The 133,563-nt window shown below is 51.7% G+C and overlaps 7 protein-coding genes, 2 long non-coding RNA genes and 1 pseudogene across 28 annotated transcripts; 5 read left to right on the forward strand and 5 right to left on the reverse strand.

The window, feature by feature from the left end:
* Nucleotides 1-1,267: 1,267 nt before the first annotated feature.
* Nucleotides 1,268-57,697, reverse strand: LOC135403242 (thaicobrin-like). 6 transcript variants are annotated; one of them, XM_064637072.1, is made up of 3 exons: nucleotides 28,780-28,951; nucleotides 4,039-4,182; nucleotides 1,268-3,413 (listed from the first exon to the last, which is right to left on the reverse strand). In XM_064637072.1, exons 2-3 carry the CDS (start codon nucleotides 4,049-4,051, stop codon nucleotides 2,893-2,895), a joined length of 534 nt encoding a protein of 177 aa, XP_064493142.1. In that variant the 5' UTR covers nucleotides 4,052-4,182; nucleotides 28,780-28,951; the 3' UTR covers nucleotides 1,268-2,892. The 6 variants fall into 6 exon arrangements, 5 of the variants coding, with proteins under 5 accessions (XP_064493142.1, XP_064493144.1, XP_064493143.1 ...); XM_064637074.1 differs by lacking the exon at nucleotides 28,780-28,951 and adding an exon at nucleotides 4,258-4,713 and having other exon boundaries at nucleotides 4,039-4,146; XM_064637073.1 differs by lacking the exon at nucleotides 28,780-28,951 and adding an exon at nucleotides 4,258-4,713.
* On the forward strand, nucleotides 5,374-11,622 carry LOC135403239 (butyrophilin subfamily 1 member A1-like). Its single transcript, XM_064637064.1, has 6 exons — nucleotides 5,374-6,119; nucleotides 6,451-6,798; nucleotides 8,179-8,283; nucleotides 9,441-9,461; nucleotides 9,916-9,948; nucleotides 10,362-11,622. The coding sequence occupies exons 1-6, from the start codon at nucleotides 5,822-5,824 to the stop codon at nucleotides 10,874-10,876; spliced, it is 1,320 nt and encodes a 439-aa protein (XP_064493134.1). The 5' UTR covers nucleotides 5,374-5,821; the 3' UTR covers nucleotides 10,877-11,622.
* Nucleotides 16,756-42,019, forward strand: LOC135403238 (butyrophilin subfamily 1 member A1-like). 4 transcript variants are annotated; one of them, XM_064637062.1, is made up of 12 exons: nucleotides 16,756-16,913; nucleotides 17,569-17,673; nucleotides 18,005-18,352; nucleotides 19,066-19,170; nucleotides 19,739-19,759; nucleotides 20,401-20,421; nucleotides 21,064-21,084; nucleotides 21,555-21,575; nucleotides 22,043-22,063; nucleotides 22,705-22,725; nucleotides 40,682-40,714; nucleotides 41,128-42,019. In XM_064637062.1, exons 2-12 carry the CDS (start codon nucleotides 17,589-17,591, stop codon nucleotides 41,700-41,702), a joined length of 1,272 nt encoding a protein of 423 aa, XP_064493132.1. In that variant the 5' UTR covers nucleotides 16,756-16,913; nucleotides 17,569-17,588; the 3' UTR covers nucleotides 41,703-42,019. The 4 variants fall into 4 exon arrangements, with proteins under 4 accessions (XP_064493132.1, XP_064493130.1, XP_064493131.1 ...); XM_064637060.1 differs by lacking the exons at nucleotides 22,043-22,063; nucleotides 22,705-22,725 and having other exon boundaries at nucleotides 16,756-17,673; XM_064637061.1 differs by lacking the exons at nucleotides 22,043-22,063; nucleotides 22,705-22,725; nucleotides 40,682-40,714; nucleotides 41,128-42,019 and adding exons at nucleotides 23,269-23,301; nucleotides 23,715-25,030 and having other exon boundaries at nucleotides 16,756-17,673.
* Nucleotides 44,852-52,678, reverse strand: LOC135403235 (butyrophilin subfamily 1 member A1-like). Of its 2 annotated transcripts, XM_064637045.1 has the most exons (10): nucleotides 52,331-52,678; nucleotides 51,176-52,295; nucleotides 50,614-50,895; nucleotides 49,499-49,603; nucleotides 48,908-48,928; nucleotides 48,782-48,802; nucleotides 48,656-48,676; nucleotides 47,579-47,599; nucleotides 47,092-47,124; nucleotides 44,852-46,674 (listed from the first exon to the last, which is right to left on the reverse strand). In XM_064637045.1, the coding sequence occupies exons 2-10, from the start codon at nucleotides 51,816-51,818 to the stop codon at nucleotides 46,160-46,162; spliced, it is 1,662 nt and encodes a 553-aa protein (XP_064493115.1). In that variant the 5' UTR covers nucleotides 51,819-52,295; nucleotides 52,331-52,678; the 3' UTR covers nucleotides 44,852-46,159. The 2 variants fall into 2 exon arrangements, with proteins under 2 accessions (XP_064493115.1, XP_064493114.1); XM_064637044.1 differs by having other exon boundaries at nucleotides 51,176-52,678.
* Nucleotides 57,698-60,882: 3,185 nt separating the features above from the next.
* LOC135403236 (butyrophilin subfamily 1 member A1-like) lies at nucleotides 60,883-103,096 on the forward strand. 11 transcript variants are annotated; one of them, XM_064637053.1, is made up of 11 exons: nucleotides 60,883-61,284; nucleotides 61,918-62,022; nucleotides 62,354-62,701; nucleotides 80,347-80,628; nucleotides 81,474-81,578; nucleotides 82,147-82,167; nucleotides 82,274-82,294; nucleotides 82,401-82,421; nucleotides 83,483-83,503; nucleotides 83,957-83,989; nucleotides 102,185-103,096. In XM_064637053.1, exons 2-11 carry the CDS (start codon nucleotides 61,938-61,940, stop codon nucleotides 102,700-102,702), a joined length of 1,455 nt encoding a protein of 484 aa, XP_064493123.1. In that variant the 5' UTR covers nucleotides 60,883-61,284; nucleotides 61,918-61,937; the 3' UTR covers nucleotides 102,703-103,096. The 11 variants fall into 11 exon arrangements, with proteins under 11 accessions (XP_064493123.1, XP_064493122.1, XP_064493116.1 ...); XM_064637054.1 differs by lacking the exons at nucleotides 60,883-61,284; nucleotides 61,918-62,022; nucleotides 62,354-62,701 and adding exons at nucleotides 78,272-78,659; nucleotides 79,307-79,411; nucleotides 79,745-80,092; XM_064637052.1 differs by lacking the exon at nucleotides 60,883-61,284 and having other exon boundaries at nucleotides 61,672-62,022.
* Nucleotides 62,843-66,862, forward strand: LOC135403407 (butyrophilin subfamily 1 member A1-like; annotated as a pseudogene).
* On the reverse strand, nucleotides 69,721-76,786 carry LOC135403204 (butyrophilin subfamily 1 member A1-like). The gene is made up of 9 exons (XM_064636940.1): nucleotides 76,004-76,786; nucleotides 75,249-75,353; nucleotides 74,570-74,917; nucleotides 73,743-74,024; nucleotides 72,483-72,750; nucleotides 71,485-71,505; nucleotides 70,976-71,031; nucleotides 70,825-70,884; nucleotides 69,721-70,585 (listed from the first exon to the last, which is right to left on the reverse strand). Exons 2-9 carry the CDS (start codon nucleotides 75,331-75,333, stop codon nucleotides 70,068-70,070), a joined length of 1,638 nt encoding a protein of 545 aa, XP_064493010.1. The 5' UTR covers nucleotides 75,334-75,353; nucleotides 76,004-76,786; the 3' UTR covers nucleotides 69,721-70,067.
* Nucleotides 81,495-82,661, reverse strand: LOC135403244 (uncharacterized). The gene is made up of 2 exons (XR_010425336.1): nucleotides 82,262-82,661; nucleotides 81,495-82,136 (listed from the first exon to the last, which is right to left on the reverse strand). It is a non-coding gene; the product is annotated as an uncharacterized LOC135403244 (long non-coding RNA).
* A 1,456-nt stretch (nucleotides 103,097-104,552) lies between the features above and the next one.
* Nucleotides 104,553-106,327, reverse strand: LOC135403243 (uncharacterized). The gene is made up of 2 exons (XR_010425335.1): nucleotides 105,885-106,327; nucleotides 104,553-104,775 (listed from the first exon to the last, which is right to left on the reverse strand). It is a non-coding gene; the product is annotated as an uncharacterized LOC135403243 (long non-coding RNA).
* A 7,952-nt stretch (nucleotides 106,328-114,279) lies between these two features.
* Nucleotides 114,280-124,297, forward strand: LOC135403237 (butyrophilin subfamily 1 member A1-like). Its single transcript, XM_064637059.1, has 8 exons — nucleotides 114,280-114,373; nucleotides 115,021-115,125; nucleotides 115,457-115,804; nucleotides 116,348-116,629; nucleotides 117,634-117,738; nucleotides 121,026-121,046; nucleotides 122,949-122,981; nucleotides 123,395-124,297. Exons 2-8 carry the CDS (start codon nucleotides 115,041-115,043, stop codon nucleotides 123,967-123,969), a joined length of 1,449 nt encoding a protein of 482 aa, XP_064493129.1. The 5' UTR covers nucleotides 114,280-114,373; nucleotides 115,021-115,040; the 3' UTR covers nucleotides 123,970-124,297.
* The last annotated feature ends 9,266 nt before the right edge of the window (nucleotides 124,298-133,563 follow it).

Consider the following 133,563-nt stretch of genomic DNA (forward strand, 5'->3'; position numbering starts at 1 on the left):
CTCTGAGAGCCATCCAGTGGCAGGGCCTGCAGGGCAGTGTGGGGCAGGATACCTGTCCAGGGCTGGATATGGAACCTCGGGGCACAGACCTGGGCAGCCACCATTCCCTGTTCCATGGGGTGAGGAGGAGCCCCAACATCCTCTGCAGCCCCAGCCCTGCCCTCAGCCCCCGGCCCTGGACATGTGTTTCAAAGCCTGGTCACACCACTCTTGCAGAGCAGGGTGGAAATTGTGAAGCTGCACATTAGAAGTGCCCCTCAAAACACTGCAAAAACAATGCTGGATGCATTTCCAAGGCCCTGGACAAGGCTTCAGCCTTGGCCCAGACCTTGGATGAGTTTCCTGGCCAAGCTGGCAAATCAAGGGGCTTCTGGGCTTGTTTATGTTAAAAGAAAAAAAAGGTTTAAAAGAAGAAAGTGCTGTCGTTCTGGAAGAAGGCTCACCCAGTCCTTTAAAATAAAACTGCTGCCACCCAGCAGTCTGCCAGGGTGAGGGGGAGAAAACACAGCGTAAAAGGAACAGAAATCCCAGAGAAAGGGCTCACTGGGTGAAAAGGAGACAGAGTTTAATGGGGAGGGCATTCAGTCCAGCTGCCTGGCTAAAGTACCAAATCCAAATGTGTCCTTACAGCCCATGTGGGTCCAGCCTTGCTTTTCAAGGACCATGGCATTCCTTAAGCCTTCCTACCTGTTGTGGCACTGGAATGCAGAGACCTGTAGCATAAGAGAGATGAATTTAAACTCCCCTGAGTCTTCACGGTGCAACACTAGAATGGTAGATTTCTAATACTAGAATAGAATGATTTCATGTAGTATTGCACCAATACTATACAATTTTAATCAAAAAGCTGCAGTTATGCAACTCAGCTCCCAAAGAGTTGATTTTTTTGTATATATTTAATTTTTTGGGGGGTACAGCAAACAGGGACGCATTAAACCTTTTCTCCCCCTTCAAACCACAAAATTCCAGTGAGGAGGATCCAGGGCACCAATCTGTTGGAAAATCCAGCTTTCCTGAGCTGGCTTTCAGAAAGGAATTTCTTCTTAATTGAAGTAGGTGTCCCTCAATGTGAAACAACTCCTTTGGGGTGTTTCCCAGGACAAGGGACAGAACCAAAGCTTACAAATCTTCTGCCATCTCCATCTCCAAACCTTCTGCCATGAAATCCTGTTGTGGTGTAACCCCAGCTGACAACTAAACATCACACAGTGACTCGGTCACACCCCCCTCCAAAAGTGGGATGGGGGGAAAAAAGGAAAAAAAAAACTTGTGGGTTGACATAAGAACAGTTTAATATTTGAAACAATGTAAAACATAATAATACTAATGACAATAGTAATCACAATCAAAAAAATAAAACCCAAGAGGAGCAAGCCATGTCCAGTACAATTGCTCACCACCCAGTGACCTGTGCCCAGCCTGTGCCCCTTGTCACCTGCCCACGGAGGGTAGGAATTACCCTGCTGTGAGCAGAGATCCATGGGTTTCCCCAGTCTTGGTCCTGCCACATTGGAAGAGGGTTAGAGCAGGGCTCTGGAGGAAGATAACTGGGCCTGACCCAGCGCTGCAACTCTTTGCAGCTACTGGAGTAGATCACAGAGGCAAATTCTCTTGCCTGTGCCCAGGTGCCACCACAAAGATGACAACTGAGGTGGCACTAAGAGGGTCCAACCAGCAACGTGCCTGAAGAGGAATTCCAGGCTGGACCAAGGACAAGGTTCCCCTTCACTTACATTCACCTTCTCCTCTCCTAAGGGCAGGATTTAGCAGGATCCTGTGGGATGAGACCTCCCAAACTTTCCATGTCTGGAATGTCTCTGAATGTCCTTTCCTGCAAAATACCAGTTCTCCAGAGCAGGTCTAGTGCTGTCCTGTGAGGAGCAGCTGAGGGCTCTGGGCTTGTCTCCTTTGGAGAAAAGGAGGCTTGTTGCTCTGCAGCTTCCTAAGGAGGGGATATGGAGAGGGAGGTGCTGAGCTCTGGAATCCAGGGACAGGACACCTGGGAATGGTTCAAAGCTGCTCCAGGGGAGGTTCCAACTAGACATGAGGGAGCATTTCTTTACCAAGAGGGTGGTCTGGAACAGTCTTCCTCGAGAGCTGGTCAGTGCCCCAGGCCTGTCAGTTTTAAGAGGCAATTGGACAATGGCCTTAGTAACAAGCTTTACTTTTGGTCAGCCCTGCAGGGTTCAGGATGAGGTGATCATTATAGGTCCCTTCCAAGTGGAATATTCCCATCTAGTCTGTTCTATGTGAGGAAAAGGAGACCTTGATGGGGAGAGATCAGAGAACGGCAGATCTGTGGGAATTGCCTCTGCTGTGGACTCCAGACCCTGCTCAGCTTCGTGCCTGCCTTCCTGGGCTGCCCCCAGAGCTGCTCCCAGGGCCCTGCTGCAAGAAAAGTGCTTGGTGCACGTGCCAGTGACGAGTGAAGGGGAGGCAAGGAGAGGTTTGGATGTGTGGGGAAGATAAGTGTTATCATCAGCACCCAGCTATGCTTGAGGTTTTTTAACTTCATATCAATAGAAAAAAGCCTGAGGCACTGCTCCAGCACCTTTTACTACCTGCTGTGTTTTCTGTGGCCTTGGACAGAGCAGCTCTGCAGTGCCCTGGCACTCAGTGCCACCTGCCTGCCCTTGGCCCTCCTGGCACCAAGCTCCTCCATGCTCTGAGCCTTGGTGCTCTCCCTGCAGTCCCAGCTGAGGGGTGGGTGGGATGAAGGAGGCTCTGTGGTGGAATCCACTTCCATGACCTGCCAGTCCTCTGCTTGGTGGCCAGAGGAACCACGTGGGAAGAAGCCAGCAGGACACAGAAGAACCCTACCAGTTCCCAGACCCACAGTGATGGCGTTTGCCTTTCCACTCTCTCCCCTGCCCCCCGTGCTCCCTCCACGTGTCAGGGGCACAGCTGGAGCCACGAGCCCGTCCCCACCCAGAGCCAGGGGTGCAGCCTCTCCCCAGGACACGAGGCCAGGCAGAAAGCAAAGATTGGGGCTTCGTTTTCAGCATCAGCAAATGCTACCTGCTTGTCCCTGAAGTCCAGGCAGACCTGGATGGCCCTGGGGAGGTGGGCAAGGTGCAGAGGGGTCCAGTCAGGGTCAGTAAATGCATGGTATTGTCCAAACCACTGCCCCACGGCCCAGATCCCTTCCCGGGGGGTAAAGCTCAGGACCCCCTTCCTCCTGACAGACTCCTGGGCCACCCCCACAGCCCACCAGTCCCCTGCCTCAGTCACCTCCACCTGCCAGCAGTGTCTCCCCTCAGCAAAGCCCTGCCTGCCCAGCACACACGGCTCCGTGTCGAACCGCTCGGGGGTGTTGGGCAGCGACGTCCACTCGTCCCCTCGTCCCACCCTTCGCTGGTCACCGGCCAGGATGAGGAAGGGGTTGGCAGTGTCTGGGTCCAGGGTCACATTGGCTGGGGACAGAGAAGGAGAAGCTGTTCAGAACAGGCAGTCCCAGGGCTGCATCCCCCCCAGCAGGAGAAGGGACAGAGTGAGTTCCTTTTCCCAGAGTAGGAAACCGCTTCCTCCTGGACTGCCCAAGCATCAGTGCTGCCCCAGTCCTGTCCCTGCCCCAGGAGCTTGCACACATCCTGGCCAAGGAGACCCCCGTTCCCTGGGGGAGGATGCACGTCAGTGGGTGGGGGCACATGTGCAGTGCAGACACCTGGACCTGAGCCTGGCAGTCCCTGGGGCTGCAGGAGCACAACAGGCAGGTCTGGGCACAAACCAGTGCAGACCAGGAGAGATGTTACCCCAAGACCCAGAACCCGAGGCCCCAAAATCCTGTTTCTTTCTCCATGCAAAGGAAGGGGCTGAGGATGTCACCTCAGGTGTCTTTGGTGCTGGTGGCGGCTCAACAGATCAGCACGAGAAGTTCAGCTGAGGGTGTGGCAGCCACCAAGTCCCAAGCCATGACAAACTCAGGCTGGGACAAGCTCCAGGTGCTTTCCCCCTACTTCTTTCAAAGCAGAAGCAGGTTGGGAGTGTTTTCCCCTCAAGAGGGGAAAGTTCTCCTTCCTCTTCCCTCCTGAAACTCACCTCTTCCACTCATCTCCTCCACCTCATTCACCAAGGTCTCACTCTCTTCTCTCCAGCCTGGATGTCAGCACATGTACAGAAAATCAACAGGAGGGCAGGAAGGATTCCCTGTTGAAAGTGACAAAGGCAGGACTCTGAGACTGCCTAAAGATGACAAAGCAGAGAAGCAAGGATGGAAAGTCACATTATTCTGGCACTTTTTAGACAGTCAGCACTCACCTGCAGGTTGGCTGCAGGAAGGGAGGTTTGGGATGAGTTGGCAGGTCTTCAGTCTGCTCCCCACTCCCCTGATCTCCTGCTCAGCTCCTGGCTGGACTGAGCTTGCCCAGCACTTGCAGCTTGTTTGAGTGAGCAGAGCACAGTGCAGAGGGGCTGGATGGCCTGGAGAGCACAGCTGGGACTGGGAGTGTGTCTGGGGGACCAGCCCATGGAGCTTCTCCCTCCCCTCCTCTGGGCAATGGCTCCCCCTGCCCTGAAGCTTCCAGCCCACCTGTGACCTCATCTAACACTTGGATTTGGCTGCTCTTCCAGCTCCTGCAGTGCCCAGCCCTGTCTGCAGCACAGGCTCTGCCACAGGGCCCCTCCCTCCTGCAGCTGCAGGGGGGTGATAAAGCCCCTGAGCACTGCAGGAGCTGCTGTCCTTTGCTGTGCACATCTGTGTCACTGGGCCCATCCCTTGCTGCTTCCCTGCGTTCCTTGTCACCCCTTTTGGCCAGGGCCCTGATCAGCTCCCTTTGCCCCAGCAGGTGCCCCCAGGCCTGACTGGGCTGGGAGGGGGCCGGAACCCACAGGGCTGAGCGCCCACGGGCACTGCCTTTGCCTCCCTCAGGGCAGCAGCTTTGCCTCGACCAACCACCCTCCATGGCCTTGCCTCTGGGCTGCCAATTGCTTTTAAGCAAGAGTGAAGCTGCTGCTGCTGGGCTTTGCTCCCACCCACTGCCTCTGGGGGTGAATCCCGGCTCCATCACCTCCCTCCTGCCCAAATGGCCTCTGGGCTCATGCCAGGGATGTGCAAAGTGCTGCCACATCTGTCCCCTCCTGAGCCCAGGGAGCAGCCCTGGAGAGCCCCTGCAGCAGGGCTGTGCCTGGGCATGCTGCCAGAAGGCCATGTCCAGATCAAAAACTCCCCAAATTACTCAACAACTTTCACTTTTGACAGGAGGCAGTGCAAGAGAAAACAGGTGTCAGGCTGGGACGGGGTGATAATTTTTTTGGTTTTCAGACAGCTCAGCTGGGATCAGGGGACCCTTTCAATACACTTGGTGACAGTTAAGTAGGTCCTGCTCCAGCCAGAGCCCAGGACAGAGCTCAGCGTCTCCAGGTACGTGGCATCTTTTGGGAAAGATGGGATGGAAATTGCCCTCTGCCATCTGCCAGAACCAGCTCTGCTTTCCATGGTCTGTTAGCAAAGTGGAACCAAGTCAGTGGCAAAAAGGGGGGTGGGTGGGAGAGCAGAGCAGAGCCAGGTCCTGTCTTGGCTGGGCCTTGGATTAGTGTTTGGACTCTTTGGCTTCCCTTGCTCCAAAGCCTTCTCCCACTCTCAGGGAGGTGCAGGCAATGAGTCCTGACTCGCTCAGGGTTTGTCCTTCTCCCCCTGCCCCTGTGGGTCTCTTTCTTAAGGCTGGATCAGAAAAGCCAGGGCTCCATAGGAAAACAACTGCCCCTTTCTGCTGGAATTGGAGGAGATGGTACAGCTTGTCCTTTGCTTTCCCATGGGAAATTCCCACCCCTTTTGATCCCAGTCAGGTCCTTTGCCTATAAAGCACTAACCAAAGTCAGTCTGATGAGGGAAAATCGATTTCAACCTTGGGCATCCAAGTTTCTTCCCTCGACATTCCAGAAAGGGCTGAAATCAGCAATGAACCCCTGTCAAAGTGAATTCATCCTGGCTGATTGGTTGGTTGGTTTGTTTGGTTGTTTTAAGCTCCATTGTTTGTCTTCCCTTTTGCCCTTTGCCTGTCCTTCCCCATCTCCAGGTTGTGCTCCAGGGAGGAGGATGCTCTGCGGTTCCCCCATCCACTGCTCTCTGCCGGCTTTTGTCATTTCCACTTTAGTTTTCCAAGTTCCTCAGGGGCACTCAGGTAAGAATCCCCCTGTTCTTGCTGGATGCTGTGCCATGGCTTCCAGGTGGAATATCTTGGTGGCTGCCAGTGCAGCAGCTCGCTGGGAACAGCAGAGCAGAGAGCAGGGTCAGGCCCTTTCCTTTGCTGTTTGGTGTCCAGGCCGTGCTGCAGGGCAGGGTCCCTGTGCCAGCTGCCCTCAGCCCCTCGTCTGCCCCGGCACAGGGACGCTGCCAGCGCCATGGCCCGGCCCGGCAGCACCCCAACCACGCGCAGCAGCCGCTGCTGTGTCCCAGCTCAGCTGCCTCAGCAAACTCACACTTCTCTCTTCTTCCTACGGGGTCTCTCCCAGCTCCACTCACCGTCACTGGACCCCCCGGCCCCATCACCGTGGCCAAGGGCGAGGACGTGGTGCTGCCCTGCAGCTTCTCCCCGAGGCAGAATGCACAGGACACGGAGGTGACCTGGTTTCGGGAGCAGTTCTTGCCCTTTGTGCATCGCTACAAGTTGGGCCAGGACCAGTTTGGGGAGCAGATGGTTCAGTACCAAGGGCGCACTGAGCTGGGGAAGGACGGCCTTGCCAAGGGCAGCGCGGACTTGAGGATCTTCCATGTCCAACCATCTGACACAGGGAGTTACACCTGCTTTGTTCGCCGTGGCTCAGATTACGATGAGGCTGTGGTGGAGCTCAAGGTGACAGGTCTGTAGTTTGTGTCCCTGGTACCTGTAATTTACTTGCTCATAGCCAGTGCTCTTGTTCCCTGTCCTTCTGCCCAGAAACAGTCTCAGGTGGTTGCTTTGGAAACAGTCCCATTAAGTTCCATTGTTGAAAATACCAAGAATGTTTCATAGAGGTCAAACTGCCCACCGAGCAACCATGAGGAGCTCATAAGATACTTCCTCCTTCAAAAGTGTTCTTGATATTGCTCCACCACAGCAGCACTTGTTTTTGAACTCTTGTTCTTCTTGTTGTTTGGGAATGAACAAGTCCTGGAGACTTTGGTTCCCTGGGGATGCGTTACCTTTCTCCTGGTGATGCTGCTCTGCACTGGAGTGTTGCTGTTGATGCACATGTCACCCTATTTGTGATCCCATGTTGCCTAAGGAAATCTGATATTTGGGTTTTTTCCAAAGGAAAAGAAAGCATGATTTAACCTGGAGGAATTTGATTAGAAATCCATCTTCCCTTTAAAGATCCTCCACAATGCAGAGAAATTTCATCAGCCTCAGACAAGTGTGAAATTGCCAGAAATGTTTGGGGGTTTTTTAATGTCATTTTTTGTCAGTTTGTGGAGCACAGTCAGGAGCTGGTTTTCAACGTCAGTGTGAGGCTGTTACGACCTGCCCCAGAAAAAGGGGAGGGGGGTAACCCAGGTTCTTATCAATAGTTCCCTTGGGGTGGATTAGTGTGAAACAACACTGAATAATCAGTGTCTGAAAACATATATACGTAGGGTTTATTTTAACAATTTTGTTTTAACAGGTATGGGTGTTGTCATCTATATTATCTATCATAGGGATAACCCCTGGGGGTAAAATGCATAAGGGAGAGAAAGGAAAGACAGGATAAGGCTAAGGGAGAGTAAGGGAAAGAAAAGCTGAGTGGAAAGATGTCTATAGTCACCACCCACGGGGTCCAGCGATGGAACTTGGTAGTTGCAGCTTCCACGTCTGTCAGTTGAAGTGGTGGCCTCGATCTGTTGGGGGTGAAGGAGGGAAGCCCCCACACTCCAAGAAGTTATGAGTTATTATATCCATGGTTAGTGTCACAGGCCATGCCAGGGGCTTCCAACATCTCCTGGGTCTGTTCTGAGTTTCTGTGAGGGGTCTGGCAAAAGGGTTTTTCCTGCCTTTCAAGATTGGCTGGGGGGGGGGGATGGGCTTTGATGGGCCATCAGAGGTATAATGCAAAAGTCCTGCAGAAGTCTGCAAAGGTCCCTTGGCAATCCTAGATTCCATAAATCATTAACTGTTTCAGTCTCTGACAGAGGCAGATGGAATGACCTTGTATGAAATAGAAATAATTCCCTTCCCATTGCTACTCACAAAGAAACCTCCCTTTGGGGATTTAATTTTTCAGATCCCTTTCTACGAAGTATCTATCCTTGGATGATTGCTCTGGTCCTGGTCCTGGCTGCTGTGGTCGCACTAATTAGTTTTGCAGTTTATCAACTTAAAATTAAAGGTACCATCCTGGGTTTGGGGGCTGGGGAAGGCGCTGGGCAGCCATCCTACTCAGCCACCTCTAGTCCTGAGGGATGAGGGGGTTGAGAAACACCAGGATGGAACTAGAGTCTTGTCCTGGTGTCTCAGGCACGTGTTTGGTGCCAGGGAACTTAAAACCACATGGCCTTACCTTCCGTCAAGAAAAGAAAGCTTTCTTCTCCCAGAAGAAGGCAAGGCAGGAAGTTGGCATTAAAGCAGCATCAGCTGCTCCTCTGCCCCAGCACAGAAATGGAGCAAGAATTTGCCTTGACCTGCAAAGAATCCCTGGCAGTTTGGGGGGCCTGGCAGGGCCTCCTTTCCTTCTAGAGATGGAGGAAGCTTTGGGGTAGCACATTTCATTGTGCAAGGGCCTCAGCTGCTCTGAGCACTGCAGAGCACAGGCACAGGGCCCTTAGGGAGCACTGCAGGGGACATTTCACCCCATGCTCCTGCCTTGGTGCTGCAAAGCTGCCCCTTCAGCGCTGCCCTGGAGCTGGAGCCCGTGCTCAGGTCTCCAGCAGCACGGTGCTGATCTCTGCCCACAGCGGGCTCAGGGAGGGTGGGTGACACCCAGAAAAGTCTTGAGAAGACAGGTCCTGAGGAGCTCCTGGGCAGCAGCTTTTCCCTTGGGAGCAATTTCAGCCTCTTCCCTATCCAAGCAAGTCTGTCCTGGAAAAGGATTTTTTACAGCCTCTGGGGGGTGGTGGGTTCATTTGGGCTTTTTTCTTTCACTTTTGAAGTGTGAACCAAAAAGTGGTTCACTTTGTGGTTCACTTGGTGATGGGTGGATGGAAAGAGTGAATTTTAGAATCCAAAATTCAAGGTGACTGAAGATGGTGTCTGGGGATGGGATCGGGTGGGGGCAGCAGTAGAAGTGGCAGGGTGGAAGTGCCCTGGTGCCCTTGGAGATGAGGGACCTGCCAGAGATCCTTTCCTGCCCCCAGGTTGAGCAGGACAAGCTGCCCCATGGGCGGGGGAGCAGAGCTGCAGGCTGGGGGTGGGACAGGGCTTTGCACTGCTCAGCCTTGGCACAAACCCGCCCTCCAGCCCGTGCAGGCGGTCCCAGGAGAGGGCAGACAGGGGATGTCCAAATCAATGGCCCACAACCCATTTGTGCTGCTTTCTCTTCCTTTTCAGAGAAACAAGCCCAGGAACTTGGTGAGTATCATTCTCTTGTCTTTGTGGGAGTCTTCTCAGTTGGGCATTTTTTCTCCCCTGTGTTTTTCATGTGTGCCCTCGTTTTGGGCACAGAACAAATACAGAACTTGTTTCAGAAACATTCTTTTTTATTGGTCTCTGTGTGGTTTTAGGCTCTTCCCTGTAATTGTTCTGTACTAAGACCAACATTCTTTCAGTTCTCAAAATGCAAACTGACCATAAATGCATGTCCCAGTCAGGACAGGCGGCGTGATTGGATTTGTAGGAAATGGGTGGAGCCCTTCCATGTAGTCAGACCCTGAAGTTTTGAAGCAACTCGCTGTGAGATGACTTTCACAATGATAACAATAATTCAGAAAATGTGCACCTCCACTGGCATATCATTCCCCTGAGCTAACCCAGCCCCAGTGTGTTCCATTGCCTCTGACCTGTGGTTTTTGTGGTTTTTTTAAAGCATGGAGAAGACAGGCAGTGCCTGTAGAAGCAGGTAAGTAAGTTTGGTGTTTCCTGGTGCTGAACCATCTTGCCTGCTTCAGTGGCCCTTCCTGGCAGTTCCCCTCCTGCAAGTGATGCTGCTGGGACCAGGCTTGCTTCTGCTGAGCCTCCCTTTCCTTTGGTGCATGTCCCACCTCCAGGCAAATCTGGAGGATCCTTGTCCTTGGTGAGCTGTGTGCAATTCTTCATCCTGGAGCTCTGCTGATGATCCTCTTCCCTCTCTGCTCCCTCTCTTCTCTCTGCTTCAGTGTCTCTTCCTTGCACTGATGTTGTCACCTTGTGCACCTTGCCATGCCACACTCTGCCAGCTCTCCCTCCCCCCCTGCTTCTTCCTTAGGCAGCCCCAGCAAAGATGTGTCCTGGGCCGAGCTCTGCCCTGATGTGTTGATTCCATCTCTCCTGCAGCGAACGTGGTTCTGGATCCAGACACAGCCCACTGTGACCTTCTCCTGTCTGACAATGGCAAAAGTGTGACACGAGCTTACACACCACAGCACATCCACTACAGTGACAAGAGATTTAACCCGTGGCGCTGTGTTCTGGGCCGTGAGGGCTTCACCTCGGGGAGACACTACTGGGAGGTGGAGGTGGAGGATGCAGGAAGATGGGCTGTGGGAATATTTAGAGACGGTGCGGAAAGGGAGGGTGAGATTGAGTTTAAACCAGAGGAAGGCATCTGGGCAGTGGGGAAACGGCCAGAACTGAAAGCTTTCACCTCCCCTAGTCCCACTGAATTTCCTGAAATCAAGACTCCCAGGCGGATCCGGGTCTCTCTGGATTATGAAATGGGACAGGTGGCATTTTTCAGTGTTGATGAGGGGATTCCCATCTTCACATTTCCACAGGTATCATTTGGGGGGATAAAAGTCTACCCTTGGTTCTGGCTGGGTCCTGGAACATGTCTGAAAATGTGTCCCTGATGAAGAGGAGGCAGTAAGAGAAGGGTCTCCAAGGGTGGAGATCTCGTTACCTCTCTGCACCTCTCTTCCATGCTGCATCTCTCCAAGATCTTTCTCTGAGGTCAGACATGCTGTTCTGGTCCCAGTGCAGATGAGTGGGAGAGGCCATGGCCAAGACCTTGTGTTATGAGAGCACCTCACATCATTTCCAGGTGTGGGGAAAAGGGACTTTCTCTCCTGCTTCTGAGGGTGTTCCTTACACATGGAGGGTGGAACCATTGTTTCCTTGTCTCAGGCTGCAGTGGGTTGGTTTCTCGGATATTTTAGGCCTTCCTTAGCAACGGGGTCAGAAATCTAAGGAAGTATTCCATATCATTCCTTTCCGTAACCCCACAGATAAAAAGGCGTAGATAAGAGGGTTCGCTTTCTTCTCTTCTGACAAGGTTTGGGAATGGTCGGTCCCTGCCTCGGTCTTCCTTATCTGGAGCTGAGGCCCACAGTGACTGCTGTTGTCTGCCCCGCGTGAGGGGACAGTGCTGGGCTGCGTCCAGCTGTCCTGCTTCTCTCAAGGGAAGTGGTGAGATTTTAATAGTTCTCTATTTTGTCAGTTACTGGGTTTCTAGATTGTGCATACCTGTTTTGGTTTTGTCCCTCTTTGCCCCTTTTTCCCATTTTCCCTTCACCTCTCCCCTTTCTTGGGAGTTGTACATAATATTTTTCTGTATATAACTGTACATATGTAAAAATAAACATCTATTTTGATATAATTCAGTTGGTTTTGGTTTCTCTCAGTTTTTATAATTTTTTTCCCTTTCCTTTCTTTGCCAAAAAGGGGAGGGAGGGGAAGGGCTTTTGCTGAGCATTGGAGATTTTGGTGGGAAGCCAGGTCAAACTCGCTCACAGGCTCCGTGAGCATTTGGCATGTAAATCACCCTCTCTCTGTACACTTTTCTTATTCGTGTTGTTGCTGTTACCGTTGGTTTTATGGTATCATTGCTGTTTCCAGTGAATTGATCTTCTCTCACCCCATGATCTTTGCCTTTTGTGCTTTCAACCAGAGGTGGGGGCAGGGGGAGTGAGCAGCATCTGCTTTGGGAGGGTCTGGGTGGGAGCACTTGATTGGGGAGCACCATTCCTAAAACACCACACATGCTTTCACAGCAGATCCTCCATTCCATGGAGATCCAGCAGGCCTGGACCTTCCCAAGGGAAGGCTTCACCCCAAGAGAACTGTCAAGGAGGGAGACTTCAGTGCAGGTGGTGGGTTTGTGGCCTAAAATCAGCTCTCGAAAGAAACCTCCAAGACCAAATTTGTGAGTTTTAGAAGCCAGGCCTTCTTTAATTAGGGTGCACTGAAGTGACTCCAGCACACCGGGTGCCCTGGGAATCAGTTCCCAAAGTGCACCCAGAGGGATCCTCACTGCAGCTGATATGTCAGCATGACATAATTATTCATTTTGTCTTCCCCACATTCCTGTTCCATATTCATGACATTTCTCAACACTTCTTAGCATGCATACATGTCCTATTAAGGTCTCTGAGGGGCTTTGTTGGGGATCTCTGGTGGTCATCTGTGTCTGGAGCCCCCAAAGTTCTGAGTGACTGCCTTATGACCTTCTTTAAGACAATACCCCTGGTTCTACATCAACCCAGTGTCCCCTGCTCGGCTGCTTCAGCTCCTTTCTTCATTGATTCCCCACCTTGCTTGGCTGCTTTCTTTCAATCAAAGCACAGGAATTTTCTCTGGGACCTTCTGCTGCAAACACTATTAGTTCTTGTTCCATCTCTAAACCCCAAGATCTAAACAAGTGCCCAGCCCCTCCTCCTGGAGAAAAGGTGTGCACAGGTTGATGATGTGTTCTGTCAGGAGCAGGGAAGAGTTCAAAGGCTGTGCAGTATTAGAGGAGCTGAGGTGGATGCAGGTGGGTGGTTTTAGAACCAGGTTTCTGGGACTGTCAGCACTGAGAACGAGGCGCCTCAGATCTGGTGGCCCACAAAAGCAGGACTCTGCTTCAGTCTCCACCTTCAGCATCACCACCAAACCCGGAATCAACACTTTAACAGCTGTAGACAGCCCTGAGCAAGGTCTGCCTGCCAGGAGAAAGTGCAGCAGCAGAACACAGCAGACCCCCTAAAAGAAAGGATGTGTGCTCCTAGTGGGGGACTGCGTTAAGGGCCACTGAGGCACTCATCTGCCAGCCCTGCAGGGAGTCACCAGAGGTCTCCCCCCTTCTGGCAGCTGAGCTCAGAGAGGTTGCTGAGAGGGTGACACAGCCTGTCAAGGGCACAGACTGCTCTCCACTGCTGCTTTTCCATGGGGCACAAATGACACCCAAGGCAGAAGCTGGGCAGATTCAAGGGAGATTACAAAGCCCTGAGGGTGCAAGTGAACAATATCGGTGTCCAAGTTATCTTTTCCTCCATTTGCCCATTAGAGGAAAGGGGACAGCCAGAAACAGGTGTAGAAAACAAATCAACTTCTGGCTTTGTGGCTGGTGCTGTCAGGAGGGTTTGGATTTTTATGACAACATGACATTCTTTGATGGCTGTAGTCTGTTAGGGAGGCATGGGATCCACGTGCCTAGAAGAGGCCAGGGAACCTTGGGCAGCAGGATGGCCAACTTGGAGGGCTGGGCTTTAAATGGAAGGACTCGAGGGCTCAGGATCCAAAGGGGCCTTGCTTCCCCCTTCCCATCCAGCTGGGAATAATGCAGGACATCCAGAGCAGTGACAAATGTTCCCTCCTGGCCTCCCAAGATGAGAACAGAAGGCCAAGCAGATCAGGGGTGTGTATGGCTGTGGGGCATCCTCTTGCCGCCCTCCTGGGAAACCTGCCTGCTCCATTCCCCCTGAACTGCCTGCAGACAACACACAGAGCTTGGGGAATGAGCCTGGGGAAGGATCAGAGATCTGTGTGCAGTCCCTGGGCCACGGTCTCCTTGCAATTACAGAGACATGCTGGGATAGCTCAAAGGACTGGAATGCTGTCCTGGATGGCTACAGACATTTTAGGAATGACAAATCAGCAAGGCCAGGTGGTGGAGCTGCTCTTTATGTGAGAGAGCAACTGGGATGGATCAAACTCTGCCCAGGGCTGGATGAAGGCTGGAGTGTATGTGTGAAGCATTAAGGGACTGGCTAACATGGACAGCAGGACTTGGGCAGTGACCTTCCCCCTGTGCTCAGCACTGGTGAGGCCCCACCTCAAATTCTGGAAATTCTGGTGCATGACAGGGAATATGATCCACCCATCACATCCTGAGCTCTCAGCCCAGGTGTCTGTGAGGCTGTTTTTGAAATGAGCCCCATTGTCCCATTCAATTCTGGCTGGGGGGCCACGTCACCCCAGGACTTGCTTTTCCAGGCCCAGGATGGTGTTCCAGCAGTGGCGCGGCCCGGCCGGCCCCGGGCGCTGGGGCCTGGGCCTGAGCACGGAAAGGAGCCAGAGAATGGGAGCTTGGCCTGTGCGGAACTGCCATGGTGGGAGATGAGAGGGGAGCCCCGGAACACACAGAAGAGAAGGACAACTCTAAACCCGGGCAGATGGAGCTCGTTCAGCCCTGTAAGGCCATCCATCTAAGAGAAGGTCACTCTAAACAAACCTACGTCCTGAGGACCTCGCTGCCACCGTCCAAGCTCGCTCAGCCCTGGCAGATGAACCTTAGGATTAAAGGGTGGGCTCAGTTCAGTGCACACTGTGTCTCACCTAAAAAATCCACTGCTCAGGCTTGAAGGCCTTTCCTGCATTTGTAAAGCCCTGGATCACCAGCACGCTGGTAACAAATGTGGGTTGAGACCTTTCACAAATCTTTGTTTGCGAAGACTGGCCATGATGATGATGATGGTGTTCTAGGCAGGGCTGTGAGGCACAGGATGTGTCTCCAGCCATCCAGAGACTGTTTCCACCATTGTCAGCACACAGCACTTACCTTGGTGGGTTAGGGGAGTGTGATGTGGTGTGATGTGATGTGATCTCTGCCAGGCCTCCCCAGATTTTGATTTCAACCATCATCCCCCACACCACAGAGGCTTTACCTGCCTGGACCTGATTGATTGCAGCACATGATTCACAGTCATGGATAAGTGGGAGATGGTTAATTCCCCTTGGTCATGAGCCCATCTCTATGTTGCATCTCTTCCCTCATGACCTGAGATGTCATGGGCCCATCAAGCCAGAAATAGTTCCTCCTTATGTTGCCAGTCCAGATCCACCTCAGACACTTTAATCTCAGCAGCTTGATCCACCTGTCTGTTGTTGTGATGTTCTTCAGTAGCCTGACTTTTGGGTACCAGCCTCAGTGCTGCCCCAGTCCTGTCCCTGCCCCAGGAGCTTGCACACATCCTGGCCAAGGAGACCCCCGTTCCCTGGGGGAGGATGCACGTCAGTGGGTGGGGGCACATCTGCAGTGCAGACACCTGGACCTGAGCCTGGCAGTCCCTGGGGCTGCAGGAGCACAACAGGCAGGTCTGGGCACAAACCAGTGCAGACCAGGAGAGATGTTACCCCGAGACCCAGAACCCGAGGCCCGAAATTTCTGTTTCTTTCTCCATGCAAAGGAAGGGGCTGAGGATGTCACCTCAGGTGTCTTTGGTGCTGGTGGTGGCTCAACAGATCAGCATGAGAAGTTCAGCTGAGGGTGTGGCAGCCACCAAGTCCCAAGCCATGACAAACTCAGGCTGGGACAAGCTCCAGGTGCTTTCCCCCTACTTCTTTCAAAGCAGAAGCAGGATGGGAGTGTTTTCCCCTCAAGAGGGGAAAATTCTCCCTCCTCTTCCCTCCTGAAACTCACCTCTTCCACTCATCTCCTCCACCTCATTCACCAAGGTCTCACTCACTCTCTTCTCTCTCCAGCCTGGATGCCAGCACATGTACAGAAAATCAACAGGAGGGGTTGAAAGTGACAATGGTAGGACTCTGAGACTGCCTAAAGATGACAAAGCAGAGAAGCAAGGATGGAAAGGTCACATTATTCTGGCACTTTTTAGACAATCAGCACTCACTGACTGCAGGAAGGGAGGTTAGGGATGAGTTGGAAGGTCTTCAGTCTGCTCCCCACTCCCCTGATCTCGTGCTCAGCTGATGGCTGGACTGAGCTTGCCCAGCACTTGCAGCTTGTTTGAGTGAGCAGAGCACAGTGCAGAGGGGCTGGATGGCCTGGAGAGCACAGCTGGGACTGGGAGTGTGTCTGGGGGACCAGCCCATGGAGCTTCTCCCTCCCCTCCTCTGGGCGATGGCCCCCCCTGCCCTGAAGCTTCCAGCCCACCTGTGACCTCATCTAACACTTGGATTTAGCTGCTCTTCCAGCTCCTGCAGTGCCCAGCCCTGTCTGCAGCACAGGCTCTGCCACAGGGCCCCTCCCTCCTGCAGCTGCAGGGGGGTGATAAAGCCCCTGAGCACTGCAGGAGCTGCTGTCCTTTGCTGTGCACATCTGTGTCACTGGACACACCCCTTGCTTCTTCCCTCTTTGCCTTGTCACCCCTTTTGGCCAGGGCCCTGATCAGCTCCCTTTGCCCCAGCAGGTGCCCCCAGGCCTGACTGGGCTGGGAGGGGGCCGGAACCCACAGGGCTGAGCGCCCACGGGCACTGCCTTTGCCTCCCTCAGGGCAGCAGCTTTGCCTCGACCAACCACCCTCCATGGCCTTGCCTCTGGGCTGCCAATTGCTTTTAAGCAAGAGTGAAGCTGCTGCTGCTGGGCTTTGCTCCCACCCACTGCCTCTGGGGGTGAATCCCGGCTCCATCACCTCCCTCCTGCCCAAATGGCCTCTGGGCTCATGCCAGGGATGTGCAAAGTGCTGCCACATCTGTCCCCTCCTGAGCCCAGGGAGCAGCCCTGGAGAGGCCCTGCAGCAGGGCTGTGCCTGGGCATGCTGCCAGAAGGGCATTCACTTTTGACAGGAGGCAGTGCAAGAGAAAACAGGTGTCAGGCTGGGACAGGGTGATAAGTTTTTTGGTTTTCAGACAGCTCAGTTGGGATCAGGGGACCCTTTCAATACACTTGGTGACAGTCAAGTAGCTCCTGCTCCAGCCAGAGCCCAGGAAAGAGCTCAGCGTCTCCAGGTACGTGGCATCTTTTGGGAAAGATGGGATGGAAATTGCCCTCTGCCATCTGCCAGAACCAGCTCTGCTTTCCATGTCCCGTTAGCAAAGTGGAACCAAGTCAGTGGCAAAAAGGGGGGTGGGTGGGAGAGCAGAGCAGAGCCAGGTCCTGTCTTGGCTGGGCCTTGGATTAGTGTTTGGACTCTTTGGCTTCCCTTGCTCCAAAGCCTTCTCCCACTCTCAGGGAGGTGCAGGCAATGAGTCCTGACTCACTCAGGGTTTGTCCTTCTCCCCCTGCCCCTGTGAGTCTGTTTCTTAAGGCTGGATCAGAAAAGCCAGGGCTCCATAGGAAAACAACTGCCCCTTTCTGCTGGAATTGGAGGAGATGGTGCAGCTTGTCCTTTGCTTTCCCATGGGAAATTCCCACCCCTTTTGATCCCAGTCAGGTCCTTTGCCTATAAAGCACTAACCAAAGTCAGTCTGATGAGGGAAAATTGATTTCAACCTTGGGCATCCAAGTTTCTTCCCTCGACATTCCAGGAAGGGCTGAAATCAGCAATGAACCCCTGTCAAAGTGAATTCATCCTGGCTGATTGGTTGGTTGGTTTGTTTGGTTGTTTTAAGCTCCATTGTTTGTCTTCCCTTTTGCCCTTTGCCTGTCCTTCCCCATCTCCAGGTTGTGCTCCAGGGAGGAGGATGCTCTGCGGTTCCCCCATCCACTGCTCTCTGCTGGCTTTTGTCATTTCCACTTTAGTTTTCCAAGTTCCTCAGGGGCACTCAGGTAAGAATCCCCCTGTTCTTGCTGGATGCTGTGCCATGGCTTCCAGGTGGAATATCTTGGTGGCTGCCAGTGCAGCAGCTCGCTGGGAACAGCAGAGCAGAGAGCAGGGTCAGGCCCTTTCCTTTGCTGTTTGGTGTCCAGGCCATGCTGCAGGGCAGGGTCCCTGTGCCAGCTGCCCTCAGCCCCTCGTCTGCCCCGGCACAGGGACGCTGCCAGCGCCATGGCCCGGCCCGGCAGCACCCCAACCACGCGCAGCAGCCGCTGCTGTGTCCCAGCTCAGCTGCCTCAGCAAACTCACACTTCTCTCTTCTGCCTACGGGGTCTCTCCCAGCTCCACTCACCGTCACTGGACCCCCCGGCCCCATCACCGTGGCCAAGGGCGAGGACGTGGTGCTGCCCTGCAGCTTCTCCCCGGGGCAGAATGCACAGGACACGGAGGTGACCTGGTTTCGGGAGCAGTTCTTGCCCTTTGTGCATCGCTACAAGTTGGGCCAGGACCAGTTTGGGGAGCAGATGGTTCAGTACCAAGGGCGCACTGAGCTGTGGAAGGACGGCCTTGCCAAGGGCAGCGCGGACTTGAGGATCTTCCATGTCCAGCTCTCTGACAGAGGGAGTTACACCTGCTTTGTTCAACGTGGCTCAGATTACGATGAGGCTGTGGTGGAGCTCAAGGTGACAGGTCTGTAGTTTGTGTCCCTGGTACCTCTAATTTACTTGCTCACAGCCAGTGCTCTTGTTCCCTGTCCTTCTGTCATGAAACAGTCTCAGGTGGTTGCTTTGGAAACAGTCCCATTAAGTCCCATTGTTGAAAATACCAAGAATGTCTCATAGAGGTCAAACTGCCCACCGAGCAGCCATGAGGAGCTCATAAGATGCTTCCTCCTTCAAAAGTGTTCTTGATATTGCTCCACCACAGCAGCACTTGTTTTTGAACTCTTGTTCTTCTTGTTGTTTGGGAATGAACAAGTCCTGGAAACTTTATTTCCCTGATGATGCGTTACCTTTCTCCTGGTGCTGCTGCTCTGCACTGGAGTGTTGCTTTTGATGCACATGTCACCCTATTTGTGATCCCATGTTGTCTAAGGGAATCTGATATTTGTTTTTTTTTCCCAAAGGAGAAGAAAGCATGATTTAATCAGAAATCACTTGGTTAGAAATCCATCTTCGCTTTAAAAATCCTCCACAATGCAGACAAAATGTCACCAAACTCAGACAGGTGGGAAATTGCCAAAACGGATTTTTTTTATTGACATTTTTTGTCCGTTTGTGGAGTACAGTCTGGTTTTCACCCTCAATGGGATTCAGATGGAATGACCTTGTATGAAATAGAAATAATCTCCTTTCAATTGCTACTTGCACAGTAACCTCCCCTTTGGGGATTTTATTTTTCAGACCACTTCTTCCAAGATGACGATCCTTGGATGATTGCCCTGGGCCTGGTCCTGGTTGCTGTGGTTACTCTCCTTATTATCACTGTTTGTCTATTTAAAATTAAAGGTACCATCCTGGGTTTGGGGCTGGGGAAGGGGCTGGGCAGCCATCCTACTCAGCCACCTCTAGTCCTGAGGGATAAGGGGGTTGAGAAACACCAGGATGGAACCAGAGTCTTGTCCTGGTGTCTCAGGCACATGTTTGGGGCCAGGGAACTTAAAACCCACAACCTTACCTTCTGTCAAGAAGAAAAAGCTTTGTTCTCCCAGAAGAAGGCAAGGCAGGAAGTTGGCATTAAAGCAGCATCAGCTGCTCCTCTGCCCCAGCACAGAAATGGAGCAAGAATTGGCCTTGACCTGCAAAGAATCCCTGGCAGTTTGGGGGGCCTGGCAGGGCCTCCTTTCCTTCTAAAGATCCCTCTGATGGGAGATGATACAGAGGAATAAAGGGAACTGAAATCCTCTCTTTCTCCCTGGCAGGAGATGGGGCCGCTGGGTCGTGCGGGCGCTGCAGCACGTCCAGGCCCCGTGGCCCTTCTGCCCTGGGGGGGCTGTAACTCCTGCTGGGGGTCCATCAGTGCTCTTTGGAGGGGATGAGTTTCTCAATTATTTGCATTTCTTTCTTTTCTTCACAGGAAAGCAGCAGAAAGAAATAGGTAAGCTTTACTTTCCATTGTCCAGAAACGGGAGAACTCTTCCAATGGAAGAATTTATGGGGTTTGCGTTTCTGGAGGACATGAGGAAGGGAAATGGTTTGGCCAGTGGCTACATACCATGTGAAGTTAATTTATTAAATTCTGTTGAAATTTTCAGGAAAATCATTGCAGAACCAAAGCAAGTGGGAATAGATGTTGTAGCAACAATAACTTGGCTTTTCAAAGTGCTCTCGAGGTTCTTGCCAAGTCTGGAGGAAGCTTTGGGGTAGCACATTTCATTGTGCAGGGGCCTCAGCTGTTCTGAGCACTGCAGAGCACAGGCACAGGGCCCTTAGGGAGCACTGCAGGGGACATTTCACCCCACGCTCCTCCCTTGGTGCTGCAAAGCTGCCCCTTCAGCGCTGCCCTGGAGCTGGAGCCCGTGCTCAGGTCTCCAGCAGCACGGTGCTGATCTCTGCCCACAGCGGGCTCAGGGAGGGTGGGTGAGACCCCCAATGTCTTGGGAAGACAGGTCCTGAGCAGCTCCTGGGCTGCAGCTTTTCCCTTGGGAGCAATTTCAGTCTCCTCCCTACCCCAAGCAGTGGATCAGGGAAATGGCACCAACTTTGCTGCTGACGCTCTGATCTGCTTTTGTTTTACAGCGGAGCAAAAGGCAGAACTGTGTAAGTCTCACTGCCCTTCTCCTGGGTGAAATCCTCTGTGAAAACTTCCAGACCTTTTCATTCCTTCTCTCAGTCTGTCCAAATGTTCTTTCTGGGCAGATATTTTCCTTCCTCCTCTCCTGACCCCCATCATCAGGTAAAAATTCACCCTGAACAATCCTCAGGATTTTTCCCCTGAGTGGCTGTCCATGCTTTTGGACACTCCTTTTAATGTAAGTAGTGAAATAGTTCTGAAGAGTTCTTGTTCTTTAGGGACAAATTACAGAAACCTGAGCTGTTGGGAAATTGCTCCTAAAAATGTAGATTCCTTAATTCCTAAGAATTCTCAAAAAAACCAAACTTGCTTGAAGAGGTCCTGTATTTTTGTTTGCTTGTTTGTTTGTTGCTTGTAGAATTGCCAATAAATAGTCCTTTGGCTATGAAACAGAACCTCCTGCTAAAATGGTGCCACTGAAGGGGGAAAAATGATGGGGAAACTAAATACAGGTCAGCTGTCCCTGCAATCAGAGCAAAACCAGATCATCTCCCCCTTCCATCTCATTCTTTCCTGACCTGTGTGGTCCGGCAGATGAGGGGTAGGGGTGTCTCAGGGAAGGGACTGTGGCACATAATAACTCGTGTGTGTTTGTGTTTGTTGTTCAGGGGAGCGCGATGCAGAAATCGGTGAGTGTCCTACTCTTCCTTACAAAGAACTATTTACAGAGTCTTTGTAGGGTGTGGGGTTTCTTTGGGTTTTTTCAGTCTTAAAGTGTGAAGTCAACGTGGTTCACTTGGTGATGGGTGGAAGGAGAGAGTGAATTTGAGAATCCAAAATTCAAGGTGACTGAAGATGGTGTCTGGGGATGGGATCGGGTGGGGGCAGCAGTAGAAGTGGCAGGGTGGGAGTGCCCTGGTGCCCTTGGAGATGAGGGACCTGCCAGAGATCATTTCCTGCCCCCAGGTTGAGCAGGACAAGCTGCCCCATGGGCGGGGGAGCAGAGCTGCAGGCTGGGGGTGGGACAGGGCTTTGCACTGCTCAGCCTTGGCACAAACCCGCCCTCCAGCCCGTGCAGGGGGTCCCAGGAGAGGGCAGACAGGGGATGTCCAAATCAATGGCCCACAACCCATTTGTGCTGCTTTCTCTTCCTTTTCAGAGGAACAAGCCCAGGAACTCAGTGAGTATCATTCTCTTCTGTTTGTGGGACTCTTCTCAGTTGGGCATCTTTTCTCCCCTGTGTTTTTCATGTGTGCCCTTGTTTTGGGCACAGAACAAATACAGAACTTGTTTCAGAAATATTCTTTTCTACCGGTCTCTGTGTGGTTTTAGGCTCTTCCTTGTAATTGTTCTGTACTAAGAAGAAAATTCTTTCAGTTCTCAAAGTCCAAACTGACCATAAATGCATACTCTCGAGCTGGAGCCCGTGCTCAGGTCTCCAGCAGCATGGTGCTGATCTCTGCCCACAGTAGGCTCAGGGAGGGTGGGTGACACCCAAAAAAGTCTTGGAAAGACAGGTCCTGAGCAGCTCCTGGGCTGCAGCTTTTCCCTTGGTAGCAATTTCAGCCTCGTCCTTACCCCAAGCAGTGGATCAGGGAAATGGCACCAACTTTGCTGCTGACGCTCTGATCTGCTTTTGTTTTCCAGAGAGGCAAGAGGCAGCACTGCGTAAGTCTCACTGCCCTTCTCCTGGGTGAAATTCTCTGTGAAAACTGCCAGACCTTTTCATTCCTTCTCTCAGTCTGTCCAAAGGTTCTTTCTGGGCAGATATTTTCCTTCCTCCTCCCCTGACCCCATCATCAGGTGAAAATTCGCCCTGAACAATCCTCAGGATTTTTCCCCTGAGTGGCTGTCCATGCTTTCGGACACCCCTTTTAATTTAAGTAGTGAAATAGTTCTGAACAGTTCTTGTATTTTAGGGGCAAATTACAGACACCTGAGCTGTTGGGAAATTGCTCCTAAAAATGTAGATTCCTTGATTCCTGTGAATTCTCAAAAAATCAAACTTGTTTGAAGAGGTCCTGTATTTTTGTTTGCTTGTTTGTTTGTTGCTTGTAGAATTGCCAATAAATAGTCCTTTGGCTATGAAACAGAACCTCCTGCTAAAATGGTGCCACTGAAAGGGGGAAAAATGGTGGGGAAACTAAATACAGGTCAGCTGTCCCTGCAATCAGAGCAAAACCAGAGCATCTCCCCCTTCCATCTCATTCTTTCCTGACCTGTGTGGTCCTGCAGATGTGGGGTAGGGGTGTCCCAGGGAAGGGACTGTGCCACATAATAACTCGTGTGTGTTTGTGTTTGTTGTTCAGGGCAGCGCGATGCAGAAATCGGTGAGTGTCCTACTCTTCCTTACAAAGAACTATTTACAGAGTCTGTGTAGGGTGGGGGGATTCTTTGGTTTTTTTTTCAGTTTTAAAATGTGAAGTCAACCAAAAAGGAAAGAGAGAATGAATTTGAGAATGAAAAATTAAAGTTGACTGAAGATGGTGTGTGGGGATGGGACCGGGTGGGGGCAGCAGTAGAAGTGGCAGGGTGGGAGTGCCCTGGTGCCCTTGGAGATGAGGGACCTGCCAGAGATCATTTCCTGCCCCCAGGCTGAGCCCAGGAATTCGGTGAATATCACTGTCTTCTCTTCATAGAAGTCTTCTCAGTTGGTCAGGACAGGCAGCGTGATTGGATTTGTAGGAAATGGGTGGAGCCCTTCCATGTAGTCAGACCCTGAAGTTTTGAAGCAACTCGCTGTGAGATGACTTTGACAAAGATAACAACAATTCAGAAAATGTGCACCTCCACTGGCATATCATTCCCCTGAGCTAACCCAGCCCCAGTGTGTTCCATTGCCTCTGACCTGTGGTTTTTGTGTTTTTTTAAAGCATGGAGAAGACAGGCAGTGCCTATAGAAGCAGGTAACTAAGTCTCATCTTTCCTGGTGCTGAATCATCTTGCCTGCTTTAATGGCCCTTCCTGGCAGTTCCCCTCCTACAAGTGATGCTGCTGGGACCAGGCATGCTTCTGCTGAGCCTCCCTTTCCTTTGGTGCATGTCCCACTTCCAGGTAAATCTGGAGGATCCTTGTCCTTGGTGAGCTGTGCACAATTCTTCATCCTGGAGCTCTGCTGATGATCCTCTTCCCTCTCTGCTCCCTCTCTTCTCTCTGCTTCAGTGTCTCTTCCTTGCACTGATGTTGTCACCTTGTGCACCTTGCCATGCCACACTCTGCCAGCTCTCCCTCCCCCCCTGCTTCTTCCTTAGGCAGCCCCAGCAAAGATGTGTCCTGGGCCGAGCTCTGCCCTGATGTGTTGATTCCATCTCTCCTGCAGCGAACGTGGTTCTGGATCCAGACACAGCCCACTGTGAGCTTGTCCTGTCTTACAATGACAAAAGAGTGACACGAGGTGACACACAACAGAACACCCACTACAATGACAAGAGATTTAACCCGTGGCGCTGCGTTCTGGGCCGTGAGGCCTTCACCTCGGGGAGACACTACTGGGAGGTGGAGGTGGAGAATGCAGGAAAATGGATTGTGGGGATTTTTAGAGACGGTGCGGAAAGGGAGGGTGAGATTGAGCTTAAACCAGAGAAAGGCATCTGGGCAGTGGGGAAACGGGCAGTACTGAAAGCTTACACCTCCCCTAGTCCCACTGAATTTCCTGAAATCAAGACTCCCAGGCGGATCCGGGTCTCTCTGGATTATGAAATGGGACTGGTGGCATTTTTCAGTGTTGATGAGGGGATTCCCATCTTCGCGTTTCCACGGGCATCATTTGGGGGGAAAGACATCTACCCTTGGTTCTGGCTGGGTCATGAGACATGTCTGAAAATGTGGCCCTGATGAAGAGGAGGCAGTAAGAGAAGGGTCTCCCAGGGTGGAGATCTCGTTATCTCTCTGCACCTCTCTTCCATGCTGCATCTCTCCAAGATCTTTCTCTGAGGCCAGACATGCTGTTCTGGTCCCAGTGCAGATCAGTGGGAGAGGCCATGGCCAAGACCTTGTGTTATGAGATCACCTCACATCATTTCCAGGTGTGGGGAAAAGGGACTTTCTCTCCTGCTTCTGAGGTTGTTCCTTACACATGGAGGGTGGAACCATTGTTTCCTTGTCTCAGGCTCAGTGAGCATTTGACATGTAAATCACCCTCTCTTTGTACACTTTTCTTCTTAGTATTGTTGCTGTTCCTGTTGGTTTTATGGTATCATTGCTGTTTCCAGTGAATTGTTCTTCTCTCCACCCATGATCTTTGCCTTTTGTGCTCTCAACCAGAGGTGGGGGCAGGGGGAGTGAGCAGCATCTGCTTTGGGAGGGTCTGGGTGGGAGCACTTGATTGGGGAGCACCATTCCTAAAACACCACACATGCTTTCACAGCAGATCCTCCATTCCATGGAGATCCAGCAGGCCTGGACCTTCCCAAGGGAAGGCTTCACCCCAACAGAACTGGTAAGGAGGGAGACTTCAGTGCAGGTGGTGGCTTTGTTGCTTAAACTCAGCTCTTGAAAGAAACCTCCAAGACCAAAGTTGTGAGTTTTAGAAGCCAGGCATTCTTTTATTAGTGTGCACTGAAGTGACTCCAGCACGCCGGGTGCCCTGGGAATCAGTTCCCAAAGTGCACCCAGAGGGATCCTCACTACGGCTGATACGTCAGCATGACATGATTCTTCCTTTTTTGCCAGCCCTTTTGCAGGGAGTCACCAGAGGTCTCCCCCCTTCTGGCAGCTGAGCTCGGAGAGGTTCCTGAGGGGGTGCCACAACCTGTCAAGAGTTTCCCCACACCAAGGGAAGGTGTCCCCTGGCCCCCTGGGAGAAAACCAAGGTGGCAGCCATTCCCATGCTGCTGGCTCCATGTGTTTGTACCAGACAAAGCCAAAGGGGCAGGGGGCTCCCACGGCAACTCTTTCCCTTCCTGCAGCCCAGAAAACTGTGGGAAAATGGGGACAAAAGCTCCACTGTGCTGGGGGTTGGTTCTGTGTGGCAGCTGGGGCTTAGCCACGGGCAGCTCTGCAGTGGCTGCTCTCTCCCTCTGGGCACTGGGGGGTGGCTCCAGAGCTCTCCTTCTGAGCTTGGCTCAGGGCACTGGGGGTTACCCCTGATGTTCCCTTCCCCGGGGCCGCCTCCCACACCACTGCTGTCTTCAGCTCCCTGTGAGTCCTCATTTCACTGCTTTGTTCAGCTCCACCTGTTTGGAGCTGTGGCTCCAAGGGATGAGGAGGGGACTGCTGGTGGTGGCAGGGACTGGATCCACAGAGTTTGATCCTGACACCTTTCTGCTGGAGAGTGGGAGGAAAAATGACACACTTCTGGATTCTGGCGCTTGGCCTTTCCTGCCAAAAATACCCCCCAGATGTGACATGGATGGTATTGAACATCCAGTGCTAAAACTCCACCTCCTATCTCTGAATCCTGGATATTACCAACCCCTTAGTCTATACCATCCACATCCTGCTCAGCTTTAACACCTTTCAACTATATCCATAGAACTCTAAACAAGCAAAGGTATTATTTCAGTAGTCACAGACCATCCCCCAAGATGTTTCCTGAGTTCATTTAGTCCATCACTGGTGTAACTGGAGCAGTCCACTCTCATTCTCCATGGCACTTACAGGACACAGTGGCAGTGGCATTCAGCAACCAGTATTACATGTGCAATTCAACAGTACAGGCTGTTCTCACCCAAAAATCAAATCCCCTGGAGGTACAAATTGTCTTTCCCCATCCCTCTGCATCACTCACCAAGTCCCTGAGCAAAACCAATCCCACGCACAGCTTTGCCTTTGCTTGAGGCAGGACTGATCCAAAGTGTTGTCTCCAAACATATCTCATGTGCACCACAGGGACTTTATGGCCTTCTGTGCTATGTGGGGGTTCTGACTGGGCAGGGCCAGCTCGGTTGGTGGAGGCTGGAGTGTGAACTAACCAGGTGGCCTTCTCTAAATGTAGATCCCAGTGTTTGAAGGCCTCACCACCCATTGCTTTCCATGTGGTTTTCAACAGTCCATTGTACCATTGCACTTTCCCAGAGGCTGGTGCATGACAGGGAATATGATCCACCCACTCCATCCTGAGCTCTCTGCCCAGGTGTCTGTGAGGCTGTTTTTGAAAGGAGCCCCATTGTCCCATTCAATTCTGGCTGGGGGGCCATGTCACCGCAGGAGTTGCTTTTCCAGGCCCAGGATGGTGTTCCAGGCAGGGCCATGAGGCACAGGATGTGTCTCCAGCCATCCAGGGACTGTTCCCACCATTGTCAGCACACAGCACTTACCTTGGTGGGTTTGGGGAGTGTGATGTGATGGGATGGGATGGGATCACTCTGCCAGGCCTCCCCAGATTTTGATTTCAACCATCATCCCCCACACCACAGAGGCTTTACCTGCCTGGCCCTGACTGATTGCAGCACATGATTCACAGTCATGGATAACTGGGAGATGGTTAATTCCCCTTGGTCATGAGCCCATCTGTATGTTGCATCTCTTCCCTCCTGACCTGAGGTGCCATGGGCCCATCAAGCCAGAAATAGTTCCCCCTTATGTTGCCAGTCCAGATCCACATCAGACACTTTAATCTCAGCAGCTTGATCCACCTGTCTGTTGTTGTGATGTTCTTCAGTAGCCTGACTTTTGGGTACCAGCCTCAGTGCTGCCCCAGTCCTGTCCCTGCCCCAGGAGCTTGCACACATCCTGGCCAAGGAGACCCCCGTTCCCTGGGGGAGGATGCACGTCAGTGGGTGGGGGCACATCTGCAGTGCAGACACCTGGACCTGAGCCTGGCAGTCCCTGGGGCTGCAGGAGCACAACAGGCAGGTCTGGGCACAAACCAGTGCAGACCAGGAGAGATGTTACCCCAAGACCCAGAACCAAAGACCCCAAAATCCTATTTCTTTCTCCATGCAGAGGAAGGGGCTGAGGATGTCACCTCAGGTGTCTTTGGTGCTGGTGGTGGCTCAACAGATCAGCACGAGAAGTTCAGCTGAGGGTGTGGCAGCCACCGAGTCCTAAGCCATGACAAACTCAGGCTGGGACAAGCTCCAGGTGCTTTCCTCCTACTTCTTTCAAAGCAGAAGCTGGATGGGAGTGTTTTCCTCTCAAGAAGGGAAAGTTCTCCTTCCTCTTCCCTCCTGAAACTCACCTCTTCCACTCATCTCCTCCACCTCATTCACCAAGGTCTCACTCTCTTCTCTTTCCAGCCTGGATGTCAGCAAATGCACAAAAAATCAACAGGAGGGCAGGAAGGATTCCCTGTTGAAAGTGACACTGGCAGGACTCGGGGACTGCCTAAAGATAAAGCAGAGAAGCAAGGATGGAAAGGTCATGTTATTCTGGCACTTTTTAGACAGTCAGCACTCACCTGCAGGTTGGCTGCAGGAAGGGAGGTTTGGGATGAGTTGGCAGGTCTTCAGTCTGCTCCCCACTCCCCTGATCTCCTGCTCAGCTGATGGCTGGACTGAGCTTGCCCAGCACTTGCAGCTTGTTTGAGTGAGCAGAGCACAGTGCAGAGGGGCTGGATGGCCTGGAGAGCACAGCTGGGACTGGGAGTGTGTCTGGGGGACCAGCCCATGGAGCTTCTCCCTCCCCTCCTCTGGGCGATGGCCCCCCCTGCCCTGAAGCTTCCAGCCCACCTGTGACCTCATCTAACACTTGGATTTGGCTGCTCTTCTTCCTGCCAGCTGCAGGGGGTTGAAAAGAGCCCCTGAGCACTGCAGGAGCCTGGATCTCCCTGGGCAGGATGCTCAGATCCCTCCTGGCTCAGCAGCACCACAGGCACCTCCAGCCCGCTGGGAGGGCACTTGGGGACAGCAGGCACAGAGCAGTGGCCCTGCTCTGGGTGTCCAGGCTGCACACTGGGGCCAGGCAGAGGGCTGGCTCCTGCCCTGGCTCTTTGCCCAGGTTTCTCCTGCTGCCAAGGGGTTCATGGTGGAGATGTTTGCAGGGCATGTGCTGCCTCCATGGCTCAGCTGGTAAATGGGGACAGCACTTGCTGGGCTTTGCAGCACAGCTCTGTATTCTCCAGGCAGTTGTTTGTGTTCCCTGGGGCTGATGGCCTCATCCCCACTCGTAGGGAACTCAGGGGGGTCCACTCTGCTTTGTCCCATCCCTCTGAAAGCCACAAAATCCAGCAGGGTGAGAGGGCAGCTGTTGCCAGGTGGCTCTGCTGCCTGGAGCTGGGAGACGGTCTGGGAAAGCAGGACTGGGGATAGGCTGGCTTGGGAGGAACCACAGGAAAAGACAGAGGCAGAGACACAGACACACAGACACACAGACACAGACACAGACACCCAGACACACAGAGACACAGATACAGACACACAGACACACAGATAAACAGGCACACAGATACACAGACACAAAGACACACAGACACACAGACATAAAGGTTAGGTGTGGGAGGTTACCTTGGCTGAACACCAGGTGTCCACCGAGGCTGCGCTGATTCCTCCCCAGAGAGAAAAGGGGGCTGGGAAAAAAACGTAAAAACCCGGGATTTACTAAGAAAGGCAGTTTTATAGTTACACAGAGAAAAAAGGAAAAAAACCTAAGAACACTACAAACACACAGACACGGGAAACTAACTAAAATTCTCCTTCCCACAAGAAGCAACGAGGAGCTGTTCCCAGCAGCTATCCTGGAAGAGGACAGCCAGCAGCTTCCTCCTCGCCTTTTTATATCTGAGCTGACATAACATGATATGGAATATCTATTTGGTCCATATAGATCAGATGACTCCTTCTAGATCCCCCGCAGGGAAAGGATGTTATTCAGCTAAACAAACCCACTACACACAAACACACAGACTCACAGACACACAGAAACAGACACAGACACACAGACAAAGACACTCAGACACACAGACACAAACACACAGACAAATGCACAGACAAGGACACACAGACAGACAGACACACAGACATTCAGACACACAGACACACAGACACACACACACAGACACACAGACATACAGACACACAGACATTCAGACACACACATACAGACATACAGACACACAGACACACAGACACACAGACACAGGCACACACACACAGACACACAGACACACAGACACACAGACACAGACACACAGACACACAGACACACACACACAGACACACACAGACACACACACACAGACACACACACAGACACACAGACACACAGACACACACACACAGACACACAGACACACACACACAGACACACACAGACACACAGACACAGACACACACACAGACACACAGACACACAGACACACACACACAGACACACAGACACAGACACAGACATACAGACACACAGAGACACAGATACAGACACACAGACACACACACACAGACACACAGACACACAGACACACAGACACACACACACAGACACACAGACATACAGACACACAGACATTCAGACACACACATACAGACATACAGACACACAGACACACAGACACACAGACACAGGCACACACACACAGACACACAGACACACAGACACACAGACACACACACACAGACACACAGACACACACACACAGACACACACAGACACACACACACAGACACACACACAGACACACAGACACACAGACACACACACACAGACACACAGACACACACACACAGACACACACAGACACACAGACACAGACACACACAGACACACAGACACACAGACACACACACACAGACACACAGACACAGACACAGACATACAGACACACAGACACACACACACAGACACACAGACACACACACACAGACACACAGACACACAGACACACAGACACACACACACAGACACACAGACACACACACACAGACACACACAGACACACACACACAGACACACACACAGACACACAGACACACACACACAGACACACACACAGACACACAGACACACACACACAGACACACAGACACAGACACAGACATACAGACACACAGACACACAGACATGCCCAGTCACACCACCAGACAAAGGCACAGGTCCCCTGTGGCACCCACATCACCCCCAGCACAGGCAGCCACGTCCGCTCCTCCTGCAGGGCTGGCAGGGGGTCACTGCTGCAGGTGACCCAGGCCACCCTCTCTGCCTTCCTGTGCCCATCTGCACACACCTCCAGCAATGGCACAGCCCATCTGGCCAAGGGGTGCCCCTGTCCCACCCCCGGGCCCTCTGACCCCCCACAGCCAGCTTGATGCTCTCTGCAAACCCGCAGCCCTCACACACGCAGCCCTCAGGCACCCCACACTTCTGGCACCCCTGACACCAGCAGGGACCCTCGGCCTGACTCAGACCCCTGCCTGCCCCTGGGCTCTCCAACTCACTGGCCAGCCAAGCTCAGGGACAGGCTCCGTTGTGCTGGTGACCAGTCCCTTTTCCACCCTGTCGGCCTCTCCCCTGCCTTGTCCTCCCTGACTCCTTCCACTCCACATGGCTTTAGTGCTCACACCTTTCTGCTGACACCCTCAGGTCTCTGGGACCCCTGGCTTTGATCTCCAGCTTCCATCCCCAGCTGTGCAGAGGTACAGTCACAAAAGCCAGGCTGGATCTCCCCGGAGTGACACCTCTGGATCTGTGATCCCAGCAATCAGCACCAGTGAGGAGCTTGGCTCATTACACTTCTTTCTGCTGTCCTTTGCAGTGCACATCTGTGTCACTGGACCCATCCCTTGCTGCTCCCCTCTTTTCCTTGTCACCCCTTTTGGCCAGGGCCCTGATCAGCTCCCTTTGCCCCAGCAGGTGCCCCCAGGCCTGACTGGGCTGGGAGGGGGCCGGAACCCACAGGGCTGAGCGCCCACGGGCACTGCCTTTGCCTCCCTCAGGGCAGCAGCTTTGCCTCAACCAACCACCCTTCATGGCCTTGTCTCTGGGCTGCCAATTGCTTTTAAGCAAGAGTGAAGTGATTCAAAGAAACCTTTGAACAATCTGAAAGCATTTTTATTACGGCCGGGGAATGCGAAAGGGGCAGATGTTCTCCCCAGTGCACTCCGCTGAGCAAAGGAATACCAGAGCTTTTTATACAGTTTGAAACTAGCAAGTTTAAAATTATCTATACACACACTCTTTTGCACTCTGCCTTATCTAAATAGACACTTAGTTTTACCTCCTATTCTTACCATTATAGAGTAGTTACATAAAGTTTTATCATTTGAAAGAGTTTTAGGTTCCCCACCCCTCCCTATGTGCTATTTTTATCTTAATTGCCCACAGTTTGGGCAGAAACTTTTAAGCAATTTTATATTTTTCAAAGTCACACTTGCATAGCTAAATTAACATAGCTAAATTTTATTTCATTTTAATTTCTATTTCAGAAGCTGCTGCTGGGCTTTGCTCCCACCCACTGCCTCTGGGGGTGAATCCCGGCTCCATCACCTCCCTCCTGCCCAAATGGCCTCTGGGCTCATGCCAGGGATGTGCAAAGTGCTGCCACATCTGTCCCCTCCTGAGCCCAGGGAGCAGCCCTGGAGAGCCCCTGCAGCAGGGCTGTGCCTGGGCATGCTGCCAGAAGGGCATGTTCACAGCAAAAGCATTGTCAAAACCCCCAAATTACTCAACAACTTTCATTTTTGAGGGAAGCAGCGCAGGAGGAAATGGGACGGGCTGGGACAGGGTGACGATTTGCTTCGGTTTCCGGACAGCTCAGCTGGGATCAGGGACCCCTCCAAGGTGCCTGGTGACGGCCAAGCAGCTCCTGCTCCAGCCCAGAGTCCAGGAAAGAGCTCAGGGTCTCCAGGTACGTGGCATCTTTTGGGAATCCGCAGACGGAAATCGCCCCCTGCCGTCCGCCAGAACCGGACACAGTTTCCACTTCCCGTCAGCAAAGTGGAACCAAGTCAGTGGCAAAAAGGGGGGTGGGTGGGAGAGCAGAGCAGAGCCAGGTCCTGGCTTGGCTTGGCCTTGGATTAGTGTTTGGACTCTTTGGCTTCCCTTGCTCCAAAGCCTTCTCCCACTCTCAGGGAGGTGCAGGCACTGAGTCCTGACTCGCTCAGGGTTTGTCCTTCTCCCCCTACCCCTGTGTGTCTCTTTCTTAAGGCTGGATCAGAAAAGCCAGGGCTCCATAGGAAAACAACTGCCCCTTTCTGCTGGAATTGGAGGAGATGGTACAGCCTGTCCTTTGCTTTCCCATGGGAAATTCCCACCACTTTTGATCCCAGTCAGGTCCTTTGCCTATAAAGCACTAACCAAAGTCAGTCTGATGAGGGAAAATCGATTTCAAGCTTCAGCATCCAAGTTTCTTCCCTCAACATTCCAGAGAGGGCTGAAATCAGCAATGAACCCTTTGCAAAATTAATTCCTCCTGGTTGGTTGGTTGGTTGGTTGGTTTTAAATTCCCTTGTTTGTCTTGCCTTTTGCCCTTTGCCTGTCCTTCCCCATCTCCAGGTTGTGCTCCAGGGAGGAGGATGCTCTGTGGTTCCCCCATCCACTGCTCTCTGCTGGCTTTTGTCATTTCCACTTTAGTTTTCCAAGTTCCTCAGGGGCACTCAGGTAAGAATCCCCCTGTTCTTGCTGGATGCTGTGCCATGGCTTCCAGGTGGAATATCTTGCTGGCTGCCAGTGCAGCAGCTCGCTGGGAACAGCAGAGCAGAGAGCAGGGTGAGGCCCTTTCCTTTGCTGTTTGGTGTCCAGGCCGTGCTGCAGGGCAGGGTCCCTGTGCCAGCTGCCCTCAGCCCCTCGTCTGCCCCGGCACAGGGACGCTGCCAGCGCCATGGCCCGGCCCGGCAGCACCCCAACCACGCGCAGCAGCCGCTGCTGTGTCCCAGCTCAGCTGCCTCAGCAAACTCACACTTCTCTCTTCTGCCTACGGGGTCTCTCCCAGCTCCACTCAACGTCACTGGACCCCCCGGCCCCATCACCGTGGCCAAGGGCGAGGACGTGGTGCTGCCCTGCAGCTTCTCCCCGGGGCAGAATGCACAGGACACGGAGGTGACCTGGTTTCGGGAGCAGTTCTTGCCCTTTGTGCATCGCTACAAGTTGGGCCAGGACCAGTTTGGGGAGCAGATGGTTCAGTACCAAGGGCGCACTGAGCTGGGGAAGGACGGCCTTGCCAAGGGCAGCGCGGACTTGAGGATCTTCCGTGTCCAACTCTCTGACACAGGGAATTACACCTGCTTTGTTCAACGTGGCTCAGATTATGACGATGCTCTGGTGGAGCTCCAGGTGACAGGTCTGTAGTTGGTGTCCCCGGTACCTCTAATTTACTTGCTCACAGCCAGTGCTCTTGTTCCCTGTCCTTCTGTCGTGAAACAGTCTCAGGTGGTTGCTTTGGAAGTAGGGTTTTATTAATTCCCTTTGTGTAAAATATCAAGAATGTCTCAGAGATGTAAAATTGCCCACCGAGCAGTCATAAAGAGCTCATTAAATACTTCCTCCTTCAGAAGTGGTTTTGATATGGTTTTCTTCATAAATCAGGTATAAAAAAAAAATCTGTCATTGGCTAATAAGGAAAGAACATCGAGGTGCTTTTATATTTTAATATTCAGGCCAGTGCATTATTTTGCTGCAGTAGTGGCCTTCAGAGCAAATGTCTCAGTTCCATGAAAGAGACTGCAAGAAATGTCCTGACTCCAGGTGACATTTGTCTGAAAAACAATCTGGGATTTGTCTCTGTCAGTTTATCCACATAGGGAGAGAAACAGCCCAAGCAGGTTATCCCCCCGATATCCAGGAGCCTGCAGGGTCAGCCGGGGTCTCTCTCTTTGCCCGCAGCCAGCGGCTCTGCCCCGCTCATCGCGCTGGAGCGCTACGAGCACGGGGGGATCCGGGTGGCCTGTCGCTCTGCCGGCTGGTACCCACGGCCCCGGGTGCTGTGGCACGATCCCCACGGGCGCCATCTCCCGTCCCTCTCGGAAAACGCTACCCAGGACAAGAACGGGCTCTTTGCAGCTGAGAGCAGCATCATCCTCACCAGGGCTGGGACCCAGGAACTCTCCTGCTCGGTGCAGCACCTCCCGCACACACCAGGGCAGGGACCAGCCCTTTACGTCTCAGGTGAGTCGAGGATGGGGCACGGCCCTGCCGACGGGCCCCACGGAGCTGTGCTGGGCACAGCACCCCCAGGCCCCTGGCAGGACACGTGCTCAGCGTGTCAAGGCCATTTCCATCCCACCTGTGCAAACGGCCGCGGCTTTCGGCAGCGTTGGTGCAGGAGTGCTGCCAAAACCCACCGGGGCCGTCTGCAGGGGCCGGTCAGGGGGCAAAGGTACAACCCTCCCTGTGGCAGAGTTTATACAGACACCTGGCTGAAAGAAGCACATTCCTAACCCTGGAGCTAAAGGAAAAAGGAGAAGCAAACCCGTGCCCTTAGTCTCCCTTGCTGTGAAATCCTGTCCTACAGGTTTAGTGGGAGAAATAAATCCTTGTGTCTCCTTTTAGCACCTGCAGGTATAGAATGTAATTCTAATTTTTCCATGTCTCATAGAAAGCTCCTTTTTCACTGGGTGATTGGTTTGGGGCTGGGAATATATCAGAGCAGAGATACAATGATGAACCATTAACCATATAACAAAGGGCACTGCAGCAGCACGTCCTTTCCAACTCCACCCTGCTCCTCTTCTAGTTCAGAAATTAACAAATCCTGGAGATTTTATTTCCTTGGGGAACCATTACCTTTTTCCTGGTGATGCTGTTCTGCACTGGAGTGTTGCTCTTGATGCACATGTCACCCTATTTCTGATCCTATGTTGCCTAAGGAAATATATATTTGTTTTTTCCCAAAGGAAAAAAACCACAAACATGTTTTAATGAGAAATCACTTGGTTAGAAATCCATCTTCCCTTTAAAAATCCTCCAGAAAACGTCATGAACCTCAGACAGGTGCGAAATTGTCAAAAATGAATTTTTTTTTTAAAGTCATTTTTTGCTCTTTTCTGGAGCACAGTCTGGTTTTCGCCCTCAATGGGATTCAGATGGAATGAACTTGTATGAAATAGAAATAATCTCCTTTCAATTGCTACATGCGCAGTAACCTCCCTTTGGGGATTTTATTTTTCAGATCTCTTTTTCCAAGATGCCTATCCTTGGAGGATTGCCCTGGGCGTGGTCCTGGCTGCTGTGGTTGCTCTCCTTATTATCACTGTTTATCTCTTTAAAATTAAAGGTACCATCCTTTGAGGTTTGGGGCTGGGGAAGGGGCTGGGCAGCCATCCTACTCAGCCACCTCTAGTCCTGAGGGATAAGGGGGTTGAGAAACACCAGGATGGAACCAGAGTCTTGTCCTGGTGTCTCAGGTACGTGTTTGGTGCCAGGGAACTTAAAAACCCAATGCCTTAACTTCTGTCAGAGAAGAAAAGAAAGCTTTGTTCTCCCAGAAGAAGGCAAGGAAGGAAGTTGGCATTAAAGCAGCATCAGCTGCTCCCCTGCCCCAGCACAGAAATGGAGCAAGAATTTGCCTTGACCTGCAAAGAATTCCTGGCAGTTTGGGGGGCCTGGCAGGGCCTCCTTTCCTTCAAAAGATCCCTCTGATGGGAGATGATGCAGAGGAATAAAGGGAACTGAAATCCTCTCTTTCTTCCTGGCAGGAGATGGGGCCGCTGGGTCGTGCGGGCGCTGCAGCTCGTCCAGGCCCCGTGGCCCTTCTGCCCTGGGGGGCTGTAACTCCTGCTGGGGGTCCATCAGTGCTCGTTGGAGGGGATGAGTTTCTAAAATATTTGCATTTCTTTCTTTACACAGGAAAGCTGCAGAAAGAAATAGGTAAGCTTTACTTTCCATTGTCCAGAAACGGGAGAACTCTTCCAATGGAAGAATTTATGGGTCACATTTCTGGAGGATATGAGGAAGGGAAATGGTTTGGCAAGTGGCTACACACCATGTGAAGTTAATTTATTAAATGCTGTTGTAATTTTCAGGAAAATCATTGCAGAACCAAAGCAAGTGGGAATAGATGTTGTAGCAACAATAACTTGGCTTTTCAAAGTGCTCTCGAGGTTCTTGCCAAGTCTGGAGGAAGTTTGGGGTAGCACATTTCATTGTGCAGGGGTCTCAGCTGTTCTGAGCACTGCAGAGCACAGGCACAGGGCCCTTAGGGAGCACTGCAGGGGACATTTCACCCCACGCTCCTCCCTTGGTGCTGCAAAGCTGCCCCTTCAGCGCTGCCCTGGAGCTGGAGCCCGTGCTCAGGTCTCCAGCAGCACGGTGCTGATCTCTGCCCACAGCGGGCTCAGGGAGGGTGGGTGACACCCAAAAAAATCTTGGGAAGACAGGTCCTGAGGAGCTCCTGGGCTGCAGCTTTTCCCTCATGAGCAATTTCAGCTTCCTCCCTATACCCCACAAGTCTGTCCTGGAAAAGGATTTTTTGCAGCCTGTGGAGGGTAGTGGGTTCATTTGGGCTTTTTTCTCTCACTTTTAATGTGTGAAGTGAACCAAAAAGTGGTTCACTTTGTGATTCACTTGCTGATGGGTGGAAGGAGAGAGTGAATTTGGGAATCCAAAATTCAAGGTGACTGAAGATGGTGTCTGGGGATGGGACCGGGTGGGGGCAGCAGTAGAAGTGGCAGGGTGGGAGTGCCCTGGTGCCCTTGGAGATGAGGGACCTGCCAGAGATCCTTTCCTGCCCCCAGGCTGAGCAAGACAAGCTGCCCCATGGGCGGGGGAGCAGAGCTGCAGGCTGGGGGTGGGACAGGGCTTTGCACTGCTCAGCCTTGGCACAAACCCGCCCTCCAGCCCGTGCAGGCGGTCCCAGGAGAGGGCAGACAGGGGATGTCCAAATCTATGGCCCACAACCCATTTGTGCTGCTTTCTCTTCCTTTTCAGAGGAACTAGACCAGAAACTTGGTGAGTATCATTCTCTTCTGTTTGTGGGACTCTTCTCAGTTGGGCATCTTTTCTCCCCTGTGTTTTTCATGTGTGCCCTCGTTTTGGGCACAGAACAAATACAGAACTTGTTTCAGAGACATTCTTTTCCATTGGTCTCTGTGTGGTTTTAGGCTCTTCCCTGTAATTGTTCTGTACTGAGAAGAAAATTCCTTCAGTTCTCTAAGTCCAAACTGACCGTAAATGCATGTCCTGGAGCTGGAGCCCGTGCTCAGGTCTCCAGCAGCACGGTCTGATCTCTGCCCACAGCGGGCTCAGGGAGGGTGGTGACACCCAAAAAGGTCTTGGGAAGACAGGTCCTGAGGAGCTCCTGGGCTGCAGCTTTTCCCTCATGAGCAATTTCAGCCTCCTCCCTACCCCAAGAAGTGGATCAGGGAAATGGCACCAACTTTGCTGCTGACGCTCTGATCTGCTTTTGTTTTACAGCGGAGCAAAAGGCAGAACTGTGTAAGTCTCACTGCCCTTCTCCTGGGTGAAATCCTCTGTGAAAACTTCCAGACCTTTTCATTCCTTCTCTCAGTCTGTCCAAATGTTCTTTCTGGGCAGATATTTTCCTTCCTCCTCCCCTGACCCCATCATCAGGTGAAAATTCACCCTCAACAATCCTTGGGATTTTTCCCCTGAGTGGCTGTCCATGCTTTTGGACACTCCTTTTAATGTAAGTAGTCAAATAGTTCTGAACAGTTCTTGTTCTTTAGGGGCAAAGTACAGAAACCTGAGCTGTTGGGAAATTGCTCCTAAAAATGTAGATTCCTTGATTCCTAAGAATTCTCAAAAAAACAAAACTCGCTTGAAGAGGTCCTGTATTTTTGTTTGCTTGTTTGTTTATTGCTTGTAGAATTGCCAATAAATAGTCCTTTGGCTATGAAACAGAACCTCCTGCTAAAATGGTGCCACTGAAGGGGGAAAAATGATGTGGATACTAAATACAGGTCAGCTGTCCCTGCAATCAGAGCAAAACCAGAGCATCTCCCCCTTCCATCTCATTCTTTCCTCACCTGTGTGGTCCTTCAGGTGGGAGGGGTCGCAGGGAAGGGACTGTGCCACATAATAACTCGTGTGTGTTTGTTGTTCAGGGGACTGCGTTAGAGAAATCGGTGAGTGTCCTACTCTTCCTTACAAATAATTTTTTACAGAGTCTGTGTAGGGTGGGGGGTTTCTTTGGTTTTTTTCACTTTTAAAGTGTGAAGTGAACAAAAAAGTGTTTGTGGCTTGGAGGAAGGAGAGAGTGAATTTGAGAATCCAAAATTCAAGGTGACTGAAGATGGTGTCTGGTGATGGGATCGGGTGGGGGCAGCAGTAGAAGTGGCAGGGTGGGAGTGCCCTGGTGCCCTTGAAGATGAGGGACCTGCCAGAGATCATTTCCTGCCCCCAGGTTGAGCAGGACAAGCTGCCCCATGGGCGGGGGAGCAGAGCTGCAGGCTGGGGGTGGGACAGGGCTTTGCACTGCTCAGCCTTGGCACAAACCCGCCCTCCAGCCCGTGCAGGGGGTCCCAGGAGAGGGCAGACAGGGGATGTCCAAATCAATGGCCCACAACCCATTTGTGCTGCTTTCTCTTCCTTTTCAGAGAAACAAGCCCAGGAACTTGGTGAGTATCATTCTCTTGTCTTTGTGGGAGTCTTCTCAGTTGGGCATTTTTTCTCCCCTGTGTTTTTCATGTTTGGTGCCAGGGAACTTAAAACCCCACGGCCCTAACTTCTGTGAAGAAAAGAAAGCTTTTTTCTCCCAGAAGAAGGCAAAGAAGGAAGTTGGCATTAAAGCAGCATCAGCTGCTCCTCTGCCCCAGCACAGAAATGGAGCAAGAATTTGCCTTGACCTGCAAAGAATCCCTGGCAGGTTGGGGGGCCTGGCAGGGCCTCCTTTTGTTCTAGAGATGGAGGAAGCTTTGGGGTAGCACATTTCATTGTGCAGGGGCCTCAGCTGTTCTGAGCACTGCAGAGCACAGGCACAGGGCCCTTAGGGAGCACTGCAGGGGACATTTCACCCCACGCTCCTCCCTTGGTGCTGCAAAGCTGCCCCTTCAGCGCTGCCCTGGAGCTGGAGCCCGTGCTCAGGTCTCCAGCAGCACGGTGCTGATCTCTGCCCACAGCGGGCTCAGGGAGGGTGGGTGAGACCCAAAAAAGTCTTGGGAAGACAGGTCCTGAGGAGCTCCTGGGCTGCAGCTTTTCCCTTGGGAGCAATTTCAGCCTCCTCCCTACCCCAAGAAGTGGATCAGGGAAATGGCACCAACTTTGCTGCTGACGCTCTGATCTGCTTTTGTTTTCCAGAGTGGCAAGAGGCAGCACTGCGTAAGTCTCACTGCCCTTCTCCTGGGTGAAATCCTCTGTGAAAACTGCCAGACCTTTTCATTCCTTCTCTCAGTCTGTCCAAATGTTGTTACTGGGCAGATATTTTCCTTCCTCTTCCCCTGGCCCCATCATCAGGTGAAAATTCACCCTCAACAATCCTTGGGATTTTTCCCCTGAGTGGCTGTCCATGCTTTTGGACACTCCTTTTAATTTAAGTAGTCAAATAGTTCTGAACAGTTCTTGTTCTTTAGGGGCAAATTACAGAAACCTGAGCTGTTGGGAAATTACTCATAAAAATGTAGATTCTTTGATTCCTAAGAATCCTTCAAAAATCAAACTTGCTTGAAGAGGTCCTGTATTTTTGTTTGCTTGTTTGTTTGTTGCTTGTAGAATTGCCAGTAAATAGTCCTTTGGCTATGAAACAGAACCTCCTGCTAAAATGATGCCACTGAAGGGGGAAAAATGATGGGGAAACTAAATACAGGTCAGCTGTCCCTGCAATCAGAGCAAAACCAGAGCATCTCCCCCTTCCATCTCATTCTTTCTGACCTCTCTCATCCTTCTGCTAGGGGGTGGGGGATCCCAGGGAAGGGACTGTGCCACATAATAACTCGTGTGTGTTTGTGTTTGTGGTTCAGGGCAGCGCAATGAAGAAATAGGTGAGTGTCCTACTCTTCCTTACAAAGATTGATTTACAGAGTCTGTGTAGGGTGAGATGTTTCTTTCGGTTTTTTTAGTCAAGGAACTCAATGAGTATCATTCTCTTCTCTTTGTGGGAGTCTCCTCAGTTGGGCATTTTTTCTCCCCTGTGTTTTTCATGTGTGCCCTCGTTTTGGGCACAGAACAAATACAGAACTTCTTTCAGAAACTTTCTTTTCCGTTGGTCTCTGTGTGGTTTTAGGCTCTTCCTTGTAATTGTTCTGTACTAAGAAGAAAATTCCTTCAGTTCTCAAAGTCCAAACTGACCATAAATGCATGTCTGAGTCAGGACAGGCAGCGTGATTGGATTTGTAGGAAATGGGTGGAGCCCTTCCATGTAGTCAGACCCTGAAGTTTTGAAGCAACTCACTGTGAGATGACTTTGACAAAGATAACAACAATTCAGAAAATGTGCACCTCCACTGGCATATCATTCCCCTGAGCTAACCCAGCCCCAGTGTGTTCCATTGCCTCTGACCTGTAGTTTTTGTGTTTTTTTTAAAGCATGGAGAAGACACGCAGTGCCTATAGAAGAAGGTAACTAAGTCTGGTCTTTCCTGATGCTGAATCATCTTCCCTGCTTTAATGGCCCTTCCTGGCAGTTCCCCTCCTGCAAGTGATGCTGCTGGGACCAGGCATGCTTCTGCTGAGCCTCCCTTTCCTTTGGTGCATGTCCCACTTCCAGGCAAATCTGGAGGATCCTTGTCCTTGGTGAGCTGTGCACAATTCTTCATCCTGGAGCTCTGCTGATGATCCTCTTCCCTCTCTGCTCCCTCTGTTCTCTCTGCTTCAGTGTCTCTTCCTTGCACTGATGTTGTCACCTTGTGCACCTTGCCATGCCACACTCTGCCAGCTCTCCCTCACCCCCTGCTTCTTCCTTCGGCAGCCCCAGCAAAGATGTGTCCTGGGCCGAGCTCTGCCCTGATGTGTTGATTCCATCTCTCCTGCAGCGAACGTGGTTCTGGATCCAGACACAGCCCACTGTGAGCTTCTCCTGTCTTACAATGGCAAAAGTGTGGCACGAGATAACACAGAACAGGACATCCTCAACACCTACAAGAGATTTGACCCATTCCACTGTGTTCTGGGCCGTGAGGGCTTCACCTCGGGGAGACACTACTGGGAGGTGGAGGTGGCGGTGGTGGTAGGAGGATGGGCTGTGGGGGTGTCTAGAGAAGATGTGAGAAGGAAGGGTGATATTGAGTTTAAACCAGAGGAAGGCATCTGGGCAGTGGGGAAACAGGCTGCAGATTTGAAAGCTTTCACCTCCCCTAGTCCCACTGAATTTCCTGAAATCAAGACTCCCAGGCGGATTCGGGTCTCTCTGGAATATGAAGAGGGACGGGTGTCATTTTTCAGTGTTGATGAGGGGATTCCCATTTTCATGTTTCCACAGGCATTATTTGGGGGGAAAAAAGTCCACCCTTGGTTCTGGCTGGGTCCTGGGACATTTCTGAAAATATGTCCCAGGAAGGAGGAAGACATGGCTTTTTTAAGGGACCTGGGGAGTTCAGACTCACAGTAAGACTGAGGTTGGAAGGAACCTGTGGAGGTTTCTGTGGCAACCACCTGCTCAGAGCAGGGTTAACCTCAGGGCTGCCTTCAGTGTCTTTGGACCTTGTTCAGCTGAGTGTTGCAGGGTCTCCAAGGGCAAAGGTCTCATTACCTCTCTGGTCCAATGCTGCATCTCTCTCAAGGGTAAAAACCAACCCTTTCTGTGTGATCAGAATTTCTCCAATCACGACTTGTGGTTGTTGTGTCTCATCCTCTCCCTCTTGAACACCAATTACACCAAAAAGGGATCACTTTGTAAATGTACACAATAAAGTTCCTTTGGTGGGATTTGTCTGTATGTGTGTCAGTACCAAGGCTGTCCCTGAGGGAAATTCCCACCTCTCTGTAGCCTGTGGGAGTCGCAGGCACTTTGGAGAAAAGGTTTCAGTGCATCCTGCAGGAGCCCAGGAAGTCAGGCCAGCAGGGCTGGTCCATGGCTGTGCTTGTCCCCACACCTGCCAGCAGCACAAACCCCGGGGATGAGCTCACCTGTGCCCTGGGGATGCCCAGCACTGCCAGATGGGCAACTCCAGATGATTTTGCTGTAGGGGAAGCTGCCCCCTGCAAGTGGAGGAGAGCAGTAAGTGCTTTCTCTGAGGCCAGACATGGCCAGCAGGACTCAGGGTGTGACCATCCCCCTGTGCTGGGCTCTGGTGAGACCCCACCTCAAAGAAAGACATTGAGAGGCTGGAGTGTGTCCAGAGAAGGGAACGGAGCTGGGAAAGGGTCTGGAGCACCAGCAGCAGCTGAGGGAGCTGGGGGGGCTCAGCCTGGAGGAAAGGAGGTTCAGGGGGGACCTTCTTGCTCTCCACAACTCCCTGACAGGAGGGAGGAACCAGGTGGGGTCAGTCTCTGCTCCCAGGGAACAAGGGACAGGACAAGAGGAAGCGGCCTCAAATTGCAGCAGGAGAGGTTTAGGTTGGATATTAGGGAAAACTTCCTCCCAGAAAGGGTTGTCCAGCCCTGGCACAGCTGCCCAGAGCAGTGGTGGTGTCACCAATCCTGCAGAGCTTTAAAAGCTGTATGGATTTGGCTCTTGGGGACATGATTAGTGGTGGGCTTGGCATTGCTGGGTTGGTGGTTGGACTCGATGATCTTAGAGGGTTTTTCCAACCTAAAGGATTGTATGTATAACACTGTTGTGGTTGTTTTCTACCAGCCACCTGATCAGGAAGTCGCTGAGGCCTTTTACAGAAAGCTGGAAATGGCCTCAGGGTTACGGGCGCTCGATCTCATGGGGGACCTCAACCTTCCTGATATCTGCTGGGGGGACAGCACAGGAGGTCCCTGCAGGGTGAGGAGATCACTCTGTGACACGGGTGGTGGAGGAGTTCACAAGGAGAGGTGCTGCTGGTCCTTGTACTAACCAGCACAGAGGGACTGGTTGGGGTGTGAAGGCTGGGGACAGCCTTGGCTGCAGTGACCATGCACAGTGGAATTCAGGATCCTGCATGGAGGAAGCTGGGCCATAAGCAGGATTCCAGCCCTGGGCTTTATGAGAACTAATGGCCCCGTGACTGCACACAGATCTCTGATCCTTCCCCAGGCTCATTCCCCAAGCTCTGTGTGTTGGTCTGCAGGCAGTTCAGGGGGAATGGAGCAGGCAGGTTTCCCAGGAGGGCGGCAGGAGGATGCCCCACAGCCATACACACCCCTGAGGTGCCTGGCCTTCTGTTCTCATCTTGGGAGGCCAGGAGGGAACATTTGTCACTGCTCTGGATGTCCTGCATTATTCCCAGCTGGATGGGAAGAGGGAAGCAAGGCCCCTTTGGATCCTGAGCCCTCGAGACATTCCATTTAATGCCCAGCTCTCCAAGTTGGCCATCCTGCTGCCCAAGGTTCCCTGGCCTCTTCTAGGCACATGGATCCATCCCATGCCTGCCTAACAGACTACAGTCATCAATTGTGTCCTGTTGCCGTAAAAGTCCAAACCCTCCTGACAGCACCAGCCACAAAGCCAGAAGTTGATTTGCTTTCTGCATCTATTTCTGGCTGTCCCCTTTCCTCTAATGGGCAGATGGAGGAAAAGATAACTTGGACACCGATATTGTTCACTTGCACCCTCAGGGCTTTGTAATCTCCCTTGAATCTGCCCAGCTTCTGGCTTGGGTGTCATTTGTGCCACATGGAAAAGCAGCAGTGGAGAGCAGTCTGTGCTCTTGACAGGCTGTGGCACCCCCTCAGCAACCTCTCCGAGCTCAGCTGCCAGAAGGGGGGAGACCTCTGGTGACTCCCTGCAGGGCTGGCAGATGAGTGCCTCAGTGGCCCTTAACGCAGTCCCCCACTAGGAGCACTCATCCTTTCTTTTAGGGAGTCTGCTGTGTTCTGCTGCTGCACTCTCTCCTGGCAGGCAGACCTTGCTCAGGGGTGTCTACAGCTGTTAAAGTGTTGATTCCAGGTTTGGTGGTGATGCTGAAGGTGGAGACTGAAGCAGAGTCCTGCTTTTGTGGGCCACCAGATCTGAGGTGCCTCGTTCTCAGTGCTGACGGTCCCAGAAACCTGGTTCTGAAACCACCCACCTGCATCCACCTCAGCTCCTCTAACACTGCACAGCCTTTGAACTCTTCCCTGCTCCTGACAGAACACACCATCAACCTGTGCACACCTTTTCTCCAGGAGGAGGGGCTGGGCACTTGTTGCAACGGGATCTTGGGGTTTAGAGATGGAACAAGAACTAATAGTGTTTGCAGCAGAAGGTCCCAGAGAAAATTCCTGTGCTTTGACTGAAAGAAAGCAGCCAAGCAAGGTGGGGAATCAATGAAGAAAGGAGCTGAAGGAGCCGAGCAGGGGACACTGGGTTGATGTAGAACCAGGGGTATTGTCTTAAAGAAGGTCATAAGGCAGTCACTCAGAACTTTGGGGGCTCCAGACACAGATGACCACCACAGATCCCCAATGAAACCCCTCAGAGACCTTAAAAGGACATGTATGCATGCTAAGGAGTGTTGAGAAATGTCATGAATATGGAACAGGAATGTGGGGAACAAAACAGGAAGAATCATGTCATACTGACATATCAGCTTGTGCAAGTTTGGAGCTGGCTTCCCACCAAATCTCCAACACTCAACAACAGAGCCTTGCTTCCCAGAGAGGGGAGAAAAAAAACCAAACAGCCAAAGCTATAGCAAAGATATATTTTACATATAAAACAGATATATACTGTGAGAAATACTATATACCTATAACCCCAGAAACCCCAAATAGCTTCCTAAAGGGAAGAGGGGAAGGGAGAAGGGAAAAAAGGACAAAAAAAGGATGAAAAGGGACAGAATCAAAACAGGTCTACACAATCTAAAAACCCGGTAACCAGCAAACTGAAGAACTGGCAAAATCTCCCCACTTCCCTTGAGAGAAGCAGGACAGCTGGACGCGGCCCAGCACTGTCCCCTCCCGCGGGGCAGACAACAGCAGTCACTGTGGGCCTCAGCTCCACATGAGCAAGACCAAGACAGGCACCCACCGTTCTCCAACCTCGCCGCAAAGGAAGAGAGCGAACCCTCTTATCTCTGCCTTATTTATACCCCAGGTGACATGAAGGAATAGCATGGAATACTTCCTGGGTCACCTTCCTAGTTCCTTCCTGCTTACAAGCTGGTCTCCAGGAAGGCCTGGTGTGAAAACTATCACACAGCTGTGGTGAGGATCCCTCTGGGTGCACTTTGGGAACTGATTCCCAGGGCACCCGGTGTACTGGAGTCACTTCAGTGCACCCTAATAAAAGAATGCCTGGCTTCTCAAACTCACAACTTTGGTCTTGGAGGTTTCTTTCAAGAGCTGAGTTTAGGCAACAAAGCCACCACCTGCACTGCAGTCTCCCTCCTTACCAGTTCTGTTGGGGTGAAGCCTTCCCTTGGGAAGGTCCAGGCCTGCTGGATCTCCATGGAATGGAGGATCTGGTGTGAAAGCATGTGTGGTGTTTTAGGAATGGTGCTCCCCAATCAAGTGCTCCCACCCAGACCCTCCCAAAGCAGATGCTGCTCACTCCCCCTGCCCCCACCTCTGGTTGAAAGTACAAAAGGCAAAGATCACGGGTTGAGAGAAGAACAATTCCCTGGAAACAGCAATGAGATCATAAAACCAACAGGAACAGCAACCATAGGAATAAGAGAAGTGTACAAAGAGAGGGTGATTTACATGTCAAATGCTCCCTGAGCCTGAGAGAAGGAAACAATGGTTCCACCCTCCATGTGTAAGGAACACCCTCAGAAGCAGGAGAGAAAGTCCCTTTTTCCCACACCTGGAAATGATGTGGGGTGATCTCATAACACAAGGTCTTGGCCATGGCCTCTCCCAGTCATCTGCACTGGGACCAGAACAGCATGTCTGGCCTCAGAGAAAGATCTTGGAGAGATGCAGCAGGGAACAGAGGTGCAGAGAGATAACGAGATCTCCACCCTTGGAGACCCTTCTCTTACTGCCTCCTCTTCATCAGGGCCACATTTTCAGACATGTCTCAGGACCTAGAGAGACCCAAGGGTAGACTTTTTTCCCCCCAAATGATGCCCGTGGAAACATGAAGATGGGAATCCCCTCATCAACACTGAAAAATGCCACCTGTCCCATTTCATAATCCAGAGAGACCCGGATCCGCTTGGGAGCCTTGATTTCAGGAAATTGAGTGGGACTAGGGGAGGTGAAAGCTTTCATGACTGTGTGTTTCCCCACTGCCCAGATGCCTTCCTCTGGTTTAAGCTCAATATAACCTTTCCTTCTCATATCTTCTCTAAAAATCCCCACAATCCATCCTCCTGCATTCTCCACCTCCACCTCCCAGTAGTGTCTCCCCGAGGTGAAGCCCTCACGGTCCAGAACACAGTGGCACACGTTAAATCTCTTGGGGGTGTCGGGGATGTCCTGTCGTGTGTCAACTCGTGTCACCCTTTTGCCATTCTCAGACAGGACAAGCTCACAGTGGGCTGTGTCTGGATCCAGAACCACGTTCGCTGCAGGAGAGATGGAATCAACACATCAGGGCAGAGCTCGGCCCAGGACACATCTTTGCTGGGGCTGCCTAAGGAAGAAGCAGGGGGTGAGGGAGAGCTGGCAGAGTGTGGCATGGCAAGGTGCACAAGGTGACAACATCAGTGCAAGGAAGAGACACTGAAGCAGAGAGAACAGAGGGAGCAGAGAGGGAAGAGGATCATCAGCAGAGCTCCAGGATGAAGAATTGCTCACAGCTCACCGAGGACAAGGATCCTCCAGATTTGCCTGGAAGTGGGACATGCACCAAAGGAAAGGGAGGCTCAGCAGAAGCATGCCTGGTCCCAGCAGCATCACTTGCAGGAGGGGAACTGCCAGGAAGGGCCACTGAAGCAGGCAAGATGATTCAGCACCAGGAAACAGCAAATGTTTTTAGTTACCTGCTTCTATAGGCACTGCCTGTCTTCTCCAGGCTTTAAAAAAAACACAAAAACCACAGGTCAGAGGCAATGGAACACACTGGGGCTGGGTTAGCTCAGGGGAATGATATGCCAGTGGAGGTGCACATTTTCTGAATTGTTGTTATCTTTGTCAAAGTCATCTCACAGTGAGTTGCTTCAAAACTTCAGGGTCTGACTACATGGAAGGGCTCCACCCATTTCCTACAAATCCAATCACGCTGCCTGTCCTGACTGGGACATGCATTTATGGTCAGTTTGGACTTTGAGAACTGAAAGAATTTTCTTCTCAGTACAGAACAATTACAGGGAAGAGCCTAAAACCACACAGAGACCACTGGAAAATAAGATTTCTGAAACAAGTTCTGTATTTGTTCTGTGCCCAAAACGAGGGCACACATGAAAAACGCAGGGGAGAAAAAATGTCCAAGTGAGAAGACTCCCATGAACAGGAGAGAATGATACTCACCAAGTTCCTGGGCTTGTTTCTCTGTAAAGGAAGATAAAGCAGCACAAATGGGTTGTGGGCCATTGATTTGGACATCCCCTGTCTGCCCTCTCCTGGGACCCCCTGCACGGGCTGGAGGGCGGGTTTGTGCCAAGGCTGAGCAGTGCAAAGCCCTGTCCCACCCCCAGCCTGCAGCTCTGCTCCCCTGCCCATGGGGCAGCTTGTCCTGCTCAACCTGGGGGCAGGAAATGATCTCTGGCAGGTCCCTCATCTCCAAGGGCACCAGGGCACTCCCACCCTGCCACTTCTATTGCTGCTCCCACCTGATCCCATCCCCAGACACCATCTTCAGTGGCCTTGAATTTTGGATTCCCAAATTCACTCTCTCTGTCCACCCATCACGAAGTGAACCACAAAGTGAACCACTTTTTGGTTGACTTCACACTTTAAAAGTGAGAGAAAAAAGCCCAAATGTACCCACCACCCCCCAGAGGCTGTAAAAAATCGTTTTGCAGGATAGAGTTGTTGGGCTAGGGAGGAGGCTGAAATTGCTCATGAGGGAAAAGCTGCAGCCCAGGAGCTCCTCAGGACCTGTCTTCCCAAGACTTTGGGGGTCTCACCCACCCTCCCTGAGCCCGCTGTGGGCAGAGATCAGCACCGTGCTGCTGGAGACCTGAGCACGGGCTCCAGCTCCAGGGCAGCGCTGAAGGGGCAGCTTTGCAGCACCAAGGGAGGAGCGTGGGGTGAAATGTCCCCTGCAGTGCTCCCTAAGGGCCCTGTGCCTGTGCTCTGCAGTGCTCAGAGCAGCTGAGGCCCCTGCACAATGAAATGTGCTACCCCAAACTTCCTCCAGACTTGGCAAGAACCTTGAGAGCACTTTGAAAAGTCAAGTTATTGTTGCTACAACATCTATTCCCACTTTCTTTGGTTCTGCAATGATTTTCCTAAAAATTACAACAGCATTAAACAAATTAATTCACATGGGAGGTAGCCACTGGCCAAACCATTTCCCTTCCTCCTGTCCTCCAGAAATGTGACCCATGAATTCTTCCATTGGAAGAGTTCTCCCATTTCTGGAAAATGGAAAGTAAAGCTTACCTATTTCTTTCTGCTGCTTTCCTGTGAGGAAAGAAAGAAATGCAAATAATTTAGAAACTCATCCCCTCCAAAGAGCACTGATGGACCCCCAGCAGGAAACTGAGGACAATGGAAAGTAAAGCTTACCTATTTCTTTCTGCTGCTTTCCTGTGAAGAAAGAAGGAAATGGAAATAATTTAGAAACTCATCCCCTCCAACGAGCACTGATGGACCCCCAGCAGGAAACTGGGGACAGTGGAAAGTAAAGCTTACCTATTTCTTTCTGCTGCTTTCCTGTGTAAAGAAAGAAATGCAAATAATTGAGAAACTCATCCCCTCCAATGAGCACTGATGGACCCCCAGCAGGAGTTACAGCCCCCCAGGGCAGAAGGGCCACGGGGCCTGGACGTGCTGCAGCGCCCGCACGACCCAGCGGCCCCATCTCCTGCCAGGAAGAAAGAGAGGATTTCAGTTCCCTTTATTCCTCTGCATCATCTCCCATCAGAGGGATCTTTAGAAGGAAAGGAGGCCCTGCCAGGCCCCCCAAACTGCCAGGGATTCTTTGCAGGTCAAGGCAAATTATTGCTCCATTTCTGTGCTGGGGCAGAGGAGCAGCTCATGCTGCTTTAATGCCAACTTCCTGCCTTGCCTTCTTCTGGGAGAGGAAAGCTTTCTTTTCTTCTCTGACAGAAGTTAAGGCCATTGGGTTTTCAAGTTCCCTGGCACCAAACATGTGCCTGAGACACCAGGACAAGACTCTGGTTCCATGCTGGTGTTTCTCAACCCCCTCATCCCTCAGGACTAGAGGTGGCTGAGTAGGATGGCTGCCCAGCCCCTTCCCCAGCCCCAAACCCGGTGTGGTACCTTTAATTTTAAATAGACAAACAGTGATAATAAGGAGAGCAACCACAGCAACCAGGGCCACACTCAAGGCAATCCTCCAAGGATGGGCATCTTGGAAAAAGGGATCTGAAAAATAAAATCCCCAAAGGGGAGGTTACTGTGCAAGTAGGAATTGAAAGGAGATTATTTCTGTTTCATACAAGGTCATTCCATCTGAATCCCATTGAGGGTGAAAACCAGACTGTGTTCCACAGAAGGGCAAAAAATGACAAAAAATCCATTTTGGCAATTTCCCACCTGTCTGAGGTTGGTGACATTTTGTGGAGGATTTTTAAAGGGAAGATGGATTTCTAACCAAGTGATTTCAAGCAATTAAAAAAAGCAATTAAATCATGCTTTCTTCTCCTTTGGGAAAAAATAAATATTATATTTCCTTAGGCAACATAGAATCACAAATAAGGTGCCATGTGCATCAAGAGCAAAACTCCAGTGCAGAACAGCATCAGCAGGAGAAAGGTAATGGTTCCCCAAGGAAATAAAGTCTCCAGAAGTTGTTAATTTCTAAACTCCAAGAGGAGCAGGGTGGAGTTGGAAAGGACGTGCTGCTGCAGTGCCCTTTGGTGTATGGTTAATGCAGTTCATCATTGCATCTCTGCTCTGATATATTCCCAGCCCCAAACCAATCACCCAGTGAAAAAGGAGCTTTCTATGAGACATGGAAAAATTAGAATTACATTCTATACTTGCAGGTGCTAAAAGGAGACACAAGGATTTATTTCTCCTACTAAACCTGTAGGACAGGATTTCACAGCAGGGGAGACTAAGGGCACGGGTTTGCTCCTCCTTTTTCATTTAGCTCCAGGGTTAGGAATGTGCTTCTTTCAGCCAGGTGTCTGTATAAACTCTGCCACAGGGAGGGTTGTACCTTTGCCCCCTGACCGGCCCCTGCAGACGGCCCCGGTGGGTTTTGGCAGCACTCCTGCACCAACGCTGCCGAAAGCCGCGGCCGTTTGCACAGGTGGGATGGAAATGGCCTTGACACGCTGAGCACGTGTCCTGCCAGGGGCCTGGGGGTGCTGTGCCCAGCACAGCTCCGTGGGGCCCGTCGGCAGGGCCGTGCCCCATCCTCGACTCACCTGAGACGTAAAGGGCTGGTCCCTGCCCTGGTGTGTGCGGGAGGTGCTGCACCGAGCAGGAGAGTTCCTGGGTCCCAGCCCTGGTGAGGATGATGCTGCTCTCAGCTGCAAAGAGCCCGTTCTTGTCCTGGGTAGCGTTTTCCGAGAGGGACGGGAGATGGCGCCCGTGGGGATCGTGCCACAGCACCCGGGGCCGTGGGTACCAGCCGGCAGAGCGACAGGCCACCCGGATCCCCCCGTGCTCGTAGCGCTCCAGCGCGATGAGCGGGGCAGAGCCGCTGGCTGCGGGGAAAGAGAGAGACCAATGAGATATTTTTTTTCTTACACCCACTTTTATGAAGAAAACATTATCAAAAACACTTCTGAAGGAGGAAGTATTTCATGAGCTCCTTATGGCTGCTCAGTGGGCAATTTTACATCTCTGAGACATTCTTGATGTTTTACACCAAAGGGCTTAATAAAACCCTGTTTCCAAAGCAACCACCTGAAACTGTTTCACGACAGATGGACAGGGAACAAGAACACTGGCTGTGAGCAGGTACCAGGGACACAAACTACCGACCTGTCACCTTGAGCTCCACCAGAACCTCATCGTAATCTGAGCCACGTTGAACAAAGCAGGTGTAATTCCCTGTGTCAGAGAGTTGGACACGGAAGATCCTCAAGTCCGCGCTGCCCTTGGCAAGGCCGTCCTTCCCCAGCTCAGTGCGCCCTTGGTACTGAACCATCTGCTCCCCAAACTGGTCCTGGCCCAACTTGTAGCGATGCACAAAGGGCAAGAACTGCTCCCGAAACCAGGTCACCTCCGTGTCCTGTGCATTCTGCCCCGGGGAGAAGCTGCAGGGCAGCACCACGTCCTCGCCCTTGGCCACGGTGATAGGGCCGGGGGGTCCAGTGACGTTGAGTGGAGCTGGGAGAGACCCCGTAGGAAGAAGAGAGAAGTGTGAGTTTGCTGAGGCAGCTGAGCTGGGACACAGCAGCGGCTGCTGCGCGTGGTTGGGGTGCTGCCGGGCCGGGCCATGGCGCTGGCAGCGTCCCTGTGCCGGGGCAGACGAGGGGCTGAGGGCAGCTGGCACAGGGACCCTGCCTTGCAGCACGGGCAGTGGGCTGGGGCCAGGCCACTCCCCATCCCTCTGCTTCCCTGTCCTGCACTGCCAGGAAAGTTCTTCAAACCCCTTGTTCTCAAGGGGACAAGTGCTGCCCATGTGGCTCAGGGCAGGCAGAAAGGGGCTCAAGGAATGATGGAAGTGGCTGGAAGGTTGCTGGGGGGTTGGCAACTGACAACTTCGATACAAATAAATCTCAAATATCCTTCACTGTTCTCAAAAATCTATTATAAAAGTAAAAATGTCTCAGGTGCTCTTGGCATCCGTAGAAAATTAAAAGACATAGGCTTAGAATAATCTGTTCACTCAGCTCACAGGCAAACAAAAGCAAATGACCTTTTTTTGACAAGATCTTTTTCCAGTCAACTGCCAGAGCTGCCTTTAAGAAGCTGCTTCACGTCAGCAACCAAAGACAACCCAGACTAATTTGTGAAAGTTCATTGTTGCTGTTGTTGTTGTTTTTTATTGAGTTGGTTCTGCAAAGGGTCCAGCACAGGCTGGACACAGCCCAGTAAAGCAATGACACACTGTGAATGTGCAGGAGACAGGGAAAGGAGGGAGGGAAACAGCAGCAAACTCTTATCAACTCATTGGCATCGTCTAATTCTCACCCCAATTCAGTGGGGTTGTGCCCATGCCTGTGTTCCCATGGCCAGAGGGATAAACCAGGATGCAGAGGAATAAACCAGGATCCAGAGGAATGCTGGCACTCTCGGAAGTGGAGAAGGTGTCTGGAAAGGGCCTGACCCTGCTCTGTGCTCTGCTGTTCCCAGCGAGCTGCTGCACTGGCAGCCAGCAAGATATTCCACCTGGAAGCCATGGCACAGCATCCAGCAAGAACAGGGGGATTCTTACCTGAGTGCCCCTGAGGAACTTGGAAAACTAAAGTGGAAATGACAAAAGCCAGCAGAGAGCAGTGGATGGGGGAACCACAGAGCATCCTCCTCCCTGGAGCACAACCTGGAGATGGGGAAGGAGAGGCAGAGGGCAAAAGGGAAGACAAACAAGGGAATTTAAAACAAACCAATCAAGTAACAAACTAACCAGGATGAATTCACTTTGAAAGGGGTTCATTGCTGCTTTCATCCCTCTCTGGAATGTCGAGGGAAGAAACTTGGATGCCCAAGGTTGAAATCGATTTTCCCTCATCAGACTGACTTTGGTTAGTGCTTTATAGGCAAAGGACCTGACTGGGACCAAAAATGGTGGGAATTTCCCATGGGAAAGCAAAGGACAAGCTGCACCATGTCCTCCAATTCCAGCAGAAAGGGGCAGTTGTTTTCCTATGGAGCCCTGGCTTTTCTGATCCAGCCTTAAGAAAGAGACACAGGGGCAGGGGAGAAGGACAAACCCTGAGCGAGTCAGGACTCATTGCCTGCACCTCCCTGAGAGTGGGAGAAGGCTTTGGAGCAAGGGAAGCCAAAGAGTCCAAGCACTAATGCAAGGCCCAGCCAAGACAGGACCTGGCTCTGCTCTGCTCTCCCACCCACCCCCCTTTTTGCCACTGACTTGGTTCCACTTTGCTGACGGGACATGGAAAGCAGAGCTGGTTCTGCCAGATGGCAGAGGGCAATTTCCATCCCATCTTTCCCAAAAGATGCCACGTACCTGGAGACACTGAGCTCCGTCCTGGACTCTGGCTGGAGCAGGAGCTGCTTGGCTGTCACCTTGGGGGTGTCCTCTGATCCCAGGTGAGCTGTCCGGAAACCAAAGCAAATTGTCCCTTTGCCCCAGCCTGACACCCATTTCCTCCTGTGCTGCTTCCGTCAGAAGTGAAAGTTGTTGAGTACTTTGTGGAGTTTTTAACCTGGACATGGCCTTCTGGCAGCATGCCCAGGCACACCCTTCTCCAGGGCTGCTCCTTGGACTGGGGAGGGGACAGATGTGGCAGCACTTTGCACATCCCTGGGATGAGCCCAGAGGCCCTGTGGAGTGGAAGGAGTCGGGGAGGACAAGGCAGGGGAGAGGCCGACAGGGTGGAAAAGGGACTGGTCACCAGCACAACGGAGCCTGTCCCTGAGCTTGGCTGGCCAGTGAGTTGGAGAGCCCAGGGGCAGGCAGGGGGATGAGTCAGGCCGAGGGTCCCTGCTGGTGTCAGGGGTGCCAGAAGTGTGGGGTGCCTGAGGGCTGCGTGTGTGAGGGCTGCGGGTTTGCAGAGAGCATCAAGCTGGCTGTGGGGGGTCAGAGGGCCGGGGGTGGGACAGGGGCACCCCTTGGACAGATGGGAGATCCATCCCTGGCAGAGTGATCACATCACACTCCCCAAACCCACCAAGGTAAGTGCTGTGTGCTGACAATGGTGGGAACAGTCCCTGGATGGCTGGAGACACATCCTGTGCCTCATGGCCCTGCCTGGAACACCATCCTGGGCCTGGAAAAGCAACTCCTGGGGTGACGTGGCCCCCCAGCCGGAATTGAATGGGACAATGGGGCTCCTTTCAAAAACAGCCTCACAGACACCTGGGCTGAGAGCTCAGGATGGAGTGGGTGGATCATATTCCCTGTCATGCACCAGAATTTCCAGAATTTGAGGTGGGGCCTCACTAGTGCTGAGCACAGGGGGAAGGTCACTGCCTGAGTCCTGCTGGCCATGTTAGCCAGTCCCTTAATGCTTCACACACACACTCCGGCCTTCATCCAGCCCTGGGCAGAGTTTGATCCATCCCAGTTGCTCTCTCACATAAAGAGCAGCTCCACCACCTGGCCTTGCTGACTTGTCATTCCTAAAATGTCCATAGCTATCCAGGACAGCATTCCAGTCCTTTGAGCTGTAGAATAGAGAGAACAGTTTACACACAGCAAGGGCATTCACCACTAATCAAACAAAAACCCTCCCCAAAGAGACTGCCTGCCCTGGTTTCCCCACACCAAGGGAAGATGTCCCCTGGTCCACTGGGAGAAAACCAAGCTGGCAGCCATTCCCATGCTGATGGCTCCATGTGTGTGCTGGTTTAAAAGTTAACCAGCAGGGGAAATGAACTCAACTCAAAAGAGAGATTATAAGTCAGAATAACAATTTAAGAAAAGAATACAATAAGTACAGTTATACAGACAAACAATTGGTCTTAACCCACAAAACCAAAATGTGTAACCCAGCACCCTGGGGCATGAACAAAGTGGTGTTCCTTGCCCAACCCCCCCCCCCCCCCGAGTCCAAAGTAAAGGGAGAGGGGAAAAACCTGATTTTGGGAGAGCTGTTGAAGTCTGGTCAAAAGTGGGGATTGCCGTCCAGTTGAGAGTGGTGAGCTGCAGTCTGGTTGAGAGCGGAGAGCTGCAGTCTTCCTCTGGATCCCACAAGTGGAAAAAGGTTCCAAAACTCCAGGTTTATATATTCTCCAGTTGAGGCAGGAATGCTCAGTCCTTCCCTCAGAGTGGGGAATTCCACAAAAGCGCATGAGGACAGGAACATCCCCCCCACCTCGCAGGCCTCTACTGACAACAGTTTCTGGGAAAACGGCATGGAAGGCTATAGAATACACAGTTTGGGCTACACCCATCCAGTGATGAGTCGGTCCCAGCTGTTCTAACAAGGACAATGTGTTTGCCCCAGACAAAGGCAAAGGGGCAAGGGGCTCCCACAGCAACTCTTTCCCTTCCTCCAGCCCAGAAAACTGTGGGAAAATGGGGACAAAAGCTCCACTGTGCTGGGGGTTGGTTCTGTGTGGCAGCTGGGGCTTAGCCACGGGCAGCTCTGCAGTGGCTGCTCTCTCCCTCTGGGCACTGGGGTGTGGCTCCAGAGCTCTCCTTTTGAGCTTGGCTCAGGGCACTGGGGGTTACCCCTGCTGTCCCTTCCCCGGGGCTGCCTCCCACACCACTGCTGTCTTCCAGCTCCCTGTGAGTCCTCATTTCACTGCTTTGTTCAGCTCCACCTGTTGGAGCTGTGGCTCCAAGGGATGAGGAGAAGACTGCTGGTGGTGGCAGGGACTGGATCCACAGAGTTTGATCCTGACACCTTTCTGCTGGAGAGTGGGAGGAAAAATAACACACTTCTGGATTCTGGTGCTCGGCTGTTCCTGCCAAAAAACACCCCCCAGATGTGACATGGATGGTATTGAACATCCAGTGCTAAAACTCCACCTCCTATCTCTGAATCCTGGATATTACCAACCCCTTAGTCTATACCATCCACATCCTGCTCAGATTTAACCCCTTTCAACTATATCCATAGAACTCTAAACAAGCAAAGGTATTATTTCAGTAGTCACAGACCATCCCCCAAGATGTTTCCTGAGTTCATTTAGTCCATCACTGGTGTAACTGGAGCAGTCCATACTCATTCTCCATGGCACTTACATATGCAATTCAACAGTACAGGCTGTTCTCAGCCAAAAATCAAATCCCTTGGAGGTACAAATTATCTTTCCACATCCCTCTGCATCAGTCACCAAGTCCCTGAGCAAAACCAATCCCACGCACAGCTTTGCCTTTGCTTGAGGCAGGACTGATCCAAAGTGTTGTCTCCAAACATTTCTCATGTGCACCACAGGGACTTTATGGCCTTCTGTGCTATGTGGGGGTTCTGACTGGGCAGGGCCAGCTGGGTTGGTGGAGGTTGGAGTGTGAACTAACCAGGTGGCCTTCTCTAAATGTAGATCCCAGTGTTTGAAGGCCTCACCACCCATTGCTTTCCATGTGGTTTTCAACAGTCCACTGTACCATTGCACTTTCCCAGAGGCTGGTGCATGACAGGGAATATGATCCACCCACCACATCCTGAGCTCTCTGCCCAGGTGTCTGTGAGGCTGTTTTTGAAAGGAGCCCCATTGTCCCATTCAATTCTTACTGGGGGGCCACGTCACCCCAGGAGTTGCTTTTCCAGGCCCAGGATGGTGTTCCAGGCAGGGCTGTAAGGCACAGGATGTGTCTCCAGCCATCCAGGGACTGTTCGCACCATTGTCAGCACACAGCATTTACCTTGGTGGGTTTGGGGAGTGTGATGTGATGGGATGGGATGGGATCACTCTGCCAGGCCTCCCCAGATTTTGATTTCAACCATCATCCCCCACACCACAGAGGCTTTACCTGCCTGGCCCTGATTGATTGCAGCACATGATTCACAGGCATGGATAACCTGGGAGATGGTTAATTCCACTTGGTCATGAGCCCATCTCTATGTTGCATCTCTTCCCTCCTGACCTGAGGTGTCATGGGCCCAAAAAGACAGAAATAGTTCCCCCTTATGTTGCCAGTCCAGATCCACCTCAGACACTTTAATCTCAGCAGCTTGATCCGCCTGTCTGTTGTTGGGATGTTCTTCAGTAGCCTGACTTTTGGGTACCAGCCTCAGTGCTGCCCCAGTCCTGTCCCTGCCCCAGGAGCTTGCACACATCCTGGCCAAGGAGACCCCCGTTCCCTGGGGGAGGATGCACGTCAGTGGGTGGGGGCACATCTGCAGTGCAGACACCTGGACCTGAGCCTGGCAGTCCCTGGGGCTGCAGGAGCACAACAGGCAGGTCTGGGCACAAACCAGTGCAGACCAGGAGAGATGTTACCCCAAGACCCAGAACCCGAGGCCCCAAAATCCTGTTTCTTTCTCCATGCAAAGGAAGGGGCTGAGGATGTCACCTCAGGTGTCTTTGGTGCTGGGGGTGGCTCAACAGATCAGCACGAGAAGTTCAGCTGAGGGTGTGGCAGCCACTGAATCCCAAGCCATGACAAACTCAGGCTGGGACAAGCTCCAGGTGCTTTCCTCCTACTTCTTTCAAAGCAGAAGCTGGATGGGAGTGTTTTCCTCTCAAGAAGGGAAAGTTCTCCTTCCTCTTCCCTCCTGAAACTCACCTCTTCCACTCATCTCCTCCACCTCATTCACCAAGGTCTCACTCTCTTCTCTCTCCAGCCTGGATGTCAGCAAATGCACAAAAAATCAACAGGAGGGGAGGAAGGATTGCCTGTTGAAAGTGACACTGGCAGGACTCGGGGACTGCCTAAAGATAAAGCAGAGAAGCAAGGATGGAAAGGTCATGTTATTCTGGCACTTTTTAGACAGTCAGCACTCACCTGCAGGTTGGCTGCAGGAAGGGAGGTTTGGGATGAGTTGGCAGGTCTTCAGTCTGCTCCCCACTTCCCTGATCTCCTGCTCAGCTCCTGGCTGGACTGAGCTTGCCCAGCACTTGCAGCTTGTTTGAGTGAGCAGAGCACAGTGCAGAGGGGCTGGATGGCCTGGAGAGCACAGCTGGGACTGGGAGTGTGTCTGGGGGACCAGCCCATGGACCTTCTCCCTCCCCTCCTCTGGGCAATGGCCCCCCCTGCCCTGAAGCTTCCAGCCCACCTGTGACCTCATCTAACACTTGGATTTGGCTGCTCTTCTTCCTGCCAGCTGCAGGGGGTTGAAAAGAGCCCCTGAGAACTGCAGGAGCCTGGATCTCCCTGGGCAGGATGCTCAGAGCCCTCCTGGCTCAGCAGCACCACAGGCACCTCCAGCCCGCTGGGAGGGCACTTGGGGACAGCAGGCACAGAGCAGTGGCCCTGCTCTGGGTGTCCAGGCTGCACACTGGGGCCAGGCAGAGGGCTGGCTCCTGCCCTGGCTCTTTGCCCAGGTTTCTCCTGCTGCCAAGGGGCTCATGGTGGAGATGTTTGCAGGGCATGTGCTGCCTCCATGGCTCAGCTGGTAAATGGGGACAGCACTTGCTGGGCTTTGCAGCACAGCTCTGTATTCTCCAGGCAGTTGTTTGTGTTCCCTGGGGCTGATGGCCTCAGCCCCACTCATAGGGAACTCAGGGGGGTCCACTCTGCTTTGTCCCATCCCTCTGAAAGCCACAAAATCCAGCAGGGTGAGAGGGCAGCTGTTGCCAGGTGGCTCTGCTGCCTGGAGCTGGGAGATGGTCTGGGAAAGCAGGACTGGGGACAGGCTGGCTTGGGAGGAACCACAGGAAAAGACAGAGGCAAAGACACAGACACAGAGATACAGACACACAGACACACAAAAATAAAGGTTAGATGTGGGAGGTTACCTTGGCTGAACACCAGGTGTCCACTGAGGCTGCGCTGATTCCTCCCCAGAGAGAAAAGGGGGGGGTGGAAAAAAAACGTAAAAACCCGGGATTTACTAAGAAAGGCAGTTTTATAGTTATATGGAGAAAAAAGGAAAAAAACCTAAGAACACTACGAACACACAGACACAGGAAACTAACTAAAATTCTCCTTCCCACAAGAAGCAACGAGGAGCTGTTCCCAGCAGCTCTCCTGGAAGAGGACAGCCAGCAGCTTCCTCCTCGCCTTTTTATATCTGAGCTGACATAACATGTTATGGAATATTTCATTGGTCCATATAGATCAGATGACTTCTTCTAGATCCCCCGCAGGGAAAGGATGTTATTCAGCTAAACAAACCCACTACACACAAACACACAGACTCACAGACACACAGACACACAGACAAAGACACTCAGACACACAGACACAAACACACAGACAAATGCACAGACAAGGACACACAGACATACAGACACACAGACATTCAGACACACAGACACACAGACATACAGACACACAGACACACAGACATACAGACACACAGACACAGACACACAGACAGACACACAGACACAGACACACAGACACACACACACAGACACACAGACATACAGACACACAGACACAGACACAGACACACACACACACAGGCACACACACACAGACACACAGACATACAGACACACAGACACAGATACACACACACAGACACAGACACACACACACACAGACACACAGACAGACACACAGACACAGTCACACAGACAGACACACACAGACACAGGCACAGACACACAGACACACAGACATGCCCAGTCACACCACCAGACAAAGGCACAGGTCCCCTGTGGCACCCACATCACCCCCAGCACAGGCAGCCACGTCCGCTCCTCCTGCAGGGCTGGCAGGGGGGCACTGCTGCAGGTAACCCAGGCCACCCTCTCTGCCTTCCTGTGCCCATCTGCACACACCTCCAGCAATGGCACAGCCCATCTGGCCAAGGGGTGCCCCTGTCCCACCCCCGGGCCCTCTGACCCCCCACAGCCAGCTTGATGCTCTCTGCAAACCCGCAGCCCTCACACACGCAGCCCTCAGGCACCCCACACTTCTGGCACCCCTGACACCAGCAGGGACCCTCGGCCTGACTCATCCCCCTGCCTGCCCCTGGGCTCTCCAACTCACTGGCCAGCCAAGCTCAGGGACAGGCTCCGTTGTGCTGGTGACCAGTCCCTTTTCCACCCTGTCGGCCTCTCCCCGGCCTTGTCCTCCCCACCTCTTTCCACTCCACATGGCTTTAGTGCTCACACCTTTCTGCTGACACCCTCAGGTCTCTGGGACCCCTGCCTTTCATCCCCAGCTTAAATCCCCAGCTGTGCAAAGGTACAGTCACAAAAGCCAGGCTGGATGTCCCTGGAGTGACACCTCTGGATCTGTGATCCCAGCAATCAGCACCAGTGAGGAGCTTGGCTCATTACACTTCTTTCTGCTGTCCTTTGCTGTGCACATCTGTGTCACTGGACCCATCCCTCGCTGCTTCCCTCTTTGCCTTGTCACCCCTTTTGGCCAGGGCCCTGATCAGCTCCCTTTGCCCCAGCAGGTGCCCCCAGGCCTGACTGGGCTGGGAGGGGGCCGGAACCCACAGGGCTGAGCGCCCACGGGCACTGCCTTTGCCTCCCTCAGGGCAGCAGCTTTGCCTCGACCAACCACCCTCCATGGCCTTGCCTCTGGGCTGCCAATTGCTTTTAAGCAAGAGTGAAGTGATTCAAAGAAACCTTTGAACAATCTGAAAACATTTTTATTATGGCCGGGGAATGCGAAAGGGGCAGATGTTCTCCCCAGTGCACTCCGCTGAGCAAAGGAATACCAGAGCTTTTTATACAGTTTGAAACTAGCAAGTTTAAAATTATCTATACACACACTCTTTTGCACTCTGCCTTATCTAAATAGACACTTAGTTTTACCTCCTATTCTTACCATTATAGAGTAGTTACATAAAGTTTTATCATTTGAAAGAGTTTTAGGTTCCCCACCCCTCCCTATGTGCTATTTTTATCTTAATTGCCCACAGTTTGGGCAGAAACTTTTAAGCAATTTTATATTTTTCAAAGTCACACTTGCATAGCTAAATTAACATAGCTAAATTTTATTTCATTTTAATTTCTATTTCAGAAGCTGCCGCTGGGCTTTGCTCCCACCCACTGCCTCTGGGGGTGAATCCCGGCTCCATCACCTCCCTCCTGCCCAAATGGCCTCTGGGCTCATGCCAGGGATGTGCAAAGTGCTGCCACATCTGTCCCCTCCTGAGCCCAGGGAGCAGCCCTGGAGAGCCCCTGCAGCAGGGCTGTGCCTGGGCATGCTGCCAGAAGGGCATGTTCACAGCAAAAGCATTGTCAACCCCCCCCAAATTACTCAACGACTTTCACTTTTGAGGGAAGCAGCGCAGGAGGAAATGGGACAGGCTGGGACAGGGTGACGATTTGCTTCGGTTTCCGGACAGCTCAGCTGGGATCAGGGGACCCCTCCAAGGTGCCTGGTGACGGCCAAGCAGCTCCTGCTCCAGCCCAGAGTCCAGGAAAGAGCTCAGGGTCTCCAGGTACGTGGCATCTTTTGGGAATCCGCAGACGGAAATCGCCCCCTGCCGTCCGCCAGAACCGGACACAGTTTCCACTTCCCGTCAGCAAAGTGGAACCAAGTCAGTGGCAAAAAGGGGGGTGGGTGGGAGAGCAGAGCAGAGCCAGGTCCTGTCTTGGCTGGGCCTTGGATTAGTGTTTGGACTCTTCTGCTTCCCTTGCTCCAAAGCCTTCTCCCACTCTCAGGGAGGTGCAGGCAATGAGTCCTGACTCGCTCAGGGTTTCTCCTTCTCCCCCTGCCCCTGTGTGTCTGTTCCTTAAGGCTGGATCAGAAAAGCCAGGGCTCCATAGGAAAACAATTCCTCCCTTTCTGCTGGAATTGGAGGAGATGTTACAGCCTGTCCTTTGCTTTCCTATGGGAAATTCCCAACCACTTTTGATCCCAGTCAGGTCCTTTGCCTATAAAGCACTAACCAAAGTCAGTCTGATGAGGGAAAATCGATTTCAACCTTGGGCATCCAAGTTTCTTCCCTCGACATTCCAGAGAGGGCTGAAATCAGCAATGAACCCCTTACAAAGTGAATTCTGCCTTTTTTTTTTTTAATTCCCTTGTTTGTCTTCCCTTTTGCCCTTTGCCTGTCCTTCCCCATCTCCAGGTTGTGCTCCAGGGAGGAGGATGCTCTGTGGTTCCCCCATCCACTGCTCTCTGCTGGCTTTTGTCATTTCCACTTTAGTTTTCCAAGTTCCTCAGGGGCACTCAGGTAAGAATCCCCCTGTTCTTGCTGGATGCTGTGCCATGGCTTCCAGGTGGAATATCTTGCTGGCTGCCAATGCAGCAGCTCGCTGGGAACAGCAGAGCACAGAGCAGGGTGAGGCCCTTTCCTTTGCTGTTTGGTGTCCAGGCCGTGCTGCAGGGCAGGGTCCCTGTGCCAGCTGCCCTCAGCCCCTCGTCTGCCCCGGCACAGGGACGCTGCCAGCGCCATGGCCCGGCCCGGCAGCACCCCAACCACGCGCAGCAGCCGCTGCTGTGTCCCAGCTCAGCTGCCTCAGCAAACTCACACTTCTCTCTTCTTCCTACGGGGTCTCTCCCAGCTCCACTCACCGTCACTGGACCCCCCGGCCCCATCACCGTGGCCAAGGGCGAGGACGTGGTGCTGCCCTGCCGCTTCTCCCCGGGGCAGAATGCACAGGACACGGAGGTGACCTGGTTTCGGGAGCAGTTCTTGCCCTTTGTGCATCGCTACAAGTGGGGCCAGGACCAGTACAGGGAGCAGATGGTTCAGTACCAAGGGCGCACTGAGCTGGGGAAGGACGGCCTTGCCAAGGGCAGCGCGGACTTGAGGATCTTCCACATCCGACTCTCTGACACAGGGAATTACACCTGCTTTGTTCGTCGTGGCTCAGATTACGATGAGGCTCTGGTGGAGCTCAAGGTGACAGGTCTGTAGTTTGTGTCCCTGGTACCTCTAATTTACTTGCTCACAGCCAGTGCTCTTGTTGCCTGTCCTTCTGCCCAGAAACAGTCTCAGGTGGTTGCTTTGGAAACAGTCCCATTAAGTCCCATTGTTGAAAATACCAAGAATGTCTCATAGAGGTAAAACTGCCCACCGAGCAGCCATGAGGAGCTCATAAGATGCTTCTTCCTTCAAAATGTTCTTGATATTGCTCCACCACAGCAGCACTTGTTTTAGAACTCTTGTTCTTTTTGTTCTTTGGGAATGAACAAGTCCTGGAAACTTTATTTCCCTGATGAGGCGTTACCTTTCTCCTGGTGCTGCTGCTCTGCACTGGAGTGTTGCTGTTGATGCACATGTCACCCTATTTGTGATCCCATGTTGCCTAAGGAAATCTGATATTTGTGTTTTTTCCAAAGGAAAAGTACACATGATTTAACCAGAAGGAATTTGATTAGAAATCCTTCTTCCCTTTAGGGATCCTCCACAGTGCAGAGAATTTTCATCAGCCTCTGACAAGTGTGAAGTTGCCAAAAATGTTTTGGGGTTTTTTAATGTCATTTTTTATCCATTTGTGGAGCACAGTCATGAGGTGTTTTTCACCCTCAGTGTCAGTCAGATGGAATGACTTTCTATGAAATAGAAATAATCTCCTTTCAATTGCTACTTGCACAGTAACCTCCCCTTTGGGGATTTTATTTTTCAGATCCCTTTTTCCAAGATGCCTATCCTTGGAGGATTGCCTTTAGTGTGGTCCTGGTGTTTGTGGTTGCTCTCCTTATTATCACTGTTTACCTATTTAATATTAAAGGTACCACCCTGGGTTTGGGGGCTGGGGAAGGGGCTGGGCAGCCATCCTACTCAGCCACCTCTAGTCCTGAGGGATGAGGGGGTTGAGAAACACCAGCATGGAACCAGAGTCTTGTCCTGGTGTCTCAGGCATGTGTTTGGGGCCAGGGAACTTAAAAACCTTCTGTCAAGAAAAGAAAGCTTTGTTCTCCCAGAAGAAGGCAAGGAAGGAAGTTGGCATTAAAGCAGCATCAGCTGCTCCTCTGCCCCAGCACAGAAATGGAGCAAGAATTGGCCTTGACCTGCAAAGAATCCCTGGCAGTTTGGGGGGCCTGGCAGGGCCTCCTTTCCTTCAAAAGATCCCTCTGATGGGAGATGATGCAGAGGAATAAAGGGAACTGAAATCCTCTCTTTCTCCCTGGCAGGAGATGGGGCCGCTGGGTCGTGCGGGCGCTGCAGCACGTCCAGGCCCCGTGGCCCTTCTGCCCTGGGGGGCTGTAACTCCTGCTGGGGGTTCATCAGTGCTCATTGGAGGGGATGAGTTTCTAAATTATTTGCATTTCTTTCTTTCTTCACAGGAAAGCTGCAGAAAGAAATAGGTAAGCTTTATTTTCCATTGTCCAGAAACTGGAGAACTCTTCCAATGGAAGAATTCATGGGTCACATTTCTGGAGGACAGGAGGAAGGGAAATGCTTTGGCTAGTGGCTGCAAACCATGTGAAATAAATTGATTAAATGCTGCTGTAACTTTCAGGAAAGTCATTGCAGAACCAAAGCAAGTGGGAATAGATGTTGTAGCAACAGTGAACTTGGCTTTTCAAAGTGCTCTCAAGGTTCTTGCCAAGTCTGGAGGAAGCTTTGGGGTAGCACATTTCATTGTGCAGGGGCCTCAGCTGCTCTGAGCACTGCAGAGCACAGGCACAGGGCCCTTAGGGAGCACTGCAGGGGACATTTCACCCCACGCTCCTGCCTTGGTGCTGCAAAGCTGCCCCTTCAGCGCTGCCCTGGAGCTGGAGCCCGTGCTCAGGTCTCCAGCAGCACGGTGCTGATCTCTGCCCACAGCAGGCTCAGGGAGGGTGGGTGAGACCCCCAAAGTCTTGGGAAGACAGGTCCTGAGGAGCTCCTGGGCTGCAGCTTTTCCCTCATGAGCAATTTCAGCCTCTTCCCTACCCCAGCAAGTCTATCCTGGAAAAGGAATTTTTGCAGTATGTGGAGGGTGGTGGGTTCATTTGAGTTCTTTTCTTTTACTTTTAAAGTGTGAACGAAAAACTGGTTCACTTTGTGGTTCACTTGGTGATGGGTGGAAGGAGAGAGTGAATTTGAGAATCCAAAATGAAAGTTGACTGAAGATGGTGTCTGGGGATGGGATCGGGTGGGGGCAGCAGTAGAAGGGGCAGGGTGGGAGTGCCCTGGTGCCCTTGGAGATGAGGGACCTGCCAGAGATCATTTCCTGCCCCCAGGTTGAGCAGGACAAGCTGCCCCATGGGCGGGGGAGCAGAGCTGCAGGCTGGGGGTGGGACAGGGCTTTGCACTGCTCAGCCTTGGCACAAACCCGCCCTCCAGCCCGTGCAGGTGGTCCCAGGAGAGGGCAGACAGGGGATGTCCAAATCAATGGCCCACAACCCATTTGTACTGCTTTGTCTTCCTTTTCAGAGGAACAAGCCCAGGAACTCGGTGAGTATCATTCTCTTCTCTTTGTGGGAGTCTTCTCAGTTGGGCATTTTTTCTCCCCTGTGTTTTTCATGTGTGCCCTCATTTTGGGCACAGAACAAATACAGAACTTGTTTCAGAAACGTTATTTTCCATTGGTCTCTGTGTGGTTTTAGGCTCTTCCCTGTAATCGTTCTGTACTAAGAAGGAAATTCTTTCAGTTCTCAAGGTCCAAACTGACCATAAATGCATGTCTGAGTCAGGACAGGCAGCGTGATTGGATTTGTAGGAAATGGGTGGAGCCCTTCCATGTAGTCAGACACTGAAGTTTTGAAGCAACTCGCTGTGAGATGACTTTGACAAAGATAACAACAATTCAGAAAATGTGCACCTCCACTGGCATATCATTCCCCTGAGCTAACCCAGCCCCAGTGTGTTCCATTGCCTCTGACCTGTGGTTTTTGTGTTTTTTTTAAAGCATGGAGAAGACAGGCAGTGCCTATAGAAGCAGGTAACTAAGTTTGGTGTTTCATGGTGCTGAATTATCTTGCCTGCTTTAATGGCCCTTCCTGGCAGTTCCCCTCCTGCAAGTGATGCTGCTGGGACCAGGCATGCTTCTGCTGAGCCTCCCTTTCCTTTGGTGCATGTCCCACTTTCAGGCAAATCTGGAGGATCCTTGTCCTCAGTGAGCTGTGCACAATTCTTCATCCTGGAGCTCTGCTGATGATCCTCTTCCCTCTCTGCTCCCTCTGTTCTCTCTGCTTCAGTGTCTCTTCCTTGCACTGCTGTTGTCACCTTGTGCACCTTGCCATGCCACACTCTGCCAGCTCTCCCTCACCCCCTGCTTCTTCCTTAGGCAGCCCCAGCAAAGATGTGTCCTGGGCCGAGCTCTGCCCTGATGTGTTGATTCCATCTCTCCTGCAGCGAACGTGGTTCTGGATCCACACACAGCCCACTGTGACCTTATCGTATTTGACAATCGCAAAAGTGTGATACGACTTGACACATGACAGGACATCCGTGACACCCCTGAGAGATTTAACCCGTGGCGCTGCGTTCTGGGCCGTGAGGGAGACACTACTGGGAGGTGGAGGTGGAGGGTGCAGGAAGATGGATTGTGGGAATATTTAGAGACGATGCAGAAAGGAAGGGTGATATTGAGTTTAAACCAGAGAAAGGCATCTGGGCAGTGGGGAAACAGGCAGAATTCTTCAAAGCATTCACCTCCCCTAGTCCCACTGAATTTCCTGAAATCAAGGCTCCCAGGCGGATTCGGGTCTCCCTGGATTATGAAATGGGACTGGTGACATTTTTCAGTGTTGATGAAGGGATTCCCATCTTCACGTTTCCACCTGCATCATTTGGGGGTATAAAAGTTCACCCTTGGGTCTGGGTTGGTCCTAGGACATGTCTGAAAATACGGCCCTGATGAAGAGGAGGCAGTAAGAGAAGGGTCTCCCAGGGTGGAGATCTCGTTACCTCTCTGCACCTCTCTTCCATGCTGCATCTCTCCAAGATCTTTCTCTGAGGCCAGACATGCTGTTCTGGTCCCAGTGCAGATCAGTGGGAGAGGCCATGGCCAAGACCTTGTGTTATGAGAGCACCTCACATCATTTCCCTATTTGGGGTTTCTGGGGTTATAGGTATATAGTATTTCTCACAGTATATATCTGTTTTATATGTAAAATATATCTTTGCTATAGCTTTGGCTGTTTGGGTTTTTTCCTCCCCTCTCTGGGAAGCAAGGCTCTGTTGTTGAGTGTTGGAGATTTGGTGGGAAGCCAGCTCCAAACTTGCACAAGCTGATATGTCAGTATGACATGATTCTTCCTGTTTTGTTCCCCACATTCCTGTTCCATATTCGTGACATTTCTCAACACTCCTTAGCATGCATACATGTCCTTTTAAGGTCTCTGAGGGGCTTCATTGGGGATCTCTGGTGGTCATCTGTGTCTGGAGCCCCCAAAGTTCTGAGTGACTGCCTTATGACCTTCTTTAAGACAATACCCCTGGTTCTACATCAACCCAGCGTCCCCTGCTCAGCTCCTTCAGCTCCTTTCTTCATTGATTGCCCACCTTGCTTGGCTGCTTTCTTTCAATCAAAGCACAGGAATTTTCTCTGGGACCTTCTGCTGCAAACACTATTAGTTCCTTTTCCATCTCTAAACCCCAAGATCCCGTTGCAACAAGTGCCCAGCCCCTCCTCCTGGAGAAAAGGTGTGCGGAGGTTGATGATGTGTTCTGTCAGGAGCAGGGAAGAGTTCAAAGGCTGTGCAGTGTTAGAGGAGCTGAGGTGGATGCAGGTGGGTGGTTTTAGAACCAGGTTTCTGGGACTGTCAGCACTGAGAACGAGGCACCTCAGATCTGGTGGCCCACAAAAGCAGGACTCTGCTTCAGTCTCCACCTTCAGCATCACCACCAAACCTGGAATCAACCCTTTAACAGCTGTAGACAGCCCTGAGCAAGGTCTGTCTGCCAGGAGAAAGTGCAGCAGCAGAACACAGCAGACCCCCTAAAAGAAAGGATGAGTGCTCCTAGTGGGGGACTGCGTTAAGGGCCACTGAGGCACTCATCTGCCAGCCCTGCAGGGAGTCACCAGAGGTCTCCCCCCTTCTGGCAGCTGAGCTCGGAGAGGTTGCTGAGAGGGTGACACAGCCTGTCAAGAGCACAGACTGCTCTCCACTGCTGCTTTTCCATGTGGCACAAATGACACCCAAGGCAGAAGCTGGGCAGATTCAAGGGAGATTACAAAGCCCTGAGGGTGCAAGTGAACAATATCGGTGTCCAAGTTATCTTTTCCTCCATCTGCCCATTAGAGGAAAGGGGACAGCCAGAAATAGATGCAGAAAGCAAATCAACTTCTGGCTTTGTGGCTGGTGCTGTCAGGAGGGTTTGGACTTTTAGGGCAACAGGACACAATTGATGACTCTAGTCTGTTAGGCAGGCATGGGATGGATCCATGTGCCTAGAAGAGGCCAGGGAACCTTGGGCAGCAGGATGGCCAACTTGGAGGGCTGGGCTTTAAATGGAAGGACTCGAGGGCTCAGGATCCAAAGGGGCCTTGCTTCCCCCTTCCCATCCAGCTGGGAATAATGCAGGACATCCAGAGCAGTGACAAATGTTCCCTCCTGGCCTCCCAAGATGGGAACAGAAGGCCAGGCACCTCAGGGGCGTGTATGGCTGTGGGGCATCCTCTTGCCGCCCTCCTGGGAAACCTGCCTGCTCCATTCCCCCTGAACTGCCTGCAGACCAACACACAGAGCTTGGGGAATGAGCCTGGGGAAGGATCAGAGATCTGTGTGCAGTCACGGGGCCATTAGTTCTCATAAAACCCAGGGCTGGAATCCTGTTTATGGCCCAGCTTCCTCCATGAAGGATCCTGAATTCCACTGTGCATGGTCACTGCAGCCAAGGCTGTCCCCAGCCTTCACACCCCAACCAGTCCTTCTGTGCTGGTTAGTACAAGGACCAGCAGCACCTCTCCTTGTGAACTCCTCCACCACCCGTGTCACAGAGTGATCTCCTCACCCTGCAGGGACCTCCTGTGCTGTCCCCCCAGCAGATATCAGGAAGGTTGAGGTCCCCCATGAGAACGAGCGCCCGTGACCCTGAGGCCATTTCCAGCTTTCTGTAAAAGGCCTCAGCGACTTCCTGATCAGGTGGCTGGTAGAAAACAACCACAACAGTGTTATACATACAATCATTTAGGTTGGAAAAACCCTCTAAGATCATCGAGTCCAACCACCAACCCAGCAATGCCAAGCCCACCACTAATCATGTCCCCAAGAGCCAAATCCATACAGCTTTTAAAGCTCTGCAGGATTGGTGACACCACCACTGCTCTGGGCAGCTGTGCCAGGGCTGGACAAGCCTTTCTGGGAGGAAGTTTTCCCTAATATCCAACCTAAACCTCTCCTGCTGCAATTTGAGGCCGCTTCCTCTTGTCCTGTCCCTTGTTCCCTGGGAGCAGAGACTGACCCCACCCGGTTCCTCCCTCCTGTCGGGGAGTTGTAGAGAGCAAGAAGGTCCCCCCTGAACCTCCTTTCCTCCAGGCTGAGCCCCCCCAGCTCCCTCAGCTGCTGCTGGTGCTCCAGACCCTTTCCCAGCTCCGTTCCCTTCTCTGGACACACTCCAGCCTCTCAATGTCTTTCTTTGAGGTGGGGTCTCACCAGAGCCCAGCACAGGGGGATGGTCACACCCTGAGTCCTGCTGGCCATGTCTGGCCTCAGAGAAAGCACTTACTGCCCTCCTCCACTTGCAGGGGGTAGCTTCCCCTACAGCAAAATCATCTGGAGTTGCCCATCTGGCAGTGCTGGGCATCCCCAGGGCACAGGTGAGCTCATCCCCGGGGTTTGTGCTGCTGGCAGGTGTGGGGACAAGCACAGCCATGGACCAGCCCTGCTGGCCTGACTTCCTGGGCTCCTGCAGGATGCACTGAAACCTTTTCTCCAAAGTGCCTGCGACTCCCACAGGCTACAAGGAGGTGGGAATATCCCTCAGGGACAGCCTTGGTACTGACACACACACAGACAAATCCCACCAAAGGAACTTTATTGTGTACATTTACAAAGTGATTCCTTTTTGGTGTAATTGGTGTTCAGCAGGGAGAGGATGAGACACAACAACCACGAGTCGCGACTGGAGAAATTCTGATCACACAGAAAGGGTTGGTTTTTACCCTTGAGAGAGATGCAGCATTGGACCAGAGAGGTAATGAGACCTTTGCCCTTGGAGACCCTGCAACACTCAGCTGAACAAGGTCCAAAGACACTGAAGGCAGCCCTGAGGTTAACCCTGCTCTGAGCAGGTGGTTGCCACAGAAACCTCCACAGGTTCCTTCCAACCTCAGTCTTACTGTGAGTCTGAACTCCCCAGGTCCCTTAAAAAAGCCATGTCTTCCTCCTTCCCTTTCATCAGGGCCATATTTTCAGATATGTCCCAGGACCCAGCCAGACCCAAGGGTGGACTTTTATCCCCCCAAATGATGCCAGTGGAAATGCGAAGATGGGAATCTCCTCATCAACGCTGAAAAATGACACCCGTCCCATTTCATAATCCAGAGAGACCCGGATCCGCCTGGGAGCCTTGATTTTGGGAAGGGGAATGCGATCAGGGGAGGTGAGAGCTTGGAAGTGCCCTGCCCAGTTCCCCACTGCCCAGATGCCTTCCTCTGGTTTAAACTCAATATCACCCTTCCTTCTCACATCTTCTCTAGACACCCCCACAGCCCATCCTCCTGCATCCTCCACCTCCACCTCCCAGTAGTGTCTCCCCGAGGTGAAGCCCTCACGGCCCAGAACGCAGCGCCACGGGTAAAATCTCTCAGGGGTGTCGGGGATGTCCTGTCGTGTGTCAAGTCGTTTCACACTTTTGCCATTGTCAGACAGGACAAGCTCACAGTGGGCTGTGTCTGGATCCAGAACCACGTTCGCTGCAGGAGAGATGGAATCAACACATCAGGGCAGAGCTCGGCCCAGGACACATCTTTGCTGGGGCTGCCGAAGGAAGAAGCAGGGGGTGAGGGAGAGCTGGCAGAGTGTGGCATGGCAAGGTGCACAAGGTGACAACAGCAGTGCAAGGAAGAGACACTGAAGCAGAGACAACACAGGGAGCAGAGAGGGAAGAGGATCATCAGCCCAGTTCCAGGATGAAGAATTGTGCACAGCTCACCGAGGACAAGGATCCTCCAGATTTGCCTGGAAGTGGGACATGCACCAAATGAAAGGGAGGCTCAGCAGAAGCAAGCCTGGTCCCAGCAGCATCACTTGCAGGAGGGGAACTGCCAGGAAGGGCCATTAAAGCAGGCAAGATGATTCAGCACCAGGAAAGACGAGACTTAGTTTCCTGCTTCTATAGGCACTGCGTGTCTTCTCCAGGCTTTAAAATAACACAAAAACCACAGCTCAGAGGCAATGGAACACACTGGGGCTGGGTTAGCTCAGGGGAATGATATGCCAGTGGAGGTGCACATTTTCTGAATTGTTGTTGTCTTTGTCAAAGTCATCTCACAGTGAGTTGCTTCAAAACTTCAGGGTCTGACTACATGGAAGGGCTCCACCCATTTCCTACAAATCCAATCACGCTGCCTGTCCTGACTGGAACATGCATTTATGGTCAGTTTGGACCTTGAGAACTGAAAGAATTTTCTTCTTAGTACTGAACAATTACAAGGAAGAGCCTAAAACCACACAGACACCAACAGAAAAGAATGTTTCTGAAAGAAGTTCTGTATTTGTTCTGTGCCCGAAACGAGGGCACACATGAAAAGCACCGGGGAGAAAAAATGCCCAACTGAGAAGACTCCCACAAAGACAAGAGAATGATACTCACCGAGTTCCTGGGCCTGTTCCTCTGAAAAGGAAGACAAAGCAGCACAAATGGGTTGTGGGCCATTGATTTGGACATCCCCTGTCTGCCCTCTCCTGGGACCGCCTGCACGGGCTGGAGGGCGGGTTTGTGCCAAGGCTGAGCAGTGCAAAGCCCTGTCCCACCCCCAGCCTGCAGCTCTGCTCCCCCGCCCATGGGGCAGCTTGTCCTGCTCAGCCTGGGGGCAGGAAAGGATCTCTGGCAGGTCCCTCATCTCCAAGGGCACCAGGGCACTCCCACCCTGCCACTTCTACTGCTGCCCCCACCCGATCCCATCCCCAGACATCTTCAGTCACCTTGAGTTTTGGATTCCCAAATTCACTCTCTCCTTCCACCCATCAGCAAGTGAACCATGAAGTGAACCACTTTTTGGTTCACTTCACACTGAGAGAAGAAAGCCCACCCCTTACAGGCTGTAAAAAATCCTTTTCCAGGATAGACTTGCTGGGGTAGGGAGGAGGCTGAAATTGCTCCCAAGGGAAAAGCTGCAGCCCAGGAGCTCCTCAGGACCTGTCTTCCCAAGACTTTGGGGGTCTCATCCACCTTCCCTGAGCCCGCTGTGGGCAGAGATCAGCACCGTGCTGCTGGAGACCTGAGCACGGGCTCCAGCTCCAGGGCAGCGCTGAAGGGGCAGCTTTGCAGCACCAAGGGAGGAGCGTGGGGTGAAATGTCCCCTGCAGTGCTCCCTAAGGGCCCTGTGCCTGTGCTCTGCAGTGCTCAGAACAGCTGAGGCCCCTGCACAATGAAATGTGCTACCCCAAAGCTTCCTCCATCTCTAGAAGGAAAGGAGGCCCTGCCAGGCCCCCCAAACTGCCAGGGATTCTTTGCAGGTCAAGGCAAATTCTTGCTCCATTTCTGTGCTGGGGCAGAGGAGCAGCTGATGCTGCTTTAATGCCAACTTCCTGCCTTGCCTTCTTCTGGGAGAACAAAGCTTTCTTTTCTTCTCTGACAGAAGTTAAGGCCGTGGGTTTTTAAGTTCCCTGGCACCAAACACGTGCCTGAGACACCAGGACAAGACTCTGGTTCCATCCCGGTGTTTCTCAACCCCCTCATCCCTCCGGACTGGAGGTGGCTGAGTAGGATGGCTGCCCAGCCCCTTCCCCAGCCCCAAACCCAGGATGGTACCTTTAATTTTAAATAGGTAAACAGTGATAATAAGGAGAGCAGCCACAGCAGCCAGGACCACGCCCAGGGCAATCCTCCAAGGATGGGCACATTGGAAAAAGGTATCTGAAAAATAAAATCCTCAAAGGGAGGTTACTGTGCACGTAGCAATTGAAAGGAGATTATTTCTATTTCATACAAGGTCATTCCATCTGAATCCCACTGATGGTGAAAACCAGACTGTGCTCCAGAAAAGAGCAAAAAATGACTTTAAAAAAGCATCCATTTTGGCAATTTCCCACCTGTCTGAGGTTGGTGACATTTTGTGGAGGATTTTTAAAGGGAAGATGGATTTCTAACCAAGTGATTTCTGACTAAATTATGCTTTCTTCTCCTTTGGGAAAAAACAAATATTTCCTTAGGCAACATAGGATCAGAAATAGGGTGACATGTGCATCAAGAGCAACACTCCAGTGCAGAACAGCATCACCAGAAAAAAGGTAATGGTTCCCCAAGGAAATAAAGTCTCCAGGACTTGTTAATTTCTGAACTAGAAGAGGAGCAGGGTGGAGTTGGAAAGGACGTGCTGCTGCAGTGCCCTTTGTTATATGGTTAATGGTTCATCATTGTATCTCTGCTCTGATATATTCCCAGCCCCAAACCAATCACCCAGTGAAAAAGGAGCTTTCTATGAGACATGGAAAAATTAGAATTACATTCTATACCTGCAGGTGCTAAAAGGAGACACAAGGATTTATTTCTCCTACTAAACCTGTAGGACAGGATTTCACAGCAGGGGAGACTAAGGGCACGGGTTTGCTTCTCCTTTTTCATTTAGCTCCAGGGTTAGGAATGTGCTTCTTTGAGCCAGGTGTCTGTATAAACTTTGCCACAGGGAGGGTTGTACCTTTGCCCCCTGACCGGCCCCTGCAGACGGCCCCGGTGGGTTTTGGCAGCACTCCTGCACCAACGCTGCCGAAAGCCGCGGCCGTTTGCACAGGTGGGATGGAAATGGCCTTGACACGCTGAGCACGTGTCCTGCCAGGGGCCTGGGGGTGCTGTGCCCAGCACAGCTCCGTGGGGCCCGTCGGCAGGGCCGTGCCCCATCCTCGACTCACCTGAGACGTAAAGGGCTGGTCCCTGCCCTGGTGTGTGCGGGAGGTGCTGCACCGAGCAGGAGAGTTCCTGGGTCCCAGCCCTGGTGAGGATGATGCTGCTCTCAGCTGCAAAGAGCCCGTTCTTGTCCTGGGTAGCGTTTTCCGAGAGGGACGGGAGATGGCGCCCGTGGGGATCGTGCCACAGCACCCGGGGCCGTGGGTACCAGCCGGCAGAGCGACAGGCCACCCGGATCCCCCCGTGCTCGTAGCGCTCCAGCGCGATGAGCGGGGCAGAGCCGCTGGCTGCGGGCAAAGAGAGAGACCCCGGGTCACCCTGCGGGCTCCTGGATATCAGGGGGATAACCTGCTTGGGCTGTTTTACTCCCTGATGTGGATAAACTGACAGAGACAAATCCCAGATTGTTTTTCAGACAAATGTCACTGGGAGTCTGGACATTTCTTGCAGTCTCTTTCATGTAGCAGAGAGATTTGCTCTGAAGGCCACTACTGCAGCAAAATAATCCACTGGCCTGGATATTAAAACATAAAAGCACCTTGATATTCTTCTCTTATTACCCAATGACAGATTTTTTTTCTTACACCCACTTTTAAGAAGAAAACAATATTAAAAACAGTTCTGAAGGAGGAAGTATTTCATGAGCTCTTTATGACTGCTCAGTGGGCAATTTTACCTCTCTGAGATATTCTTGATGTTTTACACCAAAGGGCTTAATAAAACCCTAATTCCAAAGCAACCACCTGAGACTGTTTCTGGGCAGAAGGACAGGGAACAAGAGCACTGGCTGTGAGCAAGTAAATTAGAGGTACCGGGGAAACAAACTACAGACCTGTCACCTGGAGCTCCACCACAGCCTCATCGTAATCTGAGCCACGTTGAACAAAGCAGGTGTAACTCCCTGTGTCAGAGAGTTGGACACGGAAGATCCTCAAGTCCGCGCTGCCCTTGGCAAGGCCGTCCTTCCCCAGCTCAGTGCGCCCTTGGTACTGAACCATCTGCTCCCCAAACTGGTCCTGGCCCAACTTGTAGCGATGCACAAAGGGCAAGAACTGCTCCCGAAACCAGGTCACCTCCGTGTCCTGTGCATTCTGCCCCGGGGAGAAGCTGCAGGGCAGCACCACGTCCTCGCCCTTGGCCACGGTGATGGGGCCGGGGGGTCCAGTGACGGTGAGTGGAGCTGGGAGAGACCCCGCAGGAAGAAGAGAGAAGTGTGAGTTTGCTGAGGCAGCTGAGCTGGGACACAGCAGCGGCTGCTGCGCGTGGTTGGGGTGCTGCCGGGCCGGGCCATGGCGCTGGCAGCGTCCCTGTGCCGGGGCAGACGAGGGGCTGAGGGCAGCTGGCACAGGGACCCTGCCCTGCAGCACGGCCTGGACACCAAACAGCAAAGGAAAGGGCCTGACCCTGCTCTCTGCTCTGCTGTTCCCAGCGAGCTGCTGCACTGGCAGCCAGCAAGATATTCCACCTGGAAGCCATGGCACAGCATCCAGCAAGAACAGGGGGATTCTTACCTGAGTGCCCCTGAGGAACTTGGAAAACTAAAGTGGAAATGACAAAAGCCAGCAGAGAGCAGTGGATGGGGGAACCGCAGAGCATCCTCCTCCCTGGAGCACAACCTGGAGATGGGGAAGGAGAGGCAAAGGGCAAAAGGGAAGACAAACAAGGGAATTTAAAACAATGAAACCAACCAACCAACCAACCAGGATGAATTCACTTTGACAGGGTTTCATTGCTGCTTTCATGCCTTTCTGGAATGTTGAGGGAAGAAACTTGGATGCCCAAGGTTGAAATCAATTTTCCCTCATCAGACTGACTTTGGTTAGTGCTTTGTAGGCAAAGGACCTGACTAGTACCAAAAGTGGTGGGAATTTCCCATGGGAAAGCAAAGGACAAGCTGCACCATCTCCTCCAATTCCAGCAGAAAGGGGCAGTTGTTTTCCTATGGAGCCCTGGCTTTTCTGATCCAGCCTTAAGGAACAGACACACAGGGGCAGGGGAGAAGGACAAACCCTGAGCGAGTCAGGACTCATTGCCTGCACCTCCCTGAGAGTGGGAGAAGGCTTTGGAGCAAGGGAAGCCAAAGAGTCCAAACACTAATCCAAGGCCAAGCCAAGACAGGACTTGGCTCTGCTCTGCTCTCCCACCCACCCCCCTTTTTGCCACTGACTTGGTTCCACTTTGCTGACGGGAAGTGGAAACTGTGTCCGTTTCTGGCAGATTACAGAGGGCAATTTCCATCCTATCTTTCCCAAAAGATGCCACGCACCTGGAGACCCTGAGCTCTTTCCTGGACTCTGGGCTGGAGCAGGAGCTGCTTGGCCGTCACCAGGCACCTTGGAGGGGTCCCTGATCCCAGCTGAGCTGTCCGGAAACCGAAGCAAATCGTCACCCTGTCCCAGCCTGTCCCATTTCCTCCTGCGCTGCCTCGCTCAAAAATGAAAGTTGTTGAGTAATCTGGGGGTTTTGACAATGCTTTTGCTGTGAACATGCCCTTCTGGCAGCATGCCCAGGCACACCCCTGCTGCAGGGGCTCTCCAGGGCTGCTCCCTGGGCTCAGGAGGGGACAGATGTGGCAGCACTTTGCACATCCCTGGCATGAGCCCAGAGGCCATTTGGGCAGGAGGGAGGTGATGGAGCCGGGATTCACCCCCAGAGGCAGTGGCTGGGAGCAAAGCCCAGCAGCAGCAGCTTCACTCTTGCTTAAAAGCAATTGGCAGCCCAGAGGCAAGGCCATGGAGGGTGGTTGGTTGAGGCAAAGCTGCTGCCCTGAGGGAGGCAAAGGCAGTGCCCGTGGGCGCTCAGCCCTGTGGGTTCCGGCCCCCTCCCAGCCCAGTCAGGCCTGGGGGCACCTGCTGGGGCAAAGGGAGCTGATCAGGGCCCTGGCCAAAAGGGGTGACAAGGCAAAGAGGGAAGCAGCAAGGGATGGGTCCAGTGACACAGATGTGCACAGCAAAGGACAGCAGAAAGAAGTGTAATGAGCCAAGCTCCTCACTGGTGCTGATTGCTGGGATCACAGATCCAGAGGTGTCACTCCAGCGAGATCCAGCCTGGCTTTTGTGACTGTACCTCTGCAAAGCTGGGGATGAAAGCTGGGGATGAAAGCCGGGGGTCCCAAACACCTGAGGGTGTCAGCAGAAAGGTGTGAGCACTAAAGCCATGTGGAGTGGAAGGAGTCGGGGAGGACAAGGCAGGGGAGAGGCCGACAGGGTGGAAAAGGGACTGGTCACCAGCACAACGGAGCCTGTCCCTGAGCTTGGCTGGCCAGTGAGTTGGAGAGCCCAGGGGCAGGCAGGGGGATGAGTCAGGCCGAGGGTCCCTGCTGGTGTCAGGGGTGCCAGAAGTGTGGGGTGCCTGAGGGCTGCGTGTGTGAGGGCTGCGGGTTTGCAGAGAGCATCAAGCTGGCTGTGGGGGGTCAGAGGGCCCGGGGGTGGGACAGGGGCACCCCTTGGCCAGATGGGCTGTGCCATTGCTGGAGGTGTGTGCAGATGGGCACAGGAAGGCAGAGAGGGTGGCCTGGGTCACCTGCAGCAGTGACCCCCTGCCAGCCCTGCAGGAGGAGCAGACGTGGCTGCCTGTGCTGGGGGTGATGTGGGTGCCACAGGGGACCTGTGCCTTTGTCTGGTGGTGTGACTGGGCATGTCTGTGTGTCTGTGTGTCTGTATGTCTGTGTCTGTGTCTGTGTCTGTGTGTCGGTATGTCTGTGTGTGTGTCTGTGTGTCTGTCTGTGCCTGTGTGTAGTGGGTTTGTTTAGCTGAATAACATCCTTTTCCTGGGAGGGATCTAGAAGAAGCCATCTGATCTATATGGACCAATGAGATATTCCATAACATGATATGTCAGCTCAGATATAAAAAAGCGAGGAGGAAGCTGCTGGCTGTCCTCTTCCAGGAGAGCTGCTGGGAACAGCTCCTGGTGGCAGGGGATCATCACTTCTTGTGAGAAGTAGAATTTTACTGCTGGTTTCCTTTGCCTGTGTGTTTGGAATGTTACATCAGTTTTTTTTCCTTTTTCCTCTGTGTAATTATAAAACTGCCTTTCTTGGGAAATAAAGTTTTTACTTTATTTTTTTCCATCCCCCCTTTTCTCTCTGGGGAGGAATCAGCGAAGCCTCGGTGGACACCTGGTGTTCAGTCAAGGTAACCTCCCACACCTAACCTTTATGTCTGTGTGTCTGTGTCTGTGTGTCTGTGTGTCTGGAATGTCGAGGGAAGAAACTTGGATGCCCAAGTTGGATTTTCCCTCATCAGACTGACTTTGGTTAGTGCTTTATATGCAAAGGACCTGACTGGGATCAAAAGTGGTGGGAATTTCCCATGGGTAAGCAATGTCCCACCCCCGGGCCCTCTGGCCCCCCACAGCCAGCTTGATGCTCTCTGCAAACCCGCAGCCCTCACACACGCAGCCCTCAGGCACCCCACACTTCTGGCACCCCTGACATCAGCAGGGACCCTCAGCCTGACTCATCCCCCTGCCTGCCCCTGGGCTCTCCAACTCACTGGCCAGCCAAGCTCAGGGACAAGCTCCGTTGTGCTGGTGACCAGTCCCTTTTCCACCCTGTCGGCCTCTCCCCTGCCTTGTCCTCCCCAACTCCTTCCACTCCACAGGGCCTCTGGGCTCATCCCAGGGATGTCCAAAGTGCTGCCACATCTGTCCCCTCCCCAGTCCAAGGAGCAGCCCTGCAGCAGGGGTGTGCCTGGGCATGCTGCCAGAAGGCCAGGTCCAGGTTAAAAACTCCACAAAGTACTCAACAACTTTCACTTCTGACGGAAGCAGCACAGGAGGAAATGGGTGTCAGGCTGGGGCAAAGGGACAATTTGCTTTGGTTTCCGGACAGCTCACCTGGGATCAGAGAACACCTCTAAGGTGACCACCGAGCAGCTCCTGCTCCAGCCAGAGCCCAGGAAAGAGCTCAGGGTCTCCAGGTATGTGGCATCTTTTGGGAAAGATGGGATGAAAATTGCCCTCTGCAATCTGCCAGAACCAGCTCTGCTTTCCATGTCCCGTTAGCAAAGTGGAACCAAGTCAGTGGCAAAAAGGGGGGTGGGTGGGAGAGCAGAGCAGAGCCAGGTCCTGTCTTGGCTGGGCCTTGCATTAGTGTTTGGACTCTTTGGCTTCCCTTGCTCCAAAGCCTTCTCCCACTCTCAGGGAGGTGCAGGCAATGAGTCCTGACTCGCTCAGGGTTTGTCCTTCTCCCCCTGCCCCTGTGAGTCTCTTTCTTAAGGCTGGATCAGAAAAGCCAGGGCTCCATAGGAAAACAACTGCCCCTTTCTGCTGGAATTGGAGGAGATGGTGCAGCTTGTCCTTTGCTTTCCCATGGGAAATTCCCACCCCGTTTGATCCCATTCAGGTCCTTTGCCTATAAAGCACTAACCAAAGTCAGTCTGATGAGGGAAAATCGATTTCAACCTTCAGCATCCAAGTTTCTTCCCTCGACATTCCAGAGAGGGCTGAAATCAGCAATGAACCCCTTTCAAAGTGAATTCATCCTGGTTGGTTGGTTGGTTGGTTGGTTTTAAATTCCCTTGTTTGTCTTCCCTTTTGCCCTTTGCCTGTCCTTCCCCATCTCCAGGTTGTGCTCCAGGGAGGAGGATGCTCTGCGGTTCCCCCATCCACTGCTCTCTGCTGGCTTTTGTCATTTCCACTTTAGTTTTCCAAGTCCCTCAGGGGCACTCAGGTAAGAATCCCCCTATTCTAGCTGGATGCTGTGCCATGGCTTCCAGGTGGAATATCTTGCTGGCTGCCAGTGCAGCAGCTCCCTGGGAACAGCAGAGAGCAGAGAGCAGGGTCAGGCCCTTTCCTTTGCTGTTTGGTGTCCAGGCCGTGCTGCAGGGCAGGGTCCCTGTGCCAGCTGCCCTCAGCCCCTCGTCTGCCCCGGCACAGGGACGCTGCCAGCGCCATGGCCCGGCCCGGCAGCACCCCAACCACGCGCAGCAGCCGCTGCTGTGTCCCAGCTCAGCTGCCTCAGCAAACTCACACTTCTCTCTTCTTCCTACGGGGTCTCTCCCAGCTCCACTCACCGTCACTGGACCCCCCGGCCCCATCACCGTGGCCAAGGGCGAGGACGTGGTGCTGCCCTGCAGCTTCTCCCCGGGGCAGAATGCACAGGACACAGAGGTGACCTGGTTTCGGGAGCAGTTCTTGCCCTTTGTGCATCGCTACAAGTTGGGCCAGGACCAGTTTGGGGAGCAGATGGTTCAGTACCAAGGGCGCACTGAGCTGGGGAAGGACGGCCTTGCCAAGGGCAGCGCGGACTTGAGGATCTTCCACATCCGACTCTCTGACACAGGGAATTACACCTGTTTTGTTCGTCGTGGCTCAGATTACGATGAGGCTGTGGTGGAGCTCAAGGTGACAGGTCTGTAGTTTTATGTTTTAATATCCAGGCCAGTGGATTATTTTCTGCAGTAATGACCTCCAAACCAAATGTCTCTGTTATATGAAACAGACTGCAAGAAATGTCTTGACTCCAGGTGACATTTGTCTGAAAAACAATCTGGGATTTGTCTCTGTCAGTTTATCCACATCAGGGAGAGAAACAGCCCAAGCAGGTTATCCCCCTGATATCCAGGAACCCGCAGGGTGACCCGGGGTCTCTCTCTTTGCCCGCAGCCAGCGGCTCTGCCCCGCTCATCGCGCTGGAGCGCTACGAGCACGGGGGGATCCGGGTGGCCTGTCGCTCTGCCGGCTGGTACCCACGGCCCCGGGTGCTGTGGCACGATCCCCACGGGCGCCATCTCCCGTCCCTCTCGGAAAACGCTACCCAGGACAAGAACGGGCTCTTTGCAGCTGAGAGCAGCATCATCCTCACCAGGGCTGGGACCCAGGAACTCTCCTGCTCGGTGCAGCACCTCCCGCACACACCAGGGCAGGGACCAGCCCTTTACGTCTCAGGTGAGTCGAGGATGGGGCACGGCCCTGCCGACGGGCCCCACGGAGCTGTGCTGGGCACAGCACCCCCAGGCCCCTGGCAGGACACGTGCTCAGCGTGTCAAGGCCATTTCCATCCCACCTGTGCAAACGGCCGCGGCTTTCGGCAGCGTTGGTGCAGGAGTGCTGCCAAAACCCACCGGGGCCGTCTGCAGGGGCCGGTCAGGGGGCAAAGGTACAACCCTCCCTGTGGCAGAGTTTATACAGACACCTGGCTCAAAGAAGCACATTCCTAACCCTGGAGCTAAATCCATTTTCACTGGGTGATTGGTTTGGGGCTGGGAATCAGAGCAGAGATGCAATGATGAACTGCATTAACCATACACCAAAGGGCACTGCAGCATCACGACCTTTTCAACTCCACCCTGCTCCTCTGGGAGTTTAGAAATTAACAGGTTCTGGAGACTTTTTTCCTTGGGGAACCATTACCTTTCTCCTGCTTATGCTGTTCTGCACTGAAGTGTTGCTCTTGATGCATGTCACCCTATTTGTGATTCTATGTTGCCTAAGGAAATATAATATCTGTTTTTTCCCAAAGGAGAAGAAAGCATGATTTAATCAGAAATCGCTTGGTTAGAAATCCATCTTCCCTTCAAAAATCCTCCACAATGCAGACAAAATGTCATCAACCTCAGACAAGTGTGAAGTTGCCAAAATGGATTTTTTCTCATTTTTTGCCTTTTTGTGGAGTACAGTCTAGTTTTCACCGTCAGTGGGATTCAGATGGAATGACCTTCTATGAAATAGAAATAATCTCCTTTCTATTGCTCCTTGCACAGTAACCTCCCTTTGGGGATTTTATTTTTCAGATCCCTTTTTCCAAGATGCCCATCCTTGGAGGATTGCCCTGGGCGTGGTCCTGGTTGCTGTGGCTGCTCTCCTTATTATCACTGTTTACCTATTTAAAATTAAAGGTACCATCCTGGGTTTGGGGGCTGGGGGAGGGGCTGGGCAGCCATCCTACTCAGCCACCTCTAGTCCTGAGGGATGAGGGGGTTGAGAAACACCAGGATGGAACCAGAGTCTAGTCCTGGTGTCTCAGGCACATGTTTGGTGCCAGGGAACTTAAAAACCCAATGGTCTTATCTTCTGTCAAGAAAAGAAAGCTTTGTTCTCCCAGAAGAAGGCAAGGCAGGAAGTTGGCATTAAAGCAGCATCAGCTGCTCCTCTGCCCCAGCACAGAAATGGAGCAAGAATTTGCCTTGACCTGCAAAGAATCCCTGGCAGTTTGGGGGGCCTGGCAGGGCCTCCTTTCCTTCGGAAGATCTCTCTGATGGGAGATGATGCAGAGGAATAAAGGGAACTGAAATCCTCTCTTTCTCCCTGGCAGGAGATGGGGCCGCTGGGTCGTGCGGGCGCTGCAGCTCGTCCAGGCCCCGTGGCCCTTCTGCCCTGGGGGGGGTGTAACTCCTGCTGGGGGTCCATCAATGCTCTTTGGAGGGGATGAGTTTCTAAATTATTTGCATTTCTTTCTTTACACAGGAAAGCAGCAGAAAGAAATAGGTAAGCTTTACTTTCCACTGTCCCCAGTTTCCTGCTGCGGGTCCATCAGTGGTCGCTGGAGGGGATGAATTTTTAAATTGTTTTCATTTCTTACTTTTCTTCACAGGAAAGCAGCAGAAAGAAATAGGTAAGCTTTATTTTCCATTGTCCCCAGTTTCCTCCTGGAGGTCCATCAGTGCTTGCTGGAGGGGATGAGTTTCTAACTTATTTGCATTTCTTTCTTTTCTTCACAGGAAAGCAGCAGAAAGAAATAGGTAAGCTTTACTTTCCATTGTCCAGAAACGGGAGAACTCTTCCAATGGAAGAATTCATGGGTCACATTTCTGGAGGATATGAGGAAGGGAAATGTGGCTTTGGCCAGGGGCTACATACCAGGTGAAATTAATGTATTAAATGCTGTTGTAATTTTCAGGAAAATCATTGCAAAACCAAAGCAAGTGGGAATAGATGTTGTAGCAACAGTGAACATGTCTTTTCAAAGTGCTCTCGAGGTGCTTCCCAAGTCTGGAGGAAGTTTGGGGTAGCACATTTCATTGTGCAGGGGCCTCAGCTGTTCTGAGCACTGCAGAGCACAGGCACAGGGCCCTTAGGGAGCACTGCAGGGGACATTTCACCCCACGCTCCTCCCTTGGTGCTGCAAAGCTGCCCCTTCAGCGCTGCCCTGGAGCTGGAGCCCGTGCTCAGGTCTCCAGCAGCACGGTGCTGATCTCTGCCCACAGCGGGCTCAGGGAGGGTGGGTGAGACCCCCAAAGTCTTGGGAAGACAGGTCCTGAGGAGCTCCTGGGCTGCAGCTTTTCCCTCATGAGCAATTTCAGCTTCCTCCCTACCCCAGCAAGTCTGTCCTGGAAAAGGATTTTTTACAGCCTGTAGGGGGTAGTGGGTTCATTTGGGCTTTTTTCTCTCACTTTTAAAGTGTGAAGTGAACCAAAAAGTTGTTCACTTCGTGGTTCACTTGGTGATGGGTGGAAGAAGAGAGTGAATTTGGGAATCCAGAATTCAAGGTGACTGAAGATGGTGTGTGGGGATGGGATCGGGTGGGGGCATCAGTAGAAGTGGCAGGGTGGGAGTGCCCTGGTGGCCTTGGAGATGAGGGACCTGCCAGAGATCATTTCCTGCCCCCAGGTTGAGCAGGACAAGCTGCCCCATGGGCGGGGGAGCAGAGCTGCAGGCTGGGGGTGGGACAGGGCTTTGCACTGCTCAGCCTTGGCACAAACCCACCCTCCAGCCCGTGCAGGCGGTCCCAGGAGAGGGCAGACAGGGGATGTCCAAATCAATGGCCCACAACCCATTTGTGCTGCTTTATCTTCCTTTTCAGGGGAACAAGCCCAGGAACTCGGTGAGTATCATTCTCTTCTGTTCATGGGAGTCTTCTCAGTTGGGCATTTTTTCTCCCCTGTGTTTTCCATGTGTGCCCTCGTTTTGGGCACAGAACAAATACAGAACTTCTTTCAGAAACATTCTTTCCTGTTGGTGTCTGTGTGGTTTTAGGCTCTTCCTTGTAATTGTTCTGTACTAAGAAGAAAATTCTTTCAGTTCTCAAAGTCCAAACTGACCATAAATGCATGTCTGAGTCAGGACAGGCAGCGTGATTGGATTTGTAGGAAATGGGTGGAGCCCTTCCATGTAGTCAGACACTGAAGTTTTGAAGCAACTCGCTGTGAGATGACTTTCACAAAGATTACAACAATTCAGAAAATGTGCACCTACCCTGGCATATCATTCCCCTGAGCTAACCCAGCCCCAGTGTGTTCCATTGCCTCTGACCTGTGGTTTTTGTGTTTTTTTAAAGCATGGAGAAGACACGCAGTGCCTATAGAAGCAGGTAACTAAGTCTGGTCTTTCATGGTGCTGAATCATCTTGCCTGCTTTAATGTCCCTTCCTGGCAGTTCCCCTCCTGCAAGTGATGCTGCTGGGACCAGGCTTGCTTCTGCTGAGCCTCCCTTTCCTTTGGTGCATGTCCCACTTTCAGGCAAATCTGGAGGATCCTTGTCCTCGGTGAGCTGTGCACAGTTCTTCATCCTGGAGCTCTGCTGATGATCCTCTTCCCTCTCTGCTCCCTCTGTTCTCTCTGCTTCAGTGTCTCTTCCTTGCACTGATGTTGTCACCTTGTGCACCTTGCCATGCCACACTCTGCCAGCTCTCCCTCCCCCCCTGCTTCTTCCTTAGGCAGCCCCAGCAAAGATGTGTCCTGAGCCGAGCTCTGCCCTGATGTGTTGATTCCATCTCTCCTGCAGTGAACGTGGTTCTGGATCCAGACACAGCCCACTGTGAGCTTGTCCTGTCTGACAATGGCAAAAGTGTGGCACGAGTTGACACACGACAGGACATCCCCGACACCCCTGAGAGATTTAACGTGTGGCGCTGCGTTCTGGGCCGTGAGGGCTTCACCTCGGGGAGACACTACTGGGAGGTGGAGGTGGAGAATGAAGGAAGATGGATTGTGGGGATTTTTAGAGACGGTGCAGAAAGAAAGGGTGATATTGAGTTTAAACCAGAGGAAGGCATCTGGGCAGTAGGGAAACGACCAGAACTGAAAGCTTTCACCTCCCCTAGTCCCACTGAATTTCCTGAAATGAAGCCTCCCAGGCGGATCCGGGTCTCTCTGGATTATGAAATGGGACTGGTGGCATTTTTCAGTGTTGATGAGGGGATTCCCTTTTTCATGTTTTCACGGGCATCATTTGGAGGGAAAAAAGTTTACCCTTTGGTCTGTCTGGGTTCTGAGACACATCTGAAAATGTGGCCCTGATGAAGAGGAGGCAGTAAGAGAAGGGTCTCCAAGGGTGGAGATCTCGTTACCTCTCTGCACCTCTCTTCCATGCTGCATCTCTCCAAGATCTTTCTCTGAGGCCAGACATACTGTTCTGGTCCCAGTGCAGATGAGTGGGAGAGGCCATGGCCAAGACCCTGTGTTATGAGATCACCCCACATCATTTCGAGGTGTGGGGAAAAGGGACTTTCTCTCCTGCTTCTGAGGGTGTTCCTTACACATGGAGGGTGGAACCATGGTTTCCTTCTCTCAGGCTCAGTGAGCATTTGGCATGGAAATCACCCTCTCTTTGTACACTTCTCTTATTCCTATGGTTGTTGTTCCTGTTGGTTTTATGATCTCATTGCTGTTTCCAGGGAATTGTTCTTCTCTCCACCCATGATCTTTGCCTTTTGTGCTTTCAACCAGAGGTGGGGGCAGGGGGAGTGAGCAGCATCTGCTTTGGGAGGGTCTGGGTGGGAGCACTTGATTGGGGAGCACCATTCCTAAAACACCACACATGCTTTCACAGCAGATCCTCCATTCCATGGAGATCCAGCAGGCCTGGACCTTCCCAAGGGAAGGCTTCACCCCAACAGAACTGCCAAGGAGGGAGACTGCAGTGCAGGTGGTGGGTTTGTTGCCTAAACTCAGCTCTTGAAAGAAACCTCCAAGACCAAATTTGGGAGTTTTAGAAGCCAGGCATTCTTTTATTAGGGTGCACTGAAGTGACTCCAGCACGCCGGGTGCCCTGGGAATCAGTTCCCAAAGTGCACCCAGAGGGATCCTCACCACAGCTGTGTGATAGTTTTCACACCAGGCCTTCCTGGAGACCAGCTTGTAACCAGGAAGGAACTAGGAAGGTGACCCAGGAAGTATTCCATGCTATTCCTTCATGTCACCTGGGGTATAAATAAGGCAGAGATAAGAGGGTTCGCTCTCTTCCTTTGCGGCGAGGTTCGAGGACGGTGGGTGCCTGTCTTGGTCTTGCTCATGTGGAGCTGAGGCCCACAGTGACTGCTGTTGTCTGCCCCGCGGGAGGGGACAGTGCTGGGCCGCGTCCAGCTGTCCTGCTTCTCTCAAGGGAAGGGGGGAGATTTTGCCAGTTCTTCAGTTTGCTGGTTACCGGGTTTTTAGATTGTGTAGACCTGTTTTGATTCTGTCCCTTTTCATCCTTTTTTTGTCCTTTTTTCCCTTCTCCCTTCCCCTCTTCCCTTTAGGAAGCTATTTGGGGTTTCTGGGGTTATAGGTATATAGTATTTCTCACAGTATATATCTGTTTTATATGTAAAATATATCTTTGCTATAGCTTTGGCTGTTTGGTTTTTTTTCTCCCCTCTCTGGGAAGCAAGGCTCTGTTGTTGAGTGTTGGAGATTTGGTGGGAAGCCAGCTCCAAACTTGCACAAGCTGATATGTCAGTATGACATAATTCTTCCTTTTTTGTTCCCCACATTCCTGTTCCATATTCGTGACATTTCTCAACACTTCTTAGCATGCATACATGTCCTTTTAAGGTCTCTGAGGGGCTTCATTGGGGATCTCTGGTGGTCATCTGTGTCTGGAGCCCCCAAAGTTCTGAGTGACTGCCTTATGACCTTCTTTAAGACAATACCCCTGGTTCTACATCAACCCAGCGTCCCCTGCTCAGCTGCTTCAGCTCCTTTCTTCATGGATTGCCCACCTTGCATGGCTGCTTTCTTTCAATCAAAGCACAGGAATTTTCTCTGGGACCTTCTGCTGCAAACACTATTAGTTCTTGTTCCATCTTGTTCCTGCTGCCCAGGCTTGGCTCCTCCTCGGAACCGATTAAGCTCAAGGCAGTCATGCCTCCCAAAAAAATGAAAGCTGTTGCTCCTATTACCAGTAGAGGGGTGTCAATACAGACAGAACCCTCTGAAAAGGATGCAGCCACTCAGGTCTCTGGCTGCATAGACTGTTTGAGGCAAAAACACCCCCTCTCGACCCCTTTCACCTGCCAGGGTGCCCTTAAAAAACAGATATATGGCCCTGGTTTCAGAAAGTCTGATGGAGGACAGTCAGGAGGAAGATCTGTCTACGAGGTCTTCTGGTTACCCCCAGTCTACTGGATCTGTTACAACTACAGGTAAGAGGAAAAAGAGAAGGGTTATTGTAATTGGTGACTCCATTTTGAGGGGAACTGAGGGCCCTATATGTCGGCCAGACCCATCCCACAGGGAAGTTTGCTGCCTTCCCTGGGCCAGGGTGAGGGATATTACGAAAATACTTCCTAAGCTTATTCAACCCTCAGACTATTACCCGCTGTTGGTTGTCCAGGTTGGAAGTGATGACATCAATAATAGGAGTACCAGGGTAATTAAAAAAGATTTTAAGGCTCTGACCCGATCACTTCATGGGACAGGAGCACAGGTAGTAATTGGCTCAGTTCCTGTGCTAGGTGGGATGAATGAGGAGATAAATGAGGAGAGGTTTAGGAAAGCACAGCTTACCAATAGGTGGCTTAGAGGATGGTGCTATCGTCAAAATTTTGGGTTTTTTGATCATGGGGCAAACTCCATTTTGCCTAGTCTCGTCAAACCAGATGGGCTTCATCTGTCTGGGAAGGGCAAAAGAACTGTAGCCCATAAGTTGGCAGGGTTAGTTAGGAGGGCTTTAAACTAGGTTTGAAGGGGGAAGGGGTGGCAACTGGGCTCTCCAGAAATAAGCCTAAGGGTGTAGAGCCCGAGTTGAGAATAAAATCAATGGCCCAGCTGAAGTGCATGTACACCAATGCACGCAGTATGGGAAACAAACAAGAGGAGCTGGAAGCCATCGTGCAGCAGGAAAACTATGACATAGTTGCTGTCACAGAAACGTGGTGGGGTGACTCACACGACTGGAGTGCTGCTATGGGGGGCTACAAGCTCTTCAGAAAGGACAGGCAGGGAAGGAGAGGTGGAGGGGTGGCTTTATATGTTAGAGAGTCTCTTGACTCTGTTGAAGTTGAGGTCAGCAGTGACAAGGTTGAGTGCCTGTGGACCAGAATCAGGGGGAAGGCCAACAAGGCTGACATCCTTGTGGGTGTCTGTTACAGACCGCCCAACCAGGATGATGAAGGAGATGAATTATTCTACAAGCAGCTGGCAGATGTCTCAAAATCTCCAGCCCTTGTGCTTGTGGGTGACTTTAACCTGCCGGATATCTGCTGGGAGCTTCATAGTGCAGAGAAGAGGCAGTCAAGGAGGTTCCTGGAGTGTATAGAGGATAATTTCCTTCATCAACTGGTAAATGAGCCTACCAGGGGTAAGGCCCCACTAGACCTACTGTTTACAAACAGAGAGGGGCTGGTGGATGATGTAGTGGTTGGAGGCCGCCTGGGGCATAGTGAGCACGAAATAATAGAATTTTCAATCCTCAGGGATGTAAGGAGAGCCATCATTAAAACCTCTACTCTGGACTTCCGGAGGGCAGATTTTGGCCTATTCAAAAAACTAATTCAGGGCATACCCTGGGAAACAACCCTTGAAGGCAAGGGGGTCCAGGAGGGATGGGCATGCTTCAAGCAGGCAATTTTGAGCGCACAGGAACAGGCTATACCAGTGTGCCGAAAGGCCAGCCGGAGGGGAAGACGGCCGGCTTGGTTAAATAGGGAGGTTCTGAAAGAAATCAGGGATAAAAAGAAAGTTTACAGACTGTGGAAAAAAGGGCTGGCTACTTATGAAGAATTTACCAAGAGAGCTAGGTCATGCAGGAAAAAAATTAGAGAAAGAAAAGTGGAATTTGAAGTTAATTTGGCTAATTCAGTTAGGGATAACAAAAAGTCCTTTTATAAATACATTAATAGCAAAAGGAGGGGCAAGGAAAACCTCAATTCTCTGTTGGACTTGGAGGGAAATATAGTTAACAAAGATGAGGAGAAGGCTGAGGTACTTAACACCTACTTTGCCTCAGTTTTTAGCAGTAAGACAGGTGGCCCTCAGGACAACTGGCCTCTAGAGCAGATAGACAGAGACAGAGAGCTGAATAGCCCTCCTGTATTCCAGGAGGATGTAGTTATCGACTTACTGAGCCAGCTGGATCCCAACAAGTCTATGGGACCAGACGGGATCCATCCCAGGGTGATGAGGGAGCTGGCAGAAGAGCTTGCCAAACCGCTCTCCATCATCTTCCAACAGTCCTGGCTCTCTGGGAAGGTCCCAGATGATTGGAGGTTGGCAAATGTCACCCCAATCCACAAAAAAGGCTGCAAGCCTGTCAGCCTGACCTCGGTGCCTGGCAGGGTTATGGAGCAGATCATCCTGAGTGCAATCACACAGCACCTTCAGGATGGACAAGGGATTAGACCCAGCCAGCATGGGTTTAGGAGGGGCAGGTCCTGTCTGACCAACCTGATCTCTTTTTATGATCAGGGGACCCACCTGGTGGATGAGGGGAAGGCTGTGGATGTGGTCTGTCTAGACTTCAGCAAGGCCTTTGACACTGTCTCCCATAATATACTCCTGGAAAAGCTGGTAGCCCATGGCTTGGCCAAGTGTATCCTCTCCTGGATTAGGAGCTGGCTGGAGGGTCGGGCCCAGAGAGTGCTGGTGAATGGAGCTGCATCCAGCTGGCGGCCGGTCACCAGTGGTGTTCCCCAGGGGTCTGTGTTGGGCCCAGTCCTGTTTAACATCTTTTTTGATGATTTAGATGAGGGGTTTGAGTCCATCATCAGCAAATTTGCTGATGACACCAAATTGGGAGGGAGTGTTGACCTGCTGGAAGGCAGGAGGGCTCTGCAGAGGGATCTGGATAGACTTGAGAGATGGGCTGATTCCAATGGGATGAAGTTCAATAAAGCCAAGTGCCGGGTCCTGCACTTTGGCCACAACAACCCCCTGCAGCACTACAGGCTGGGCACAGAGTGGCTGGAAAGCAGCCAGGCAGAAAGGGACCTGGGGGTACTAATTGACAGGAAGCTCAACATGAGCCAACAGTGTGCCCAGGTGGCCAAGAAGGCCAATGGGATCTTGTCCTGTATCAAAAATAGCGTGGCCAGCAGGAGCAGGGAAGTGATCCTTCCCCTGTACTCTGCGTTGGTGAGGCCACACCTTGAGAATTGTGTTCAGTTCTGGGCCCCTCAGTTCAGGAAGGATATTGAGGTGCTGGAGCGGGTCCAGAGAAGAGCAACAAGGCTGGTGAAGGGACTGGAGCATAAGTCCTATGGGGAGAGGCTGAGGGAGCTGGGGTTGTTTAGCCTGGAGAAGAGGAGGCTCAGAGGTGACCTCATCACCGTCTATAACTACCTGAAGGGAAGTTCTAGCCAGGTGGGGGTTGGTCTCTTCTCTCAGGCACTCAGCAATAGGACAAGGGGGCACAGGCTTAAGCTCCGCCAGGGGAAATTTAGGTTGAATATCAGGAGAAAATTCTTTACAGAGAGAGTAATGAGGCATTGGAATGGGCTGCCCAGAGAGGTGGTGGATTCACCATCCCTGGAGATTTTTAAACGCAGATTGGACGTGGCACTGAGTGCCATGATCTAGTAAATGGACTGGATTTGGACCAAGGGTTGGACTCGATGATCTCGGAGGTCTTTTCCAACCCAATCGATTCTATGATTTTATGATTCTATAAAGAAGTGTAATGAGCCAAGCTCCTCACCGGTGCTGATTGCTGGGATCACAGATCCAGAGGTGTCACTCCAGGGAGATCCAGCCTGGCTTTTGTGACTGTACCTCTGCACAGCTGGGGATGGAAGCTGGGGAGGAAAGGCAGGGGTCCCAGAGACCTGAGGGTGTCAGCAGAAAGGTGTGAGCACTAAAGCCATGTGGAGTGGAAGGAGTCGGAGAGGACAAGGCAGGGGAGAGGCCGACAGGGTGGAAAAGGGACTGGTCACCAGCACAACGGAGCCTGTCCCTGAGCTTGGCTGGCCAGTGAGTTGGAGAGCCCAGGGGCAGGCAGGGGGATGAGTCAGGCCGAGGGTCCCTGCTGGTGTCAGGGGTGCCAGAAGTGTGGGGTGCCTGAGGGCTGCGTGTGTGAGGGCTGCGGGTTTGCAGAGAGCATCAAGCTGGCTGTGGGGGGTCAGAGGGCCCGGGGGTGGGACAGGGGCACCCCTTGGCCAGATGGGCCGAGCCATTGCTGGAGGTGTGTGCAGATGGGCACAGGAAGGCAGAGAGGGTGGCCTGGGTCACCTGCAGCAGTGACCCCCTGCCAGCCCTGCAGGAGGAGCGGACGTGGCTGCCTGTGCTGGGGTGATGTGGGTGCTACAGGGGACCAGTGCCTTTGTCTGGTGGTGTGACTGGGCATGTCTGTGTGTCTGTGTGTCTGTGTGTCTGTGCCTGTGTCTGTGTGTGTGTGTGTGTGTCTGTGTGTCTGTGTGTCTGTGTCTGTGTGTCTGTGTCTCTTTGTGTGTGTCTGTGTGTCTGTGTCTGTGTGTCTGTGTCTCTGTGTGTCTGTCTGTCTATGTATCTGTGTGTCTGTGTGTCTGTGTCTGTGTGTCTGTGTGTCTGTGTCTCTGTGTCTGTGTGTCTGTGTGTGTGTGTTTGTGTCTATGTGTAGTTGGTTTGTTTAGCTGAATAACATCCTTTTCCTGGGAGGGATCTAGAAGAAGTCATCTGATTTATGTGGACCAATGAGATATTCCATATCATGTTACCTCACCTCAGATATAAAAAAGCGAGGAAGAAGCTGCTGGCTCTCCTCTTCCAGGAGAGCTGCTGGGAACAGCTCCTGGTGGCAGGGGATCCTTGCTTCTTGTGGAAAGTAGATTTTTACTGCTGGTTTCCTTTGCCTGTGTGTTCTTAGGTTTTTTTCCTTTTTTTCTCCATATAACTATAAAACTGCCTTTCTTAGTAAATCTCGGGTTTTTACATTTGGTTTTTTTCGTTCCCCCTTTTGTCTCTGGGGAGGAATCAGCGCAGCCTCGGTGGACACCTGGCGTTCAGCCAAGGTAACCTCCCACATCTAACCTTTATTTTTGTGTGTCTGTGTGTATCTGTGTCTGTGTCTCTGCCTCTGTCTTTTCCTGTGGTTCCTCCCAAGCCAGCCTGTCCCCAGTCCTGCTTTCCCAGACCATCTCCCAGCTCCAGGCAGCAGAGCCACCTGGCAACAGCTGCCCTCTCACCCTGCTGGATTTTGTGGCTTTCAGAGGGATGGGACAAAGCAGAGTGGACCCCCCTGAGTTCCCTATGAGTGGGGATGAGGCCATCAGCCCCAGGGAACACAAACAACTGCCTGGAGAATACAGAGCTGTGCTGCAAAGCCCAGCAAGTGCTGTCCCCATTTACCAGCTGAGCCATGGAGGCGGCACATGCCCTGCAAACATCTCCACCATGAACCCCTTGGCAGCAGGAGAAACCTGGGCAAAGAGCCCGGGCAGGAGCCAGCCCTCTGCCTGGCCCCAGTGTGCAGCCTGGACACCCAGAGCAGGGCCACTGCTCTGTGCCTGCTGTCCCCAAGTGCCCTCCCAGCGGGCTGGAGGTGCCTGTGGTGCTGCTGAGCCAGGAGGGCTCTGAGCATCCTGCCCAGGGAGATCCAGGCTCCTGCAGTGCTCAGGGGCTCTTTTCAACCCCCTGCAGCTGCAGGAGGGAGGGGCCCTTGTGGCAGAGCCTGTGCTGCAGACAGGGCTGGGCACTGCAGCTGGCAGGAAGAGCAGCCAAATTCAAGTGTTAGATGAGGTCACACGTGGGCTGGAAGCTTCAAGGCAGGGGGAGCCATCGCTCAGAGGAGGGGAGGGAGAAGCTCCATGGGCTGGTCCCCCAGACACACTCCCAGTCCCAGCTGTGCTCTCCAGGCCATCCAGCCCCTCTGCACTGTGCTCTGCTCACTCAAACAAGCTGCAAGTGCTGGGCAAGCTCAGTCCAGCCAGGAGCTGAGCAGGAGATCAGGGGAGTGGGGAGCAGACTGAAGACCTGCCAACTCATCCCAAACCTCCCTTCCTGCAGCCAACCTGCAGGTGAGTGCTGACTGTCTAAAAAGTGCTAGAATAATGTGACCTTTCCATCCTTGCTTCTCTGCTTTGTCATCTTTAGGCAGTGTCGGAGTCCTGCCATCGGCACTTTGAACAGGGAATCCTTCCTGCCCTCCTGTTGATTTTCTGTACATGTGCTGGCATCCAGGCTGGAGAGAGAAGAGAGTGAGACCTTGGTGAATGAGGTGGAGGAGATGAGTGGAAGAGGTGAGTCTCAGGTGGGAAGAGGAGAGAGAACTTTCCCCTCTTGAGGAGGAAAAAATGCATCTTCTGCTTTGGAAGAACTCTTTAGGTTCAAAGCACCTGGAGCTTGTCCCAGCCTGGGCTTGTCATGGCTTGGGACTTGGTGGCTGCCACACCCTCAGCTGAACTTCTCGTGCTGATCTGTTGAGCCACCACCAGCACCAAAGACACCTGAGGTGACATCCTCAGCTCCTTCCTCTGCATGGAGAAAGAAACAGGATTTTGGGGCCTCGGGTTCTGGGTCTTGGGGTAACATCTCTCCTGGTCTGCACTGGTTTGTGCCCAGACCTGCCTGTTGTGCTCCTGCAGCCCCAGGGACTGCCAGGCTCAGGTCCAGGTGTCTGCACTGCAGATGTGCCCCCACCCACTGACGTGCATCCTCCCCCAGGGAACGGGGGTCTCCTTGGCCAGGATGTGTGCAAGCTCCTGGGGCAGGGACAGGACTGGGGCAGCACTGAGGCTGGTACCCAAAAGTTGGGCTACTGAAGAACATCCCAACAACAGACAGGCGGATCAAGCTGCTGAGATTAAAGTGTCTGACGTGGATCTGGACTGGCAACATAAGGGGGAACTATTTCTGGCTTGATGGGCCCATGACACCTCAGGTCATGAGGGAAGAGATGCAACATAGAGATGGGCTCATGACCAAGGGGAATTAACCATCTCCCAGTTATCCATGACTGTGAATCATGTGCTGCAATCAAGCAGGGCCAGGCAGGTAAAGCCTCTGTGGTGTGGGGGATGATGGTTGAAATCAAAATCTGGGGAGGCCTGGCAGAGTGATCCCAGTGATGGGGAAAGATTTGATTTTTGGGTGAGAACAGCCTGTACTGTTGAACTGCCCATGTAATACTGGTTGCTGAATGCCACTGCCACTGTATCCTGTAAGTGCCATGGAGAATGAGTATGGACTGCTCCAGTTACACCAGTCATGGACTAAATGAACTCAGCAGACAGCTTGGGGGATGGTCTGTGACTACTGAAATAATACCTTTGCTTGTTTAGAGTTCTATGCATATAGTTGAAAGGTGTTAAAGCTGAGAAGGACGTGGATGGTATAGACTAAGGGGTTGGTAATATCCTGGATTCAGAGATAGGAGGTGGAGTTTTAGCACTGGATGTTCAATACCATCCATGTCACATCTGGGGGGTGTTTTTTGGCAGGAAAGGCCGAGCGCCAGAATCCAGAAGTGTGTCATTTTTCCTCCCACTCTCCAGGGGAAAGGTGTCAGGATCAACTCCTGCAGATCCAGTCCCTGCCACCACCAGCAGTCCCCTCCTCATCCCTTGGAGCCACAGCTCCAAACAGGTGGAGCTGAACAAAGCAGTGAAATGAGGACTCCAGAGGGAGCTGGAAGACAGCAGTGGTGTGGGAGGCAGCCCCGGGGAAGGGAACAGCAGGGGTAACCCCCAGTGCCCTGAGCCAAGCTCAGAAGGAGAGCTCTGGAGCCACCCCCCAGTGCCCAGAGAGAGAGAGCAGCCACTGCAGAGCTGCCCATGGCTAAGCCCCAGCTGCCACACAGAACCAACCCCCAGCACAGTGGAGCTTTTGTCCCCATTTTCCCACAGTTTTCTGGGCTGGAGGAAGGGAAAGAGTTGCTGCGGAAGCCCCCTGCCCCTTTGCCTTTGTCTGGGGCAAACACATGGAGCCAGCAGCATGGGAATGGCTGCCACCTTGGTTTTCTGTTTGATTAGTGGTGAATGCCCTTGCTGTGTGTAAACTGTTATCTCTATTCTACACCTCATAGGACTGGAATGCTGTCCTGGATGGCTATGGACATTTTAGGAATGACAAGTCAGCAAGGCCAGGTGGTGGAGCTGCTCTTTATGTGAGAGAGCAACTGGGATGGATCAAACTCTGCCCAGGGCTGGATGAAGGCTGGAGTGTATGTGTGAAGCATTAAGGGACTGGCTAACATGGACAGCAGGACTCAGGCAGTGACCTTCCCCCTGTGCTCAGCACTAGTGAGGCCTCACCTCAAATTCTGGAAATTCTGGTGCATGACAGGGAATATGATCCACCCATCACATCCTGTGCTCTCAGCCCAGGTGTCTGTGAGGCTGTTTTTGAAAGGAGCCCCATTGTCCCATTCAATTCCGGCTGGGGGGCCACGCCACCCCAGGACTTGCTTTTCCAGGCCCAGGATGGTGTTCCAGGCAGGGCTGTGAGGCACAGGATGTGTCTCCAGCCATCCAGGGACTGTTCCCACCATTGTCAGCACACACCCACTTACCTTGGTGGGTTTGGGGAGTGTGATGTGATCACTCTGCCAGGGGTGGATCTCCCATCTGTCCAAGGGGTGCCCCTGTCCCACCCCCGGGCCCTCTGACCCCCCACAGCCAGCTTGATGCTCTCTGCAAACCCGCAGCCCTCACACACGCAGCCCTCAGGCACCCCACACTTCTGGCACCCCTGACACCAGCAGGGACCCTCGGCCTGACTCATCCCCCTGCCTGCCCCTGGGCTCTCCAACTCACTGGCCAGCCAAGCTCAGGGACAGGCTCCGTTGTGCTGGTGACCAGTCCCTTTTCCACCCTGTCGGCCTCTCCCCTGCCTTGTCCTCCCCAACTCCTTCCACTCCACAGGGCCTCTGGGCTCATGCCAGGGATGTGCAAAGTGCTGCCACATCTGTCCCCTCCCCAGTCCAAGGAGCAGCCCTGCAGCAGGGGTGTGCCTGGGCATGCTGCCAGAAGGCCATGTCCAGGTTAAAAACTCCACAAATTACTCAACAACTTTCACTTCTGACGGAAGCAGCGCAGGAGGAAATGGGTGTCAGGCTGGGGCAAAGGGACAATTTGCTTTGCTTTCCGGACAGCTCACCTGGGATCAGAGGACACCTCCAAGGTGACAGCTGAGCAGCTCCTGCTCCAGCCAGAGCCCAGGAAAGAGCTCAGGGTCTCCAGGTATGTGGCATCTTTTGGGAAAGATGGGATGGAAATTGTCCTCTGCCATCTGCCAGAACCAGCTCTGCTTTCCATGTCCCGTCAGCAAAGTGGAACCAAGTCAGTGGCAAAAGGGGGGGTGGTTGGGAGAGCAGAGCAGAGCCAGGTCCTGTCTTGGCTGGGCCTTGCATTAGTGTTTGGACTCTTTGGCTTCCCTTGCTCCAAAGCCTTCTCCCACTCTCAGGGAGGTGCAGGCAATGAGTCCTGACTCGCTCAGGGTTTGTCCTTCTCCCCCTGCCCCTGTGGGTCTCTTTCTTAAGGCTGGATCCGAAAAGCCAGGGCTCCATAGGAAAACAACTGCCCCTTTCTGCTGGAATTGGAGGACATAGTGCAGCTTGTCCTTTGCTTTCCCATGGGAAATTCCCACCCCTTTTGGTACTAGTCAGGTCCTTTGCCTATAAAGCACTAACCAAAGTCAGTCTGATGAGGGAAAATTGATTTCAACCTTGGGCATCCAAGTTTCTTCCCTCGACATTCCAGAAAGGGATGAAATCAGCAATGAATCCCTTTCAAAGTGAATTCATCCTAATTGCTTGGTTGGTTGGTTGGTTTTAAATTCCCTTGTTTTGTCTTCCCTTTTGCCCTTTGCCTGTCCTTCCCCATCTCCAGGTTGTGCTCCAGGGAGGAGGATGCTCTGCGGTTCCCCCATCCACTGCTCTCTGCCGGCTTTTGTCATTTCCACTTTAGTTTTCCAAGTTCCTCAGGGGCACTCAGGTAAGAATCCCCCTGTTCTTGCTGGATGCTGTGCCATGGCTTCCAGGTGGAATATCTTGGTGGCTGCCAGTGCAGCAGCTCGCTGGGAACAGCAGAGCAGAGAGCAGGGTCAGGCCCTTTCCAGACACCTTCTCCACTTCTGAGAGTGCCAGCATTCCTCTGGATCCTGGTTTATTCCTCTGGATCCTGGTTTATTCCTCTGGCCATGATAACAGAGGCATGGGCATGACCCCACTGAATTGGGGTGAGGATTAGATGGGGCCAATGAGTTGATAAGAGTTTGCTGCCATTTCCCTCCCTGCTTTCCCTGTCTCCTGCACATTCACAGTGTGTCATTGCTTTACTGGGCTGTGTCCAGCCTGTGCTGGACCCTTTGCAGAACCAGCTCAATAAAAAACAACAACAACAGCAACAATGAACTTTCACAAATTACTCTGGGTTGTCTTTGGTTGCTGACCTGAAGCAGCTTCTTAAAGGCAGCCATGGCAGTTGACTGGAAAAGATCTTGTCCAAAAAAGGTCATTTGATTTTGTTTGCCTTCAACCTGAACCACTTTCTCTGTGAACTGAGAGAACAGATTATTCTAAGCCTATATCTTTTAATTTTCTACGGATGCCAAGAGCACCTGAGACATTTTTACTTCTATAATAGATTTTTGCAATCTGAGAGGTGAGAACAGTGAAGGATATTTGAGATTCATTTGTATCTAAGTTGTCACTTGCTCCAGCCAACCACCCAGCAGCCTTCCAGCCACTTCCACAATTCCTTGTGCCCCTTTCTGCCTGCCCTGAGCCACATGGGCAGCACTTGTCCCCTTGAGAACAAGGGGTGTGAAGAACTGTCCTGGCAGTGCAGGACAGGGAAGCAGAGGTGTGGGGAGTGGCCTGGCCCCAGCCCACTGCCCGTGCTGCAGGGCAGGGTCCCTGTGCCAGCTGCCCTCAGCCCCTCGTCTGCCCCGGCACAGGGACGCTGCCAGCGCCATGGCCCGGCCCGGCAGCACCCCAACCACGCGCAGCAGCCGCTGCTGTGTCCCAGCTCAGCTGCCTCAGCAAACTCACACTTCTCTCTTCTTCCTACGGGGTCTCTCCCAGCTCCACTCAACGTCACTGGACCCTCCGGCCCCATCACCGTGGCCAAGGGCGAGGACGTGGTGCTGCCCTGCCGCTTCTCCCCGGGGCAGAATGCACAGGACACGGAGGTGACCTGGTTTCGGGAGCAGTTCTTGCCCTTTGTGCATCGCTACAAGTTGGGCCAGGACCAGTTTGGGGAGCAGATGGTTCAGTACCAAGGGCGCACTGAGCTGGGGAAGGACGGCCTTGCCAAGGGCAGCGCGGACTTGAGGATCTTCCGTGTCCAACTCTCTGACACAGGGAATTACACCTGCTTTGTTCAACGTGGCTCAGATTATGACGACACTCTGGTGGAGCTCCAGGTGACAGGTCTGTAGTTTGTGTCCCCGGTACCTCTAATTTACTTGCTCACAGCCAGTGCTCTTGTTCCCTGTCCTTCTGTCGTGAAACAGTCTCAGGTGGTTGCTTTGGAAGTAGGGTTTTATTAATTCCCTTGGTGTAAAATATCAAGAATGTCTCAGAGATGTAAAATTGCCCACAGAGCAGTCATAAAGAGCTCATTAAATACTTCCTCCTTCAGAAGTGGTTTTGATATGGTTTTCTTCATAAATCAGGTATAAAAAGAAATCTGTCATTGGCTAATAAGGGAAGAACATCGAGGTGCTTTTATATTTTAATATTCAGGCCAGTGCATTATTTTGCTGCAGTAGTGGCCTTCAGAGCAAATGTCTCAGTTCCATGAAAGAGACTGCAAGAAATGTCCTGACTCCAGGTGACATTTGTCTGAAAAACAATCTGGGATTTGTCTCTGTCAGTTTATCCACGTCAGGGAGAGAAACAGCCCAAGCAGGTTATCCCCCCGATATCCAGGAGCCTGCAGGGTCAGCCGGGGTCTCTCTCTTTGCCCGCAGCCAGCGGCTCTGCCCCGCTCATCGCGCTGGAGCGCTACGAGCACGGGGGGATCCGGGTGGCCTGTCGCTCTGCCGGCTGGTACCCACGGCCCCGGGTGCTGTGGCACGATCCCCACGGGCGCCATCTCCCGTCCCTCTCGGAAAACGCTACCCAGGACAAGAACGGGCTCTTTGCAGCTGAGAGCAGCATCATCCTCACCAGGGCTGGGACCCAGGAACTCTCCTGCTCGGTGCAGCACCTCCCGCACACACCAGGGCAGGGACCAGCCCTTTACGTCTCAGGTGAGTCGAGGATGGGGCACGGCCCTGCCGACGGGCCCCACGGAGCTGTGCTGGGCACAGCACCCCCAGGCCCCTGGCAGGACACGTGCTCAGCGTGTCAAGGCCATTTCCATCCCACCTGTGCAAACGGCCGCGGCTTTCGGCAGCGTTGGTGCAGGAGTGCTGCCAAAACCCACCGGGGCCGTCTGCAGGGGCCGGTCAGGGGGCAAAGGTACAACCCTCCCTGTGGCAGAGTTTATACAGACACCTGGCTGAAAGAAGCACATTCCTAACCCTGGAGCAAAATGAAAAAGGAGAAGCAAACCCGTGCCCTTAGTCTCCCTTGCTGTGAAATCCTGTCCTACAGATTTAGTAGGAGAAATAAATCCTTGTGTCTCCTTTTAGCACCTGCAAGTATAGAATGTAATTCTAATTTTCTCTTGTCTCATAAGAAAGCCTCTTTTTCACAGGATGATTGTTTTGGGGCTGGGAATATATCAGAGCAGAGATGCAATGATGAACTGCATTAACCATACAACAAAGGGCTCTGCAGCAGCACGTCCTTTCCAACTCCACCCTGCTCCTCTTCTAGTTCAGAAATTAACAAATACTGGAGATTTTATTTCCTTGGGGAACCATTACCTTTTTCCTGGTGATGCTGTTCTGCACTGGAGTGTTGCTCTTGATGCACATGTCACCCTATGTCTGATCCCATGTTGCCTAATGAAATATGTATTTGGTTTTCCCAAAAGAGAAGAAAACCTGATTTAATCAGAAATAACTTGGTTAGAAATCCATCTTCCCTTTAGAAATCCTTCACAATGCAGACAAAATGGCACCAACCTCAGACAGGTGCGAAACTGTCAAAAATGAATTTTTTTTTAATGTCATTTTTTGCCCTTTTGTGGTGTACAGTCTGGTTTTCGCCCTCAATGGGATTCAGATGGAATGACCCTGTATGAAATAGAAATAATCTCCTTTCAATTGCTACTTGCACAGTAACCTCCCTTTGGGGATTTTATTTTTCAGATCCCTTTTTCCAAGATGCCCATCCTTGGAGGATTGCCCTGGGCGTGGTCCTGGCTGCTGTGGTTGCTCTCCTTATTATCACTGTTTGTCTATTTAAAATTAAAGGTACCACCCCAGGTTTGGGGGCTGGGGAAGGGGCTGGGCAGCCATCCTACTCAGCCACCTCTAGTCCTGAGGGAAGAGGGGGTTGAGAAACACCAGGATGGAACCAGAGTCTTGTCCTGGTGTCTCAGGCACATGTTTGGTGCCAGGGAACTTAAAAACCCAATGGTCTTAACTTCTGTCAGAGAAGAAAAGAAAGCTTTCCTCTCCCAGAAGAAGGCAAGGAAGGAAGTTGGCATTAAAGCAGCATCAGCTGCTCCTCTGCCCCAGCACAGAAATGGAGCAAGAATTGGCCTTGACCTGCAAAGAATCCCTGGCAGTTTGGGGGGCCTGGCAGGGCCTCCTTTCCTTCTAGAGATGGAGGAAGCTTTGGGGTAGCACATTTCATTGTGCAGGGGCCTCAGCTGTTCTGAGCACTGCAGAGCACAGGCACAGGGCCCTTAGGGAGCACTGCAGGGGACATTTCACCCCACGCTCCTCCCTTGGTGCTGCAAAGCTGCCCCTTCAGCGCTGCCCTGGAGCTGGAGCCCGTGCTCAGGTCTCCAGCAGCACGATGCTGATCTCTGCCCACAGCGGGCTCAGGGAGAGTGGGTGAGACCCCCAAAGTCTTGGGAAGACAGGTCCTGAGGAGCTCCTGGGCTGCAGCTTTTCCCTTGGGAGCAATTTCAGCCTCCTCCCTATCCCAGCAAGTCTGTCCTGGAAAAGGATTTTTTGCAGCCTGTAAGCGGTGGTGGTTTTATTTGGGCTTTTTTCTTTCACTTTTAAAGTGTGAAGTGAACCAAAAAGTGGTTCACTCAGTGGTTCACTTGGTGATGGGTGGAAAGAGAGAGTGAATTTCGGAATCCAAAATAAAGGCTACTGAAGATGGTGTCTGGTGATGGGACCGGGTGGGGGCAGCAGTAGAAGTGGCAGGGTGGGAGTGCCCTGGTGCTCTTGGAGATGAGGGACCTGCCAGAGATCCTTTCCTGCCCCCAGGCTGAGCAGGACAAGCTGCCCCATGGGCGGGGGAGCAGAGCTGCAGGCTGGGGGTGGGACAGGGCTTTGCACTGCTCAGCCTTGGCACAAACCCGCCCTCCAGCCCGTGCAGGCGGTCCCAGGAGAGGGCAGACAGGGGATGTCCAAATCAATGGCCCACAACCCATTTGTGCTGCTTTCTCTTCCTTTTCAGAGAAACAAGCCCAGGAACTCAGTGAGTATCATTCTCTTGTATTTGTGGGAGTCTTCTCAGTTGGGCATTTTTTCTCCCCTGTGTTTTTCATGTGTGCCCTTGTTTTGGGCACAGAACAAATACAGAACTTGTTTCAGAAACATTATTTTCCATTGGTCTCTGTGTGGTTTTAGGCTCTTCCCTGTAATTGTTCTGTACTAAGACCAACATTCTTTCAGTTCTCAAAGTCCAAACTGACCATAAATGCATGTCCAAGTCAGGACAGGCAGCGTGATTGGATTTGTAGGAAATGGGTGGAACCCTTCCATGTAGTCAGACACTGAAGTTTTGAAGCAACTCGCTGTGAGATGACTTTCACAAAGATAACAACAATTCAGAAAATGTGCACCTCCACTGGCATATCATTCCCCTGAGCTAACCCAGCCCCAGTGTGTTCCATTGCCTCTGACCTGTGGTTTTTGTGGTTTTTTTTAAAGCATGGAGAAGACAGGCAGTGCCTATAGCAGCAGGTAACTAAGTTTGGTCTTTCCTGGTGCTGAATCATCTTGCCTGCTTTAATGGCCCTTCCTGGCAGTTCCCCTCCTGCAAGTGATGCTGCTGGGACCAGGCATGCTTCTGCTGAGCCTCCCTTTCCTTTGGTGCATGTCCCACTTTCAGGCAAATCTGGAAAATCCTTGTCCTCGGTGAGCTGTGCACAATTCTTCATCCTGGAGCTGGGCTGATGATCCTCTTCCCTCTCTGCTCCCTCTGTTCTCTCTGCTTCAGTGTCTCTTCCTTGCACTGCTGTTGTCACCTTGTGCACCTTGCCATGCCACACTCTGCCAGCTCTCCCTCCCCCCCTGCTTCTTCCTTAGGCAGCCCCAGCAAAGATGTGTCCTGGGCCGAGCTCTGCCCTGATGTGTTGATTCCATCTCTCCTGCAGCGAACGTGGTTCTGGATCCAGACACAGCCCACTGTGAGCTTCTCCTGTCTTACAGTCGCAAAAGGGTGACACGACTTGACACACGAGAGGACATCCCCGACACCCCTGAGAGATTTAACCCATTCCACTGCGTTCTGGGCTGTGAGGGCTTCACCTCGGGGAGACACTACTGGGAGGTGGAGGTGGAGGGTGCAGGAGAATGGACTGTGGGGATTTTTAGTGATGGTGTGAAAAGAAAGGGTGATATTGAGTTTAAACCAGAGAAAGGCATCTGGGCAGTGGGGAAATGGAAAGAATTATTGGTAGCTTTCACCTCCACTAGTCCCACTGTCCTTCGCAAAATCAAGGTTCCCAGGCGGATCCGGGTCTCTCTGGATTATGAAATGGGACTGGTGGCATTTTTCAGTGTTGATGAGGGAATTCCCATCTTCGCATTTTCACGGGCATCATTTGGGGGGGAAGATGTCTACCCTTGGTTCTGGCTGGGTCCTGGGACATGTCTGAAAATGTGGCCCTGATGAAGAGGAGGCAGTAAGAGAAGGGTCTCCAAGGGTGGAGATCTCGTTACCTCTCTGCACCTCTCTTCCATGCTGCATCTCTCCAAGATCTTTCTCTGAGGCCAGACATGCTGTTCTGGTCCCAGTGCAGATCAGTGGGAGAGGCCATGGCCAAGACCTTGTGTTATGAGATCACCCCACATCATTTCGAGGTGTGGGGAAAAGGGACTTTCTCTCCTGCTTCTGAGGGTGTTCCTTACACATGGAGGGTGGAACCATTGTTTCCTTCTCTCAGGCTCCGTGAGCATTTGGCATGGAAATCACCCTCTCTTTGTACACTTTTCTTCTTAGTATTGTTGCTGTTCCTGTTGGTTTTATGGTATCATTGCTGTTTCCAGTGAATTGTTCTTCTCTCCACCCATGATCTTTGCTTTTTGTGCTTTCAACCAGAGGTGGGGGCAGGGGGAGTGAGCAGCATCTGCTTTGGGAGGGTCTGGGTGGGAGCACTTGATTGGGGAGCACCATTCCTAAAACACCACACATGCATTCACACCAGATCCTCCATTCCATGGAGATCCAGCAGGCCTGGACCTTCCCAAGGGAAGGCTTCACCCCAAGAAAACTGCCAAGGAGGGAGACTGCAGTGCAGGTGGTGGGTTTGTTGCCTAAACTCAGCTCTTGAAAGAAACCTCCAAGACCAAAGTTGTGAGTTTTAGAAGCCAGGCATTCTTTTATTAGGGTGCACTGAAGTGACTCCAGCACACCGGGTGCCCTGGGAATCAGTTCCCAAAGTGCACCCAGAGGGATCCTCACTACAGCTGATATGTCAGCATGACATGATTCTTCCTGTTTTGTTCCCCACATTCCAGTTCCATATTCATTACATTTGTCAACACTTCTTACCATGCATACATGTCTTTTTAAGGTCTCTGAGGGGCTTCATTGGAGATCTCTGGTGGTCATCTGCATCTGGAGCCCCCAAAGTTCTGAGTGACTGCCTTATGACCTCCTTTAAGACAATACCCCTGGTTCTACATCAACCCAGCGTCACCTGCTCTGCTCCTTCAGCTCCTTTCTTCATGGATTGCCCACCTTGCTTGGCTGCTTTCTTTCAATCAAAGCACAGGAATTTTCTCTGGGACCTTCTGCTGCAAACACTATTAGTTCTTGTTCCATCTCTAAACCCCAAGATCCCATTGCAACAAGTGCCCAGCCCCTCCTCCTGGAGAAAAGGTGTGCACAGGTTGATGATGTGTTCTGTCAGGAGCAGGGAAGAGTTCAAAGACTGTGCAGTATTACAGGAGCTGAGGTGGATGCAGGTGGTGGTTTTAGAACCAGGTTTCTGGGACTGTCAGCACTGAGAACGAGGCGCCTCAGATCTGGTGGCCCACAAAAGCAGGACTCTGCTTCAGTCTCCACCTTCAGCATCACCACCAAACCCGGAATCAACACTTTAACAGCTGCAGACACCCCTGAGCAAGGTCTGTCTGCCAGGAGAGAGTGCAGCAGCAGAACCCAGCAGACCCCCTAAAAGAAAGGATGAGTGCTCCTAGTGGGGGACTGCGTTAAGGGCCACTGAGGCACTCATCTGCCAGCCCTGCAGGGAGTCACCAGAGGTCTCCCCCCTTCTGGCAGCTGAGCTCGGAGAGGTTGCTGAGAGGGTGACACAGCCTGTCAAGGGCACAGACTGCTCTCCACTACTGCTTTTCCATGGGGCACAAATGACACCCAAGGCAGAAGCTGGGCAGATTCAAGGGAGATTACAAAGCCCTGAGGGTGCAAGTGAACAATATCGGTGTCCAAGTTATCTTTTCCTCCATCTGCCCATCAGAGGAAAGGGGACAGCCAGAAATAGATGTAGAAAGCAAATCAACTTCCACAGCAGACAGTGCATTTTTTTCTCCTCAACAGAGGACAGTTCCCTTCCCTCTTCTCCCCTGAGATTCATCTCTTCCACTCATCTCCTCCATCTCATTCACCAAGGTCTCACTCTCTTCTCTCTCCAGCCTGGATGCCAGCACATGTACAGAAAATTAACAGGAGGGCAGGAAGGATTCCCTGTTCAAAGTGCCGATGGCAGGACTCCAACACTGCCTCAAGATGACAAAGCAGAGAAGCAAGGATGGAAAGGTCACATTATTCCAGCACTTTTTAGACAGTCAGCACTCACCTGCAGGTGGGCTGCAGGAAGGGAGGTTTGGGATGAGTTGGCAGGTCTTCAGTCTGCTCCCCACTCCCCTGATCTCCTGCTCAGCTCCTGGCTGGACTGAGCTTGCCCAGCACTTGCAGCTTGTTTGAGTGAGCAGAGCACAGTGCAGAGGGGCTGGATGGCCTGGAGAGCACAGCTGGGACTGGGAGTGTGTCTGGGGGACCAGCCCATGGAGCTTCTCCCTCCCCTCCTCTGGGCGATGGCCTCCCCTGCCCTGAAGCTTCCAGCCCACCTGTGACCTCATCTAACACTTGGATTTGGCTGCTCTTCTTCCTGCCAGCTGCAGGAGGGTGAGAAGAGCCCCTGAGCACTGCAGGAGCCTGGATCTCCCTGGGCAGGATGCTCAGAGCCCTCCTGGCTCAGCAGCACCACAGGCACCTCCAGCCCGCTGGGAGGGCACTTGGGGACAGCAGGCACAGAGCAGTGGCCCTGCTCTGGGTGTCCAGGCTGCACACTGGGGCCAGGCAGAGGGCTGGCTCCTGCCCTGGCTCTTTGCCCAGGTTTCTCCTGCTGCCAAGGGGCTCATGGTGGAGATGTTTGCAGGGCATGTGCCGCCTCCATGGCTCAGCTGGTAAATGGGGACAGCACTTGCTGGGCTTTGCAGCACAGCTCTGTATTCTCCAGGCAGTTGTTTGTGTTCCCTGGGGCTGATGGCCTCAGCCCCACTCATAGGGAACTCAGGGGGGTCCACTCTGCTTTGTCCCATCCCTCTGAGAGCCACAAAATCCAGCAGGGTGAGAGGGCAGCTGTTGCCAGGTGGCTCTGCTGCCTGGAGCTGGGAGATGGTCTGGGAAAGCAGGACTGGGGACAGGCTGGCTTGGGAGGAACCACAGGAAAAGACAGAGGCAAAGACAGAGACACACAGACACACAGACACAGAGACACAGAGACACACAGATACAGACACACAGACACACAGATAAACAGGCACACAGATACACAGACACAAAGACACACAGACACACAGATATAAAGGTTAGGTGTGGGAGGTTACCTTGGCTGAACACCAGGTGTCCACCGAGGCTGCGCTGATTCCACTCCAGAGACAAAAGGGGGGACAGGAAAAACAAAAAATAAAAACCTGGGATTTACTAAGAAAGGCAGTTTTATAGTTACACAGAGAAAAAATGAAAAAACCTAATAACACTACAAACACACAGGCAAAGGAAACCAGCAGTAAAAATCTACTTTCCACAAGAACTGATGATCCCCTGCCACCAGGAGCTGTTCCCAGCAGCTCTCCTAGAAGAGGAGAGCCAGCAGCTTCTTCCTCGCTTTTTTATATCTGAGGCGAGGTAACATGTTATGGAATATCTCATTGGTCCAAATAGATCAGATGACTTCTAGATCCCTCCCAGGAAAATGATGTTATTCAGCTAAACAAACCCACTACACACAGATACAGACACAGACACAGACACACAGACACACACACACAGACACAGACACACAGACACAGACACATAGACACACACACACACACACAGACATACAGACACACAGACATACAGACATGCCCAGTCACACCACCAGACAAAGGCACAGGTCCCCTGTGGCACCCACATCACCCCCAGCACAGGCAGCCACGTCCGCTCCTCCTGCAGGGCTGGCAGGGGGGCACTGCTGCAGGTGACCCAGGCCACCCTCTCTGCCTTCCTGTGCCCATCTGCACACACCTCCAGCAATGGCACAGCCCATCTGGCCAAGGGGTGCCCCTGTCCCACCCCTGGGCCCTCTGACCCCCCACAGCCAGCTTGATGCTCTCTGCAAACCCGCAGCCCTCACACACGCAGCCCTCAGGCACCCCACACTTCTGGCACCCCTGTGTGATAAACAAAGTCTCGAGTTTCTATAAGTTTCGAATAATAGTTTATTATATGGTAAAAGCAAGCAGCCGGCTGGGTGACAGAAATGAGACCAGTTTCCCAAATCTGCACACCCCTACGACAGGGTACATTTAGTATTTATCTTAGCTACTTCATGCATATTAATTATATCATATACATATACATTCTACAGGTTTTTGCTAAGTATTTAATATATGGGTTTTCTTACAGCTAAAGCTAAAAGGGTTATCTCTACAACCAGTCATAATTCATGCATTCTTGGATGAACAGGCGCCTAAAGATTTAAAGTTCTACTATATTTTATCCTTAGGATAGTAAGAGGTTTTAGGCCTCTTGACCTTGTGAGGGTCTGTTTTATTTCTTTATGGGGGTGTAATTAAGTTTTACAATCCGTTTGTTTTATTTTGATGTAATCACCCATTTGTTCCACGAATCACAATTATTTATATATCACAATTCCCTCCCCTTTTTTATTATTAACTTATTGATTCGTGACTTTTTGATTTTTATAACATTAACTTTGTATATTTTGTCTTATTTATTGTATACAGTAATAGAGTCAAAAGTTTAAAAAATGTCTTTAAGTTTCCATTTGTCGGTTTATGTCTTAATTTTATTTTAAATTTTCTGTTGGTGATGTTGTCTACGCAGATCTTGGCGTTTTCTTGACTTTGGTGTAATGTATTTAAGGAAGTTGCTTTTTTAATTTTGATTGCAGTTCGTGTAATTAGCATCACTTGATATAGATTTTTCACTGTGGCTCCAGGGATTCACCTGTAAAAGATCTTACATATATAATCTCTAGGTACAACATTATGAATTTGCCTCTCGAGGTTATAAGCTTGTTTCGAGGATTAGCTCTTTAACATTTCTAAGTTGTTTTTATAAATGTACAATATAATTTTTAATAGTACTTTTATCATGTTTCTGGCTACATTAGTTTGACAAGGATACGCCTCAGGTCAACCTGAAAAAGTGTCAGTGAGAACAAGTAAATATCTATACCCTCCTTTTTCTGGGTAGTTCTAAAAATCGATTTGCCATTTCTGTCTTGGATAATTATTTTTTCTATTTGTCTTAGTTGAATTTTGTTATGCGTCTCCTGTCTCACAATGGTATAGAGATTTCGTGTTACTATATTTTGGCTTAGATATCTGTATAGAGCTTCTGTTCCTAATGTGTTCTCTTACGTTCTGTTAAGTGTTCATAAAATAGAAGAGGATATTACTAACTTACCCTGTGGTGTCTTGACCCATTTGTTTTTCTTCTATTTTTCCTCTTAAATTCTGGATTAACTTTCAGTCTTCTTTAGAGTATCTAGGCTCTGTCTTTGACTACTGAATTTGAATTTTACTGTCAGGGATCAAATACTGGATTTTGCTTTCTTCTGCTTTTACTGCCCTTTTTACTTCCGATCATTCATGGCATTTCTTCTTTCAAGGCCAGTAACACCCTTTTTGGTAAGCCTTTCGATACATAATAGCAACTTTTCTGGCAACTGAAGTGTTATAATCTGGTTATTTTCCGAGTTAAGGTATTGACAAGGAGGGCTCTTGCCTTTATTACTTCATTTATCGTGGTTATTGCATATCTAGCTTTACGTCCTCTTTTGTAGACAAAATTTTTCTGTGAACCAGAAGTCTTTAGCATCTTTCAGGGGTTCTTCTTTCAAGTCTGGTCGGCTTGAGTACGTTGCTCTTATTGTCTCTAAGCAGTCACGTGCAACTGTATTTTTGGTGGCTTCTTGAAGAAAAAGCTGGATTGATTATTTTGGTCAATCAGTGTGGCTTGGTACTTCAGAAAGCGCTGAGGTGAAAGCCAATGATTTAAATCAAGGGCTGGAGCCCTCATTAGTTTTGTTTTAGCTTATGAAAAGCTTTGTCAGTTTCTTTACTCCAAGTGAGTGTGTTGGACTCACCTTTATGAGCTCACACAGGGGCTCCACCAGAAGTCCATAGCTGTAGATCTACAAACGACATTATTTGGTCCCTCGGAGCAATGTTTGGAGCTCTTCCTTCTCTGGTGGCCAAGGAGTCCGGCAGACAGCTTCTTTCTTTGCTGTTTTTAGGGTTCGTTGTCCTGCAGCGACCTTGCAATTGAGGTAGGAGACTTGTTGCACAGCTCTTAGTACTCAACCAATCTGAGAAAGTTTAGCATGTGAACAGTTCATTCAGTACATATTATTTTGGATTTTCTTTGTCCTGCAAGGATTTTCTCATTCAAAAGCGAACAGTGATTAACTTTTCAGGGCTCCAGGCCAGGCAGAAGAAAGCCTCCTTTAGATCCAGGACAGTAAACTATTTTAGCTCTGGTGTCAATTTAGTCAGCCGTGTACATGGATCTGTCACTATGAGGTGCAAGCCCCCAGCCATCTCATTTATTGCTCTAAGATCTTGCACTATTTTATACTTCCCATGAGGTTCCTTTACTGGTAAGATGGGAATATTATATTTTGATTTATATATTTTTTAATAACTCATGTTTAATAAACTTTTCTATATTGTGTTGAATCCTTTCCTGATTCTCTATTTTAGGGGATATTGTTTAATCTTTATTGGCTGTGCCCCTAATTTAACTTTTACTTCAATTGACAATGTTATTTTTGCTCTTCTTGAAGTTTTCGAAGCTCATAATTTGATCCGTTACTACTTCATGTATGCTGCTTGAACTTTGAGTCTCTATTAGGGCAAGATTTAAAATCTCAATCAATTGTTCCTTTTACTTTGAATTTTATTTTGTTCTGTTCAAATTTAATTTCAGCTCTCAATGGCTCTAGTAAGTCTCTTCCCAATAAACAAACTGGTGAGTTTGGCATGTATAAGAATCTGTGGATTTCAAATTACTTTCCTAATTTGTATTTTAAAGGTTTCAAGAAATGAGCTTTTTCTGTTTGACCCATGGCTCCCCTTATCAATACAAAACTTACAGCAGTGGGTACTAAAGTTTGATTAATACTTAAAATACAGCTCTTGTATTGATTAGAATTATGCTTCCTGATTTTTGTTCTTTTAGCCTTTTTGTATTGGGGATCTTGGGGCTATTTACAGCCTTTTAGGATTCAGCACAGCCCTTCAGGATTCGGTCTAGCCCCCCCTTTCCCCCACCCCCGGGTACAAAGGAGTTAATAAATTCTCTCCCTGCTCCCTTTCCCCAGGATAGCTGTAGTAATCAGGAAGTATAAAAGGTTGTTAAACTGCCAGGACAGAATATTTACAAATCAGAAGATAACAAAAGACGAATATAATAGTCATGGTATTATCTAGTGTTCTGACAGTATTATTCAAAATTGCACTTCAATTCTGTATATGCATCACTTTTTGGAGATTGGTATTTGTTCATTTTCGCACAAAAATCTTTTTCATCCATACCACCTCCAGTCCGAGTTTTGGTGTCTTTGCTTGGTTACCAGGTCTGTCTGCTGAAATGAACTTTTTATAAAGACTTAATTTCCAATATTATTGCTAACCCATATCAAGAGTAAAGCAGTGGTTCCCCTTCTTATTTCACTATAGCCCTCCCTTTTCTCATGTTAGCTTGTTTAATGGGTGAGGATCTCTAAAAGTGCCAAACTTGAGACACAGGTAAGCAAATTAATCCATTTTATCACTTGCAAACACATATCAGCTCCTCTAAAATCAAATTTTTAACAGTAAAAACCTCACAACGCTTTCTTCTACTACATTGACAAACACAACCACAGACTCACTACAGCAGGGTTTCCAACACAGCATAAATCAATCACTTTCTCTCCTCCTCTCTCCTTATCACTGTTCAAAATCTTCTCCAAATTTAATTGCAAATATGGGTGAAGACATTCAACTGCATACATATACATACTTTTAGGACCTGGTGTTTGTTGTTCTAAAGGACAAAATATATTACAGAAATAACTTTCCTCTTCTCAAGTCACCAAAATTAAAGTTATAGACTCTCTTGTCCTGCTCCTGCAGGACACCTCTTCAGTTTTCCTCCTTCCCCCCCTCGTCCCGCTCGGGGAAGACAGAGAAGCAGCAGCCAAGAGCCGAAGCTGACAGTTCACTCCGCGGTGTCTCCGGGGTGTGTGTCGGGAGGGGACGCCGACTCTGCGATGGCACACGGTGCCCCCAGCTCGTGTGCCAGGGCAGGGGAGGTGACTCAGCACGGGCAGGCCGCCGGCAGCCGGGCTGAGGAAGGATCTGGCGTTGGTGAGCTCGGGGGGTCCCGGCAGTGTGAGCCCGCTCCTTACAGAGATCTGTCTGTTTATCACAGGGTTTGGGGCACTGCTCGGACGGTTGCTGGGCTGATCCCAGCGTGTTTTACGTGGGTTGGTAGTGCAAAAGGGAAGGTCTAGTCATTCTCCCCAGTATTTGAAATAAACTGCTAAATTTAAACTTGTTTTTTTGAGAGGTATTGTGATTTTTTTTTTTCTTCTTTGTTTTAATCACTTTGATTGTAGTTTTACTGGCTTTATAATTTTGGGGAACTTTGGTTATATCTTTTCGATTAGATTCAGTCTTTACTATAAATTTATATTTTTCACCTTGAGGTTTCAATTCAGTTTTGTCAAGAGCTGGTTACAGTGTGTTATTCTTGCAAAATAGAGCTCTTGACACTTTTAATCTCATTTATTTTATTCAAATAGTTTCAAGTCCCTCTGTCTTTTCAGACAATTTCTTTTTAGATGACCTTTTCTTTTACAATAAAAACATTTTACTGCCTGGACTCTTGAAACAATTTGTTGGGGTCTGCTTATATATATTTTTTGGGCTTCTCTCAGTAAGTCTTTGAGCTCCCCTTTCTCCCATCCATCTAATTTCTTTAGTTCTCTTTTAATATCACTTCAGGCATAATTTATAAAGTGGACTTTCAACAATATTAGGCCAGCTGGTGTATCAGGACTAATACCTAAATATTGCTGTAAATTTTTCTTTAGTCTTTCTAACCAGGTAATAGGGGTTTTATTTTTTTCTTGCTGATCTTTAAATGCCTTTTTGACATTTTTCTCATGGGGAACAGCCTTTCTGGTTCTTTCGGGCAAGGGAGTACAGTACTCAGTCAGGGCTGAGTTACGTTCCCAATCGAGTCCTAAGAATTTGTTTAATTGTTCAGCTACTCCCAAGAGGTCTTCCATCAGTTTCCCTACTTATTTTGTTGTTTTTAAACTTTTGTCTTCTTCACCAGAGCTTTCCTGATCTACTAAAAAGGTTCTGACGTTTCTTAGGGCTGTCTGTTTTTTCTTTGGGCTTTAGTTCTTTTGGGACTTCCATACCCTTGATTTAACAGGGCTGTGAGGTTTACAGCTGAGGGGAGTTGTGGAGAGGGAGGGGGAGTATTTCTTGGGGCTGTGGGAACTACAACCGAGGGAGTTTGTAAACAATAAGAAGGGTTATAGGGGAGAGGTAAGTTACCTAGTAGTTCCCATTTCACTTCTTTTGATCTCTTTTCTATTGGCCTTTCTTGGGTTAACTTACTAATATTCTCAATATCTTCCCAATTTGATATCATTACCCCCAGAGGACTGGTAGGGGTAATATCCAGCAATGCCTGCTTGGGCAATGCCTGCTTGCTCCCTTTTCTCTTGGGGCTACCTTTCTTACTGAATCCTTGCCCCATACTTTTCCGAGGTCCCTTCTAGAATCTCTCCACCGACTCTCTGGGATCCCTTCTAAACTCTCCCCACTGACACAAAGGTCTCTCCTTAAGACTTTCCACCGACCCCAGAGGTCCAATCAGCAACTCTCTCGCTTCGCCCGGTCACTGGCTGTTCCGTTCGCACGGGGACAGAAGCGCAGTTCAAAGGGCTACCGCAGTCCCTTGGCAGCAAAGCTGCGTCTCATCCACTCATCCACCCCGACCTCTTACCCGCCCAACCAGGGAATACTCACAGTCCATTGTTCTTCCCTGGGTCTTCGTGCACGAGAATTATGGGCCCTTTTTGCTGCAGCAATCCGGGAGCAATCCTTGCTTTTACCATATAACCATAGAACGTGTTACTCCAGTCCTGTGGAAAATTAGACCCGAAATAGGCCGCTGAATTCAGCGGGGGCCCCCCTGTTTCGAGTACTAATTAACCCAGCAGGGATCGGAGAACATCACGTCGGGAAAGTCACCAATTGTGATAAACAAAGTCTCGAGTTTCTATAAGTTTCGAATAATAGTTTATTATATGGTAAAAGCAAGCAGCCGGCTGGGTGACAGAAATGAGACCAGTTTCCCAAATCTGCACACCCCTACTACAGGGTACATTTAGTATTTATCTTAGCTACTTCATGCATATTAATTATATCATATACATATACATTCTACAGGTTTTTGCTAAGTATTTAATATATGGGTTTTCTTACAGCTAAAGCTAAAAGGGTTATCTCTACAACCAGTCATAATTCATGCATTCTTGGATGAACAGGCGCCTAAAGATTTAAAGTTCTACTATATTTTATCCTTAGGATAGTAAGGAGGTTTTAGGCCTCTTGACCTTGTGAGGGTCTGTTTTATTTCTTTATGGGGGTGTAATTAAGTTTTACAATCCGTTTGTTTTATTTTGATGTAATCACCCATTTGTTCCACGAATCACAATTATTTATATATCACACCTGACACCAGCAGGGACCCTCGGCCTGACTCAGACCCCTGCCTGCCCCTGGGCTCTCCAACTCACTGGCCAGCCAAGCTCAGGGACAGGCTCCGTTGTGCTGGTGACCAGTCCCTTTTCCACCCTGTCGGCCTCTCCCCTGCCTTGTCCTCCCTGACTCCTTCCACTCCACATGGCTTTAGTGCTCACACCTTTCTGCTGACACCCTCAGGTCTCTGGGACCCCTGCCTTTCATCCCCAGCTTCCATCCCCAGCTGTGCAGAGGTACAGTCACAAAAGCCAGGCTGGATCTCCCTGGAGTGACACCTCTGGATCTGTGATCCCAGAGATCAGCACCAGTGAGGAGCTTGGCTCATTACACTTCTTTCTGCTGTCCTTTGCTGTACACATCTGTGTCACTGGACCCATCTCTTGCTGCTTCCCTCTTTGCCTTGTGACCCCTTTTGGCCAGGGCCCTGATCAGCTCCCTTTGCCCCAGCAGGTGCCCCCAGGCCTGACTGGGCTGGGAGGGGGCCGGAACCCACAGGGCTGAGCGCCCACGGGCACTGCCTTTGGCTCCCTCAGGGCAGCAGCTTTGCCTCGACCAACCACCCTCCATGGCCTTGCCTCTGGGCTGCCAATTGCTTTTAAGCAAGAGTGAAGCTGCTGCTGCTGGGCTTTGCTCCCACCCACTGCCTCTGGGGGTGAATCCCGGCTCCATCACCTCCCTCCTGCCCAAATGGCCTCTGGGCTCATGCCAGGGATGTGCAAAGTGCTGCCACATCTGTCCCCTCCTGAGCCCAGGGAGCAGCCCTGGAGAGCCCCTGCAGCAGGGCTGTGCCTGGGCATGCTGCCAGAAGGGCATGTTCACAGCAAAAGCATTGTCAACCCCCCCCAAATTACTCAACAACTTTCACTTTTGAGGGAAGCAGCGCAGGAGGAAATGGGGCAGGCTGGGACAGGGTGACGATTTGCTTCGGTTTCCGGACAGCTCAGCTGGGATCAGGGACCCCTCCAAGGTGCCTGGTGACGGCCAGGCAGCTCCTGTTCCAGCCCAGAGTCCAGGAAAGAGCTCAGGGTCTCCAGGTACGTGGCATCTTTTGGGAATCTGCAGACGGAAATCGCCCCCTGCCGTCCGCCAGAACCGGACACAGTTTCCACTTCCCGTCAGCAAAGTGGAACCAAGTCAGTGGCAAAAAGGGGGGTGGGTGGGAGAGCAGAGCAGAGCCAGGTCCTGTCTTGGCTGGGCCTTGCATTAGTGTTTGGACTCTTTGGCTTCCCTTGCTCCAAAGCCTTCTCCCACTCTCAGGGAGGTGCAGGCAATGAGTCCTGACTCGCTCAGGGTTTGTCCTTCTCCCCCTGCCCCTGTGGGACTCTTTCTTAAGGCTGGATCAGAAAAGCCAGGGCTCCATAGGAAAACAACTGCTCCTTTCTGCTGGAATTGGAGGAGATGGTACAGCCTGTCCTTTGCTTTCCCATGGGAAATTCCCACCACTTTTGATCCCAGTCTGGTACTTTGCCCATAAAGCACTAACCAAAGTCAGTCTGATGAGGGAAAATCGATTTCAACCTTCAGCATCCAAGTTTCTTCCCTCGACATTCCAGAGAGGGCTGAAATCAGCAATGAACCCCTTGCAAAATTAATTCCTCCTGGTTGGTTGGTTGGTTGGTTTGTTTTAAATTCCCTTGTTTGTCTTCCCTTTTGCCCTTTGCCTGTCCTTCCCCATCTCCAGGTTGTGCTCCAGGGAGGAGGATGCTCTGCGGTTCCCCCATCCACTGCTCTCTGCCGGCTTTTGTCATTTCCACTTTAGTTTTCCAAGTTCCTCAGGGGCACTCAGGTAAGAATCCCCCTGTTCTTGCTGGATGCTGTGCCATGGCTTCCAGGTGGAATATCTTGGTGGCTGCCAGTGCAGCAGCTCGCTGGGAAGAGCAGAGTACAGAGCAGGGTGAGGCCCTTTCCTTTGCTGTTTGGTGTCCAGGCCGTGCTGCAGGGCAGGGTCCCTGTGCCAGCTGCCCTCAGCCCCTCGTCTGCCCCGGCACAGGGACGCTGCCAGCGCCATGGCCCGGCCCGGCAGCACCCCAACCACGCGCAGCAGCCGCTGCTGTGTCCCAGCTCAGCTGCCTCAGCAAACTCACACTTCTCTCTTCTTCCTACGGGGTCTCTCCCAGCTCCACTCAACGTCACTGGACCCCCCGGCCCCATCACCGTGGCCAAGGGCGAGGACGTGGTGCTGCCCTGCAGCTTCTCCCCGGGGCAGAATGCACAGGACACGGAGGTGACCTGGTTTCGGGAGCAGTTCTTGCCCTTTGTGCATCGCTACAAGTTGGGCCAGGACCAGTTTGGGGAGCAGATGGTTCAGTACCAAGGGCGCACTGAGCTGGGGAAGGACGGCCTTGCCAAGGGCAGCGCGGACTTGAGGATCTTCCGTGTCCAACTCTCTGACACAGGGAATTACACCTGCTTTGTTCAACGTGGCTCAGATTATGACGACACTCTGGTGGAGCTCCAGGTGACAGGTCTGTAGTTGGTGTCCCCGGTACCTCTAATTTACTTGCTCACAGCCAGTGCTCTTGTTCCCTGTCCTTCTGTCGTGAAACAGTCTCAGGTGGTTGCTTTGGAAGTAGGGTTTTATTAATTCCCTTGGTGTAAAATATCAAGAATGTCTCAGAGATGTAAAATTGCCCACCAAGCAGTCATAAAGACCTCATTAAATACTTCCTCCTTCAGAAGTGGTTTTGATATGGTTTTCTTCATAAATCAGGTATAAAAAAAAAATCTGTCATTGGCTAATAAGGGAAGAACATCAAGGTGCTTTTATATTTTAATATTCAGGCCAGTGCATTATTTTGCTGCAGTAGTGGCCTTCAGAGCAAATGTCTCTGTTCCATGAAAGAGACTGCAAGAAATGTCCTGACTCCAGGTGACATTTGTCTGAAAAACAATCTGGGATTTGTCTCTGTCAGTTTATCCATGTCAGGGAGTAAAACAGCCCAAGCAGGTTATCCCCCTGATATCCAGGAGCCCGCAGGGTGACCCGGGGTCTCTCTCTTTGCCCGCAGCCAGCGGCTCTGCCCCGCTCATCGCGCTGGAGCGCTACGAGCACGGGGGGATCCGGGTGGCCTGTCGCTCTGCCGGCTGGTACCCACGGCCCCGGGTGCTGTGGCACGATCCCCACGGGCGCCATCTCCCGTCCCTCTCGGAAAACGCTACCCAGGACAAGAACGGGCTCTTTGCAGCTGAGAGCAGCATCATCCTCACCAGGGCTGGGACCCAGGAACTCTCCTGCTCGGTGCAGCACCTCCCGCACACACCAGGGCAGGGACCAGCCCTTTACGTCTCAGGTGAGTCGAGGATGGGGCACGGCCCTGCCGACGGGCCCCACGGAGCTGTGCTGGGCACAGCACCCCCAGGCCCCTGGCAGGACACGTGCTCAGCGTGTCAAGGCCATTTCCATCCCACCTGTGCAAACGGCCGCGGCTTTCGGCAGCGTTGGTGCAGGAGTGCTGCCAAAACCCACCGGGGCCGTCTGCAGGGGCCGGTCAGGGGGCAAAGGTACAACCCTCCCTGTGGCAGAGTTTATACAGACACCTGGCTGAAAGAAGCACATTCCTAACCCTGGAGCTAAATGAAAAAGGAGAAGCAAACCCGTGCCCTTAGTCTCCCCCGCTGTGAAATCCTGTCCTACAGGTTTAGTAGGAGAAATAAATCCTTGTGTCTCCTTTTAGCACCTGCAAGTATAGAATGTAATTCTAATTTTCTCTTGTCTCATAAGAAAGCCTCTTTTTCACAGGATGATTGTTTTGGGGCTGGGAATATATCAGAGCAGAGATACAATGATGAACCATTAACCATATAACAAAGGGCACTGCAGCAGCACGTCCTTTCCAACTCCACCCTGCTCCTCTTCTAGTTCAGAAATTAACAAATCCTGGAGATTTTATTTCCTTGGGGAACCATTCCCTTTCTCCTGCTGATGCTGTTCTGCACTGGAGTGTTGCTCTTGATGCACATGTCACCCTATTTCTGATCCTATGTTGCCTAAGGAAATATATATTTGTTTTTTCCCAAAGGAAAAAAAAAAAAAGGCTGATTTAATGAGAAATCACTTGGTTAGAAATCCATCTTCCCTTTAAAAATCCTCCATAAAACGTCATGAACATCAGACAGGTGCGAAATTGCCAAAATGGATTTTTTTTAAAATGTCATTTTTTGCCCTTTTGTGGTGTACAGTCTGGTTTTCGCCCTCAATGGGATTCAGATGGAATGACCTTGTATGAAATAGAAATAATCTCCTTTCAATTGCTCCTTGCGCAGTAACCTCCCCTTTGGGGATTTTATTTTTCAGATCCCTTTTTCCAAGATGCCCATCCTTGGAGGATTGCCTTGAGCGTGGTCCTGGTTGCTGTGGCTGCTCTCCTTATTATCACTGTTTATCTACTTAAAATTAAAGGTAACATCCTCGTTTTGGGGGCTGGGGAAGGGGCTGGGCAGCCATCCTACTCAGACACCTCTAGTCATGAGGGAAGAGGGGGTTGAGAAACACCAGGATGGAACCAGAGTCTTGTCCTGGTGTCTCAGGCACATGTTTGGTGCTAGGGAACTTAAAAACCCATGGCCTTACCTTCTGTCAGAGAAGAAAAGAAAGCTTTGTTCTCCCAGAAGAAGGCAAAGAAGGAAGTTGGCATTAAAGCAGCATCAGCTGCTCCTCTGCCCCAGCACAGAAATGGAGCAAGAATTGGCCTTGACCTGCAAAGAATCCCTGGCAGTTTGGGGGGCCTGGCAGGGCCTCCTTTCCTTCGGAAGATCCCTCTGACGGGAGATGATGCAGAGGAATAAAGGGAACTGAAATCCTCTCTTTCTCCCTGGCAGGAGATGGGGCCGCTGGGTCGTGCGGGCGCTGCAGCTCGTCCAGGCCCCGTGGCCCTTCTGCCCTGGGGGGCTGTAACTCCTGCTGGGGGTCCATCAATGCTCTTTGGAGGGGATGAGTTTCTAAATTATTTGCATTTCTTTCTTTACACAGGAAAGCTGCAGAAAGAAATAGGTAAGCTTTACTTTCCATTGTCCAGAAACGGGAGAACTCTTCCAATGGAAGAATTCATGGGTCACATTTCTGGAGGACAGGAGGAAGGGAAATGGTTTGGCCAGTGGCTACATACCATGTGAAGTTAATTTATTAAATTCTGTTGAAATTTTCAGGAAAATCATTGCAGAACCAAAGGAAGTGGGAATAGATGTTGTAGCAACAGTGAACTTGGCTTTTCAAAGTGCTCTCAAAGTTCTTGCCAAGTCTGCAGGAAGCTTTGGGGTAGCACATTTCATTGTGCAGGGGCCTCAGCTGTTCTGAGCACTGCAGAGCACAGGCACAGGGCCCTTAGGGAGCACTGCAGGGGACATTTCACCCCACGCTCCTGCCTTGTTGCTGCAAAGCTGCCCCTTCAGCGCTGCCCTGGAGCTGGAGCCCGTGCTCAGGTCTCCAGCAGCACGGTGCTGATCTCTGCCCAAAGCGGGCTCAGGGAGGGTGGGTGAGACCCCCAAAGTCTTGGGAAGACAGGTCCTGAGCAGCTCCTGGGCTGCAGCTTTTCCCTCATGAGCAATTTCAGCCTCCTCCCTATACCCCACAAGTCTATCCTGGAAAAGGATTTTTTGCAGCCTGTGGAGGGTAGTGGGTTCATTTGGGCTTTTTTCTCTCACTTTTAAAGTGTGAAGTGAACCAAAAAGTTGTTCACTTTGTGGTTCACTTGGTGATGGGTGGAAAGAGAGAGTGAATTTCGGAATCCAAAATTCAAGGTGACTGAAGATGGTGTCTGGGGATGGGACCGGGTGGGGGCAGCAGTAGAAGTGGCAGGGTGGGAGTGCCCTGGTGCCCTTGGAGATGAGGGACCTGCCAGAGATCCTTTCCTGCCCCCTGGTTGAGCAGGACAAGCTGCCCCATGGGCGGGGGAGCAGAGCTGCAGGCTGGGGGTGGGACAGGGCTTTGCACTGCTCAGCCTTGGCACAAACCCGCCCTCCAGCCCGTGCAGGCGGTCCCAGGAGAGGGCAGACAGGGGATGTCCAAATCAATGGCCCACAACCCATTTGTGCTGCTTTATCTTCCTTTTCAGAGGAACTAGACCAGGAACTCGGTGAGTATCATTCTCTTGTCTTTGTGGGAGTCTTCTCAGTTGGGCATTTTTTCTCCCCTCTGTTTTTCATGTGTGCCCTCGTTTTGGGCACAGAACAAATACAGAACTTGTTTCAGAGACATTATTTTCCATTGGTCTCTGTGTGGTTTTAGGCTCTTCCCTGTAATTGTTCTGTACTGAGAAGAAAATTCCTTCAGTTCTCTAAGTCCAAACTGACCATAAATGCATGTCCTGGAGCTGGAGCCCGTGCTCAGGTCTCCAGCAGCACGGTGCTGATCTCTGCCCACAGCGGGCTCAGGGAGGGTGGGTGACACCCAAAAAGGTCTTGGGAAGACAGGTCCTGAGCAGCTCCTGGGCTGCAGCTTTTCCCTCATGAGCAATTTCAGCCTCCTCCCTACCCCAAGAAGTGGATCAGGGAAATGGCACCAACTTTGCTGCTGACGCTCTGATCTGCTTTTGTTTTACAGCGGAGCAAAAGGCAGAACTGCGTAAGTCTCACTGCCCTTCTCCTGGGTGAAATCCTCTGTGAAAACTTCCAGACCTTTTCATTCATTCTCTCAGTCTGTCCAAATGTTCTTTCTGGGCAGATATTTTCCTTCTTCTTCCCCTGACCCCATCATCAGGTGAAAATTCACCCTGAACAATCCTTGGGATTTTTCCCCTGAGTGGCTGTCCATGCTTTTGGACACCCCTTTTAATTCAAGGAGTGAAATAGTTCTGAACAGTTCTTGTACTTTAGGGGCAAAGTACAGAAACCTGAGCTGTTGGGAAATTGCTCCTAAAAATGTAGATTCCTTGATTCCTAAGAATTCTCAAAAAAACAAAACTTGCTTGAAGAGGTCCTGTATTTTTGTTTGCTTGTTTGTTTATTGCTTGTAGAATTGCCAATAAATAGTCCTTTGGCTATGAAACAGAACCTCCTGCTAAAATGGTGCCACTGAAGGGGGAAAAATGATGTGGATACTAAATACAGGTCAGCTGTCCCTGCAATCAGAGCAAAACCAGAGCATCTCCCCCTTCCATCTCATTCTTTCCTCACCTGTGTGGTCCTTCAGGTGGGAGGGGTCGCAGGGAAGGGACTGTGCCACATAATAACTCGTGTGTGTTTGTGTTTGTTGTTCAGGGGACTACGTTAGAGAAATCGGTGAGTGTCCTACTCTTCCTTACAAATAATTTTTTACAGAGTCTGTGTAGGGTGGGGGGTTTCTTTGGTTTTTTTCACTTTTAAAGTGTGAAGTGAACAAAAAAGTGTTTGTGGCTTGGAGGAAGGAGAGAGTGAATTTGAGAATCCAAAATTCAAGGTGACTGAAGATGGTGTCTGGGGATGGGATCCGGTGGGGGCAGCAGTAGAAGTGGCAGGGTGGGAGTGCCCTGGTGCCCTTGGAGATGAGGGACCTGCCAGAGATCATTTCCTGCCCCCAGGCTGAGCAGGACAAGCTGCCCCATGGGCGGGGGAGCAGAGCTGCAGGCTGGGGGTGGGACAGGGCTTTGCACTGCTCAGCCTTGGCACAAACCCGCCCTCCAGCCCGTGCAGGCGGTCCCAGGAGAGGGCAGACAGGGGATGTCCAAATCAATGGCCCACAACCCATTTGTGCTGCTTTCTCTTCCTTTTCAGAGAAACAAGCCCAGGAACTTGGTGAGTATCATTCTCTTGTCTTTGTGGGAGTCTTCTCAGTTGGGCATTTTTTCTCCCCTGTGTTTTTCATGTTTGGTGCCAGGGAACTTAAAACCCCACGGCCCTAATTTCTGTGAAGAAAAGAAAGCTTTTTTCTCCCAGAAGAAGGCAAAGAAGGAAGTTGGCATTAAAGCAGCATCAGCTGCTCCTCTGCCCCAGCACAGAAATGGAGCAAGAATTTGCCTTGACCTGCAAAGAATCCCTGGCAGGTTGGGGGGCCTGGCAGGGCCTCCTTTTGTTCTAGAGATGGAGGAAGCTTTGGGGTAGCACATTTCATTGTGCAGGGGCCTCAGCTGTTCTGAGCACTGCAGAGCACAGGCACAGGGCCCTTAGGGAGCACTTAGGGACATTTCACCCCACGCTCCTCCCTTGGTGCTGCAAAGCTGCCCCTTCAGCGCTGCCCTGGAGCTGGAGCCCGTGCTCAGGTCTCCAGCAGCACGGTGCTGATCTCTGCCCACAGCGGGCTCAGGGAGGGTGGGTGAGACCCAAAAAAGTCTTGGGAAGACAGGTCCTGAGGAGCTCCTGGGCTGCAGCTTTTCCCTTGGGAGCAATTTCAGCCTCCTCCCTACCCCAAGAAGTGGATCAGGGAAATGGCACCAACTTTGCTGCTGACGCTCTGATCTGCTTTTGTTTTCCAGAGTGGCAAGAGGCAGCACTGCGTAAGTCTCACTGCCCTTCTCCTGGGTGAAATCCTCTGTGAAAACTGCCAGACCTTTTCATTCCTTCTCTCAGTCTGTCCAAATGTTGTTACTGGGCAGATATTTTCCTTCCTCTTCCCCTGACCCCATCATCAGGTGAAAATTCACCCTCAACAATCCTTGGGATTTTTCCCCCTGAGTGGCTGTCCATGCTTTTGGACACTCCTTTTAATTTAAGTAGTCAAATAGTTCTGAACAGTTCTTGTTCTTTAGGGGCAAATTACAGAAACCTGAGTTGTTGGGAAATTACTCATAAAAATGTAGATTCTTTGATTCCTAAGAATCCTTCAAAAATCAAACTTGCTTGAAGAGGTCCTGTATTTTTGTTTGCTTGTTTGTTTGTTGCTTGTAGAATTGCCAGTAAATAGTCCTTTGGCTATGAAACAGAACCTCCTGCTAAAATGATGCCACTGAAGGGGGAAAAATGATGGGGAAACTAAATACAGGTCAGCTGTCCCTACAATCAGAGCAAAACCAGAGCATCTCCCCCTTCCATCTCATTCTTTCTGACCTCTCTCATCCTTCTGCTAGGGGGTGGGGGATCCCAGGGAAGAGACTGTGCCACATAATAACTCGTGTGTGTTTGTGTTTGTGGTTCAGGGCAGCGCAATGAAGAAATAGGTGAGTGTCCTACTCTTCCTTACAAAGATTGATTTACAGAGTCTGTGTAGGGTGAGATGTTTCTTTCGGTTTTTTTAGTCAAGGAACTCGGTGAGTATCATTCTCTTCTCTTTGTGGGAGTCTTCTCAGTTGGGCATTTTTTCTCCCCTGTGTTTTTCATGTGTGCCCTCGTTTTGGGCACAGAACAAATACAGAACTTCTTTCAGAAACTTTCTTTTCCGTTGGTCTCTGTGTGGTTTTAGGCTCTTCCTTGTACTTGTTCTGTACTAAGAAGAAAATTCTTTCAGTTCTCAAGGTCCAAACTGACCATAAATGCATGTCTGAGTCAGGACAGGCAGCGTGATTGGATTTGTAGGAAATGGGTGGAGCCCTTCCATGTAGTCAGACACTGAAGTTTTGAAGCAACTCGCTGTGAGATGACTTTCACAAAGATAATAACAATTCAGAAAATGTGCACCTACCCTGGCATATCATTCCCCTGAGCTAACCCAGCCCCAGTGTGTTCCATTGCCTCTGACCTGTGGTTTTTGTGGTTTTTTTAAAGCCTGGAGAAGACAGGCAGTGCCTATAGAAGAAGGTAACTAAGTTTGGTCTTTCCTGGTGCTGAATTATCTTGCCTGCTTTAATGGCCCTTCCTGGCAGTTCCCCTCCTGCAAGTGATGCTGCTGGGACCAGGCTTGCTTCTGCTGAGCCTCCCTTTCCTTTGGTGCATGTCCCACTTCCAGGCAAATCTGGAGGATCCTTGTCCTTGGTGAGCTGTGCACAATTCTTTATCCTGGAGCTCTGCTGATGATCCTCTTCCCTCTCTGCTCCCTGTGTTGTCTCAGCTTCAGTGTCTCTTCCTTGCACTGCTGTTGTCACCTTGTGCACCTTGCCATGCCACACTCTGCCAGCTCTCCCTCCCCCCCTGCTTCTTCCTTCGGCAGCCCCAGCAAAGATGTGTCCTGGGCCGAGCTCTGCCCTGATGTGTTGATTCCATCTCTCCTGCAGCGAACGTGGTTCTGGATCCAGACACAGCCCACTGTGAGCTTCTCCTGTCTTCCAATGGCAAAAGTGTGGCACGAGATAACACAGAACAGGACATCCTCAACACCCACAAGAGATTTGACCCATTCCACTGTGTTCTGGGCCGTGAGGGCTTCACCTCGGGGAGACACTACTGGGAGGTGGAGGTGGCGGTGGAGGCAGGAGGATGGGCTGTGGGGGTGTCTAGAGAAGATGTGAGAAGGAAGGGTGATCTTGAGTTTAAACCAGAGGAAGGCATCTGGGCAGTGGGGAAACAGGCTGCATATTTGAAAGCTTTCACCTCCCCTAGTCCCACTGAATTTCCTGAAATCAAGACTCCCAGGCAGATTCGGGTCTCTCTGGAATATGAAGAGGGACGGGTGTCATTTTTCAGTGTTGATGAGGGGATTCCCATTTTCATGTTTCCACAGGCATTATTTGGGGGGAAAAAAGTCCACCCTTGGTTCTGGCTGGGTCCTGGGACATTTCTGAAAATATGTCCCAGGAAGGAGGAAGACATGGCTTTTTTAAGGGACCTGGGGAGTTCAGACTCACAGTAAGACTGAGGTTGGAAGGAGCCTGTGGAGGTTTCTGAGGCAACCACCTGCTCAGAGCAGGGTTAACCTCAGGGCTGCCTTCAGTGTCTTTGGACCTTGTTCAGCTGAGTGTTGCAGGGTCTCCAAGGGCAAAGGTCTCATTACCTCTCTGGTCCAATGCTGCATCTCTCTCAAGGGTAAAAACCAACCCTTTCTGTGTGATCAGAATTTCTCCAGTCGCGACTCGTGGTTGTTGTGTCTCATCCTCTCTCTCTCCCTGTTGAACACGAATTACACCGAAAAGGGATCACTTTGTAAATGTACACAATAAAGTTCCTTTGGTGGGATTTGTCTGTGTGTGTGTCAGTACCAAGGCTGTCCCTGAGGGATATTCCCACCTCTCTGTAGCCTGTGGGAGTCACAGGCACTTTGGAGAAAAGGTTTCAGTGCATCCTGCAGGAGCCCAGGAAGTCAGGCCAGCAGGGCTGGTCCATGGCTGTGCTTGTCCCCACACCTGCCAGCAGCACAAACCCTGGGGATGAGCTCACCTGTGCCCTGGGGATGCCCAGCACTGCCAGATGGGCAACTCCAGATGATTTTGCTGTAGGGGAAGCTGCCCCCTGCAAGTGGAGGAGAGCAGTAAGTGCTTTCTCTGAGGCCAGACATGGCCAGCAGGACTCAGGTTGTGACCATCCCCCTGTGCTGGGCTCTGGTGAGACCTCACCTCAAAGAAAGACATTGAGAGGCTGGAGTGGGTCCAGAGAAGGGAACGGAGCTGGGAAAGGGTCTGGAGCACCAGCAGCAGCTGAGGGAGCTGGGGGGGCTCAGCCTGGAGGAAAGGAGGTCAGGGGGGACCTTCTTGCTCTCCACAACTCCCTGACAGGAGGGAGGAACCGGGTGGGGTCAGTCTCTGCTCCCAGGGAACAAGGGACAGGACAAGAGGAAGCAGCCTCAAATTGCAGCAAGAGAGGTTTAGGTTGGATATTAGGGAAAACTTCCTCCCAGAAAGGCTTGTCCAGCCCTGGCACAGCTGCCCAGAGCAGTGGTGGTGTCACCAATCCTGCAGAGCTTTAAAAGCTGTGTGGATTTGTCTCTTGGGGACATGATTAGTGGTGGGCTTGGCATTGCTGGGTTGGTGGTTGGACTCGATGATCTTAGAGGGTTTTTCCAACCTAAATGATTGCATGTATAACACTGTTGTGGTTGTTTTCTACCAGCCACCTGATCAGGAAGTCGCTGAGGCCTTTTACAGAAAGCTGGAAATGGCCTCAGGGTCACGGGCGCTCGATCTCATGGGGGACCTCAACCTTCCTGATATCTGCTGGGGGGACAGCACAGGAGGTCCCTGCAGGGTGAGGAGATCACTCTGTGACACGGGTGGTGGAGGAGTTCACAAGGAGAGGTGCTGCTGGTCCTTGTACTAACCAGCACAGAAGGACTGGTTGGGGTGTGAAGGCTGGGGACAGCCTTGGTTGCAGTGACCATGCACAGTGGAATTCAGGATCCTGCATGGAGGAAGCTGGGCCATAAGTAGGATTCCAGTCCTGGGCTTTATGAGAAGTAATTTTGGCCTCTTCAAGGACTACTTGGACTACTATCCCATGTGTTAGGGCACTAGGTGTGGGGGGGAAGGTCTAAGAGATCTTGTTAATATTCAAGATTCACTTCCTCCAACCTCAGGATCAGTGCATCCCTATGAGTAAGAAATCAAGTAAAGAGGGCAGGAGACATGCATGGATGAGCAAGGAGCTGCTGGCAAAATCAAAAGAAGAAGGAAGTTTACAGAATGTGGAAAAAGGGACAGGCCACTTGTGAGGAATATAGAAACATTGTCAGAGTTTGCAGGGATGTGGAGAAAGGCTGTGGTCCACTTTGAACTAAATCTGGCAAGGGATGTCAAGGATAACAAGAAGGGCTCCTTCAAGTAAATTGGTAGCAAAAGAAAGATGAGGGAAAATGTGGGCCCACTGCTGAATGAGGTGGGTGTTTGGTGACACAGGGTACAGAGAAGGTGGAATGCCTTCTTTGTTTCAGTCTTTTCTGCTAAGGGCAGCCCTCTGGATTCCCAGACTCTGGATGCAAGAGAGAAAGTCTGGTGAAAAGAAGACTCCATTGATCGAGGAGGATCAGGTTAGAGATCATTTAGGCAAATTTGACACCCCCAAATCCATGGGCCCCAGTGGGATGCACTCCTGAGTGCTGAGGGAGATGGCAGATGTGATTGCTGTGCCACTCTGCATCATTTTTAAAGGTCATGGAGAACAGGGGAGGTGCCCGAGGACTGGAGGAAAACCAACGTCACTCTAGTCTTTAAAAAGGGCAAAAAGGACCCAGGAAACTACAGAAGAGTCAGCTTCACCTCCACCCCTGGAGAGGTGATGGGACAGGTCGTTCCAGGTATCCTCCTGTCTCCCTTCCAGCCAGGACAGAGTTAATTTTTGCAGTAGCCGGGAGGGGGCATGGCCGGGACGAGGAAGTTATTCTACACCAGCTCTCGTCGTTGCTGGGGACAGGGGAAAGGGGCTTTCTTCTGGGGAGAAGGAGTAAGTGCGGAGGAAGGAGCGATGCCCTAACGCCGGTTCCCAGCCAGAGGGAGCGGTCGGGGCGTTGTGGCTGCGGTGGGGTCGGGTCGGGCTCTTGGGTGAATGAATCACACTCTCTCTCTCTCTTTTGAACACTTTTGTCATTAATACTGTTGTTGATACTGTTCGTTCCTTATCTCACTTCTGTTTCCAGTAAATTATTCTTAGCTTAGCCGATGATCTTCACCTTTTTGCCTCCAGTTCTCAACTCCAGCCCCCGGGGAGGGGAGGGGGGAAAGGGAGGGGAAACAGGGGGGTGACAGCGTGGTTTGGAGGGTCTCAGTGGGAACAGTGTTTTAGGGAGCACCATTCCTAAACCACAGCACATCTCTAAGCATGTGGAGGAAAAGCAAGTTGGCAGGAGCAGTCAGCATGGATTCACCAAAAGAAAATCGTGCTTGTCCAATCTGATACCTTTCTATGAAGGGTGGGTGTCAAGAGGGCAGGGCCAGACTCTTTCCAGTGGTGCCCAGCAATGGGACACAGGGCAGTGGGCACAGACTGCCACACAGAAAGTTCCACCTGAATATGAGGGAAAACTTCTTTATTTTGAGGGTGTCAGAGCCCTGGAACAGGCTGCCCAGGGAGGCTGTGGAGTCGCTTTCTCTGGAGAAATTCAAAACTTGCCTGGACACCATCCTGTGCAACCTGCTGCAAATGAACCTGCTTTAGCAGGGGGTTGGACTGGATGATCCCTTCTAAGCCCAGCCATTCTGGGATTTTGTGATCACTGCTGAATTCATGGCTTGTCAGAAATGAGAGATGGTGCACTTGTGTGTGTGCCAGGGTAGGTCTGTTCATGCTCAGCAACCTTCTCCCACCGTGGAGGACCCTGAAGGGAACAACTCAGAGAAGCTATAACTGCTTTCACCTTTCTCTCCAGGCCTGCCCAACACCCAGGAGAAATAGAGGGACCTCCCTGAGGTTGGTGGTCATGTCTCAGTTTTGTTCCTTGCTCTGCACAAGCCCACATAATGCAGCAGATGCCAAATCAGCTGTGAGGTCTGCAGTAGCTCAGGGGCTTGTTGAAGGGCCCAGTGACAGTGTTCCAAAAGCCCCTGTGAACAAGTCTACAGGAACAGGCAGCATGGGAGGGTGACAGTGCCTTTCCTTGGCAAGGAAAGCACCCAGCCACAGGGTTGGTGATGTGAGGCTGGGTGTGTACCCAGGGGTGCCCAGTGCTGTCCTTCCAAGCAGGAACTCTGTGCCAGGGCAGGGACTCTGCTGCCTGCCAGGGTCAGTGCTCAGTGTGCTCGGGGAGCACTTTGGGGAGAAGCTGTGGGTGGAAAGAGCAATGCTGGGCAGGGCAGGGTCCTGCTTCCGTTGGGAGGGTGCTGCGTGGGCCAGGGCTGCTCACAGCTCCACATCATCCTCAGGACATTTCTGAGGGCAGTTCTGAGTACTGACACAACCCACTCTCTGGCCCTGGTACCCCTGCCCAGATCCCATCTCTCTGACCCATCCCACGAGTCCCCAGTTCACTGACTGGTCTGCCTTGGTGCTTCCTGCAAACATGCAGCACTTACACATTTGTCCCACGGGCACTCCACATTTGCACATCTCCCCAGGTGCCTGCACAGCCCCTCTGCCCAGCTGATACCTCAGCCTAGACCCGAGGGTCCCCATGTCACCAGCTTGAAGTTTGCTGGTGAATGCACAGACACAAACCATGCAGACAGGTTTGGGAAAGACAGAGACACTCACAGAGCTTCTCACTCACCTCACTCATGCCAGACCCCCCAGCTGGTGGTTTTCAGGACACACATCTTTCTCCCTCCAGTGCCAGAGAGTCAAGACCCCCACCTGCTCCTCTATCTACCCTGGGACCCATGCCAGTATCTGGCACCACAAGCCAGGGGTGCCTACACCTCCTGGTTGGCTCCAGTATCCAGCACTCAACCCACCCATACCAGCCCCCCAGTAGCTGGCACATGGTCCTTTCAGTTCACATATACACAGGGCAGGGGGGTAACACAGAGAGATCATTAAGAAAACATTTAATAGGGAGATTTAAGAAGACAGGACATCATCTCTACCCTGTAATCATTAGTGTCTGGAGACACCGTGGTGCCGTCAGGCTGTCCATCGTTTGGAACTTCTTCAACAAGGTTGGAGGGGACAAATCCTCTTGTGCCATCATCCAGCTCTCCCACATACCAACCATCCTCATCCATGTCTCCAAAGATGTAAACATGTTGTCCAGCAATGAGGGGAAGTTCTAGTTCAGGCCACTCATTGGGACCACTCACTGGATCGTAGCTGTACTGAGCTATGAATGCTCGCAGCTCTGCTGGCTGCTTTCTCATGGCCTCCAGGAGGATGGAGTCCTTGTCTGCTCCCAGGTTAGTCTGGTGTGGCCTGGGAATGACACAGTGGGATCTTTCCCTCTCCAGCCATTCCAATTCCTGAAACAGCTCCTGGCTGCGTTTGTTTAGCTTCTCACACTGATCACTCAGTTCAGTCATCTGGGCTTGAATCAGCTGCAGGGTTGCTTTTGGCTCCCTGTGTACTTCTGCCTGAGTCCTCTGCAAACACTTGCCTTCCTTGACTTCCATCTGGAGTGCTGGCTTTGATTCCTTATGTTCCTCCTCCAGCTCTTGACTCCTTTCTGCCATTTCTCTCATGGCTTTCAGTTCACACCCTGCCTCTTCCAGCTGGGTTGGCAGACAGACATTCCTGTGGATGGCAGAGTCTTGCTCCTCTGCCACTTGCCATTTCAGGTCAGCATTTTCAGCTTGAACCTGTTCTGTCAAACCCAGCTGCCCATGGAGGTGAGTGTTTTCTCCAGCCAGGTGGGTGTTTTCATTTGCTGTTGCTGTGAGCAGCACCTGGAACTCCCCACAACGTGGGCTGTGGGTGCTCGTGTAAGAGGAGCCCCCTTCACCTGCAGCCACACGGACCTGAAGCTCCTCAGCCACCTTCTGTGAGAAACAGTATGGCTTGTGCTGTGCCAGCTTGGCTCCAGCAGGCTCTCCCATTTCTCCATCCCTCTGCTGAGGAAATGCTGCCACACACAGTTCACCAGGGGAGCTTTGGATGGGCAGTGACACTTGAGTGCTGCTCAGGCCATGGAGGTCTGCCTGCAGCTGCATGGATTTCCCTTCCAGCTGCAAGGCTAGTCGAGCATTTTTCTTCTGCAGGCTCTCTGCCTCCTCGCACACTTCTGGAGAGCCCTCCTTTCTCAGAAGCTGGCTCTCCATCTTAAGGGCACCCTGTTTCCAGTCCAGGTCTTCTAGAAGGTTCTGCAGGTGGGTGTGCTGCTCCAGGAGCTGGCTGCACGTGCTGCCAAGCACCACCAAGCCTTCCCCCTGTGGGACCTGGAGCTGAGCCCCTGCCATCACCTGGCACATTGTTTGCTGCCCAGCACTGTGGTTTTCCACCCGTCTTTCCTGTTGTGCCCCCAGTGCCTGTGGCTGGTTCCTGCAGGAGTACCAAGAGCTCTGCATCTCCCCATGGTGCCCAGGAGGGCCTTTGGGCTGGGCTATGCCCAGGGAGGTGGGCAGCTCACCCCTGACCCACTGCAGCTTGGCTTTGGTGGGGAGTCTCCTCTCCGGCTGCAGCTGGTTCTGGGGCTGGCAGAGGCGGGTGGGCTCATAACCATCCATCTCCCAGCACAGCTTGCTTTGGGCCTTCCTGCCACTCCTCCTGGGCCTCATCTCCTGGTCCAGCTGCCTCTGCGTGTCCCACACGTGGTGCAGGGCAGCGGGACCCTCCTGCTGCAGCAGCTCCTGTCCCGTGCGGGGCTCAGCCCCCTCCTTGCTCAGCAGCCGGCAGGTCCCTGCCACCCTCTGCCACTGCCACACCTCCTGAACCAGCTGCTGTTCCCACTGGGATTGGGGCCACTCTGCCAGCAGCTCCTGCTCCCTCTCCAGACACGCCTTCAGCTCACTGATTTCGGCAGCAGAGCGGAGGTGGCAGAACTGCTCTTGCTCCGACTCAACCCCCAGCATTTCCAGCTCCTGCCTCCTCACCTCCTTCTGCACGAGGCTGCCCAGGGCTTGCTCCAGGCCTCAGCTGTGTGCCACAGGCCCCCAGCCCCCCACGTCGTGGTGTCAGCCACCAAACGCTGCTGCCAAAGGTCACTGATGGTTGTGTTCTCCCCACTGCAGCCACTGCCTTCCTTCACCAGGGTGAGGTGTGGGCCAGTGGGGGAGAGTGTGGCCTGATGGGCATGTTCTGGTCACGAGCTCTTAATGGAGGGGTGGGGTGGTACAGCCTGAGATGGAATCTCCTGGTGTGTAGCTCACAATGGAGGAGCCTTAGATGGTTCATCGTGGCCCCCTGCACACAAAGAAGGGGTACAGCATTTGACACAAGGTGATGTCAAAAGACAAAGAGAGAACTTGACAGACTGACCTCTTCTGTACAAACGAGTTTGCTGCTGGAAGAAACCAGACCCAACTGGATGAAAGCAGCAAAACAATATCGTGCAAACAGCTGATAACTGATAACTACACCACTAAGGAAGCAGCAAATAACTGCATCTGTGCTGTACAGGCCAGGATGCCACTGGCCTTCTTGGCCACCCGGGCACACACCAGTTCTTGTTCAGTCACTGTCAACCAGCACCCCTAGGCCCTTCTCCACCAGGCAGTTTTCCAGCCACTCTGCCTCAAAACTAAAGCATTCCATGGGGTTCTTGTGACCCAAGGGTAGGACCCGGCACTTCACCTTGTTGAATGTCATTGCTTTGGCTTCAGCCCATTGATCCAGCCTGTCCAGATTCCTCTGCAGAGCCTTCCTACCCCACAACAGATCAACAATTCCACCCAGCTCAGTGTTTTCTGTGAACTGACTGAGGGTGTCTTGGATTCCCTCATCCAGATCATTGATAAAAACCTTAAATAGGATTGGGCCCAAAACTAAGACCTGGGGAACAGCACTGCTGCCCAGCCCCAGCTGGATGTAACTCCATTCACCACCACTCTCCAGGTTCAGCCATCCAGACAGTTTTTACCCATTTCAGCACTTCAGTCATGCGAGTTATCCCACCGTGTCTTCATGATGGTTACTGTGCCATGGTTTTTCAGCTGCTCAGTGCCTTCCAGAGTTCATTTTCTTCCAGGTGGCTGGTACAGTGCTGTAGTTTTTTTATTAAGGATGAGAACAATGTTGATCAGACACTGATGTTTTCGTTGTGGTTCATTTGTGCTCATCCCAAGTCAAGGACTTTTCAGTGTCTCATGCTCTGCCAGTGAGGAGCTGCACAAGAAGCTGGGGGGGAGCACAGCTGGGACAGGTGACCTGAACTGGCCAGAGGGATATTCCATGTCATAAAATGCTGTGCCCGGTATATAAACTGGGGGAGCTGCCCAGGAGTGGTTGATCACTGCTCAAGGATGTGCTGGGCATGGGGCAGTGTGTAGTCAGCAACTGTATTAAGCATCACTTGCTCCTCTGGGGGTTTATCCCTCTAACGGTCTCCTTTTCATTGAAACTATTAGTATTGGGTTTATTATTATTATTATTATTATTATTATTATTATTATTATTATTATTATTATTATTATTGGTGGGAGCTCTGGGGGTGGGGTTTGTTTTTTGATTTGGGAGCTTGGGGCTTTTGGGGAGTTTTTGTTTGGTTGTTTGTTTTGTTGTTTGTTTTTGTTTTTGTTTGGGGTTTTTTTTTTTTTTTGATTGTCAGACTGTTTTTATCTCAGCCCATGAGGCTTATCTTTTCTTTCCAGTTCTCCCTCCCACGAGGGTCAGGATGGAGGTGAGTGATGACAGGCTGTGTGGTACTTGGTTGCCAGCTGGGTTTAATCACAACAGAGGCTCAGTGTCACAACACAGACCCTTGCATGTGTCCAAACGTGAGTCTGATAAATCAGCAGGCAGAGTGAGGCTGGAGACGAATTTCCTTGCCACGAGCGCCCCCACTCTTTAGGTATCAAGAATTGCAAATGACATGGGATTTATGAGCTAAAACTTACATTTTTAGTTACATTGGAAAACAAGTTGGTAGCCAGTGCATTTTAAGACCATCCTTTCCTCTCCCTTCAAAGGGGGACATGAAATGAGTACTGGCACAGCACACCCTGAAACAACTGACTCCAGCTGTACTAACTGCATTCCCACACTGTGTTTCCACACACAAAATGAAGACAATCCCATAAATTGGGCCCCACAATTTAAAAAGGATGTGAAGGCCCTTGAACACATCCAGAGGAGGGGAACCAAGCTGGTGAAGGGCTGGAAGGGATGTCCTGTGAGGAGCAGCTGAGGGCTCTGGGCTTGTCTCCTCCAGAGAAAAGGAGGCTGAGGGGTGACTTTGTTGCTCTGCAGCTTCCTGAGGAGGGGACATGGAGAGGGAGGTGCTGAGCCCTTCTCCCTGGGATCCAGGGACAGGACAGCTGGGAATGGCTCAGAGCTGCTCCAGGGGAGGTTCTGACTGGACATGAGGGAGCATTTCTTTGCTGAGAGGGTGGTCAAACCCTGGAACAGGCTTCCTTGAGAGGCAGTCAATGCCCCAGGCCTGTCAGTGTTTAAGAGGCATTTGGACAATGGCCTTAGTAACAAGTTTTAACGTTTGGTCAGCACTGAAAAGGTCAGGCAGTTGGATGGGATGATCATTGTAGATCCTTTCCAGCTGAAATACTCCAGTCTGTTCAGGTCCTGGGGCTGGCTGGAGGGCTGCAGGGTCCCACCTGCGTGATGGCAAAGCCCAGTGAAACCCTGGCATTTTCTGGAGGAAGAGCCTTGTGATGGGTGTGAAAGGTGTGTGCAAAATACAGCACATGGCCCCAGCTCATAAAGAGCTGAGAGACATGATGAGGATTCAGCAGCCAGTGTTGCCTGTTCTCAGTGTTACCTCAAGTGACCCTGGCCCAGCCATTTGCAGCACTTATATGGGTGTCACAGAACCCATGAATGAAATTCAAGAGAGAGTGAATGGCAATGAAATCAGTTTTGTTTACAATAAAATCAGCTATTCAGTACATCACCCTGAGGTTTGCAGGACTGGCTGTGCAAGGGGAGGGGAAGGTTTCTGACACTCTGCTGGGCTCTCTCAGGACACTTCCCTCTCTTCAACAGG

This window comes from Pseudopipra pipra, chromosome 27 (genome assembly GCF_036250125.1).
Source record: "Pseudopipra pipra isolate bDixPip1 chromosome 27, bDixPip1.hap1, whole genome shotgun sequence".
NCBI classification, from domain to species: Eukaryota; Metazoa; Chordata; class Aves; order Passeriformes; family Pipridae; genus Pseudopipra; species Pseudopipra pipra.

What these genes read in the sequence shown, in the direction of transcription:
- LOC135403235 (XM_064637045.1), bottom strand. Translation starts at nt 51,818, where the DNA reads ATGGGCAGCACTTGTCCCCTTGAGAACAAGGGGTTTGAAGAACTTTCC. An exon ending in ACCAGCCCTTTACGTCTCAG is followed by an intron (nt 49,604 to 50,613) that starts GTGAGTCGAGGA and finishes TTTATTTTTCAG; the next exon opens with ATCCCTTTTTCCAAGATGCC. An exon ending in GAAACAAGCCCAGGAACTTG is followed by an intron (nt 47,125 to 47,578) that starts GTGAGTATCATT and finishes TTTTTTTTAAAG; the next exon opens with CCTGGAGAAGACAGGCAGTG.
- LOC135403237 (XM_064637059.1), top strand. Translation starts at nt 115,041, where the DNA reads ATGCTCTGCGGTTCCCCCATCCACTGCTCTCTGCCGGCTTTTGTCATT. An exon ending in AGTTCCTCAGGGGCACTCAG is followed by an intron (nt 115,126 to 115,456) that starts GTAAGAATCCCC and finishes GGTCTCTCCCAG; the next exon opens with CTCCACTCAACGTCACTGGA. An exon ending in GGTGGAGCTCCAGGTGACAG is followed by an intron (nt 115,805 to 116,347) that starts GTCTGTAGTTGG and finishes CTTTGCCCGCAG; the next exon opens with CCAGCGGCTCTGCCCCGCTC.
- LOC135403204 (XM_064636940.1), bottom strand. Translation starts at nt 75,333, where the DNA reads ATGCTCTGCGGTTCCCCCATCCACTGCTCTCTGCTGGCTTTTGTCATT. An exon ending in AGGGAACTTAAAAACCCACG is followed by an intron (nt 71,506 to 72,482) that starts GCCTTAACTTCT and finishes CTTCCTTTTCAG; the next exon opens with AGGAACAGGCCCAGGAACTC. An exon ending in GGAACAGGCCCAGGAACTCG is followed by an intron (nt 71,032 to 71,484) that starts GTGAGTATCATT and finishes GTTATTTTAAAG; the next exon opens with CCTGGAGAAGACACGCAGTG.
- LOC135403236 (XM_064637046.1), top strand. Translation starts at nt 62,092, where the DNA reads ATGCAGCAGCTCGCTGGGAACAGCAGAGCACAGAGCAGGGTGAGGCCC. An exon ending in GGTGGAGCTCAAGGTGACAG is followed by an intron (nt 62,702 to 80,346) that starts GTCTGTAGTTTG and finishes CTTTGCCCGCAG; the next exon opens with CCAGCGGCTCTGCCCCGCTC. An exon ending in CGCAGTGCCTATAGAAGCAG is followed by an intron (nt 83,990 to 102,184) that starts GTAACTAAGTCT and finishes TCTCTCCTGCAG; the next exon opens with CGAACGTGGTTCTGGATCCA.
- LOC135403242 (XM_064637070.1), bottom strand. Translation starts at nt 15,724, where the DNA reads ATGTGCTGGCATCCAGGCTGGAGAGAGAAGAGAGTGAGTGAGACCTTG. An exon ending in GGAGGAGATGAGTGGAAGAG is followed by an intron (nt 3,414 to 15,645) that starts GTGAGTTTCAGG and finishes CTCTGTCCCCAG; the next exon opens with CCAATGTGACCCTGGACCCA.
- LOC135403238 (XM_064637060.1), top strand. Translation starts at nt 17,451, where the DNA reads ATGAACCCCTGTCAAAGTGAATTCATCCTGGCTGATTGGTTGGTTGGT. An exon ending in GGTGGAGCTCAAGGTGACAG is followed by an intron (nt 18,353 to 19,065) that starts GTCTGTAGTTTG and finishes TTTATTTTTCAG; the next exon opens with ACCACTTCTTCCAAGATGAC. An exon ending in TTGTCTATTTAAAATTAAAG is followed by an intron (nt 19,171 to 19,738) that starts GTACCATCCTGG and finishes TTTTCTTCACAG; the next exon opens with GAAAGCAGCAGAAAGAAATA.
- LOC135403239 (XM_064637064.1), top strand. Translation starts at nt 5,822, where the DNA reads ATGAGGGAAAATCGATTTCAACCTTGGGCATCCAAGTTTCTTCCCTCG. An exon ending in TTATCAACTTAAAATTAAAG is followed by an intron (nt 8,284 to 9,440) that starts GTACCATCCTGG and finishes CTTCCTTTTCAG; the next exon opens with AGAAACAAGCCCAGGAACTT. An exon ending in GAAACAAGCCCAGGAACTTG is followed by an intron (nt 9,462 to 9,915) that starts GTGAGTATCATT and finishes GTTTTTTTAAAG; the next exon opens with CATGGAGAAGACAGGCAGTG.